The sequence below is a fragment of the Gossypium arboreum genome, chromosome 12, assembly GCF_025698485.1.
Source record: "Gossypium arboreum isolate Shixiya-1 chromosome 12, ASM2569848v2, whole genome shotgun sequence".
Taxonomy (NCBI): Eukaryota; Viridiplantae; Streptophyta; class Magnoliopsida; order Malvales; family Malvaceae; genus Gossypium; species Gossypium arboreum.
In genome coordinates, this window is record NC_069081.1 from 95,313,268 (window position 1) to 95,457,446 (window position 144,179).

The 144,179-nt window shown below is 35.1% G+C and overlaps 6 protein-coding genes and 1 pseudogene across 6 annotated transcripts; 4 read left to right on the forward strand and 3 right to left on the reverse strand.

Moving 5' to 3' along the window:
* Window positions 1-13,018: 13,018 nt before the first annotated feature.
* On the forward strand, window positions 13,019-51,095 carry LOC108477700 (glyoxysomal fatty acid beta-oxidation multifunctional protein MFP-a-like; annotated as a pseudogene).
* Window positions 51,096-51,607: 512 nt separating this feature from the next.
* LOC108479538 (exocyst complex component SEC15B) lies at window positions 51,608-54,578 on the reverse strand. Its single transcript, XM_017782208.2, has one exon. The coding sequence runs from the start codon at window positions 54,255-54,257 to the stop codon at window positions 51,846-51,848; it is 2,412 nt and encodes an 803-aa protein (XP_017637697.2). The 5' UTR covers window positions 54,258-54,578; the 3' UTR covers window positions 51,608-51,845.
* A 9,859-nt stretch (window positions 54,579-64,437) lies between these two features.
* LOC128285295 (exocyst complex component SEC15B-like) lies at window positions 64,438-67,326 on the reverse strand. Its single transcript, XM_053022699.1, is given in 4 exon segments — window positions 64,438-64,749; window positions 64,752-64,787; window positions 64,790-66,663; window positions 66,665-67,326. Coding segments are annotated over 4 exon segments (2,403 nt in total). The 5' UTR covers window positions 67,084-67,326; the 3' UTR covers window positions 64,438-64,675.
* A 16,492-nt stretch (window positions 67,327-83,818) lies between these two features.
* LOC108478359 (uncharacterized protein At5g01610-like) lies at window positions 83,819-84,514 on the forward strand. Its single transcript, XM_017780811.2, has one exon. The coding sequence runs from the start codon at window positions 83,869-83,871 to the stop codon at window positions 84,376-84,378; it is 510 nt and encodes a 169-aa protein (XP_017636300.1). The 5' UTR covers window positions 83,819-83,868; the 3' UTR covers window positions 84,379-84,514.
* Window positions 84,515-87,646: 3,132 nt separating this feature from the next.
* On the forward strand, window positions 87,647-88,449 carry LOC108477314 (uncharacterized). The gene has a single exon (XM_017779815.2). The coding sequence runs from the start codon at window positions 87,829-87,831 to the stop codon at window positions 88,333-88,335; it is 507 nt and encodes a 168-aa protein (XP_017635304.1). The 5' UTR covers window positions 87,647-87,828; the 3' UTR covers window positions 88,336-88,449.
* Window positions 88,450-118,510: 30,061 nt separating this feature from the next.
* Window positions 118,511-121,230, forward strand: LOC108477138 (U1 small nuclear ribonucleoprotein A). Its single transcript, XM_017779595.2, has 5 exons — window positions 118,511-118,810; window positions 118,909-119,081; window positions 119,432-119,525; window positions 120,100-120,191; window positions 120,681-121,230. The coding sequence occupies exons 1-5, from the start codon at window positions 118,726-118,728 to the stop codon at window positions 120,966-120,968; spliced, it is 732 nt and encodes a 243-aa protein (XP_017635084.1). The 5' UTR covers window positions 118,511-118,725; the 3' UTR covers window positions 120,969-121,230.
* A 333-nt stretch (window positions 121,231-121,563) lies between these two features.
* LOC108478250 (mediator of RNA polymerase II transcription subunit 28) lies at window positions 121,564-122,712 on the reverse strand. The gene is made up of 3 exons (XM_017780690.2): window positions 122,291-122,712; window positions 121,977-122,089; window positions 121,564-121,882 (listed from the first exon to the last, which is right to left on the reverse strand). Exons 1-3 carry the CDS (start codon window positions 122,457-122,459, stop codon window positions 121,748-121,750), a joined length of 417 nt encoding a protein of 138 aa, XP_017636179.1. The 5' UTR covers window positions 122,460-122,712; the 3' UTR covers window positions 121,564-121,747.
* Window positions 122,713-144,179: the final 21,467 nt, after the last annotated feature.

Consider the following 144,179-nt stretch of genomic DNA (forward strand, 5'->3'; position numbering starts at 1 on the left):
GTCTTGAAAGTGGCTTGTCCACGTCTTGGAGGCTTTGCCTCAATTCTTTGATAATCTGAGCAAAAAGGCGCAAATGTGGAGTGTTAAATTTGGGTGGGTTGAGCTATTCCCCACATGGAGTGTATGGCTGGTATGGGTGGAGTGTAGTGGTTGGTGGGTTGAGTAGTCTCCCCAAATGGGCTTGTATATGTTTACTAATGTTGCATGTATTTTGAAATGGGCCTATGGGCCATACTGTTATCTGAATAAGGGGCTAAGGCCCAATTTATTGTAATCTGAAAAGGGCTCTGGCCCAGTACCACTGTTACCCAAATGGGCTTGCATATGTTTACTTGATGTTGCATGTATTTTGAAATGGGCTTATGGGCCATCTTGTTATCTGAATAAGGGTCTAAGGCCCGGTTATTATAATCTGAAAAGGGCTCGGCCCGATATCACTTTATTACTGAATGGGCTTAGGCCCAATGGGCTTGAGTGACTTGGGCTTTGAATGGGTTTTCCTTACACATTGAGTTTCCCAAACTCACCCTTTTATTTTCATCCACGCAAGAAATCCCCAACCATAGTGGGCTTGGAGTCGTGAGGGAATTCGAGTGGCCACCGCTCGAAAGTTTGATTTTCTTCGGTGAACTGGACATCCTTTTATTTACGTTTTAAGTTTTGGGTTTTTAAATGTAATAAGGCCGCTTAATTATTTTTAATGGTTTTAATATGTATTACTAAGATAGGTATTACTTATTTTAACGGTTGAAATTGGATAGCTTTAGGCGCGTTTTCAAAAACAACAGTTGATTTCAAAATAACACGACAACAAGCAAAGCTTCCAAATGAAAGTATTTTCTAAAATTAATCACTTTTCCTAAAATGACTTAATCAAATCGGTTTCCTAGAAATATCCATGACGTTAAGATGTGGCAATGGCGGTATGCATGTCTAGGATTGGATCGGAAGGAGCTTGGTACTTAGCGATCAGATGGACTCACCACCTCTTTTAGGTTTCCTACCGGTGCACACTTCCATTCACTTTAACCTATAATGAAATTATCTTTTAAAACACTAAGTAGGTTTTTCTGGATCAACAATATAAAATATTTTTAACACTTCGATGTGGCATGTCAGATCCAGCCATAACGTCTGGGCCGGGTTTGGGGTACTACAACATAGTTCATATGCCAACTCAAATCACTAATTCACAATCAAAGCATTCATATGCTAATCATAGGCCACATATCATTACTCATATACTCATATCATTTCATTCATATGAATCATGCCACGATACAAAAGAAATTTCATTTTTCTTAAATGGCTCAAATATTCATAGTCACTTACTTATAAACTTATCACGTTTTCAAATAGCTTATATAACAATTAATCATATACATGCATACTTTTCATTGCCAAATTTCATATAATTTCATACTTCTATGATTCTCAACTCATAAACATTTGAGTACACATTCCATACTATCAGAATTTGCTCGGTTGGAAAACTTATCTGTCTCATCAAAACAATTTTCATCAGAGTCAGAAGATATCACACTATCGCAGGTTAAATGTGGCATGTATAACTAGAATCACATACGCTATGGTAGTCCTAGAACTAACTAAACCATAGCTTTGATACCAATAAAATGTAACACCCCTAACCTATATCCGTCGTCGTAATAGGTTAAGAGGTATTACCGGACTAAATCGTAACATTATCATTCATTCCATAAGTATTGAAGCACTAAAGATCAAATATCAATATAGAGTCCCTTATATAGGTCATCGAGACCTAAAACAGGCATTAGAAAGGATTCGGAACTAAACCAAACACAAATAAAATTTTTCCAAAACTTAAAGACTTTCAAAGAAGCACAGGTCACACGCCCGTGTGAATAGACGGTGTGCCTCACACGGCATTAGATATGCCCGTGTGTCTAGGCCATGTCAAAACAGAACATACATACTAACTTGCTCACACGGCCGCAAGACACACCCGTGTGCCTTGGCCGTGCTCGAGCCTAACTTACAATTGTAGGGTACCCTAGGGGACACACAATCATGCAACATAGTCGTGTGTCGCACACGGATGAGACACACGTGTGCGACACATGCCCATGTCTCTACCCGTGTGGACATAAATAGGTCATTAGAAAAGCCAACTTGCCACCCCAATTTGGTCAAACCTACAAGCACCAAACCAAGCATAATTATACTACATTTTCAGTCAAAATTCAACTCCAAATATGTATCAATCAATCCATAATATCATCAATCAATTTCATGTTTATTTACTATACCAAAACATATCAATATCACATGCCAAATTTATTTACTCATATATGATCAACATCTCAAATTATTATATCAATCTCATACCAAGATTATACCATACATATCAAGATTATATCAATCTCATACCAGGTTTTACATGAAGAAGGTTTGCCTCAGCATGTTCTATTCGATACGAGTAGGAGAATCAAACTATTAGCCCCACACGAAGTTTGTGAATAAGTGAATGAAACATTCTTCCCAAAATAAACTCATACCATGCCCGAATATACACAAACTTTAACATCTTTAACAAGCCATTTTTCGCATGGCTACATATAAATACACAAGTCAAAATGAACCATCTCAAAACTAGCCTATACACGGTACATTACCAAAACTTAAAGCTTTTATTTACCAAAGTGATAACCGGATAGTGTGATGACGTCTCCTCCAACTTCCAACCTGAGCAAGTCTCTGAAACTCTATAGACATAGGATAATACACGGAGTAAGCTCTGAAAGCTTAGTAAGTCATAACTAATTAAATCATTTCAATGATATTTATAGACCAATATCACTAAACCGAAATTAACAATCTCAATCACATATACATTCATTATACTCTAAATTCATGAAACCACATTAAATAATTCACTTAACCTATTTAATAATGAACATAAACCCCTACTTTCAAACTTGACTAACAACTGTTAGCTCATTCATATAAATCAAACTCACACGTATTCATTTCATTACCGACCAAACCATGGTCATTTATTACAAATCATACATAAAGTTATATCAACTTCTTTATAAACACTTTCAACTCGAAAATCCATAATTTCCTTATTCACATAAACCAAATTCACATACATGACTTATATAGTCAACTCAATCATTTTGACTTCATTATCTGTTCAAGTTTTCTAACCAAGCATTCATACATCAAAGCCACGTCTTACTTTTATTCCACATCTTTAATATTTTAAATAGCATTAATAATGCTATCAAATCCAACTCATTTTATCATTCATTTACATAATTTTTCAGCTACTTCATAATTAACATCATCAACCATATAGGTTTTGTACATACATGTACCATTATGTTCTTATCTATCACATTTATCACTCCAATGCTTGAAACACTAATTCATTCGATCGTCCTTGAACATTTAACGAACTCGCACACTTAGTGTCGATTAGTTAGCTTAAGCTATAATTGTATAGCACACTTAGTGCCAATTAATTAGCCGAGGCTATAATTGTATCACATACTTAGTGCCAATACATTAAACTGAAATTATATCGGTATCGTACACATAGTGCCCTTTTCTCAGCCAATGCTTGTAATGACTCGAATTTTACGGTTATCGAAAAAGTGTATTTTCGGGTATTCGTTGCTGAAAAATGGATCCGTAAAAATTTATCAAAAATATTTACGAAAGTTAATTGAGTGGTTAATTAGAGTTTAATTAAGTAAATTTAGCTTAATTAAGGATAATTGAATAAAAGTTTAATTATATATTAAAAGAAAATAAAAAGGACCAAAATGGCAATTATGCCATTTAGCATAAGTGAGTGACATATAAAGTAAAAATCTAAAATTTTTACTTAGATTTTAATTATAAAATATATATTAAAAATCTAAAATTTTTACTTAGATTTTAATTATAAAATATATATATTTATTAGTAATAAATGATATTAAATTAATTTATTATAGTTATATTATAAGATAATTATATGACAAATAAATTAAATTGTGACAAGTGTGTGATAAAAATAAAATACATGTCTAATAAATATTATACATACATTTGTAATATATGTATGTATTTACTTATTATTTAAGTAAATAATTAATGTTATTGTTATTATTAAATTGATATTATATTATGAAATAAATTAAATAAAGACAAATGTATGGTAAATAAAGTATACAAGTGTAATAAATATATTTGTACAATTGTAGTATATTTTATTTAATTGCTTTCTATTTAAATAGATTTTATATGAAATAAATAAAATAAATAAAAGAAAGGCAAGTGTATAAAAATGATTTGGTACAAGTGTAATAAATATTATACATATATTTGTAATACATGTATGTATTTGCTTATTATTTAAGTAAACATTAATGTATTTATTATTATTAAATTGATATTATATGATGAATAAATTAAATAAAGACAAATGTGTGGATATGATTTGATACAAGTGTATAAATAAAAATACATACATTTGTAGTATATGTATTTAATTATTAATAGATATTTATTAATTATAAAAGATATTTATGTAATAAATAAATTAAATCATGACAAATGTATGGTGATGATAAGTTACATGTGTAAATATAAGTAATATTACAACTATAATAAATATATTGATTATTAAATAGATATTTAATAAGTTATTATATTATATATATTTTAAAGGACATAAATAAAAAAGAATAGAAATGAAGAAACAAAGCAAACGAAACAGAGAGCAAGGGAAGGAAAGAAAGAAAAAGAGAAAAGAAAGAAGAAAAGGGAAAATTGAAGGTTTGAAGCTTGGAAGTTTAATAGCTAGCGTTGTTTCGGAAATCTCAGCTAAGCAAGGAAAAAGGAAAAGTCGACGGGAGCTAGCTCGGAAATTACGATTTGTATTTCTATAATCTGAACCTAGTTTTTAATTGTTGTATTTTAGTGTGTGTGTGTGTGTGTGTGTGTGGATCCGTGTATCCGTCTAAGTCTGAGTCATGTTAATAGGGGTTATTAAATATAACAGTGATCAGATTGATACTGAATGAAGAATTGAAATGTGGACTGAAACATGAATCGTATTATACGGTTAAAGCTATCTGGGATAGGAAGTTGATTTGATATGAATGGTAATGACTGTTATTGAAATGGATATGTATAGAACACTGATTGAAAAGTGGATAGTTGAATATAGTTTATTGATATTAAACAGTAAACTAAAGTATGATTGAGACAAATGAATTATGTAGCTCTGGATTGGATAAAAGTGAATATTATAATTGTTTAATGACTTCTGAATAAATTGTGGAAAGCTATATAGGTTAGTAAGTGAAAAGAATGAAATAAGTTACAATAGATTTATCTATGAATTAAATAATTGAATAGTTATGATTGTTATATGATTTTAAGTGTTTGTTATATTTTTATTTTATTAAATGTTCGGATTATAGAAATACCACTGAGTATACCCATACTCAGCGTACGGTTTATTTCCATACGCAGGTTAAGTTAAAGTGAGAATGTCGAATTAGCATCCCAGGCCGATCCCGAATTCAACGAGGTAAAGCGTGTTAATTGTTGATAATGGCATGTACCTAGGGTGTCTTATGTGTGTCATTTTAAATGGTGAATGTAAAAGTGAAATAAGTAGATTTAGATTTTGGTAATGGTATATAATAGGACTTGACCAATTTAGTATGAATATGATTTACTTGATAATATTTGATAAGTAATTAGAATTGAGTATTGGATAATATATAAAATGTATAAATTTAGCAAGTTTTGAGCATATTTAAATGTGTTTAGATTGGTTGAACATAGGTCTTTTATGTAAATTGTCCAATAGGTTTGGTAATGCTCCGTAACCTTGTTTCGGCTATGGTTTGGGGTTAGAGGGTATTACAATGCTGTTATAATCTCGCACACTCAGTGCCATTTTAATAGCCGTAGCTATTTCATTTATCACACACTTAGTGCCTCAAATCCAATTCACATTTTACATATTTCAACTTCACAATTTTATTTCTTTACAACTCCATTTAGCACATATAAAGTACATATATTTCAATTTAACAACATTTATTTACTTATGAACTTACCTCGTACTAACACGAATGAACTGAAACGACTATTCGATAATTTTTGACTTTTCCCGATCCAAATCTGATTTTTTCATTTCTTGATCTAATCCAATACAAATTTAACTTATTTAATAACATTTTCATTCAAACACATCAATGGGTAATTTGCACTTTAGCCCCTAACATTTTACATTTTCTCAATTTATTTCCTATTTCAAAATAACACAAATTACTCAAAATTTACACAAACTCATGTTTGGTCGAATATTACTTATGTTCCTAGCAACCCATTTATTTCATTCATTTTACATTTTAATCTCTCAATTTACAAATTCACAATTTAATCCCAAATAGACATTTTTACTAAAAATCACTTAATTAAACAAGATAATCTATCAACATATAATTATTTTTCATCATCAAACTACAAAAACAACAAGTTCTCATCAATGGCAAATCACAAAATACACAACCAATTCAAAAATTCAAGCATGGATCAGCTAGTATTCGAAACAACGATCTCAAAAACATTAAAATTATTAAAAACAGATAAAAAATCATACCTCGATTCTCCAATATTAGTGCCGAACCCTTAAGTATATTTTTCTTTCTTTTTCCTTTGTATTTTCGGCCAAATAGGATGAACATCCATAATTTTTATGCTTTGTTTTATTTAATATAACATTTATTAATCAATTTCCATTTTTAACCTTTAATTCCATTAAAAACTACTCCAAATGACATGCCACTAACCTCCACTATCTCATAAATGGACTATTTACCATTTAAGGTCATTATATTAAAAATCCAAGGCCAATAACACCCTTTAACTAATAGCATGCAACTTTTACGCTTTACGCGATTTAGTCTTTTTTACCGAATTAACCATTAAAACAGTAAAATTTCTTCACGAAATTTTCACAACAATTCTAATATCATGCTGTAAATATTAAAATAATAATAAAATAAATTTTTCAATTTCAGATCGTGGTCCCAAAACTACTATTCCGACTAGGGTCTAAATCAGGCTGTTACAGCTTCTATCAATATATTTTTCAAATGATCAAAACTTTATTGGCACTTGTCTGACTAAACAAACTCAGCATTTTTCTATAACAATTTGGTTACCGGTGAAGAAACTATAAAGAAATTATTAGCAAAACGACGATAGTAACCTGCTAATTGCACCTCTGAAACATTTTTCGGAGCTTTCCAATTAGCAATGTCAAAAACTTTACTCGGACCGATACGGATCCTATCTGCAGAAAGTATGTGACCATGAAATCCAACCTCGCGAACCCAAAATTCACATTTACTAAATTTTGCATACAATTGTTTCTCACACAAAATATGTAACACAGTTCTTAAATGCTGAGCATGCTCAAATTCTATTTTAGAATAGATCAATAAATACAACCACAAATCTATCCAAATGAGGCTAAAAAACCCAATTCATCAGATCCATAAAAGCAGCAGGGGTATTAGTTAATTCGAAAGGCATCACCAGAAACTCATAATGACCGTAACGAGTTCGAAAGACAGTTTTTGACACGTCACAGTCTTTTACACACAATTGATAATGAACAGATCTAAGATCTATTTTCAAAAACACTGTTGCACATGGAAAAAGATATTTATTCTTTATTGTAACTTTATTCAACTGCCTGTAATCAATATACAGTCTCAACGACCCGTCTTTCTTTTCACAAACAACACAAGTACACCCTAAGGAGATACACTCAGCCAAATAAAACCTCTGTCTAACAAATCTTGCAATTGTGCTTTAAGTTCTTCCAACTTGGCTAGTGCTATTCAGTACAGCAAGAATGATATTGGCGCAGTCCCAAACGTCAGATCAATTACAAATTCAACTTCCCGCTCTGGTGGCAATCCCGGTAACTCTTTAAGAAACACGTTTATGAACTCATTCACAATCGGTACCTATCAAGTTTCGACTCCGAATCTCGAGTGTTAAGATCGACTCCGAATCTCGAGTGTTAAGTATATAATATGAAAATTCCTCACAACCTTTACGAATCAATTTCTGTGCCAAAATAGTTGAAAGAATCTGGTAACACTATTTGATATATCTGACTCAACTGTAATAATTTCACCCGTCTGACATCTCAAGTCAATATGTTTCAGTTTACAATTTACCATAGCGTCATTTAACGTCAACCGGTCTATTCCCAGAATAATATCGAATTCACGAAAGGGTAACAACATCAAATCAGTAGAAAATTCACAGCCCTGAATTTTAAGTGGACACTTACGACATATTAAATTAACTAACACGCTCTGACCTAGTAAATTTGTAACTTGAACATCAAACTCAGTTGATTCAACAGGTAAATTCTTATCCATTACTAAAGCGGTGCAAATATATGAGTGAGTTGTCCCAAGGTCAATTAGTCCATATTCAGTAACATCAAATAGATAGAAAATACCAACAATAACACCATGTGCTGTAGCTTTCTCCCTGGCTTGATTAACTTCTGTTCGTGTAAGCGCTCTAACTTCAGATCGAGCAACTATATCTTTATTCTTAGTACGATTAACTCCAGTATTACTGCTTTGACTAGAACGTTTACCCTTTTAAGGTGTCGACATCTTTCTATCACTTCGTTTGTTATTATCTCCTGCCATTCTTGGGTAATTTCGTACAAAATGATCTGTCGAGACATATCTAAAACACACATCCATCTTAGTTCTACATTCCACTCTATTAAGTTTTTCGTAATGTTTACAAGCCAACTTTTGAGCATTCCGAACACTTCTCACACTATCGGTAGGCTTAACTTGATATTTTGAATCATTCTGAATCGATTTATTTTTTCCCGGAAACCCAGATGCTGAAGTGCTACGATGGAATTCTTCTTTGTTTTTCTTTAACGAGGGTGTTGAAAATGATTTAGGAAAGTTTTTATTACTAAAATATCAAGCTTTTCTATCTCTCAACTTCTTGTGTTTATAAACTTCTTCTATCTTTTGAGTACAATAAGATAAAACAACAAATTCTCGAATCTCGATTCCTCCAATCAACATTTTAATTTCATCATTTAGTCCATCTTAAAAACTTCTTCATTTGGCACAATATCACGGGCATACTTGCTGAGATACACAAACTCTCTCGTATTCAGCTACTGATTTATTTCTCTACTTCAATTCAAGAAATTCTTTCGTTTTCTGATCTAAATATCTTTTCCTGACATATTTCTTTTTAAACTCTGATTGGAAGAAATCCCAGGTAATTTTGTCTTTTGGCACTACTAATGTCAACGTGGCCCACCAACTGTATGTTTCATCTTTAAGCAACGACACTGTACACCTCAGATAATTATTAGAGGGACAAGCAAGTTCATCAAATACTCGTTGAATATTTTCGAGCCAATACTTAGCTTTAGTCGGATCATATTTGTTCTACCTCTAAATTCTTCAACCCTGCACTTTCAAATTTTATCAACAAGAATCTAATTACTTGTTTTAGTTGTTAAGAAGGTGGAGGTACCACAAGAGGTACAACAGGGTTTGGAGGTTATTAAGCCACAGGGTTGGTTCACATAAATTTCGTGAATCACTAACCCATTAAACCGAAGAACACATTTTTAGCTTTATTTTCTAACATATGTGGAATCAATACACTACGACTTGTTTCTTGTCCGTTAGTCGGAACATTACTATTAGCTTCATCAGTGTCAGCACAATCAGATTCTGCCGACATCTTTAAAATCGATACGAAAAACATGGGTTAGATCGGATAAAATAATATCACACTGTCATAGATTTATATGGCATGTAATTTCTAAACTTCAAATATGCTATGTTTAGTTCGAGAATCAACTAAACTGTAGTTTTGACACCACTAAATGTAACACCCATAACTCGTCTCCATCGACAGATTGGGGTTACAGAGTGTTACAGTACAAATCAAGACATTTATCATCAAACGAAAACAAAATTATAAAATATAAAATAAATGATAACATTCAATAGCTTATAAGAATCAGGATAAAAATACACTTACGAGCCTTAAACTAAGCTTACGGGGCCTTAAAAATAGTTTGGGAACAATTAGGGTGTAATTTGAATCAAAATAGAAAAACATAAAAATTTTTGAAAAATTAACCAAGAAACACTTACGTGCAAGCTTGAATACAAAGTAAAGCTTCCCTAATCTTCAAATGGAGGTTCGGCCAAGAAAAAGAAAGAATGAAGAAGACAATACCATTCTTTACATTTTCTTTTAATTGATTTTACAATAATTACAAATTTGCTATTGTTTCATATTTTTAATTCAATTTTCTGTATACGAACCGTCCACCAAAAATGAAAATGGCTTAATTCCCATATTAAATTACCCTAATATATTTAAATATCCAATTGGGACTAAAACACTAATAACATTTGACTTTTATATTTTTTATGATTTAGTCTTTTAAATTAATTAACTATCTTAATGTTAAAATTTTTAACCAAAATTTAATATGACACTAATTACTTTGTAAATATTAAATAATTAATATTTATGGGTTGATACATCAAAATTTGTGGTCCCAAACCACGTTCGACACTATTGGAAAATAAACTATTACACTTTTCTAAGAATACAATGATAATTTACAAATTTACCTTGAGCATTTAATAGTTTACAATAATTTTATTAGTAATAAATCTTTGAATTAAATATTTAAAAATAATATTTTAATTGATAATTTTAAAAATTTTATTTTAATTTATAATTTTAATTGAAAATAAAATTATTTCAAATTTATTTTGCATGTGTTTTTTAAATATAACAATGAATATATAAAATCATGTGTAAAATTTGTTTTGGAATTAATACTATAATGCAACTGATGAAAGAGACAGAGAGAAAACAATAGAAATAAATATAATATGCAAACAACATACTATGTAGATGATTACATATGTATATTAAAAATAAAATTATAAGAAAAATTTATTTTCAAAGAATCAATTGAAATAATAAGAGAGTTAATAGTGGAAAGGATGTAACAACTTTTTGTTTTATGGTTAATAGATTAATTCCTAAATCAAAATAAAATACGGTTAATTTTGTCTTATTTTAACTTATAGCTTTCTTACATTTTATTATGAAAATCACATTGTCATGTATGAGAGAAAGTAATTTTTTTAAAAATTAAATTCTAAAGAAAGTAAAGAAAAAATTAACATTTCAAACATTGGAATCAATTTTAACTAATTAAATTCGAGAAAAATTATCACTTTCTATTATACTAAACGTTACCATAGTTTTTATTGTTGATTATTTTACTTTGACAATGATTGATCCATGATGAAATAAATATATGTTTAATGTTAAATAAGAAATGACTCAAAAAATATGAAATACTGAAAATAATATTTGATTATATAATGGGTAAAATGAACCAATTGTTCTTAAATTTTGTTTAAAATTATATTTTGGTCATTCAACTTTTAAAAGTTGCATAATAGTCATTAAATTATTAAATTGTTACATTTTATCACTCGAAGTTAACTTTCGTTAAAAACATAATATTGCACTTTAATGCAAAGGGGTAATAGCTAATTTGGTCCATAAGATATAGTCAAAAATCATTTTGATATTTTAAAATTTTCTTAACAATTGTAAAAAATTTAAAAGTCTTAAAAATAAATAAAAACTTCATATAAAAATCAATTGTAGCAAGAAAAAATCAAGAATTTTGCAGCTAATTTTTCTACATCCACTCTCATAAAAAACCAACCTTTGAACTTTCACAAAAAAAAAAATTAAATAAAAAAATTAAATACCCATTCACTTAGATCCTAATTGTTTTTTCATTTGCTTTGTTGTTTTATGCTCTCTTCATCTTCATCTTCATTTTCATTTTCATCTTTCTTTGCCTCTTTTTTTTTTCTCTCTTTTCATGCATATTGGTGTCTCTTCCCAGAATATTAATTGAAAGTCAAATCTTAACTTGAAATTTAAGAGGAAAAAATGGCAGGTTTGAATATGATGAAGATCACATTGCATTGTAAATTTAAAAGAAAATCGAATTTCCAAAATTGAAAGTTACTCAAAACCTAATCAATCTAGTAACTGAAGTTATAAAAAGAAATGATATGTTTAGAAAAGAATTATGATATTTTGTAGTATAAATTAAAAGAAAAAAATCAAATTAAAAAAATTGAAACTTATTAAATAACCCAAACAATATAATAGAACATTTTACTCTTCTCTCTTGCTCTATTTTTTCCTTAATTTTTTCTCCATTCTTTTTTCTCATAATTATCAACAAAATCCTACAGACAAATCATTGATGGTAGAAATAATGATTGTCAAGAATGAGAACCGCGATGCAAGCCTATATTTATGAGATATTTATGGGTTAAAACAACTCGAAGTTATTGATGTGATTGAATGTGTACATAGCGAAAATCAAATGAAATTTAGTTTGAAAATTTTAAGATTTTATATAATAAAATTTGCAAGAAAAATTATAAAAATAATTTTGAAATTAAGAAAATTTAAATTTATACATATTTAAATAATTTTATATATTTTTAAAAATTATTTTTTTATTTTTTAGATTTTAATAATTTTTAGTTTAAGATTTTTTAATCTTTTTACAATTATTGTTAAATTCTTTTAAAAATATCAAAATGATTTTTAACTATAATTCAAGGATCAAATTAATTATTAACCTTTTGAATTAAGGTAAAATATTAATTCAAGGAGCAAAAATATAACAATTTAATGATGTTAGTGACTATTATATAATTTTAAAATTAAGTGATGAAAATGTAATTTTAAACTACAATTTACATTATCATTATTTACCATGTATGTACAAATATATGTAAAAATTATGGAGCATAATTATTTCTCTAATAATTAGATCACTTTTTGTGTTGTACTCTCCGCCAGTTGCCGTCCCAAGGGCTTTGACTGAAAACTTTAGCTGATGAAACTCAGTAAAGACCATGGAAGTAAATACATAAATATATATATATAGATAGATAGATAGACAGACTTTGTTGATTACCCCAAAAAATAGAACAGTAGGCAAGGAAAGCTGGAGTAGTGGGAAAATGAAAGGAAAAACCTATTTGGAAGTTGGAGCTGATGGCATGGCTATGATCACCATCAACAACCCACCACTTAATTTGCTCTCTGTTGATGGTTGGTTCTTTCCTTTTTTCTAACTTTGCCATTTCACTAATTCAAGAAAGTGAAGGGTGCCTTTGATTTATGTACATACCCCATTTGTAGATTTCAAAACTTTTAATTGTCTTCTTGATGGTGCCAGTGGCATTTTCTCTCTTAATTTTTCAGTGCTGCTTAGCCTCAAGGACAACACTGAGCAGGCTCTTCTGAGGGATGATGTGAACGCAGTAGTTATTACTGGTAAACTGAAAGTTACAATAGAGTTGTATATTATTTGCCATGGAGATGATATTTAATCATTTGTATGTAACATCTTGAATTATTAAACCAGGTTCAAAAGGGAAATTATATTTTTTTAGCTTTTTTTTATTAACTTTGTTTTTTTTAAACTGCTTTTCTAACAGATTTGATGAAAGTATCATTAAAAAATTAACGGGATGATGTAGAATATTTTTACTAAGATGTAATTTATTACTTAGATAACCCATTAAAATAATTACATGTGAAATTTAATAAAATAAATAAATCATACATGAAATTAAAAAATAACTCTTAATTTAAAGAAAATAAACATAATTATAAGAAAATAAACATAATTATTTAAAAAAGAGTTTCAAAATGAATTCAGTATTTTTATCAAATCTGTTAAAAAACAATTTGAAAAAAAAAAGTTGATAATCAAAAAAGGTTCAAAAATACAATTAGGGCCATTTTGACAAAACATATAAATTTTAGTGGCTAAATTTGTGATTAAATCTTTTTTAAGTCCTTTAAATCTGTTTGATGACGCAAGGACTACGCAACTTGAATTGATCATAGGAAAGCATGGAAAGCTTGGATTTTGGTCAATAGAGTTTGTTACTGACATTTTAGAAGGTACATTTGTACTATTTTGTTATATTGTGTTATCTTCTATAAGGTTTTTCTTCTGGTCTTTTATAAGATCTTTTTATGTTGGTTTCTTAGCTGCCAGAAAACCCTTTGTAGCTGCTATAGATGGCCCTACTTTAGGTGGGGGATTGGAGATTGCATTGGTATGTTTCGAATTCAATTGATACCTCAACCTTTATGTGCTTTATTCATCAATGTTTTGATGATTTACCCGATACCTTCTTAGGCTTGTCATGCCCGTATATCAACCTCATCGGCAGTACTCGGCCTGCCTGAGCTTAGTTATGGAATTCTTCCCGGATTAGGTGGTAAGGCTGTGCTTATGTGGATGTAGATGGTTATTGTTTCATTTTTCCTATGTCTTTACATTGATGCCTTATTTCAGGGACACAGCGTCTGCCACGCCTTGTCGGCCTTCGTAAGGCTCTTGAAATGATCTTGGTATGATCACTCGCTTTGTGTGATTTTATAGGAAGAAATGATCCCTTCTTTTGCTTTGTTTTCTGCTACAATACTTCATAGCCACCCTCTCCTTTTTCTCTTCCTCCAGATGTCAAAATTAGTAAACGGGGACAATGCTCGAGGCATAGGCCTCGTGGACGGTATTTCTTCAGATCTATTGACTACCACAGCTCGTCACTGGGCTAAAGACATTTTAGCGCATAGAAGTCCATGGACTGTTAGTCTTTACAGGACAGACTGGTTAGAGCCCCTACCAGAGGCTAAGATGATGCTTGAGCACGCCAGAGTTAAGTAAAAAAAAACAAGCTCCAAATCTCAAACATCCATTAGTTTGCATTGATGTCATTGAAGAAGGATTAGTGCATGGTCCACGTGCTGCACTCTGGAAGGTACTTCTTTATGATCAGTTTTTGGTTCATATTGCAAATAGTCTTACTGGTGTATAAGATGACATGCTGGCTTTTTCTGGGAATCAAAGGCATTACATGAACTTCGACAATCCGACACTTGTAGGAGTTTAGTCTACTTCTTCTTTGCCCGGCAGAGAACTTCCAAGGTATACAGTCATAGTAGCTGTAGTTCCTGATTATATCTGAAAAAGGTTGTTGCTTCTCGTAGTTTCTTGATATTTTGAGATTTTATCTCATGGAGTCATCCTTCTGGCTAGTCTAGTGCTTATGTTTAATCTAAGTAAACAGGTGCCTGGTATAACTGATATGGGGTTAATACCGAGGAAAGTGAATACGTTTGCTGTTGTTGGTGGAGGAATACTGGGTTCTTCAATAGCAACTGCACTCATTCTTAGTAACTACTCGGTGATATTGAAAGAACTGCATGAAAAGGCCCTGCTGGCCGGAATTGAAAGAGTGAAAGGTGACAAATAACCATTTCTTTAGGTGAATGATTTCCACCCCACCCCTTCCTTTCTGCTGTTATAACTTGCCTCTCTCATTTTTTCTCGTCCCTCCAGTAAATTTGCAAGATCATGTCAAGCAAGGGAAATTGGCCGAAGTAAAGCTTGACAAGATCCTCTCTCTTTGTAAAGGTGTTCTCCACTATGAAGGTTTTAGAGAAGTGGACATGGTCATCGAGGTTTGGTTTTTACAGCATCGGTTTTAAAGTGAAATGCTAAGCTTATGAATTGCAGGAATGAGATAGTGTCGGTTCAATTGAGAGATAAGCATAATACATGATCGATTATATTCTGTTGGTATTTTAGTAAAAAATATGAATCACGGAAAATATGAAACAAAAAAAAATATATTAGAAGCACACTATAATATGTTGTATTGTTCAAATTATATAGCTAAAAAAATAGAAAATATATCCTACTAATACCCGGCCACTTAATTTATCCCTAAAATCATGCCACAAAAATTCCTAAAAACTTAGTCTACAGACCTATACATTATTCAGCAAGTTCAATGCACATTCTCAACACTCCCTTTGTCTTGACTTTAAATCTAAGTTTTGGAAGTGCATTGGTTAACATATCTGCAATTTGATCTTCAATCTTGCAAAAAACCAACTTGATTTCATTAATCTTCTATTTTTCTTTCAAATGATATTCATCAATCCTGTTGTACTAGGCCCTAGGAGCCTATTTAAGACTATATAAGGCCTTGTTTAACATGTAGACTTTCTCCTACTGTCTCTTGACTTGGAATCCCTTGGACTGTTTTTTTTTTTTCTCATTGCTTGAATCCACTTGTCATCCTTCTGAGCTTCTTTAAACTCATCAGACTCAAATCCAACAACATTACACCTTTCATAAATTTCAAATAAAGATATTGTGTCACAAATTGGAACATCATCTATGTTGTCATCAAAGTACTGAGGAGTCTTTAGCAATTGCTTTGCTGTTGACTTATCCTCCATTAGATTTAAAGCAAAACTTTTTGCTTCCATTTTTACTTTGAATACATCTCTACCTTTTGAGTTTTTGATCAAGCACCATTTGTCTTCAAATATGACTTTGAAACCTTTTTCAATTAATTGCCAAACACTAAGAAGATTTTGGTCAATGTTAGGCATATATAGAACATCAGTTATGTGTTTCGAACTTGTTAAACTTTCAATAGTCATTATTCATTTTCCCCTAACTGGAATAAACTCATATTCTTGTTACTCAATAGGTGTTTTTGCCTCTTCATGTTGTTGAGACTTACAGACCCGCTCTATGTGCCCAATTCTGCCACATTTTTTGGATTTGATATCAGGCCTCCACCAACACTTCTTTAACAAGTGATTCGTCTTATTACAATATGAACATGGTGGATATGTCTTCTTGTTGTTATCATTGCTGATCTTATCTTCAATTTTCATGCTTTTGCCTCCTGAATTTTCAAACTTTGCTCGAAAAGCACCATTTACTAATGCTTCTTGTCCCATCTTTCTTTTTTGTTCTGAAGCCTACAATGCTTTCACTAATTCTACCAAGGATATACTTGACAAATCCTTAGATTCTTCTAATGAAGAAATTTTAGACTCATATTTTTCAGGTAAAGTGACAAGAATTATTGCACTATTCGATCATTAGAAAAATCCTTACCCAACAATCTTACCTTATTTACTATGCCCTCCAACTTGTCAAAAAAGTCTTTAATGGTTTCTGTCTCCTTTATTTTCAGCATTGTAAACTCTTTGATCAAATTGAGCACCTGTATATTGTTTGTTCTTTCATTGCCTTAGTATTCTTTCTTGAGGTAGTCCAAAATTTCTTTTACTGACCCTAAATTCATGATTCTTGTAAATATTTTGCTTGAAACAGTAGAGAAAAGACATGCTTTAGCTTTGGACTTCTTTGTCTTCTCTTTGTGAGTATTTATGTAACACCCTAACCCAAATCCATCGTCAAACAAGGTTACGGAGCATTACTAGAGATTTCAAATCAAATAGATAGAAAAAACGAACATTTCATATCATATATTATTCAAGTTAGAAACCAATCGAAATCAAATATATTGTCCCTTATACGAGCCCTCGAGGCCCAAAATACTCATTAGAAACAAGTCGGGACTAGATCGGGTATTCAAAGAATTTTTTAGAAAACATTGAAATTTTTCAAAACTGCAAGGGTCACATAGCCATATGGCCAGGCCGTGTGAATCACACGGCCAAGAGACATGCCTATATCTTAGGCCATGTGGACATTTGAAATAGGGACACACGGCTATGTCCCAGCCCAAGTCCGTGCCTGTGTAACTCTCTGACTTAGGTCATACGACCAAGCCATACGCTCGTGTGCTAGGCCGTGTGAGCATACAGACTTGCATTTTTAAGAAGATACAGGGGACACACGGCCGTATCATTTGGCCATGTTTCACACACGACTGAGACACACGCCCGTGTCTCTACAAGTGTGGACGAAAATAGGCCATTTTTTAAGCCACATCTCTCAACCAATTTGACACTAACCTGAACTCAACATATTGTACATCAACAAGCCATAACAAGGCATTCAAAACAAGCTAAAATCAAGTTTGAAACATGTATTATCACCACATACAACCAATATGCCCTTAGGCACATCAAATGAAAACTTAAAAACATGTCAACCAAGGATCCAAATTTACCTAAATAACCAAATACATATATGTATAATCCCAAATGGTACCAAATACACCACTCTAACAAACATCAATATGATAAGACCACATATATATATGTACATCAAAATATACCAAACACAAGCCATTTAAGTGGCTAATCTCAACAAAACACTTATATGCCAACATAGGCCAAAATAACCTATACATGTCATTATAACCAAATTTAATTATCTGAAAGTACCAAAAGAGCCGATGGATAGTGTGAAATAGCTCCAACAAGCTTCTAACCCGAACGAGCTTCTGAATTACTATAAAACACGAACAATAACACGAAGTAAGCATTTAAGCTTAGTAAATTCGTATAACAAAGAAATTAACTTACCATTTAATCACATTTAAGGTAAGTATACAAAACATATCTAAGCCAATTTGGCCAAAAGCCTAAACACATATCCTCAACATGTTAGCCATGTAAAACACATATAATAGCCAATAAATATGGATGAACATAACTACTAAGAAAGTTTCATATTATGATCCATTTCATGTTTCAATATATCATCTAATATCATTTCCATGTATTTCATGTATGTACCTTTACTAGTTCGTATCGAACTCATATTGTTTCATAACAAAACATTTCCCGTTGAACCATTTAAAATATTGTTGGATACACGGGTAGTACACACGAGGTGTACTGAATTGTAATCCGTCGATTCATGTACATATATGCTTAAACGAGGTATGCTCTCACGAGCTGTGAATCGGTAAGCTCATACGAGCTGAAAATTGGTAAGCTCTCATGAGCTGCAAATCAGGAAGCTCATACGAGCTGTGGTGTGTCCACAACACATATAGAACCCTAACCAAATCGGTAACCATAATGACATGTCATTTGTATCCTACGAATTGCTAAGGTTCAAATGGGACTCGTAATCGTCGGATATGAAATCGGTATTTACACATGGCAATTATATAAATTACATACCTATAATTCAATTTAAAACATATAAATATACAATTTAGTTACACGAACTTGCCTCGATATGTGTACGTAGATACGGAGGCAACTAATCTGATATTTTCTCTTTACCTCAATCTAACTCTGTACGAGGTCTGAAAGGATCTATATGAATGAATTAAACTCATTTTAATATAATTCTCATTCAATTTAATCTAACATGGAAATTTTGGCTAAATTACCATTTTTCCCTATACTTTTAATTCCTTTGTAATTGAGTCCCTAGGCTCAAAAAATGAATTTTATGCAATTTAATCCTTACTTAAGCCAAGCCAATTTTTATACATATTAATAGTAGCCCATGTAATTCATAATTTCACAAATTTTACCATAAATATATCACCTTTTTCAATTTAACCACTAATTGATTATTTCACCAAAAATTTATTTACAAAAGTTGTTTATCTATCAACAATCGTTCATTTTCTATCATCAAACTTCAAAAATCAAGTATGTTCATCAATAGAAAAACCCTAATGCTTGAATAGTTTTACAAATTAATCCTCAGGCTAGCTAGATTAAACTACAACAATCCCAGAAACATAGAAATTATAAAAAACGAAACAAAAATACATGCCTAATTGAGAAAAATAAGCTTGCCTAAATTTTAAGTTTCCATGGCTAGGTTTTCTTTTCTTTTTTTTTCTTTTTAATTTGGTGGAAGATGATGATAATAGTTTATTTTATTTATTATAACTTTAATCACTAATTTCTAAAATTAACCTTGATAATTCATCCAATTTCCAATAATGACTATTCATGCTTATCCATTAACAACTTTAATGGCTAATTACTATAAAAGGACTTCCAATTTAAAATTCTATAGCTATTTAGCTATTAGAAACAACTGTTACACTTTACACAATTTAGTCCCTTTTATCAAATTAAGTATGTAAACAGTAAAATTTCTTAATGAAATTTTTATAGGGTATTTCTATCATACAGTAGACCCTAAAATAATAATAAAATAAATTTTTCTGACTTTAGATTTGTGGTCCCAAAACCACTGTTCCGATTTCACTACAAACGGGCTGTTACAAGTCTCCCCCTTAAAGGAATTTTCGTCCCCGAAATTACCAGTAAAGAGATTCAGATATTGCTTTCTCATAGTTTCCTTAGGTTTACTCTATTCCATGTCACTACCAGAGAACTTTTATTGAAGCTACATTTTTATTTCTCAATTCTTTCACCTCTCATGCCAGAATTTTGATCGGTTCTTCACTGTATGTCATGTCAAGCTAAATCTTGACATCCGTTGGGGAGATAACATGTGAAGGGTCAGACTAGTATCTTGTAACATAGACATGTGAAAGACATTGTGAATCCTTTCTAATTCTGAAGATAAAGCTAATCGATACGCAACAGGTCTGATTTTTTCAGTAATTTCATATGGCCTAATAAATCGCAGACTTAGCTTTCCTTCACGACCGAGCTGAAGAACTTTCTTCCAGGGCAAAATTTTTAGAAATACCCTATCACCGACTTGAAACTCTATTTCTTTGCGTTTAAGATCTGTATAAGATTTCTAACGATCTGAAGCTGCTTTTAACCTATCTCAAATCACGTTCACTTTTTCCTCAGAATCACGAATCAAATCAACCCCGTGTATCTTTTTTCACTGAGCTTAGTCCAATATAATGGAGTTCGGCATTTGCGACCACACAGAGCCTCATACGTTGCCATCTTTATGTTCAACTGAAAACTATTATTATATGCGAATTCAACTAACGATAAGTACTTTTCCCAGTTACCTTCAACTCTAAAATACAACATCGAAGCATATCTTCAAGAATTTGAATCACACGCTTGGACTAACCATCAGTCTAAGGGTGAAATGCAGTGCTAAAATGTAGTCGCGTACCCAGAGCTTCTGGTAACTTTTTCCAGAATCAAGATGTGAACTGCGAATCTCTATCCGAAATAATAGAGACTGGTACTCCGTGTAGTCTGACAATATCTGAAACATATTACACTGCTAATTTGTCAAGTGAGAAATCTATACGTATTGGAATAAAATATGCAGACTTCGTCAAACGATCGACGATAACCCAAATGGCATCTTTCTTTTTCGAAGATAGGGGTAACCTCGATACAAAATCCATAGTAACTCTATCTCATTTCCACTCATGTATCATCACTAGCTATAACAATCCTCAACGTACCTGATGTTCAGCTTAACTTGCTGACATATCGAACATCTAGATGCAAAATCAGAAATATTACGTTTCATTCCCAACCACCAGTACATCTATATCAAATCATTGTACATTTTATTACTCCTCGGATGACAGACAAGCTACCACTATGAGCTTCGTGCAAAATTTTCTGTATAAGCTTTGGATTCTTTGGTACACAAACTCTACCTTTGAATAATAAACAATCATCAAGTCCTAACTGAAATTCTGAATCAGAAGTCGACTCACACTGTACCCGTTTAACTTATATCTCACTATCACATTTTTGAGCTTTGTAGATCTATTGTAAAAAATGTTAGTTCAGCTTTTAACTAAGCTAGCATCGAGCCATCATCAGATAGTGATAGTCGGGTATTCATCGTTCGCAGAACAAACAAGGATTTTCTACTCAAAGCATCAGCCACTACATTTGCTTTTTCCGGATGATAATCAATAATTAACTCATAATCTTTCAATAGCTTAAGTCATTTACGCTGTCTTAGATTCAAATCTTTCTGCGACACCAAATACTTTAAACTCTTGTGATCGGTAAATATATGACATATTTCACCGAACAAATGATGTCGCCAAATTTTCAACGCAAAAACAATAGCTACCAACTATAAGTCATGTGTCGAATAGTTCTTTTCATGTGGTTTTAACTGTCTGGAAGCATAAGCTATTACTTTACCTTTTTGCATCAAAACACAGCCTAATCTGTTCAATGACACATCACTGAAAATCACAAATTCCTTACCCGATTTAGGCTGAACCAGAACTGGTGCTTTGGTCTGTCGTAACCATTTTTTTGAAAAACGAAAATCGACTTGGATTTTGAAAATGAAAACAAAAAAACGAGAGTCGCCACCGATCCTTTTTGACGAGGTGTGATCAGGTCACCTCGTAAAAGTGGTTGTTTTTAATAGATAGTTTGATTTATTTAAACAACAATTTTGGTCTACGCAAATCAAGAAAACAGGTTCGGGAGTCGGTTACGCACGAGGAAGGATTAGCACCCTCGATACGCCCAAAAATTGGTAGCTAGTTGATTAATTAGTGTCTTAGTGTCGAAAATTTAGAAACTTAAAAGAATTTTGAAATACGATCCCTCTTTTATAAAAAGTTCAAGTGTTAAAGACCTTCTCGTCTCAAAATATGAAATGTCACATCCAGTGAGTTAGGACACGACATCTTGAATTTTTGAGAGCGAGCTTACCTTTTATATAAAACTTACGTATTTTAATTTGTTAGAACGGTATTCGATTATTTAGAGTAAGCGAGAAAAATCGAAACCCAGTAAGTTAGGGTACGTTTTCCTGAGTTCTCAAACACTGAATATTGCCTTTATTTCAAAACAAATTCTTATTTCAAGATGACAAAATGTCATACCCGGTAAGTTAGGGCACAACACTTCGCATCTTCGAGAATAAGCATTTTTCAAAACCCGTATAGCGATTTAAAAGGTATTCCGTTATTTAAGTTAAATGAGAAAAATCAAAACCCAGTAAGTTAGGGCACAATTATCTCGATTTACCAAATACGGAATATCACTTTTATGAAAGAATTAGTTTTAAGGCATTGAGTAAAAGCATAATGTAATTTATAGTAATACATAAAAGCAGATTATGATATTAATAATAATGTATAATAATGAGTGATAGTAACGAGTAATTATGAAAGGATGACATAGAATCAAGGTTAGTAATACGTAAATATAAACGAATGCATGAGAAAAATGAAATGATCAAATACATAAGTAATTTGACGAATGAATAAATATAAAGATGGCGAAATAAAATGACAATGATAGCGATAATAATGATACAAAAGTGCATACATATACGTATCAAGGTACCTATGTAACAATAAAAGCAATAAGAAATAAAAACATATATAAATAATAGTACAATATTAAAAGACACATATGCATGGTATATATAAAAATGTATACTGAAATAAAATTACATAGTATATATATGTTAGTAATGATAATTATGATGATACAAATAATGAATGATTTAAGGTTTGAAAGAATTTACAAAGGTATAAATAAATAGGTGACTTAAACGATAATAATAAGAATAATGATATATAAGTGACATAAGTACGCTAAAATACGTATATATATATTTTAAATTAGTTAGTATAAAAGCAATAGCATATAGGTAATTACATATAAAGAGGGTTATAGTAATAAAAGTAATAATGCAATAATGATAACGGTGAGAGGTATAATAGTAATTATAATAAAATGCAAAAATAATGATAATAATAATAAAACATTACATAAACATATGGAAAATAAATATATGATAAAATCAAATATATATACATAACATATAATGTAATACAAAACAAAATACACATAATATATTAAAACATATACATGACATACATAATATACATGGTAGATCATAATATGACATTTACAATGTATAAAAATTATAACAAAATGATATACATGATACGATATTAATTTACACAGCATAATATGAAGTATAATATATAAATATATATTAAAAGTATGTATATATGACACAAATGTATTAACAAAACAATAATATCAAAGCTAATAATAACAATAATATATAAATGTATAAGTATATATATTAAAGATATATAATAAAACATATATTAATATTAATAATAAATATAGAGGTAAGGATAGACATAACAAAATGTACATAATAGAGTATTTGAATATGTATAATACCTAAAAGATATATTAGGAACAATAATAATATATATAAAACAACTATAAAATATATATGTAATATTAATTTAAAAATGTCTAAATAATAATAAGATATGCTAAAAATAATAATACAAGAAAGGTAAAATAGAATAATGAATAATATTAAAATAACAAAGAGTAAAATAATATAGAAACAAGATTAAATATAAAGAAGGGACTAAATTCGGCACACATATTAAGTTTTGGGGCCGATTTTAAAATAAATATGAAAGAAGGGACCCCATTGAATGCGCGCGCGACTGCAGAGGATCAAAAGGGTAATTTGCCCGCACCCTTAAAACGACGTCGCAGGAGGGAGGATTAAATCACAAAACGTGATGAATTTTAAAGCCAATTTGAAAGAAATAAAAAGCTAATTGCAAAACGTGTGAAAAGCGGAAGGACCGCGCGCGTAATTAAACCATCATACGAAAACGCGCGGATCCTGAGGCGGGTCAGAGCCGGTTCTCGGGTCAGGGTAGCTAAACGGCGTCGTTTTGGGCTTATGGGTGCCGACCAAAACGGCGCCGTTTTGTATCATCTATATAAGTTAAAATTTTTTCTTTGAAATCATTTTTGTTGTTTGTTTCTAAAAAAAAACTAAGCCTTTTCTTCGTGTTCTCTGTAGGTTCGAGCTCGGTTAGCGCTCCGGCGGTCTTCCACCGTCCTCTGCCGCGTCTCCGGGGCCGACGACCACCGTACACGGCGGTCGAAGGTAAAAAATTTTCCTTTTCTTGTTTTTAAGTGTGTTTCCTTTGTTTATATTGTATATTTATACTTTTATAAGGGCATTTAATAGGTAGATTTGGCTATGAAATAACAATAAAAAAGGGAAAGTAAACGAATCACCTTGTGCCTATGGCTTCTGTTTCTGAGGGCTTTTAGTTTTTTTGATGCTGTTTCTCTTTTCTTTTGATGGATAATATTGTTGTTTTTCTTGCTAGAAAAATTGAATGCTTTATTTGTATCTAAAAAAAATTGCCGAGAGACCCAATGGTTTTCTGCTCGGTCTTTTATATCTATTACATTTTTCTATTTTTGCTTAATATCTGTCTATTCCTTCACTTAATGCTTGCAGGTGCAGAGGCGGTGGAGCAGAGGCCACTTGTTGTCGACGTGACTGGAGGCGGTGGGATAGGGTTTCTTAGTTTAGGTTTTTTTCTTTTTTTTTTATTTTGTGTTTGGGCTATGGGTATTTGGGCTGTAATGGACTTGGGTTAATGGGTTTAGTGTGGGTATTTAGGGCCCAAAATTGGGCTTGTACAACTGCCCCTCTTTGCTTGTTGTCGTGTAACGAGAACAGAGCAAAGACTTAAGAAAGACCAATTTTGCCCGGTCTCATTTGTGTCTGGACTTGTTTAGCGCTCCTTTTCTCCAGGTAGCTTCATCCTAATCCACTGCATCTTCAGGGAAATAAGACTTGTGACTTCAGTTAACTCTACTGAAACTTCAAGAGGATCTGCTGTGGCTTGGATCAACTCCACTGCTGTTTCAGGGAGAAGACATTTGATTTTCAGCCTATTACCCTACTGCTTAGGGGTTCAAGGTCTGTAAATTCGGCTTGCTACCCTACTTCTTAGGGTGATAAGATCTTATGAACGTCATCTTGTTACCCTACTGCTTAGAGAGTTAAAGCTCGTCGCCTTCGATCTGTTTCCCTACTGCTTAGGGCGATAATATCTATAAACTTCAGCTTGTTACCCTACTGCTTAGGGGGTTAAAGCTTGGTGGTTTGAATCTATTTCACTGCATTCGAGGAGGCAAGATTCGATGTATTTGATCTGCTCAACTGCAACCTCAGGGAGGCAAGATCTGTGATTTTCGGTCAATTCCACTGAAACTTCAAGGAGATCTTCTGTAGCTTTAATCAATTCCACTGAAACTTCAAGGAGATCTGCTGTGGCTTCAGCCGCTACAACGCCATTGAGAAGATATTTGATTTTCAGCCTGGTACCCTACTGCCTAGGGGTTTAAGGCTTGTCATCATTGATCTGTTTCCCTACTGCTTAGGGGTTTAGATCTGTAAATTCAACCTGTTACCCTACTGCTTAGGGGTTTAAAGTTTGAAAATTTGGCTTGTTACCCTATTGCTTAGGGGGTTGAAGCTCATCACTTTCGATCTGTTTCCCTACTGCTTAGGGGGTAAGATCTGTAAATCTTCAGTCTGCTCCACTGCGACTTCAGGGAGATGAGACTTGTTGGATTCGATCTGTTTCGCTCAGACTTCAGAAAAATAGGATTCACTGGATTTGATTTGTTCCACGTAACTTCAGGGAGACGAGATCTGTAATTTTCAGCCTATTACCCTACTGCTTAGGGGGTTAAGGTCTGTAAATTTAACCTGTTACCCTACTGCTTAGGGGTTTAAGGCTTGGTGAATTCACTGATTCTAGGGACATGACCTGTAGAATCAGTTCCATGTATTTATGCTTATGCCAAAGAATTAGAATGATATGATCAAAGTGAATCAAATGCTCCTAATTAGATGTATTATGAATGATCTATGAATGTATGGGTGCAACATGTGGCGAGCGTGATTCCCTTTTAATGTTTAGGTTGCTATTGCTCTTTGTTCATTAAGGTTCTTTCTCTGAAAAGGTACTCTGTCTTCTTGTTCAGCTCAAATTTTGAACAGAAAACCCGAAGAGGTGGTCTCAATTTATACTCTTTCTTCTTAGAAACTTCCAATCTTTGAGTTTGGTTAGTTCTAAATAATAGTCCTGTTTCAGGTTCCTGTACTATTTAGAAACTTTCAGAGTAATATGCAGAATTCTTTTTGCGAAAATAGCTTTAGTCCATTAATCATCATTTCAATGCAAAATGCTTGAAAAAAAATCATAACAATGACAAAACTGAAATTTATCAGAAACAACATTTGAAGGGAATAGATTAATCACAGTCAATAAACATTGCTGGAATACAAAATGAATAAAAGGGAATAGGTGCCCTAGATATCGCAGCGTGAGTTTCTCTGTACTGACTTCTTGAGGACTCTTTTTTTTGCCCAATATGTGTTTAGGGGATCTAGAGTACTCTTGCAGATGCCCCAAGATGTAACATCTCTCCTCCTTGTTAATTTAGGTACCATAAGACCATCGCATGCCCCACCTTTGATCAAAATTTGAATCGCCCTTTACGGGTTTTCAATTCAAAATCCCTTTGGTCTCAAGGTGCTCTTTGCGAGTTTTCACCCTGGCTTCTCCTCTTTTTTTTTTTTTTTTAGGCGAAGTATTTCTTAACTGAGTCCGAATTCATGGGATTGGATAAGGTCTTGCCATCCATTTCAGCCAATATCAATGCTCCGCCAGAAAAGGCTTTCTTCACCACATAAGGCCCTTCCCAATTCGGCATCCATTTTCCTCTAAAGTCTTTTGTATGGGCAGGATCTTTTTCAGTACTAGGTCTCTCTCGTGGAACTCTCTGGGACGAACCTTTTTGTTGTAAGCTCGCATCATTCGCTTTTGGTACATCTGACCATGGCGAATAGCCCGTAGCCTCTTTTCTTCAATCAAATTCAACTGATCATATCGGGACTGGATCCATTCTGCTTCATTCAACTTTACTTCTAACAAAACTCTAAGAGAAGGAATCTCGACCTCGATAGGTAAAACTGCCTCCATTCCATAGACTAATGAGAAAGGCGTTGCCCCAGTAGAAGTTATGATAGACGTTCAATAAGCATAGAGGGCGAATGGTAGCTTCTCATGCCAATCTTTATAAGTTTCTGTCATCTTTCCTACAATCTTCTTGATGTTCTTATTGGTCGCTTGATCGCACTGCTCATCTTCTAGCGTCTGATGACAAGTTGTGGTGTCTGATCTTGAACTGACTGCAGACATCCGTTATCGTGTTATTGTTCAAATTCAATGCATTGTCAGATATGATCCTTTCCGGCATTCCATATCGACAGATGATTTCCTTTTTCAGGAACTTGCTAACTGCTGATTTAGTGACATTGGCATATGAAGTGGCCTCCACCCATTTGGTGAAATAATCGATGACCACAAAGATAAAACGATGCCCATTTGAAGCTTTTGGAGAAATTGGCCCAATCACATCCATGCCCCACGTCGAGAAAGGCCATGGCGAAGTCATGACATGCAGAGGTGAGGGAGGTACATTAATCTTGTCTCCATTGATTTGGCACTTATGACATCTTTTGGCGTAGTTAATACAGTCTCCTTCCATGGTGGACCAATAATAACCGAACATCATAATTTGCCTGGCCATTGTAAAACCATTAGCATGTGTCCCGCAGACGCCCTCATGGACTTCCTCCAAGATTTTCTTGGCCTCAATAGCGTCTACACATCTTAACAGTACCTGATCCTTTCTTCTTTTGTATAGGATCTCCCCGTCTAAGACATAGTTACTGGCCAGTCTTCTCAACGTTCTTTTGTCGTTTTCAGTAGCTTGGTCGGGGTACTCACGATTCTTCACATATCGTAGGATATCGTGGTACCAGGGGTGATCATAATTTTCCTCTTCTTCTTCGAGGTTGTAACAATGAGCCGGGGCCTCGTAAATGCTCATTTGGATTGGTTTCACATCCTCTGGTTGGTTCACCTTAATCATAGAAGCTAAAGTTGCTAGGGCATCAGCCACCTGATTTTCTTCTCGTGAGAGGTAGTAGAAGAAAATATCATCCAACTCTTTAATTAACTCAAGGATTAACCTCCGGTAATTGATCAATTTGGGGTCTCTTGTCTCCCATTCACCTTTGAGTTGATAAATCACTAGGGCAGAATCTCCATATACCTCTAACACCTTGATTTTACATTCTATGGCCACACTTATTCCCATGATGCATGCTTCGTATTCTGCCATATTGTTCGTGCAGTCAAAATCCAATTTACTAGTGAATGGATAATGATCTCCGTTCGGGGACACCAAAATTGCCCCGATTTCGTTACTCACAGCATTTGATACTCCGTCAAAATTTAGCTTCCAAGGGTGACCTTCTTGAGGGTCTTCTTCAGTGGTTGCTACGCACATTAGATCTTCATTTGGGAAATCAAAGTTCAGAGGCTCGTAGTCCTCTAGGGCTCTGCTGGCTAGGAAATCTACTATCGCACTCCCTTTTACGGCCCTCTGGTTCACATAGACTATATCGAATTCAGAAAGTAGAATTTGCCATCGGGCCATTCTCCCGTTCAAGGCAGTCAACTCCATCAAGTATTTCAGAGGATCTATTGTAGAGATCAGCCAAGTTGTATAGTACAACATGTATTGTCTCAGTCTTCGGGTTGTCCAGATCAAGGCACAGCACAACTTTTCAATGAACGAGTATCTCGTCTCACACTCAGTAAACTTTTTACTGAGGTAATATATCGCTCTTTCTTTCCTTCCCGATTCATCGTGTTGGCCAAGCACGCATCCCATAGAATTTTCAAATACCGTCAAATACAGTATCAAAGGCTTATCTGGATTAGGTGGTGTCAACACTGGGGCATTAGACAAATATTGCTTAACTTTGTCAAAATTCTTCTGGCATTCCTCATTCCAACCACCAGGGTTATGTTTCTTAAGGAGACGGAATATGGGGTCACATTTCTCGGTTAGTTGTGAAATAAACCGAGCGATGTAATTTAGTCTTCCTAGGAATCCTCAAACTTCCTTCTGAGTACGTGGTAGAGGTAACTCTTGTATGGCTTTGACTTTGTCTGGGTCAATCTCAATCCCTTTTCCACTGACCACGAATCCTAGCAGTTTTCCTGACCTAGCTCCGAAGGTACATTTTGCGGGATTGAGTTTCAACTGGAATTTTTTCAACCTTAAAAATAATTTCCTCAAGACTTGCACATGCTCTTCTTCTGTCCAAGATTTGGCGATCATGTCGTCGACATAGACTTCAATTTCTTTATGCATCATATAGGGTTACCATGGCTCTCTGATATGTTGCTCCCGCATTTTTCAATCTGAACGCATTACTTTATAGCAAAAGGTTCCCCACATGGTCACAAATGTAGTTTTATTCACGTCTTCAGGATGCATCTTGATCTAATTGTACCCCGAGAAACCATCCATGAAGGAGAAGAGTGAGTAACCTGCCGTGTTGTCCATTAAGGTGTCGATATGAGGCAACGGGAAATTATCTTTCAGGCTGGCCTTGTTTAAGTCTCTGTAGTCTACACACATCCGTACGTTTCCATCTTTTTTAGGGACGGGGACGATGTTGGCTACCCATTCCGAGTACTTAACTACTTGTAAGAAACCAGCATCAAATTGCTTCTTGACCTCCTCTTTTATCTTCAACAGAACATCGGGCCACATCCTTCGAAGCTTTTGCCGAACTGGCTTGCATTCTACTTTGATGGGGAGCCTGTGTACCACAATGTCAGTACTTAGCCCAGGCATATCCTGATATGACTATGCGAAGACATCCTTGAACTCTTGGAGTAACTCAATAAGGTCCCGCTTTGTCTCTATGGTGATGCAAGCTCCGATCTTTACTTCTCTCCTTTCTAGTTCATCTCCCAAGTTCACGACTTCTACGGTCTCTTTATGGGGTAGACTCTGTTTCTCCTCGTGTTCTACCATCCTTAACAAATCAGGGGATAAGTTACAGTCTCTGTCATCCTCAAAGTCTTGGGATCCCTCTAGACACATATCTCGCTCAAAAGGAGATTCTGAATTAGTAGTAACGTCACTCGCATCATTGATATCTGAAGACCTGTTGTAGGTGTGAAGGAAGATGCAAAGAGCAAGATAATCTAAGAACAATGATATGTGTGGTATGATCATGAATGAAAGAATAAAAGAATATTTGCACGGAATAAGTCAAAAGGATGCATTTCATTGAAATAACGATTTCGAATATAAGCCTATTTCACAAAAGGACACTTGTTACTCCTAGGCCTAGAGCAATAAGTGTGTTTTAAACATTACTCTGAGTTAGTTCTAAAGATTACAGGAATCTCTTCCGCAGTCCAATTATTCAGAACACTTCCCGGCTCATAGGGGCGAATGCCTGACAAATTCTCTACCCCCGTCCCTTCTTCATATGTGGCGTGGATGTCCAAACTCTCCATCATTCCTTCCAAGATTTCCTTTCCCGACGTCCTCCGCTCAGAATGAATGACCCCTCCAGACACAAAAGTCTTCGATATATGGGGGAAGATCATTGGTTCCCATTCGATTTCTCCCCCGCTCAATCGCGCTCTCCTTCTTTCTTGCTTCTTCTCAAGTTCCTTCTTTCTTTGTTTCATGTTCGGCTTAAACCCTAACCCAAAATGGTCTTGTTTGTCCTTCATCATTGGTACATTAATCCTTCCCTGGAGGTATCTCCCGAGTCTTCTTTCGGGTAGAGCCCCTTTTCCAATAGTTAGCCTTAGTCCCATTCTTGTAGTCTCAGATAACCTGGGCATTGGGATCTTATTTCCTTCGATGATGAACGTCGCATTCACAAACTCTAAAGATCGAAAAGAGCACTCGATTGCTTCATCATTTGCTTCCAGATATGGGGCATCACTGGTTATTGCCGCGATGATGTCCTCTTCAGCATTGATTGTTACTAATCGACCTTCGGTCACTAATTTCAACTTTTAATGCAGCGATGAAGGGACTGCCCCCACCGAGTGTATCCACGGTCTCCCCAATAAGCAATTATACGAAGGCTTAATGTCCATGACCAAGAAATCTACCTCGTATGTGCTTGGCCCGATTAAGAGGGGTATTTTAATTCTCCCCATTACCTTCCTTTCCGTGCTATCAAATGATCTCACTACATTTTGGCATGTCTTCATATGGGAACTATCCACTGGCAACCTACTCAGCGTAGATAGGGGTAGGACATTCAGTGTAGACCCATTGTCAATCAATACCACCGGTAACGTGTACCCTTTACAGTGAGTCGTAATGTGCAAAGCTTTAGTTGATCCTCGGCCCCCTGGCGGTACCTCATCGTCATTGAAGAATATGAAGTTGTCGGCACTTATATTGTTGACTAAGCGGTCCAGTTTGTTTACAGAGATATCGTTAGCAACATAAGTTTCATTCAGCACCTTCATCAATGCGCTGCGATGGGTTTCGGAACTTAAAAGTAAGGCCAGTACCGATATATGCGTTGGCTGTTTGTGCAACTGTTCTACGACACTATATTTGCTGTGCTTTAGGAATTTTAAGAATTCCTTGGCTTCTTTTTCAGTCACTGATTCATTAACAGTTGGTTCAGGCCCCGCCGGCTTCTCTTTCTTTTTCTCAATTGCTAATGATTTTTCTTTAACCTGCTCTACTTTTGTATTTGGGGTATAACGCCTTCCGCTGCGTGTACAAAAACCTTCGTCTTGAACTTTCTCTGATGCATTAATCGGGGTCTGCTCTCCCGGGAATGTCACATTGCAGCTATAGTTCCACGGTACCCTTTTGCTATCTTTATAAGGAAAAGCAACGGGTTTTTGGATCACGACCTTTGGCGCAACTCGTGCCCCAGCTTCATTCATTCTCGGACGTGATATGGTAACCACTGGGTGGTTGACTTTGTAAACATCCTTCGTCGACCCCTCTTCGAAGGTACACACATCTGCTTCTTCTAGGCTCCCGACATATTCAAAGAATTCGAACTCCTTATTATCTATCAATCCTTGTACTAAAGCCCTGAATTGGCTGCATTTTTGAATCTCATGATCCTCTTGATCATGGAACTCACAATAATTCTTCGCTTCTCGAGGTCTGACCCTTGAATTCTGTGCTATCAACCCACTTTCCACCATTTTCTTCCAAACTTCCTCCAACGGGGTATTCACTTCTGCAGTACTCATCTTAATTTCTTTCCCCGAACTCTCGATTAATGCATTTATTCCCTTATCCCCATGGTTAGGTAATGGGTTCTCTGTATTGGATGCATCATCAATTTTCACAATCCCCATGTTGATGAGTCTTTCAACCAATTTCTTAAAAGTGGTGCAGTTTTCTATCGAGTGTCCTGTGGCTCCCGCATGGTATTCGTATTGGGCATTTGTGTCATACCATTTGGGGTATGGAGGTTGCATTGGCTTTAGATAGAAGGAAGACACGACATGTGCGTCAAATAAACTCTGGTATAACTCCTTGTACGTCATTGGAATGGGCGTAAATTGAAGTTTCTCCCTATTTTGTTTTGTGTTGGGCTCTTATTTGGGTGGGCCCTGCTGTCCAGTAGTTGTCGACCTTGGTTGGCTTACGGTGATCGATTTCGAATATAAACTCACATTATTCACCTCGTGCTCTTTCTTTCTCGGTGCTGACCTCTTAGCGTTTTCCCCAGCCTCTATTTTCCCATATCTTATGGCATTTTCTATCATTTCTCCAGACATTACTATGTCCGAAAAACTCTTGGTTGCGCTACCCAGCATGTGGTTAATAAAAGGTGCCTTCAGGGTATTGATGAAGAGCATAGTGGTTTCCTTTTCCCACAGAGGGGGTTCATCCTATGTGGCCACTTCTCTCCATCACTGGGCGTACTCCCTAAAGCTCTCATCATGCTTCTTCTCCATATTCTGTAAAGTGATTCTATCAGGGGCTATGTCTGCCACATGACCGTACTGCTTCATGAAGGCTTGTGCTAAATCTTTCCATGAGCTGATCTGGGCGCGACTCAGTTGGTTGTACCATCTAGAAGCGGCCCCAACCAGACTTTCTTGGAAGCAGTGAATTAATAACTGGTCATTGTTGACATGGCCTGCCATTCGTTTGCAGAACATAGTGATGTGAGCTTCGAGACAGCTAGTCCCGTTATATTTCTCAAATTTCAGAGTTTTGAACTTAAGAGGGAGTACCAGGTCTGGAACCAAACTTAATTCCTTAGCGTCGATTCCACCACGATAGTCGGTGTTTTCCATTTCTTTAAATTTTTCTTCCAACCATCTACACCTTTCTTCAAGCTCTCTCGGGAGTTCTACCCTTATCTTTTCTGCTTCTGTTACTTCATCAAGATTGAGGACCACAGGATTGGTCGGGTTATCCCCCGGATTAGAGCCCGAGCCGGCCTGATAATTTATCAGTGCCGAAACACCAGCCTGAAATGGTTGAGGCCTAATTGTGACCGATGGTCTTCTTGGGTACATATCAGGTTGTATCTGAACGTCCGCTGCGGTAAAACCCAGAGGGTAGGTAAGATCTTCATTATCTTCTCCCGCATTGATCAAAGGGCTTTTCCCTTTTTCTAATCCGCCAGCCAATAGACAAGTTAATTGGTCCATCATGCTTTTCTGGGACTCCAACATGTGGTCCCTCATATCTTGCTGGATTTTGGCAAGTTGTTCTTGCATACGTGCTTGTAATTGATCCTGCATCTCTTTTTGCATTTGTTCCAATCTCTCTAACCTTTGGTCCATTGCCCTTGTTTTTCCCCTTGTACCGTAACGATGTTCCAGGGTAACTGCCATGATTTTTAGGGTTTCTTGTGAGTTTTAGTGCATATGATGCAATGCTGATGCATGAATGCAATGAATGCGATGAATGCAAAAAAAACGTTGATTCCAATTCGATTTCATTAGAGTAACTTTTCTAGAAAACAAGTTTCTTTACATAAAATAGATTACATATAAGGCTTGGCCCTGATACTTAAGGCCTTGACCTGCCTAAGAAGCCAAGCTAGCTTTCGTCCTCGGTTCGATTCTGACTCGTATTTTAAACTCAGCACATCGGCTTGTACTGCTAATGTTTGCAAGTGATCAACCACTTCTCGCACTTGAGTCAAAGCTTCACCTATGACGTAGTCCCTGCTCCTGACTTGGTCTTGAGATTGATGAAGTTGCTCCTTCCATCGCTCGTTATTTACCTCGAGGAGTTCTATCTGAAGTTCACGATTTTGCAGTATTGTTTTGAGTTCTTCTATATTCTCTTTTAATTCTTGATTACATTACGACTAGCTTTCAACTCGATTACAGAGTTACACGAGCGATACTGATACAATGACCTCTCTAACTCTGATACTCAGATCTTTAACCCTTCTTTTTCATTCTGGCTTTCTACCAAACTTCTTTTCAGAGCACCTTCTCGAGCTTGAGCATCGCGAAATTTTTTCTCCCACTGGTTGGCTTTGCTTTGTTCTTCTTTAACTTCATGTCGCCATTGTTCAGATGTTTTTCCTAACCTAGCTGTTCTCATTGATCTGCGCAGCTTCTTATAGTCCATTTTCAAACTGTCTAAGTCCTCTTCAGCCTTGTTTTTCCTTTTTCTGAGTTTTTCAGCTTCTAGTTTCTGGACATCGACATCTAACCCTAACTGCATCTTTTCTTCTTCCAACTGCTCGATCCTTTTTTCTAGCTCCAGACTCTTTCTCTCAAAATCTTGCCTGATGATTTCTAGCTCAGATGGGATTACTTTCAAGTGCTCTTCTATTGACTGAGGATTCCCTTGATCTGATGCAGGGATGTTGTCGTTAATCCTCTGATTTCACCATCAGTCGTACTCAGGAGTAGTCATGGGATTGGCAGCAAACTTCTTCATTCTACGAGTCTGGTTCCAGGAATTTGATATCTCGTGAACTTTCTTTTTGTAATTATTCCCTGTGAACACGAACTCGCACTGGGCTAACCCGTATATTGGTGGTGTAAACTGTCTGGATCTGTATTGTCGCAATGTAAGCAGAGGAGCATACCCGACGGCCCTCCATACTCCTAACAAGGGAACCCAATCGAAGTCTCCGAATCGGTATAATATTTCATCATGAACCATCCACGGGGCTCTCCATTCAACATCTTCTTCTTGCAGATTTTGGAGAACCGTCATCCAATTTTCTTCTGTCAGATCATCTCGCTTCGGTGTAGCCACTAACTCTTTCAGCGGAGAGTAATTTTCAGAGAAGATACGATCGAGACCTTTTCCACTTTTCAAAATGGTCAGGGAACCGGGATAGCAAGAGTCATGCACATCCAATAAATCTCCTTCACCCGCTTCTTCTACAAGTATTTAATGATCTGAAAGTTTCAAATAAGATTACGAATGCAGGTGTGGTTCCTTTACCAAGCTCATCAAAAGGTCAAGAATGACCTCGTCTACATGCCCCAAAGCTTTGGGGAAATGACCAGTCCATAAATGCTCAAGGCGAAGACATCTACCCTTTTCTTCACGTCGGGGTGCGTTAAGACTAGATCCCTTAGGTTCCTCCAAGGAATGCATTTATAATCTCCTTTTTGTTTGATCCGGGTTGTCACCCACTGTTCGCTCATCCCTGTGATGTTCATTAGCTTTTTGAAAATGCTGGGACGTTAGCGTGTCCGCATAAATTCATCAACTCAATCTTTGGGCAATAGAGCAAGGTCGTGTATTCTTCTATAATAGGTACCAAATCTACTTTCCCGAAAGTGAAGCAATTGTAAGTGGAATTCCAATATTGGGCAAGGGCTCGAAACAGGTGTTCATCTACCTTGACATCGAGCAGATAAGGTAAATCACCGTAATGACAATAGAATAGCTGTTTGACCTCATCATCCCATCGACCCCAAATTTCTTTCATCTCTTGAGATTATTCGAGTTGTTGATCCGAGTAAAATTTCATAACTCAAACGCACCCTCGGTAAGATCAGATCCTTTCTCTTGTTGTGTTGTCTCATTTCATATCCGGACAGCGCGTTGTCTTCTACTTTATCAAAAACCCTTTTCCATGATAAGCTATCTATTTAGGAACCGAATGCAAATCAACACCTTTTACAATGAAAATGCCATGCAAATATAATCAAAGTAAAACAAACCAAGTCAGTAATTTATACGCAGTTCAAAGCAAACAAAGCATAATAAATATAGCACTTGCTCAAGTAACTACTAGGGTTTTGGAGTGGCTCTACCTAGGGTGGGTTCCTAAGGCTCGCTATATGGGGTTTGGTTCTAGAGTAAGGGTACCTGAACTAGCGGATTCCTCGATCTTCACCCATTATAGGCTCATACAGACCGAGTTCAGTTCAGGGGGATACATTTCCCTATGGCTGCATGGAGATGAAAATCTCACGAAGACATAGGTACGGATGTATCCCGAAAGCGATCCACTATCCTGAACGATGGTGAAAACCTCACGAAGGAGTAGTTTCTCACTCCCACTTAAAGGGGTGTGACCACAGCAGTCATGCAATGCAATATGCAAAACTATTTAAAGACTCGAACCAACGCAGCAGGTATTGTACCACAAAAATAGCTGATGAAATACAATGAAAGGATCGTATTTCAAAACCAAATTTTCAATTTTCGATAAAAAGACAAGAGTTAATCAACTTGTGGCTTGACTCTCTCAGTCGTGTCCCCAGCAGAGTCGCCAAGTTGTCGTAACCATTTTTTTGAAAAACGGGAATCGACTTGGATTTTGAAAATGAAAACCAAAAAACGGGAGTCGCCACCGATCCTTTTTGACGAGGTGTGATCAGGTCACCTCGTAAAAGTGGTTGTTTTTTAATAGATAGTTTGATTTATTTAAACAACAATTTTGGTCTACGCAAATCAAGAAAACAGGTTTGGGAGTCGGTTACGCACGAGGAAGGTTTAGCACCCTCGATACGCCCAAAAATTGGTACCTAGTTGATTAATTAGTGTCTTAGTGTCAAAAATTTAGAAACTTGAAAGAATTTTGAAATACGATCCCTCTTTTATAAAAAGTTCAAGTGTTAAAGACCTTCTCATCTCAAAATATGAAATGTCACATCCAGTGAGTTAGGACACGACATCTTGAACTTTTCAGAGCGAGCTTACCTTTTATATAAAACTTACGTATTTTAATTTGTTAGAAGGGTATTCGATTATTTAGAGTAAGCGAGAAAAATCGAAACCCAGTAAGTTAGGGTACGTTGTCCCGAGTTCTCAAACACCGAATATTGCCTTTATTTCAAAACAAATTCTTATTTCGAGATGACAAAATGTCATACCCAGTAAGTTAGGGCACAACACTTCGCATCTTCGAGAATAAGCATTTTTCAAAACCCGTATAGCGATTTAAAAGGGTATTCCGTTATTTAAGTTAAATGAGAAAAATCGAAACCCAGTAAGTTAGGGCACGATTATCTCGATTTACCAAATACGGAATATCACTTTTATGAAAGAATTAGTTTTAAGACATTGAGTAAAAGCATAATGTAATTTATAGTAATACATAAAAGCAAATTATGATATTAATAATAACGTATAATAATGAGTGATAGTAACGAGTAATTATGAAAGGATGACATAGAAGCAAGGTTAGTAATACGTAAATATAAACGAATGCATGAGAAAAATGAAATGATCAAATACATAAGTAATTTGACGAATGAATAAATATAAAGATGGCGAAATAAAATGACAATGATAGCGATAATAATGATACAAAAGTGCATACATATACGTATCAAGGTACCTATGTAACAATAAAAGCAATAAGAAATAAAAACATATATAAATAATAGTACGATATTAAAAGACACATATGCATGGTATATATAAAAATGTATACTGAAATAAAATTACATAGTATATATATGTTAGTAATGATAATTATGATGATACAAATAATGAATGATTTAAGGTTTGAAAGAATTTACAAAGGTATAAATAAATAGGTGACAAAACGATAATAATGAGAATAATGATATATAAGTGACATAAATACGCTAAAATACGTATATATATATATATATATATATTTTAAATTAGTTTGTATAAAAACAATAGCATATAGGTAATTACATACAAAGAAGGTTATAGTAATAAAAGTAATAATGCAATAATGATAACGATGAGAGGTATAATAGTAATTATAATAAAAATGCAAAATAATGATAATAATAATAAAACATTACATAAATATATGGAAAATAAATATATGATAAAATCAAATATATATACATAACATATAATGTAATACAAAACAAAATACACATAATATATTAAAACATATACATGACATACATAATATACATGGTAGATCATAATATGACATTTACAATGTATAAAAATTATAACAAAATGATATACATGATACGATATTAATTTACAGGCATAATATGAAGTATAATATATAAATATATATTAAAAGTATGTATATATGACACAAATGTATTAACAAAACAATAATATCAAAGCTAATAATAACAATAATATATAAATGTATACGTATATATATTAAATATATATAATAAAACATATATTAATATTAATAATAAATATAGAGGTAAGGATAGACATAACAAAATGTACATAATGGAGTATTTGAATATGTATACCTAAAAGATATATTAGGAACAATAATAATATATATAAAACAACTATAAAATATATATGTAATATTAATTTAAAAATGTCTAAATAATAATAAGATATGCTAAAAATAATAATACAAGAAAGGTAAAATAGAATAATGAATAATATTAAAATAACAAAGAGTAAAAATAATATAGAAACAGTATTAAATATGAAGAAGGTACTAAATTCGGCACACATATTAAGTTTTGGGGCCGATTTTAAAATAAATATGAAAGAAGGGACCCCAATGAATGCGCGCGCGACTGCAGAGGATCAAAAGGGTAATTTGCCCGCACCCTTAAAAAGACGTCGCAGGAGGGAGGATTAAATCACAAAACGTGATGAATTTTGAAGCCAATTTGAAAGAAATAAAAAGCTAATTGCAAAACGTGTGAAAAGCGGAAGGACCGTGCGCGTAATTAAACCATCATACAAAAACGCGCGGATCCTGAGGCGGTCGGAGCCGGTTCTCGAGTCAGGGTAGCTAAACGGCGTCGTTTTGGGCTTATGGGTGCCGACCAAAATGGCGCCGTTTTGTATCATCTATATAAGTCAAAATTTTGTCTTTGAAATCATTTTTGTTGTTTGTTTCTAAAAAAAAACTAAGCCTTTTCTTTGTGTTCTCTGCAGGTTCGAGCTTGGTCAACGCTCCGGCGGTCTTCCACAGTCCTCCGCCGCGTCTCCGGCGCCGGCGACCGAAGTGCACGGCGGTCGAAGGTAAAAAATTTTCCTTTTCTTGTTTTTAAGTGTGTTTCCTTTGTTTATGTTGTATATTTATACTTTTATAAGGGCATTTAATAGGTAGATTTGGCTATGAAATAACAATAAAAAAGGGAAAGTAAACGAATCACCTTGTGCCTATGGCTTCTGTTTCTGAGGCCTTTTAGTTTTTTTGATGCTGTTTCTCTTTTCTTTTGATGGATAATATTGTTGTTTTTCTTGCTAGAAAAATTGAATGCTTTATTTGTATCTAAAAAAATTGACGAGAGACCCAATGGTTTTCTGCTCGGTCTTTTATATCTATTACATTTTTCTATTTTTGCTTAATATCTGTCTATTCCTTCACTTAATGCTTGCAGGTGCAGAGGCGGTGGAGCAGAGGTCACTTGTTGTCGACGTGACCGGAGGCGGTGGGATAGGGTTTCTTAGTTTAGGTTTTTTTCTTTTCTTTTTTTTTTTTGTGTTTGGGCTATGGGTGTTTGGGCTGTAATGGACTTGGGTTAATGGGTTTAGTGTGGGTATTTAAGGCCCAAAATTGGGCTTGTACATGGTCAATAGGGCTTTCAATTGGTTAAAACTTTGCTGACATTTATCAGACCATTCAAACTTCACATATATCTGTAATAGTCGTGTCATCGGTGTAGCTATCATCGAAAACCCTTTTACAAATCTCTGGTAATAACCAGCTAATCCCAGAAATATTCTGACTTCAGATACATTTATCAGTGGTTTTAAGTTAACATTGCTGAAATTTTATTCGTATTAACTCTGATGTCTTCAGCCAATACTATGTGTCCCAGAAAACCAACTTCCCGAAGCCAAAACTCACATTTGCTAAATTTAGCAAACAGTTGTTTATCTCACAAAGTTTACAGAACAATTCTCAGATACTCAGCATGTTCAGTCTCATTTCAGGAATATATCAGAATATCATTAAAAAATACCACAACAAATCTATCTAAATACAGTCTATTTATCAAATCCATAAATATTATAGCTAGTTAAACCAAATAGCATCACAAGAAATTCATAATGTCCGTACCTGGTTCTGAACGTTGTTTTTGGCACATCCGAATCTTTCACTCGTAACTGATAATAGCCAGGACGAAAATCAATCTTCGAGAATATTGTGGCACCTTTCAACTAATCAAACAAATCATCAATGCGAGGCAATGGATATTTATTCTTGATTGTAACTTTGTTGAGCTGACGGTAGTTAATGTATAATCTCATTGATCCGTCCTTTTTCTTAACAAATAGAACTGGTGCACCCTAAGGTGAAAAACTAGGTCGAGCAAAGCCCCTATCAGTCAACTATTGTAAATGTACTTTCAACTCTTTTAACTCTGTAAGAGCCATTCTATATGGTGCTATCGATATCAGTGTTATTCTCGGTACAAGTTCTATAGCAAATTCGACTTCTCTGACCAGTGATAATCTAGGTAACTCCTGTGGAAACACATCAGGATACTTGCAAACCACTAACACTGATTCAAGCTTCGACTCTGACACTATAGTATCCAATACATAAGCAAGGTAAGCACTACAACCTTTTCTCACATTTTTCTGTGCTGGCATAGTCATATCACAATAGGTAACCCATTCGGTTTATTTGATTTAATATGAAGCATCTCACCATTCTGACATTTCAATATGATAAAATTTGGTTTACAATTTACCACAGCATCATGCAAAGTTAGTCAATTCATGCCTAAAATCATATCAAATTCATCAAACAGTAATAGCATCAAATCAGTTGGAAAACTTTAGCCTTGAGTCATTAACGGATAGTTCTTGCAAACCTTATTAACTAACACATACTGGCCTAGAGGATTTGATACTTTAACCACGAATTCAGTGAACTCAACGGGTAAATTTTTACTAGACACAAATTTGTGCAAACATATTAATGAGTCGATCCGCGATTAATTAAAGCAGTTACATAAGTATAAATAAGAGATAAAGTACCGGTAATAACATCTGGCGTAGAAGCATCTTCGCGCACACGAATAGCATAAGCTCTAGCTGGTGTTTGTGCCTCAGACCTTATAGTAGATTCTTTCGTCACACCACGGCTACCACTCACATTTCCAGGATTACGAGGTGGTATACCTTTCGCAATTGTGGTGCTCGGCCATAAAGTTTAAATATTATCTTTCTCAGATTTCTCTAGGTAATCTCTGAGATAGTGGTCAAATGAGCCACATCTAAAACACGCTCCGCTCTTCATTCGACACTCACCATAATGTGGCTTGTTATAGTGCTTACACTTAGGTCTGGTGTTTCTAGCATTACCGACACTCGCTACAGGTGTAGCCTGAGATTTAGGATTGGAACGTCGGGTACCTTTGTCTCTACTGGAGTATCCCACAGAAGTAGTTGAATGGTAGTGATTTTTTTTTTTATTTCTTCGATGTTGATTGGTATGACTTTCCTATTAATTTCTTATTTGAATGCCTGACTTCAGTCTCAGCGTGTCTTTTCTCTTTGCTCAGCTATTCAGCTTTATATGTGCGATCAACTAGTACAACAAATTCTTTCAACTTAAGTATCTCGACTAATAGTTTTATATCTTCGTTTAAGCCATCTTCAAACCACTTAAATATTGCAGTCTTAGTCAGAATACATTCTCGAGCATATTTGCTCAATTAAACAAATTTTTGTTCGTATTCGGACATTGTCATACAACCCTGTTTATGCTCTAAAAATTCTTTACATTTCTAGTCGAGAAACCTCTGACTGATGTATTTCTTGCGGAACTCAATTTGAAAGAATTCCCAAGTAATACTCTCTCTCATCACTACAGAAGTCAATGTATTCCACCATTAGTAAGCCAAATCTTTTAATAGAGATACCGCACGCTTAACACATTCATCCAATGAACAAGATAATTCATCAAGAACTCTGATGGTATTCTTTAACCAGAATTTAGCTCTCTCAGAATCATCATCGCTCAGAATTCTTTAGCACTGTACTTACAGATCTTATCAATAGAAGGCTTACCAACTCTGATAGGTTCTGTACTTTGAGGAATAACGAGAACCAATTGAGGAACATGAGGGGGTGAAAATTGTTAAGCAATCGGATTCGTTCGTACAAATTCGGTAAACCACTCATTCATTATCTGGAAGAAGGCTTATTTAGCCTCTCCTCTCCAACCTTCAAATACGGGCGTCGTACCATTCGAAACTACTCCTTGAACGGAGGCTTGAGCGTTACTCTCTACTTCATCGGAATCAGCTCGGTTGGATGTTATTGCTATGTAAAAACATGTTTTAAAACGGTCAAGAGATATCACATTATCACAGGTTATATAATGGCATGTATAGCTAGACTCGTATACACTACATTCAATTCAAGAATCAACTAAACTTTAGCTCTGATACCAATAAATGTAACATCCTTAACCCAAATCCGTCGTCGAAACAGGGTTACGGAGCATTACCAGATATTACAAATCAAACAGACAGAAAATATAAACATTTTATATCATATATTATTCATGTTAGAAACTAGTCGAAATCAAACATATTGTCCCTTATACAAGCCCTCAAGGCCCAAAATATGCGTTATAAATAAGTTAGGACTAGATCGAGTACTCAAAGAATTTTTCAAAAACATTGAAATTTTTCAAAGTTGTAGGGGTCACACGGCCAAGATACACACCCGTAACTTAGGCCGTGTGGACATTTGAAATAGGGACACATGGCTGCGTCTCACCCTGTGCCCGTGCCCGTGTAACTCTCTGACTTATGTCACACGGCCAAGCCATATGCCCGTGTGCTAGGCCGTATAAGCATATTGACTTGCATTTTAAAGAAGATATAAGGGACACACGGTCGTGTCATTTAGCCGTGTGTCATGCACGGCTGAGACACACGATCTTTGTTTCTACCCGTGTAGACAAAAATAGGCCATTAAAGCCACATTTCTCACCCAATTTGACACCAACCTAAACTCAACATATTGCACATCAACAAGCCATAACAATGTATTCAAAACAAGCCTTAAACATGTATTATCACCACATACAACCAATATGATCTTAGGCACCTCAAATGACAACTTAAAAACATGTCAACCAAACATCCAAATTTACCTAAATAACCAAATACATATATGTATAATCCCAAATGGTACCAAATATACTACTCTAACAAACATCAATATGATAAGACCACATATATATACATCAAAATATACCAAACACAAGCCATTTAAGTGGCTAATCTCAACAAAACACTTATATGCCAACATAGGCCAAAATAACCTATACATGCCATTATAACCAAATTTAATTATCTAAAAGTACCAAGAGAGCCAGTGGATAGTGTGAAATAGCTCCGACAAGCTTCAACCCGAAAAATCTTCTGAATTACTATAAAACACGAAAAATAACACGGAGTAAGCATTTAAACTTAGTAAGTTCGTATAACAAAGAAATTAACTTACCATTTAATCACATTTAAGGTAAGCATACAAAACATATCCAAGCCAATTTGGCCAAAAGCCTAAACACATTGTAACACCCCTTACCCGTATCTGTCGCCGGAACAGCGTACGAGGTATTACCGAATCATAGTACATACCATTAAATAAAACCAAGACAAAAATATGGCATACAATTAGATCATGAATCATTATAACATATGCCTTTAATAATTTTGGCCAATTTCAAAGGTTTCGTACAAAATAATCGGTCAAATACTATACTTAATATTTTAAAACCTAGACAATTATGACACGTAACAAAATAACTAAGTCTACTATACATGCCATAATTCAAAATGTTTAGTTCAAATACCCAAAAATATTGATAGTGTAGGCAGATCTTCAACGATCCTTGACTCCTGTGCAAGCTGGACGACACTATAAGACAAAAGAGAGAAAAGAAGGTAAGCTTATAGCTTAGTAAGCAAGTATGTAAATAATGAATAAAGAATCTAATATGTTTACACAATAACTCAAGTGTATCTACTTTTAATTTCACCATTTACTCCACTTTGGTCAAGCTGTCTCTACTGCGTCATACTCACTAAATAAATCATAACTCGAGTTACAAAACTCGAAATTCAAATCCGTAAAATTTTCCTGAAACTAGACTCATATTACTTCTCACTAATTTTTTTTATAGAATTTTTGGTCTAGCCAATTAGTACAGTTTATTAGTTAAAATTTCCCCTGTTATACAGATCGACTGATCTGACCTCTGTTCACTACGAATTGAATTTCTCCCAGTACACAATTCAAATAGCCATGAAATTTGTTTCATTTAAAACTAGACTCAATAAGGAATCTATACATATAAACTATATTTATTAATTAGTTTTTTAAAATTTTTAATGATTTTTCAAAGTTAGAACAGGGGATCACATAGTCATTCTGAGCAAGTCACACACAAATATAAATATCTCAAAATATAGAGCTCCTTTACTTGCTCTGTTTCTTTTACATGAAAATAAACTCATTAAGCTTTAAATTCATATCTCATTCAGCCTCTAATTAAATTCATACTATTTTTGGTGATTTTTCAAATTCATGTCACTGCAACTGTCCAAAACAGTATTAATGCTAATTCACTCTTTCACACTTTCTTTGTATTTACCTCATTTAGCCTACATATCACAATTCACTTTCACCACATTTCATACATCACAAGTGTAGGTTCATGATTACAATGTCACTATAAAATCATCCCGTTGAACAATTCGGATCAATCATCGATACTTGGTGGTTTCAGCACACAGCTCCACCATCATATTTCATATAATTCGGCTCCCTTGTACACATGATGAACACTTAGTACCATCCATGTGACCTAGCCAATTTATCTCGTAGCTCTCTTGTCTACATGGTGTCCTTCACTTGGAATCACACATGCGACCTAGCTACATTTATCCTCTCCCGTAGCTCTCTTGTCTACATGGGATACATCCCGTATTACACATGTGACCTAACTACTACATAGTATCTCGTAGCTCTCTTGTACACATGATGTGCACTCAGCACCATACATGTGACCTAGCTATATTTCATCTATATTATTCAATCTTTCCAAAAGTTCAACCGGGATTTCTCTCACTATTACTTATTTTCATTCTTCCAATAGTCGATTTATGATTCAAAATCAACTAAAATATATAAAATAGGCTGAAATACAAAAATGTAAATGAAGTTAATGTATTATTTACATACAAACTTACCTCGGTGCAAAATATGAAAATTTTGCAATTTAGTTCAAAACCTTTTCCTTCCCCCGTTCGAGGTCGATTCCACGCCTTTCTTGATCTATAACAACACATTTAGCTCATTTAACACTCATACTATTTATTTCAATCCAAAAATCACATTATGCAAAAATTACATTTTTGCTCTCTAACTTTTACAAAATTACGATTTTGCCCCTAGGCTCAAAAATTTAATTTCAGCCCTTATTCTTATGTTTTATGACATGCTGAACATTTTTCTCTTCTATAACAACATCAAAGTCTCACTCTAACATGTACTTATGAGCATTAGGTATTTTTACCAATTATACTGTTTTGCTAGTTTTCGCTAAAAATCGCTTAGAAAAGATCGTTCTCCTAACCTCAAACATTCATATTCTACCATCAAACATAAAAATACATGCATATAATTCATGGGTAAATTTTTAAACATAAACCCTAACTCGAAATAATGGTAGAAATAGGTAAACCGAGCTACGAGGATTTCAAAAATGTAAAGAACATTAAAAACGGGGCTTGAATGCACTTACTATTGAGCTTGAAAGCTTGGAAAAACCCTAGCTATGGTGTATATGAGAGTTTCAGCCAACTTGATGAAGATGATACCAAATTTTGGCTTTGTTTTCCCATTTTATTATTTTATTTACCAAATGACTAAATTACCCTTCATTAAAAACTACGATGTTTTATCTTCCTTTAGGTATTTTTGTCCAAACTAGTATAATGGTCTAATTACTATACAAGGAACTCCACTTTAAAAACCCATTACTCACAAGTACTTGTACCTTTGTGAACTAGAACACATATTTTACAACTTTTGCAATTTAGTCCTAAATATCAAATTGGACCCTCTATCGATAAAATTTCTAAACAAAATTTTCACACAGTCATGAAATCATGCCATAGACCTTAAAATGATAATAAAACTATTATTTCTATCTCATATTTGTGGTTTCGAAACCACTATTCTGTTTTGGCCCTAAATCGGGCTGTTACACACATATACTCGACATGTTAACCATGTAAAACACATATAATAGCCAATAAACATGGATGAATATGACCACTAAACAAGTTTCATGTACATGTATCATCCATTTCTGGTTTCAATATATCATGCAATATCATTTCCATGTATTTCATGTATGTACTTATACCAGTCCGTATCGAACTCATATTGTCTCATAACAGAACATTGTCCATTAAACCATTTAAAATATCGTTGGATACAAGGGTAGTACCCACAAGGTGTACTGAACTATAATCTGTCAATTCATGTACATATTTGCTCATACGAGCTATGAATCGATATACTCTCACGAGCTATGAATTGGTAAGCTCATACGAGCTGAGAATCGGTAAGCTCTCACGAGCTACAAAACTGGAAGTTTATACGAGTTGTGGTGTGTCCGCAACATATATAGGACCCCAACCAAATCGATAACCCTAATGATATGTCATTTGTATCCTATAAATTTTTAAGGTTCAAACGGGACTCGGTAATCGTATGAAATTGGTATTTATACATGGCAATTATATAAATCACATACCTATAATTCAATTTAAAACATATAAATATACAATTTAGTTACACAAATTTACCTCAATATGTGTACGTAGATACGGAGGCAACTAATTCGATATTTTTTCTTTGCCTCGATCTAACTCTGTACGAGGCCTGACAGCATCTATATGAATGAATTTAACTCATTTCAATATAATTCTCATTCAATTTAATCCAACATGGAAATTTTGGCAAAATTACCATTTTTCCCTATGCTTTTAATTCCTTTGTAATTGAGTCCCTAGGCTTGAAAAATGAATTTCATGCAATTTAATCCTTACTCAAGCCTAGCCAATTTCTATACATATTAATAGTAGCCCATGTAATTCACAATTTCACAAATTTTACTATAAATTTATCACCTTTTTCAATTTATCCACTAATTGATGATTTCACCAAAAATTTCTTTACAAAAGTTGTTTGTCTAACAACAACCATTCATTTTATATCATCAAACTTCAAAACTCAAGTATGTTTATCAATACCAAAACCTTAATACTTTAACAGTTTTGCAAATTAATCTCCAAGCTAGCTAGATTAAACTATAACGATCCTGAAAATATAGAAATTATAAAAAACGGAACAAAAATACATACCTAATTAAGCAAAATAAGCTTGCCTAAATTTCAAGCTTCCATGGCTAGGTTTTCTTTTCTTTTCTTTTCTTTTTTAATTTTGTGGAAGATGATGATAATAGTTTATTTTATTTTATTTATTATAACTTTAATCACTAATTTCCAAAATTAACCTTAATAATTCATTCAATTTCCAACAATGAGTATTCATGCTTATCCATTAACAACTTTAATGGCTTATTACTATATAAGGACCTCCTTAAAATTCTATAGCTATTTAATACTTTTAGTTATTAGAATACAACTTTTGCACTTACGTAATTTAGTCCCTTTTATCAAATTAAGTATGTAAACGGTAAAATTTCTTAACGAAATTTTTATACGTTATTTCTATCATACAGTAGAACCTAAAATAATAATAAAATAAATTCTTCTGACTTCAAATTTGTGATCCGGAAACCACTGTTCCAATTTCACTGAAAACGAGATGTCACACTTTAGTTGATTCATTGTTTGATTTGTTAGTAATGACAGAACATCGTAGTCTTCTTCTACTACTTCCTCAAGATTCATCATATCAAGATAGACTGTCTTTCTAACAACCCAAGCTTGATAGTTATCACCATAAAAAATTGGTGAAACAATATGAGAAAACGTTGTGTCAGCTTCTATGTTTAAAACTTATGTGTTTCTCTCAACTCACAGATCCCTTAAGATAAGAGATCTAATACCAATTGTTGGTTTTTAATAAAAAATATGAAACCCAAAAAAGGTTAAAGAAAAAAAATATATTAGAAGCATACTATAATCTGTTGTATTGTCCAATCACTTAATTTACCCTTAAAATCATGCCAAAAAATTAAAAATTCATAAAGTTTTGGTCTAGAGACCTATTATTCAGCAAGTCTAAGGCATGTCCTCAACATATTCACCTAGTACACTTACCTTCAACATCTATCTCCTTTCGGCCACTCCTACTACCCGTCCCTAGATCTATCACCAAAAAATACAGTGACAAGTTCTTGATATAGAAGAGATATATGTCTAAAATAAATGGAAAAGTGGAAAAACATAAATAGAACTTATTTATAGTAAGCTGAGAAGTTATGAATGAACAGAAAAAAGAAAGAAAAATGAAGAATAACAATAAATATATTTGTAGATTTAAGGTAGTCAATCAACCTGACCTTTTTAAATGCATATATTTTTTAATTCCTTGTGTTTTAAGCAGGCTGTTAGTGGAAATATTTCTTTAAAGCAGAGGATCTTTGCTGAGCTTGAAAGTTATTTCCCACCACACTGCATACTTGCTAGCAGTACTTCCATGATAAACTTGAATTTAATCAATGAAAGAAGAAATTTCCAAAATCGTATTGTCGGGACTCATTTTTTCGGGTAGGTTTGCTTTGTGCTTCTTTTTGTTTAGTTTCCAACCTATCATTGATGTGAACTTTTGATGCGGTCAAGCTCATCTCCTGCCGGTCATGGAGATAATTCGAACAGAAAAAACATCTCCTCAAGTCATTGTTGACTTGCTAGCTATCGGAAAGACGATGAGGAAAACCCCGGTGGTAGTCCACAATTCCAGTGGTTCTGCAATTAACCGAATGTTCATTCCTTATTCACAAGCAGCCATGATGCTTGTTGAGCACGGAGTTGACCTCTATCAGATTGACCAGGCAGTTGCAGCATTTGGAATGACTATGGGACCATTTAGGTACTTTCAACATATTTAAACTTTATGTATCCATCAGATTGGCTTTAAACTTTATGTTGTTGATGCAGAATGATGGATTTTGTTGGTTTTGAGGTTGCAACTGCAATGAAGATCCAACTCAGCAAGAACTTTGGAGAGAGATTCAATGTGTTGTCGAAGCTGATTTCTGTTATGCAAGAGAACATCCAAGCAGGTACATTGTCCGCTCTTTTCCTTATAGTAGCTGACAATCTTTTTGGCACGCTATTGGACCAGAAACTGAACCATTTAATCGACATCTGGAATCCTCCATCACTGTCTCCTGTTTCAGATGAAACTACTAGAAAAGGTTTCTACATCTATGACGGGGAGTCCAAGTTTACCCCTAATCCTGATATTAAGATGTATGTAAACGAGGCAAGGAGCATCTCCGGTCTCAGCATTGATTATGAGGTTCTTTAACTTCTTAAAGTTCAGTTATATTTCCCATCAGGTTGTGTGTTTGAGAAGATAACAAGCAGGCTTGCACGAAGTAGTTGTTACAAGTACTATACTGCTTTTCTCTGTATGAATTTATGAATTTTCTAACATGAAATTTTCTCCCTATCCTTTCCACTTCTCTATGTGTGCATCCACATTCGATGGCTTCGAATTTGTTAACAGTTGATGCAGTTATCCGATGAAGAGATAGTTGAAATGATTCTCTTCCCTCTTGTGAACGAGGCATGCTGCGTTCTTGAGGACAAAATTGTTGTCAAGGCATCAGATCTCGACGTTGCTTCTGTTACAGGCATGGGGTTCCCGGAATATAGGTTTGTGGTTTGTGCCGCTGTTGCTTTTTTAATTCTTTCCGATACTCAAATGTATAATTCCTAATTTCGATACGAATGATGAATCGACTTAGGGGAGGAATCATTTTCTGGGCTGATACTCTTGGACCAAAATATATATGTTCAAAATTGGAGAAATGGTCAAAGACTTATGGACCGTTCTTCAAGCCCTGCGCCTATTTAGCAGAAAGAGCTTCGAAGAGAGAGTCTCTGGTGAACTATTAACATTCGTGTCTGCATCTTATTCAAGTCCATACATGAAGTCTATATTAACATTTTGATGAATTCCCCCATTTCAAATCATTATTGAGACCCAGTTTCTCCCACTTGATCTTGTTATATTGCGATATCTGATTTAAATAGTTGTGTAAATGCATAATCCCTTATTTACACCACATTATATAACAAATGTACCACCTGCAGGGGGGAGAAGGGCAAGCAAAGTCTCAACTATAGCTGAAGAACAGCGCAGAGACTCGAGAAAGCAGTCTGTACAGAAATTATCAATCACAAGGAATCCACACACACACATATATGTATGTATAAATAAATGCCCATACTCATATATGTGTGTATACTATGTGCCCCATTTATACATGAGATACATGTAGGGCAACAACCACGCCCTTTATATGGTACAAATAAATCAAGCATTTCCATATCCTATAACTGGCGGCATACCAACTGACCAAAAATAAATAAAAGCAAGCAACTAACATAGCTTAGCACAAAGGGTCTTATTCTTAATGCAATTCTACGAACAAATTCACTCATTGCCGAAAAAGAATTTAATACAACAAAAATTTCAACTCACAACTGTTAATTTAAAACAACCAGGAAAGAAAATAAATAAATAAATAAATGCTGTGCCTTAATATCAAGTAAATATATTAGCAATGAACTACTAAGAAATAACCGCGATTGCAATTGAAAAAGGTAAAAGAACATAGACATACATACATCTCCTTGCCAAAATCAGCTCACATCCTTGAGTCTTTTTATCAATGCATCCAAAGATTTCTTCTTTGGATTCTGCTTGGCACCCCTGCTCCCAAAGGTTCCAAATAGCCGATCTGATGAATCCCTTAACTTCTCTGAAATTGTCACAACTTTCCTGTAGTCCAGGGCATTGTAACTCTTCTCTCTAATTACTGGGTTCAGAAAATTCTCTGGATGATTGCTCAAAAGCAAATTGACCAACTGCCTTGACTCTGCAAGTGCATTTTTCAATTGATTTGTATCCCCTTCAGAAAATACAGGTGATAGGTTATCCGCAAAAGATTCTAACAACCGAATATCCACATCAATCCCCATAATAGCATTTACATTAAACCTCTTCACTGAATCTCCAAATAAAGCCCCGACGATCTTCTCTGATATGTGAGAAAGTACATCTTGTAGAACTCTTTTAAGAACTTGAGGAGGCAATATCTGTTGTGCGGTAGAAACCAAAGTTTCCAAATATATTATGACCTCATTCACATATTCATTACCACCCTCTGAAGCTTCGTCAGTCATCCAGTTCACATTCTCGATCAAAGTCATGAAACCATCAACCTTTCTCTTGAGCATCCCAGACAGCATGTCTTCTGCAGCATCACGGGCTTTGCTAAGAGGAAACTGCTTCCTACCCCTTTCTACCATTCTCAAAGGAATGCCAGAAAGCTGTGCAGCATGACGAAAGAAGAAATCACAAGCCCGCTCCAAAACTGCCATATTTGCTGCAACCTGCATTGCCTGAGAAACCCCATGGACAGATGAACTAATCAGCTTCAAAAGAGCCCCATCCAAAACCTCACCCAAAAGCCGGTCCAAATACTTCTTTACAACATCAAAGAAATCCAACTGCCCACCAAAAGACATAAAACTAACAGAATCCTCAATAAAAGATCTCACAATCCGACAACAATCAGGCACGGTAGATGAAAATGGCGCAACATAAGGAAATGCTGGAACAATATCCGATGTTTGTAACTGGAAGGATAGCACATTCATCGAGTACTCATACTCCTTCTTCATCAACATCTGCTCAAATTTATCAGCAGCAAGAGCTTCCGCAATCTGCTTCCGACAATCAGATAATAACAACTCATGGTACTTATCCCTATGCTTACTTAATACATTAAGCAATGCATCAACAGGGTAGCCATACCTACGCAAAGTAACTCCTAACAGACTCACATAATCCTTAATCAGTAACAAGTGATTAGCAGTTTGCATTCTAGAAAACTGATCCTCTAAAACCGAGCACATTTTACTAACAGCAGTCTCCCATAAATTCTCAACTTCCATTTTGGAAACCAAACCCCCACCTGTCCTTAAAATGCGATCTTCTATGATAAAAAACCCCGCAATTTGGGCAAAAAATGTTTGATGAGATTCAAGAAATGGGGTCATAGAAGATACTTGAAAATCCGACGTTAATTGAAGCTTCCTATTCTCAAAATAATACTGCTTAAATCGATCTTCGAGTCCTAAAGTTTGATGAATATGATAAGCTCTATATAGAGGAGTCAAATCAAATCCAAACAATCCGTTATTACCGTTACTATAACCGTCGTTCTCGTCTCCTCCGAGTCCACCGTCGTCGTCATCTTCTTCTAAAGCGTATACGCAACCTCTCAAGCTGAGTCGACTCTGTTCTTCGGCTTGCCTTTGCTTGATTCTCAGATCTTCTTCGCGTTGCCTAGCAGCCGAGGCTTGTCCGATTGCTAATTGCCCTAAATTGCGGCTCACCACGCGAATATCAACTAGCCAATCGCCGAACTCTTTACTGATTTTTCTCTCTATGTGAGATCGAATCTCTGGAATCTTCCTCTCCAGCATCCTTTTTAAAGAGGACGAAGGCGTTTTATCTTGGAACTCGTTTTCGATCGAGTCTAAGCACTTCAACACCATGTAGAAACTGCCGTTTGAGAGATGAAGGTTTGCTCTTGAGCAAAGCTCCGTCAGCTTAATACACAAAATTACCGATTGCAAAGCGGAGTTTACGTTCTTGGAAACATTTTGAGCTTCGACAAAGGAATCAAGGGAAGAAAGGAGAGGACCGCCGACTGATTGGAGCCTTGAGTTGGAGTCGGAGAGAGAGGATTTGAGAGAATCGACATCGGAGAGAAGAGATCGAAGATCATCGACGGCGAGGATGAAATCTTGGTAGTGAGATTTGCAAACTTCTTCGATTTCCGATTCTTTTGAACGAGCAAAGTGACGAAGATGATGGAGGAGGGTTTCAGGCCTTCCAGAAGCGAACACTTTGCGGACAAAAGGACCGAGGTCCTCGCCGTTACAGATGGCGGAGGAAAGTAGGAGTTGTTCCAATTTGACGCCGGAGTCGCCGCCATCAGCAGCTGCTGGCGCTACTTTACGGCGCGACCTCGTTGACTGCATTTCTTTTAACGGTAATGGTGATGGCGCCGTGATTTAAGAATGAGAGGAGAGATGGGGAGCGGTGAATCGGAAGCTTTTGGACAGAGTGACGAGGGTAAGCTTTCTTTTTCTTTTCTTTTTTTCATTTGTTAATTTCGGTTTGACGAAAACGGCACTGAGACGATGGAAAATAATAAGGGCTTATTAGTAATTTTGAGACTGCAATTGCCAAATGGAGACTTCCTCGTTTTCTGAAAGTCGCAATTGGAGACGTGGTAAAGACTTCGTTTTTATGTAAGTAGAATTTACCCGACGAAGCTGTGCTTGGTTCGAGGAATATAATGTTTTTGGGGTAAATTCTTCGTATAATTACTCTAAATTTACTTTATTATTATTTTTATCACTTTAATTTTTTTATTATGAAATATAGCACATTTTTGTTTTGATCATTATGACGTTAAAACCTAAATAGAAAAATGATTAGGATGTAACATATTAAAAAGTCATTTACATATGTTTTACACCTAATTATTTCGAGTAACGCTTGCATCTTCTATATTACCGTGGCTGTTGGCACAAAGTTTGCTATTGTTTATTCCTCAGATACTATTGTTGCTTCTTTTCCGAGAAAAGAAGTTCACGACCTTTGAGCCTTCTACCTCCACACATTGCTCCGTCAAGTTTTTGCCCATTGCGAAAAATTCCCTACTACTGCCTCTCGTAAGAGTCTAGGTCGTGTCTCAGTCCCAGTGTGGCTAATCATCCTCTCGGACCAGCTACTGATATCGCCTTGGTAAGCTATTGCCTTACCAACTAGCTATCAAATGCGAGCCCTTCCTCAAACGGATCCCTCTTTTTGCTCCTCAGCTTACGGGGTATTACCAATCGTTTGCAACTATTGTTCCCCTCCCAAAGGCAAGTTCTTACACGTTACTCACCTGTCTGCCACTGGAAACACCATTTTCCGTCCAACTTGCATGTGTTAAGCATTTCACCAGCGTTTATCCTGAGCCAAGATCGAACTCGCTATGAGATTCATAGTTGCATTACTTATAGCTTCTTTGTTCGTAGACAAAGCCAATTCAAAATTGTCTTATATCCATGTGTTTTATATTCGCCTAGAGTTAGCTCCCAGAAATACAGCCATTCCTACCCCCTCACTCAATCCCACGAGCCTCTTATCAGTTCTTATTCGATCACGGTAGGGGACAAGGCAAAACAGAAAAACTCACATTAGGTTTAGGGATAATCAGGCTCGAACTGATTGCTTCCGCCACGTTAAGGTGACACTCTACCACTGAGTTATATCCCTTCCCTGCCCCTATCAAGAAATAGAACTGACTAATCCTAAGTCAAAGGATCAAGAAACTCAACAACACCTGTAACATCCCGAATCAGGGCCTAGCCAGAAAAATGGTTTTAAGACCACAAATCCAAAATAGAAATAATTATTTTATGATTCTCATGAGGTCTATGATATGATTGCATGCTTGTGTGAAGGTTTCATGAAGAAATTCTATTGATAAAGTGTCCAATTTGACATTTAGGACTAAATTGCAAAAGTTGCAAACTGTGAGTTCTAGAAGCCTTAGGCATGAAATTGCCATGGATTATTGATTAGAGATCCTTAAATAGTAATTTGTCCAATTTCTATAATTATGGACAAAATGGGCATGAATAGGAAAATTTGAAAGAAATGCCTTAAAGGCATTTTGTCATTTGGTTAATAAAAGAATAAAAGAGGAAAAATAAGTCAAAATTGTGTTCATCTTCTTCATGCCATAGCCGAAATTCTCAAACTCTCCATAGCTAGGGTTTTTCAACTTTTCAAGCTTGAAAATCAAGAAAAACGGGGTCCGGACCTAGACCGAGAAAAGAACAAGATTTTGGACTAAATCGAATTAATTGTCCATATTTTGTACCGAGTATTGCCAAGATAGCTCAGGGATCGAAGGACGTCGAAGGCTCGACCACACTATCAACGGGACATTTGGGAATAGTTAGTCTCAATATTTTGTGTATGGCACGTATAAGGGCTTGGTCTTTTATTATATGTCATATTGGTTTAGCCAAATGTATTGGTATATGGTAACATTTGATTCACTTTGCATATGGCCATGTGATATGATTCATATTGATCATTTGGGTTGTAACCCTAATCAATTATGTATGCATGCAATGTATTATGATTGATGTGATTGCTTGTGGATGAGATGTGTGATGAATGGCACATGTGTTAAGTGAATGAATCATTGCTAATAAGGATGACTAAAACTATAGTACAATTGAGTAAGTTAAAGTAGGTTTAGCATGATGAGTGAATATGAAATTGGTGTGGAATGTCATATGAAAATATGATGGTTTGGATATGTGATTGTTGACATTACAAAGGCATGGATTAATCATGTTTATGAGTTTGTGAGTGACTAAATATACTATGTTGCATGCCATCTAAGATAAATAAGTAAATGAGCATTTTAATGGTGACAAATGGCTTGGAAAATAGCCTCAAATTTGTCCACACGGGTAGACACACGGGCATGTGTCTAGGCCGTGTATGACACACGGCATGCCCCATGGGCGCGTGATCCGGCCGTGTGTCCCTGCACCATAATTAATGCAAAAGAATGCCCAGTAGTAAACACAAAGGTAGAGACACGACCAGTGTGTCTCGGTAGATGTGACAGCACGACCTTAGGATATGGGCGTGTGCCCAGGCCGTGTGAAGTTTGCACTTAATTTTTGGAATTTAATTCGCCACATGGTCTAAGCACACGGGCTTGTGACTTTGCTGTGTGACCTTATTTTGGTTAATGACGTCATAGTCAGAGAGTTACGCGGGCTGAGAACACGGGCGTGCCCCAAGCCACATGGGTGTGTGTGACCACATGGCCTACCCACACGAGCGTGTGACTCTCCAAAACAAGAAAATTTTCCAAGTGTCAAAAAGGTTCCGAAGGTTCTTGATTTAGTCCCAAATCGCTTCCGGTGTACATTTTAGCGCCAGAGGTCTTTAAAGGGCCAAATTGCATGTGGTTGAAAGGTTTCAAATTGGATGAAATTTTATGGCTCGATTTTGTGTGTTTGTTTACGTTTACGTCCGGTAATGACTTAAACCCTGTCCCAGCGTCGGATACGAGTAAAGGGTGTTACAACACCACTATTCTTAAACAACTTGGAGCCAAGCTTTCCTTTCTTACTATTATTCTACAAATTGTTATATATTATTACATGTTATTAAAGTTATTTAAAAAATAATAATATTACTAAAAAAATTTATTGTTTATAAAATGACCAATAGTGGTCTCAAAATCCAAAATCGTTGAACCTTAATAGTTTTAGGGTTTAGAGTTTGATTTTGGATTTAAGAATGGTAATAGAGTTTAAGGTTTAACGATTTTGGGTTTAAGGACTACTATTGGTCCTTTTATAAATAGTAAAAACTTTTAGTTAATGTTAAATATATTTTTTATAAACTACTTTAATGATCTGTAAAAAGATATACACAATTGACAGAACAATCAGCAATACATGACATCCTAGTCAGTTTTCTATTTAAGTTTTTATGGGACAATGATCAAAACAATAATACTTACTAACGGCACTGCTATATTTGACAAAAAAAAAATTAGAGTGACTAAAACATGAATGAAGTAATTTTAGAGCAACTATTTGAGTAGTGTACCCATATTTTTAAGGTGTAATATGAGATTTCCCTAATAAGTTTTTACCTTTACATTCCAAAAATTATCTTCAATAGGTGATCTCATATTTTCAATAAATATTAAGATTTCAGAATATATGATGTGAATATCATATTATTTTAGATAATTTTTTAGTTGTGGTTGATATCGGCATTGTTACAAGGCTCTTTCCAACCGTTATATTCAAGTTTTGATCTCATTTTAAAGGGTTAAACAATTTGATAATATGTTTAGATTAAAGAAGCAGGCAAGTCTCTTGGATTTTGTTTCTATTTTTTATTAGTGAATGTAGAGTATTTAAAGTAACATGAATTTGTTGAAACCTTTCTTTTCAATCTTATAATTTTATAAAACATCATCTTCCTAATTTTTATACCAAAATTTTCTATAGAATTAAAATATTAGGGTTTAATTTTGACTTAGGTTATTTTTCAAAAAAACTGAATCCACCAATGATGGGTGTTTGGGCCCCTAATTGATTACGACCATCTACTCATCATCTTCATAATTTTTTATCCCAAATTTTCCATTGAATTAAAATGTTAGGGTTTGGTTTTTACTCTTGCATTTTTTTTTCATAGAAATTGAATCCATGAACAATGGGTAGTCAAGCCCCTAATTGATGATGACGATGTATTCGAGTAGAGGGCTTTCGACCTCTTGGAAATTTCGAAATGTTTAGATTTTTTTAAAAAATTTTAATCATCTCTTTCAATTGATTTGTTTAAAATTATATAGCATAGTTTGGTTGCTAGAATTAATGAATAAAATAAAGTTTGGTTATGGTTTGCTATTGTTGGTTGATATATTTTCTTAATGCGCTAATTCCATATATATATATATATATATTCTGTAACGCCCCAATTTTCGGGAATTCTGTGAATGTTGGCATAGGTTTAATTATACTAGTGGGCCTCTAGAAGGCCCAAGCTTAAGATAGAACCTTGCAATTTTAGTTAATTTTTTTGTTCCATAAGAAAAAGGGGGTAAAATTATGAAATAGGACCTATGTGAAAATGTTTGAAAATGCTATAGGCTAAATTGAAGTGGCCAAATAAATAGGAGTGCAAAATAGGAGGATTTGCATGACAAACCTCCCATTTTACATGAAGTGGCCAGCCATCATGTTGTTGTAGACAAAATATGCACTTGATATCCATAATTTATGGTACAAATTGATACAAATTGATAATGGGTTAGGTAAATGTTCCATGATGGGAATTTCATGTCTTTTGTATTAAAGAATTAAATGGATGAAATATGAAATTTTATTAAAAAAAAGGGGTGAAAAGAACAAAGTTTTGTCCATCTTTGCTCATCATAGCCGAAAGTTAGAGAAGAGAAAGGAGAGGAGAAAGCTCTTGAATGTTCGGTCCCTTGGGGAAGAAAATTGAAGGTAAGTTCATGGTAGTTTGCTTCTATCTTGATGTTCATGAGTTCTTCTTGATTCTACCTTAACTCTTGAAGCATATTTTAGTTTTTAGTTGTGTTGTGAGTATTTAGTCATGAATTAAAATGAAGGAAATGGTTGTTGTTTCATGTTCTTTTGATGAAAAATGGAAGATAGGTGAAGTTGAGCCAAACAAATGAGCATGCATGTGCCTTAGATGCTAAGGGGAAAAATCGGCTAACATGTTGTGCTTTAAAATGATGAAATGGAGATTATACTTAAGTAAAATCATAGATATGTGATGATTGATTGGTGATATACATGTTTAAATAACATGCAAGCAAGTTATGTGTGAAAGAGTGATTTGGTAATAAATCTGCTTGGGACAGCAGCAGTAACGTGACTTTGGAAAATCACCATAAATTGTGAGAGATGAGTTAGAAGGTGAATAAATTATGTAATTAAAGATTAATGAGTCTAGTTTCAAATGAAATAAACGAGATCATATTTTGAATTCTGTACAATGAGAAATTTGATTCGTAATGAAGAGTGGTCAGATTAGTCAAACAGTGAAACATGGGAAACTTTAAGAAAAATCTGGTATTGATTGGCCAAACCAAAAATTCTTAAAATTTTATGGATAGAATATATATGAGTCTATTTTCAGGGAAAATTAACAACACTTGATTTGGAGTTTTGTAGCTCCAGTTATAAATGATTTAGTGACTGTTGCTCAGGAAGACAGCTTGCAGTGAAATTATGATTATGTGGTAAACATTGACAAAAATTTGTTAATGAGTTGCTTATTGATTTCTTATAAGCTTACTATGATCTGTAGGTGTGGTTGGCCGAATATAGTAAGGGGTTAATACGTAGTTCGTGTTTGAATAGTTAGATTAACGTGTTAGTAATCCAATTGTAGGCGTTCGTGTGTGGATCTCACAAGATATCGTCATATAAATGTAAGCAATGTAATCGACACCCTCTCATAGACTAGATTGGCAAAAGCCGAAAAGCCGAAATGCCGAAAAGTCGGTATTTTGAGATTTTGCGAGTGTGTGAATGCTCATGAGATTAATAGTTTGATGTATATGGTAAATTAAAGTGATAAGACTACAGAGTGTGCGATTCTGTGCATTTCGATATTTTTGAGCTTAATGGGCCAAAAACGGGATAATGGGCCAACGGGCCCAAATTGGTAAGAAAACGCCGTAAGTGTTTCTGATCGTACGTAAATGGCTATGTTATGTATGAAAACCTTAAGAATAGTTAAATTACTTGAATACCCCTATGTATGCAAAATTACCATTATACCCCTAGGGTTACTTTTGACTGAAATGCATGACGATCTGATTCTGTATGATGTATGCCATGATTATATATCTGTTGCATGGGGACTTGGGTTATACTATGTAGGAAGCGTCCTGGTGGCAATGCCACAATTATCTGATCTGGTGGCTCTGCCACAAATATCTGTCCTAGTGGCTATGCCACAATTATCTGATCTGGTGGCTCTGCCACATATATCTGTTCTAGTGGCTCTGTCACAATATCTGTATCTGGTGACTTCGTCACAATATCTGGCAGCCTCACTGCGATTTCTGTGGTGTGTAGCGGTTGGGTGGGTCGAGTAATCTCCCACATGGTGTAAAGTGATGCGGGGTGTTATGGATGAATCAGGGTTGGGTTTCGCATAAACATGTAATATCTGTTACGTTACATTATGGGCCTATGGGCTTTATTCTGAATTATGTTCTGGGCTAATGCCAACTTATTCTATTTCTGTGGTTTGAGCTGATATAGGCTATGGTTGGGTTAATTTACACACTGAGTTTCCCCAAACTCACCCCTTTTATTTCCATCCATCAGGTAATCCCCAACCATAGTGGGCTTGGAGCTGTGAGGGAATTCGGAGTGGCCACCCATTCTGAAAGTTTGATTTTCTTCTGGTGAACTAGATATCCTTTTATTTACGTTTGAGGTTTTAGGTTTTTTTTTTAAATGTAATAAGGCCGCTTAATTATTCTTGATGGTTTTAATATGTGTTACTAAGATAAGTATTACTTATTTTAACTGTTGAAGTTGGAAAGCTTTAGGGCGCGTTTTCAAAAACAACAATTGATTTCAAAATACCACGATAACAAGCAAAGCTTCCGCAATGAAAGTATTTTCCAAAATTAATCACTTTTCCTAAAAAGGACTTAATCAAATCGGTTTCCTAGAAATATACATGACGTTAAGGTGTGGCAATGGCGGTATGCATGTCTAGTATTGGATCCAAAGGGAGCTTGGTACTTAAGCAGTCCGATGGACTCACCTCCTCTTTTCCGATTTCCTACCTGGTGCACAGCTTCCATTCACTTTAACCTATAATGAAATTATCTTTTAAAACACTAAATAAGTTTTTCTGGATCAACAATATAAAATGTTTTGAACGCTTCGATGTGGCATGTCGGATCTGGTCATAACGTCTGGGCCGGGTTTGGGGTGCTACATATTCAATTCAACAAGAATGTCTCACTACGGAAAATTCAAGCGGGCTGTTACTTATAACATCATGATTTCTCCTCTTGATGGCTCTTGTTGTTGTTACTTATAAAGTACAGAAGAATTATGTTCCTAATAAAGATGAGTCATTGCCAATTTTTTGTGTTAAAGTTGCATTTTTTGATGAAATTTTAACCAAATCATTTCTTTCTTAACATATTTAGAAGGAAATTAAGGATATAAGATTGATTGTGTTGAATCTTGCCTCATCATCAAAAGAGTTTTTTGTCATTCCAATTGAGAGTAATTCTCTTCAAATGGTATTGATGTTAGGGAGAGATTGAAGAAGTCATTAGATGCTGTTACTGGTAAAGAAAATATTCTTATTCATTTTCAGATATTGTCATAGAAAAAAGATTACTTTTGAAAATGAGTACACTAGAGTTGTGTTAGGATCTTGCACCTCAAGGATCCTTGCCATGTCATTTCTGCCACAATAAAGGATTGGGGCTATTTTTATCAGCGAACATATAGTATGTTGATTCGAGATGGGAGATTCCTATTATGCTCCCATTTCATGTTTTAAGCAGGCTGTTAGTGGAAATATTTCTTTAAAGCAGAGGATCTTTGCTGAGCTTGAAAGTTATTTCCCACCACACTGCATACTTGCTAGCAGTACTTCCATGATAAACTTGAATTTAATCAATGAAAGAAGAAATTTCCAAAATCGTATTGTCGGGACTCATTTTTTCGGGTAGGTTTGCTTTGTGCTTCTTTTGTTTAGTTTCCAACCTATCATTGATGTGAACTTTTGATGCGGTCAAGCTCATCTCCTGCCGGTCATGGAGATAATTCGAACAGAAAAAACATCTCCTCAAGTCATTGTTGACTTGCTAGCTATCGGAAAGACGATGAGGAAAACCCCGGTGGTAGTCCACAATTCCAGTGGTTCTGCAATTAACCGAATGTTCATTCCTTATTCACAAGCAGCCATGATGCTTGTTGAGCACGGAGTTGACCTCTATCAGATTGACCAGGCAGTTGCAGCATTTGGAATGACTATGGGACCATTTAGGTACTTTCAACATATTTAAACTTTATGTATCCATCAGATTGGCTTTAAACTTTATGTTGTTGATGCAGAATGATGGATTTTGTTGGTTTTGAGGTTGCAACTGCAATGAAGATCCAACTCAGCAAGAACTTTGGAGAGAGATTCAATGTGTTGTCGAAGCTGATTTCTGTTATGCAAGAGAACATCCAAGCAGGTACATTGTCCGCTCTTTTCCTTATAGTAGCTGACAATCTTTTTGGCACGCTATTGGACCAGAAACTGAACCATTTAATCGACATCTGGAATCCTCCATCACTGTCTCCTGTTTCAGATGAAACTACTAGAAAAGGTTTCTACATCTATGACGGGGAGTCCAAGTTTACCCCTAATCCTGATATTAAGATGTATGTAAACGAGGCAAGGAGCATCTCCGGTCTCAGCATTGATTATGAGGTTCTTTAACTTCTTAAAGTTCAGTTATATTTCCCATCAGGTTGTGTGTTTGAGAAGATAACAAGCAGGCTTGCACGAAGTAGTTGTTACAAGTACTATACTGCTTTTCTCTGTATGAATTTATGAATTTTCTAACATGAAATTTTCTCCCTATCCTTTCCACTTCTCTATGTGTGCATCCACATTCGATGGCTTCGAATTTGTTAACAGTTGATGCAGTTATCCGATGAAGAGATAGTTGAAATGATTCTCTTCCCTCTTGTGAACGAGGCATGCTGCGTTCTTGAGGACAAAATTGTTGTCAAGGCATCAGATCTCGACGTTGCTTCTGTTACAGGCATGGGGTTCCCGGAATATAGGTTTGTGGTTTGTGCCGCTGTTGCTTTTTTAATTCTTTCCGATACTCAAATGTATAATTCCTAATTTCGATACGAATGATGAATCGACTTAGGGGAGGAATCATTTTCTGGGCTGATACTCTTGGACCAAAATATATATGTTCAAAATTGGAGAAATGGTCAAAGACTTATGGACCGTTCTTCAAGCCCTGCGCCTATTTAGCAGAAAGAGCTTCGAAGAGAGAGTCTCTGGTGAACTATTAACATTCGTGTCTGCATCTTATTCAAGTCCATACATGAAGTCTATATTAACATTTTGATGAATTCCCCCATTTCAAATCATTATTGAGACCCAGTTTCTCCCACTTGATCTTGTTATATTGCGATATCTGATTTAAATAGTTGTGTAAATGCATAATCCCTTATTTACACCACATTATATAAAAAATGTACCACCTGCAGGGGGGAGAAGGGCAAGCAAAGTCTCAACTATAGCTGAAGAACACCGCAGAGACTCGAGAAAGCAGTCTGTACAGAAATTATCAATCACAAGGAATCCACACACACACATATATGTATGTATAAATAAATGCCCATACTCATATATGTGTGTATACTATGTGCCCCATTTATACATGAGATACATGTAGGGCAACAACCACGCCCTTTATATGGTACAAATAAATCAAGCATTTCCATATCCTATAACTGGCGGCATACCAACTGACCAAAATAAATAAAAGCAAGCAACTAACATAGCTTAGCACAAAGGGTCTTATTCTTAATGCAATTCTACGAACAAATTCACTCATTGCCGAAAAAGAATTTAATACAACAAAAATTTCAACTCACAACTGTTAATTTAAAACAACCAGGAAAGAAAATAAATAAATAAATAAATGCTGTGCCTTAATATCAAGTAAATATATTAGCAATGAACTACTAAGAAATAACCGCGATTGCAATTGAAAAAGGTAAAAGAACATAGACATACATACATCTCCTTGCCAAAATCAGCTCACATCCTTGAGTCTTTTTATCAATGCATCCAAAGATTTCTTCTTTGGATTCTGCTTGGCACCCTGCTCCCAAAGGTTCCAAATAGCCGATCTGATGAATCCTTAACTTCTCTGAAATTGTCACAACTTTCCTGTAGTCCAGGGCATTGTAACTCTTCTCTCTAATTACTGGGTTCAGAAAATTCTCTGGATGATTGCTCAAAAGCAAATTGACCAACTGCCTTGACTCTGCAAGTGCATTTTTCAATTGATTTGTATCCCCTTCAGAAAATACAGGTGATAGGTTATCCGCAAAAGATTCTAACAACCGAATATCCACATCAATCCCCATAATAGCATTTACATTAAACCTCTTCACTGAATCTCCAAATAAAGCCCCGACGATCTTCTCTGATATGTGAGAAAGTACATCTTGTAGAACTCTTTTAAGAACTTGAGGAGGCAATATCTGTTGTGCGGTAGAAACCAAAGTTTCCAAATATATTATGACCTCATTCACATATTCATTACCACCCTGCGAAGCTTCGTCAGTCATCCAGTTCACATTCTCGATCAAAGTCATGAAACCATCAACCTTTCTCTTGAGCATCCCAGACAGCATGTCTTCTGCAGCATCACGGGCTTTGCTAAGAGGAAACTGCTTCCTACCCCTTTCTACCATTCTCAAAGGAATGCCAGAAAGCTGTGCAGCATGACGAAAGAAGAAATCACAAGCCCGCTCCAAAACTGCCATATTTGCTGCAACCTGCATTGCCTGAGAAACCCCATGGACAGATGAACTAATCAGCTTCAAAAGAGCCCCATCCAAAACCTCACCCAAAAGCCGGTCCAAATACTTCTTTACAACATCAAAGAAATCCAACTGCCCACCAAAAGACATAAAACTAACAGAATCCTCAATAAAAGATCTCACAATCCGACAACAATCAGGCACGGTAGATGAAAATGGCGCAACATAAGGAAATGCTGGAACAATATCCGATGTTTGTAACTGGAAGGATAGCACATTCATCGAGTACTCATACTCCTTCTTCATCAACATCTGCTCAAATTTATCAGCAGCAAGAGCTTCCGCAATCTGCTTCCGACAATCAGATAATAACAACTCATGGTACTTATCCCTATGCTTACTTAATACATTAAGCAATGCATCAACAGGGTAGCCATACCTACGCAAAGTAACTCCTAACAGACTCACATAATCCTTAATCAGTAACAAGTGATTAGCAGTTTGCATTCTAGAAAACTGATCCTCTAAAACCGAGCACATTTTACTAACAGCAGTCTCCCATAAATTCTCAACTTCCATTTTGGAAACCAAACCCCCACCTGTCCTTAAAATGCGATCTTCTATGATAAAAAACCCCGCAATTTGGGCAAAAAATGTTTGATGAGATTCAAGAAATGGGGTCATAGAAGATACTTGAAAATCCGACGTTAATTGAAGCTTCCTATTCTCAAAATAATACTGCTTAAATCGATCTTCGAGTCCTAAAGTTTGATGAATATGATAAGCTCTATATAGAGGAGTCAAATCAAATCCAAACAATCCGTTATTACCGTTACTATAACCGTCGTTCTCGTCTCCTCCGAGTCCACCGTCGTCGTCATCTTCTTCTAAAGCGTATACGCAACCTCTCAAGCTGAGTCGACTCTGTTCTTCGGCTTGCCTTTGCTTGATTCTCAGATCTTCTTCGCGTTGCCTAGCAGCCGAGGCTTGTCCGATTGCTAATTGCCCTAAATTGCGGCTCACCACGCGAATATCAACTAGCCAATCGCCGAACTCTTTACTGATTTTTCTCTCTATGTGAGATCGAATCTCTGGAATCTTCCTCTCCAGCATCCTTTTTAAAGAGGACGAAGGCGTTTTATCTTGGAACTCGTTTTCGATCGAGTCTAAGCACTTCAACACCATGTAGAAACTGCCGTTTGAGAGATGAAGGTTTGCTCTTGAGCAAAGCTCCGTCAGCAATACACAAAATTACCGATTGCAAAGCGGAGTTTACGTTCTTGGAAACATTTTGAGCTTCGACAAAGGAATCAAGGGAAGAAAGGAGAGGACCGCCGACTGATTGGAGCCTTGAGTTGGAGTCGGAGAGAGAGGATTTGAGAGAATCGACATCGGAGAGAAGAGATCGAAGATCATCGACGGCGAGGATGAAATCTTGGTAGTGAGATTTGCAAACTTCTTCGATTTCCGATTCTTTTGAACGAGCAAAGTGACGAAGATGATGGAGGAGGGTTTCAGGCCTTCCAGAAGCGAACACTTTGCGGACAAAAGGACCGAGGTCCTCGCCGTTACAGATGGCGGAGGAAAGTAGGAGTTGTTCCAATTTGACGCCGGAGTCGCCGCCATCAGCAGCTGCTGGCGCTACTTTACGGCGCGACCTCGTTGACTGCATTTCTTTTAACGGTAATGGTGATGGCGCCGTGATTTAAGAATGAGAGGGAGAGATGGGGAGCGGTGAATCGGAAGCTTTTGGACAGAGTGACGAGGGTAAGCTTTCTTTTTCTTTTCTTTTTTTCATTTGTTAATTTCGGTTTGACGAAAACGGCACTGAGACGATGGAAAATAATAAGGGCTTATTAGTAATTTTGAGACTGCAATTGCCAAATGGAGACTTCCTCGTTTTCTGAAAGTCGCAATTGGAGACGTGGTAAAGACTTCGTTTTATGTAAGTAGAATTTACCCGACGAAGCTGTGCTTGGTTCGAGGAATATAATGTTTTTGGGGTAAATTCTTCGTATAATTACTCTAAATTTACTTTATTATTATTTTTATCACTTTAATTTTTTTATTATGAAATATAGCACATTTTGTTTTGATCATTACGACGTTAAAACCTAAATAGAAAATGATTAGGATGTAACATATTAAAAGTCATTTACATATGTTTTACACCTAATTATTTCGAGTAACGCTTGCATCTTCTATATTACCGTATTGTTGGCACAAAGTTTGCTATTGTTTATTCCTCGATACTATTGTTGCTTCTTTTAGAAAAGAAGTTCACGACCTTTGAGCCTTCTACCTCCACACATTGCTCAACAAGTTTTTGCCCATTGCGAAAAATTCCCTACTCTCGCCTCGTAAGAGTCTAGGTCGTGTCTCGGTCCCAGTGTGGCTAATCATCCTCTCGGACCAGCTACTGATATCGCCTTGGTAAGCTATTGCCTTACCAACTAGCTATCAAATGCGAGCCCTTCCTCAAACGGATCCCTCCTTTTGCTCCTCAGTTTACGGGGTATTACCAATCGTTTGCAACTATTGTTCCCCTCCCAAAGGCAAGCTCTTACATGTTACTCACCTGTCTGCCACTGGAAACACCATTTTCCGTCCAACTTGCATGTGTTAAGCATTTCACCAGCGTTTATCCTGAGCCAAGATCGAACTCGCTATGAGATTCATAGTTGCATTACTTATAGCTTCTTTGTTCGTAGACAAAGCCAATTCAAAATTGTCTTATATCCATGTGTTTTATATTCGCCTAGAGTTAGCTCCCAGAAATACAGCCATTCCTACCCCCTCACTCAATCCCACGAGCCTCTTATCAGTTCTTATTCGATCACGGTAGGGGACAAGGCAAAACAGAAAAACTCACATTAGGTTTAGGGATAATCAGGCTCGAACTGATTGCTTCCGCCACGTTAAGGTGACACTCTACCACTGAGTTATATCCCTTCCCGCCTTATCAAGAAATAGAACTGACTAATCCTAAGTCAAAGGATCAAGAAACTCAACAACACCTGTAACATCCCGAATCAGGGCCTAGCCAGAAAAATGGTTTTAAGACCACAAATCCAAAATAGAAATAATTATTTTATGATTCTCATGAGGTCTATGATATGATTGCATGCTTGTGTGAAGGTTTCATGAAGAAATTCTATTGATAAAGTGTCCAATTTGACATTTAGGACTAAATTGCAAAAGTTGCAAACTGTGAGTTCTAGAAGCCTTAGGCATGAAATTGCCATGGATTATTGATTAGAGATCCTTAAATAGTAATTTGTCCAATTTCTATAATTATGGACAAAAATGGGCATGAATAGGAAAAATTTGAAAGAAATGCCTTAAAGGCATTTTGTCATTTGGTTAATAAAAGAATAAAAGAGGAAAAATAAGTCAAAATTGTGTTCATCTTCTTCATGCCATAGCCGAAATTCTCAAACTCTCCATAGCTAGGGTTTTTCAACTTTTCAAGCTTGAAAATCAAGAAAAACGGGGTCCGGACCTAGACCGAGAAAAGAACAAGATTTTGGACTAAATCGAATTAATTGTCCATATTTTGTACCGAGTATTGCCAAGATAGCTCAGGGATCGAAGGACGTCGAAGGCTCGACCACACTATCAACGGGACATTTGGGAATAGTTAGTCTCAATATTTTGTGTATGGCACGTATAAGGGCTTGGTCTTTTTATTATATGTCATATTGGTTTAGCCAAATGTATTGGTATATGGTAACATTTGATTCACTTTGCATATGGCCATGTGATATGATTCATATTGATCATTTGGGTTGTAACCCTAATCAATTATGTATGCATGCAATGTATTATGATTGATGTGATTGCTTGTGGATGAGATGTGTGATGAATGGCACATGTGTTAAGTGAATGAATCATTGCTAATAAGGATGACTAAAACTATAGTACAATTGAGTAAGTTAAAGTAGGTTTAGCATGATGAGTGAATATGAAATTGGTGTGGAATGTCATATGAAAATATGATGGTTTGGATATGTGATTGTTGACATTACAAAGGCATGGATTAATCATGTTTATGAGTTTGTGAGTGACTAAATATACTATGTTGCATGCCATCTAAGATAAATAAGTAAATGAGCATTTTAATGGTGACAAATGGCTTGGAAAATAGCCTCAAATTTGTCCACACGGGTAGACACACGGGCATGTGTCTAGGCCGTGTATGACACACGGCATGCCCCATGGGCGCGTGATCCGGCCGTGTGTCCCCTGCACCATAATTAATGCAAAACAGAATGCCCAGTAGTAAACACAAAGGTAGAGACACGACCGTGTGTCTCAGCCATGTGACAGGCACGACCTTAGGATATGGGCGTGTGCCCAGGCCGTGTGAAGTTTGCACTTAATTTTTGGAATTTAATTCGCCACATGGTCTAAGCACACGGGCTTGTGACTTTGCTGTGTGACCTTATTTTGGTTAATGACGTCATAGTCAGAGAGTTACGCGGGCTGAGAACACGGGCGTGCCCCAAGCCACATGGGTGTGTGTGACCACATGGCCTACCCACACGAGCGTGTGACTCTCCAAAACAAGAAAATTTTCCAAGTGTCAAAAAGGTTCCGAAGGTTCTTGATTTAGTCCCAAATCGCTTCCGGTGTACATTTTGGGCGCCGTAGGCCCTTTAAAGGGCCAAATTGCATGTGGTTGAAAGGTTTCAAATTGGATGAAATTTTATGGCTCGATTTTGTGTGTTTGTTTACGTTTACGTCCGGTAATGACTTAAACCCTGTCCCAGCGTCGGATACGAGTAAAGGGTGTTACAACACCACTATTCTTAAACAACTTGGAGCCAAGCTTTCCTTTCTTACTATTATTCTACAAATTGTTATATATTATTACATGTTATTAAAGTTATTTAAAAAATAATAATATTACTAAAAAAATTTATTGTTTATAAAATGACCAATAGTGGTCTCAAAATCCAAAATCATTGAACCTTAATAGTTTTAGGGTTTAGAGTTTGATTTTGGATTTAAGAATGGTAATAGAGTTTAAGGTTTAACGATTTTGGGTTTAAGGACTACTATTGGTCCTTTTATAAATAGTAAAAACTTTTAGTTAATGTTAAATATATTTTTTATAAACTACTTTAATGATCTGTGAAAAGATATACACAATTGACAGAACAATCAGCAATAGATGACATCCTAGTCAGTTTTCTATTTAGGTTTTTATGGGACAATGATCAAAACAATAATACTTACTAACGGCACTGCTATATTTGACAAAAAAAAAATTAGAGTGACTAAAACATGAATGAAGTAATTTTAGAGCAACTATTTGAGTAGTGTACCCATATTTTTAAGGTGTAATATGATATTTCCCTAATAAGTTTTTACCTTTACATTCCAAAAATTATCTTCAATAGGTGATCTCATATTTTCAATAAATATTAAGATTTCAGAATATATGATGTGAATATCATATTATTTTAGATAATTTTTTAGTTGTGGTTGATATCGGCATTGTTACAATGCTCTTTCCAACCGTTATATTCAAGTTTTGATCTCATTTTAAAGGGTTAAAGAATTTGATAATATGTTTAGATTAAAGAAGCAGGCAAGTCTCTTGGATTTTTTTTCTATTTTTTATTAGTGAATGTAGAGTATTTAAAGTAACATGAATAAAATAAAGTTTGGTTATGGTTTGCTATTGTTGGTTGATATATTTTCTTAATGCACTAATTCCATATATATATATATATATATATATATATATATATTCTATAACGCCCAATTTTCGAGAATTCTGTGAATGTTGGCATAGGTTTAATTATGCTAGTGGGCCTCTAGAAGGCCCAAGCTTAAGATAGAACCCTGCAATTTTAGTTAATTTTTTTGTTCCATAAGAAAAAGGGGGTGAAATTATGAAATAGGACCTATGTGAAAATGTTTGAAAAATGCTATAGGCTAAATTGAAGTGGCCAAATAAATAGTAGTGCAAAATAGGAGGATTTGCATGACAAACCTCCCATTTTACATGAAGTGGCCAGCCATCGTGTTGTTGTAGACAAAATGTGCACTTGATATCCATAATTTATGATACAAATTGATAATGGGTTAGGTAAATGTTTCATGATAATGGGTTAGGTAAATGTTCCATGATGGGAATTTCATGTCTTTTGTATTAAAGAATTAAATGGATGAAATATGAAATTTTATTAAAAAAAAGGGGTGAAAAGAACAAAGTTTTGTCCATCTTTGTTCATCATAGCCGAAAGTTAGAGAAGAGAAAAGAGAGGAGAAAGCTCTTGAATGTTCGGTCCCTTGGGGAAGAAAATTGAAGGTAAGTTCATGGTAGTTTGCTTCTATCTTGATGTTCATGAGTTCTTCTTGATTCTACCTTAACTCTTGAAGCATATTTTGGTTTTTAGTTGTGTTGTGAGTATTTAGTCATGAATTAAAATGAAGGAAATGGTTGTTGTTTCATGTTCTTTTGATGAAAAATGGAAGATAGGTGAAGTTGAGCCAAACAAATGAGCATGCATGTGCCTTAGATGCTAAGGGGAAAAATCGGCTAACATGTTGTGCTTTAAAATGATGAAATGGAGATTATACTTAAGTAAAATCATAGATATGTGATGATTGATTGGTGATATACATGTTTAAATAACATGCATGCAAGTTATGTGTGAAAGAGTGATTTGGTAATAAATCTGCTTGGGACAGCAGCAGTAACGTGAATTTGGAAAATCACCATAAATTGTGAGAGATGAGTTAGAAGGTGAATAAATTATGTAATTAAATCTTAATGAGTCTAGTTTCAAATGAAATAAACGAGAACATATTTTGAATTCTGTACAATGAGAAATTTGACTCGTAATGAAGAGTGGTCAGATTAGTCAAACAGTGAAACATGGGAAACTTTAAGAAAAATCTGGTATTGATTGGCCAAACCAAAAATTCTGAAAATTTTTTGGATAGAAGATATATGAGTCTATTTTCAGGGAAAATTAACGGCACTTGATTTGGAGTTTCGTAGCTCCAGTTATAAATGATTTAGTGACTGTTGCTCAGGAAGACAGCTTGCAGTGAAATTATGATTATGTGGTAAACATTGACAAAAATTTGTTAATGAGTTGCTTATTGATTTCTTATAAGCTTACTATGATCTGTAGGTGTGGTTGGCTGAATATTGTAAGGGGTTAATACGTAGTTCGTGTTTGAATAGTTAGATTAACGTGTTAGTAATCCAATTGTAGGCAGTTCGTGTGTGGATCTCAAATCGACATATCGTCGCATAAGCAATGTGTAATGTAACACCCTCTCATAGACTAGATTGGCAAAAGCCGAAAAGCCGAAAAGCCGAAAAGCCGGTATTTTGAGATCTTGCGAGTGTGTGAATGCTCATGAGATTAATAGTTTGATGTATATGGTAAATTAAAGTGATAAGACTGCAGAGTGCGCGATTACATGCATTTCGATATTTTTGGGCTTAATGGGCCAAAAGCGGGATAATGGGCCAACGGGCCCAAATTAGTAAGAAAACGCATAAGTGTTTCTGAACATACGTAAATGGCTATGTTATGTATGAAAACCTTAAGAATAGTTAAATTACTTGAATACCCTATGTATGCAAAATTACCATTATACCCCTAGGTTACTTTTGACCTGAAATGCATGACGATCGATTACGTATGATGTATGCCATGATTATATATCATTGCATGGGGACTTGGGTTATACTATGGAGGAAGCGTCCGGTGGTTATGCCACAATTATCGATCTGGTGGCTCGCCACATATATCTGATACGGTGGCTCTGTCACAATATCAGATCTGGTGACTTCGTCACAATATCCGGCGACCTCGCTTGCGATTTACGTGGTGTGTAGCGGTTAGGTGGGTCGAGTAGTCTCCCACATGGTGTAAGACTGATGCGGGGTGTTATGGATGAATCTGGGTTGGGTTTCTTCATAAACATGTAATATCTGCTACGCTACATTATGGGCCTATGGGCTTTATTCAATTGCTTGCGGCTAAGGCCAACTTATTCTATTTCTATGGTTTGAGCTGATATTGGCTATGGTTGGGTTAATTTACACACTGAGTTTCCCCAAACTCACCCCTTTTATTTCCATCCACGCAGGTAATCCCCAACCATAGTGGGCTTGGAGCTGTGAGGGAATTTGGAGTGGCCACCCATTCTGAAAGTTTGATTTTCTTCTGGTGAACTGGATATCCTTTTATTTATGTTTGAGGTTTTGGGTTTTTTTTAAATGTAATAAGGCCGCTTAATTATTCTTGATGGTTTTAATATGTGTTACTAAAATAAGTATTACTTATTTTAACTGTTGAAGTTGGAAAGCTTTAGGGCGCGTTTTCAAAAACAACAATTGATTTCAAAATACCACGATAACAAGCAAAGCTTTAGCAATGAAAGTATTTTCCAAAATTAATCACTTTTCCTAAAAAGGACTTAATCAAATCGGTTTCCTAGAAATATACATGACGTTAAGGTGTGGCAATGGCGGTATGCATGTCTAGGATTGGATCCGAAGGGAGCTTGGTACTTAAACAGTCCGATGGACTCACATCCTCTCTTCCGATTTCCTACCTGGTACACAGCTTCCATTCACTTTAACTTATAATGAAATGATCTTTTAAAACACTAAGTAAGTTTTTCTGGATCAACAATATAAAATGTTTTGAACGCTTCGATGTGGCATGTCGGATCTGGCCATAATGTCTGGGCTGGGTTTGGGGTGCTACATATTCAATTCAACAAGAATGTCTCACTACGGAAAATTCAAGCGGGCTGTTACTTATAACATCATGATTTCTCCTCCTTATGGCTCTTGTTGTTGTTACTTATAAAGTGCAGAAGAATTATGTCCCTAATAAAGATGAGTCATTGCTAATTTTTTGTGTTAAAGTTGCATTTTTTGATGAAGTTTTAACCAAATCATTTCTTTCTTAACATATTTAGAAGGAAATTAAGGATATAAGATTGATTGTGTTGAATCTTGCCTCATCATCAAAAGAGTTTTTTGTCATTCCAATTGAGAGTAATTCTCTTCAAATGGTATTGATGTTAGGGAGAGATTGAAGAAGTCATTAGATGTTGTTACTGGTAAAGAAAATATTCTTATTCATTTTCAGATATTGTCATAGAAAATAGATTACTTTTGAAAATGAGTATACTAGAGTTGTGTTAGGATCTTACACCTCAAGGATCCTTGCCATGTCATTTCTGCCACAATAAAAGATTAGGGCTATTTTTATCAGCTGACATATAGTATGTTGATTCGAGATGGGAGATTCCTATTATGCTCCCATTTCATGATTGCCCCACACATGAGCTCAACACTCTTTGTAGCCTTGATGGTCTGAAAATAGTAGAGTTGCTTAATGGTCTAGGCTCTGGTATTGGTCATGTTAGATTTGCTTATGGTTTATATTTGATACTAGGAAATGGTTACATAATGGTTAATTGAATAACATATGCATGATGGTAATCTTTTAAGTGATATGATAATGGTATATGATTAACAATTGTGGTGTCAATGGTGACACATTGGTTTGGCATAAAATTGTATGAATTTGATATGTTCTTGATATGTTAAATGTGATTTTGAATAGGTCATTTTGGTTAGAAATAAGATGGCTTGGTGTTCAAGTTAAAATGATTGTTTTGTCTTAATAATGAAGTAATTTAGCTGCACACGATCGTGTGCTACACACGATCACACCACACGGTTGTTTGTGTTAATTTGATTTTAAGAACATGTTGCACATGGTTTGGCACAAAGTCTGCAACACGGCCGTGTGGCCCTATTTCAACTACCCATATTGGCAGACACACGGGCTGGAACACAGTCATGTGTCATAATTTCGAATATTCACACATGGTCTGAGTTATGTCACATGGCCTGGCCACACGGTCGTGTGACCCCTATTTTCCAAAATTTTTAAGATTTTTCTAAAATTTTATGAATTGTTTCGTTTTATCCTAGATTGTTCTCAAACCATTTTTATGGACCCGTAGGCTCGATTAAAGGCCCATACGTGTATTTTGTCATGGTTAGATTTAATTGTTATGTATATTGGCATTTAATTGTATAATCGATTTTGTGGTGAAGTTAAATGTTCTATTTTGCTTGGTAATGCTCCGTAACCTTAATCCAATAATAGAGACGGGATAGGGGTGTTATAGTATATGACTCTTACTAAGCCGCAGGACGATGTGCAATACGAGTTTGTACTCCATGGTTATCTATGACGCTTATCGATAAATTTTTATGAGTTTTATCTGACAATTTTTAGAAACAAGTTTTATGTTATCACTTAGTGTTTTCAATCAGAGTTTCACTATCTATAAGTATATCATCTCATAGTCTAAGGTTTCATAATCTAAAGTTTCAAGTATAGAAAGTACTTCTCTTAGATCGGCTTCGAGAGTCTCGCATTTTTGAATTTTGAATTTTTAATTTTAATAGCAAAATACTTTTCTAAAATACTCTTGAAAATATGCATTCAAACCCGTTTAAAATTCATAGTTCGAGTTTGAACTTGACTCTGATACCATTAAATATCATAGCCAACACCTAGCCCAGTAAGATATTGTTCGCTTTGGGCACACATGGCCATCAAAACTTTGTTCTTGGGAGCGCTCATACACCCTAAAAGGCATATTACCACTTAAGTGGTCCTACCTCTTTATATAACCCAGGTCTCTACCATGTTTTCCCGATGTGGGATTTGCCTAGGATATTACAAATGTGCATGTTCATAGGTATTAAGTCAATTAATTAACCAAGTTAAGGTATAATACATTGAATGTTATGTTATTGAATGTCTTAGATATGTTTTAGACATATAAATTGATGTATTATGAATCGGTATTATGTTAGCCTAGGTAAGGCTTATAACGGAAATCATTTGAATGTGTTAAAATGTGTATAATAGGTGAAATTGTCATTTGGTTTCGAGACAATGAGGTTATTTTCTTGGAATGTCAAGAATAAAATATTTGTTTCTAACATTTTTGGGTAATTGTCTCGAGAATGGATAAGTCTCAAGACTTAGACCCCTATGTTTCGAGATAGGAAACATCGAATGTAAAGTCCAAAATAGGAGAGGTGAGTATCAAGGCCTGTCTTAAGACACAATGCACAAAGTCTCAAGACATGAACCCCCATGTCTCGAGACAGGAAAACATCGAAGCCAGGGGTCTAAAACAAGGTAAGCTTGTTTCGAGACATGACCCTCAATGCCTTGAGACATTTAGTTGAATTTTTATATTTAAGGTTGGATTTGAGTCCTCACTCGGTATTTTACCCCGTATAGACTCAAGACTTGTGGTTATTAAACATTGATAAAGCATGATCATAATTATAATTGAAAATGTTTTAAATTTTTCCATGTTTATATTATAACAGCCTATTTTCTAGTGGTGTCAGAAACAGTAGTTTAAAGGCCACAAATCTTATGAGAGAGCCCGTAAATACTATTATTTAATGTTTACAAGTCAAATATAGTATTATAGTCAATTTTGAATTTATAATTTTAGTTAATTGAATGATTAGTTAAGGTCAAGTGGGTTATCTCTAAAGTAAAGTTGTTTTAGAAAATGAGGTATCGAGACCTCGTTTCTATAAATTGAGCCCGTAAATATTTTTATTAAATATTTACGGAGTGATTATATAGGTGTATTAAAATTTGGTTAGGTAATTTTGATGTTTAATTAGTTAATTAAAGAAAAATTATTAAATTGTAAAAGGTGAAAAGTTACTTTTATTGATTTATTTTAACATAATAGTATAAATAATTAAAGTGGGGGATTAATGTGGAAATTAGAACCTAACATTTGAATATGGACCATTTTGGGTTTGCAAATGTTAATTTTATATGGTTTAGTTAAGGGCAAAGTGGTAAATATTTAATTAAATTATAATCAAATAAAATAAGCAAAGGCTATCCCTTTCCTTTGTTTTTGCCGAAAATGGGAAGAAAGAAACTGGGAGTAGCTTTAAATGCTTGGTCATTTGGTCTATTGCATGTAAGCTCGTTTCTTATCTAATTCTCATTAATTTTATATTTTTATGATCGTGTTATTGATATCCAACTAGTTTAGAGACTAATTTGTGAAATTGATAAACATTTAAAAATTTATCATTGATGATTTTGAGTACTTTTGATATTATGTGATTTTATTGAAAGCTTGATTATTAGATGACATTAAATTTGTAAAGTGATTTTTAGTAATTTTTGTGTTTAGTGATTAAATCGAAAATAAACTAAAATAGACATGGTTTTTCTAGATAAATTAAAAATTTTTGGGCTATTTTAGAATGGTTAAAATTTAGGTTCAATGGGTTTAAAGTTTAATTATGAGAAATAAGCTTGTTTTGGTCTTAAGGACCAAATTGATTAAAATGTAAAAGTTTGGGGCAAATGTGTAAAAATATAAATAGGAAGTTATATGTATTAAATTGAATGGTATATTAAATTGAGGTTAATAATTGAAATAAATTATATTATATATCAAGATCAAGTAGAAAATCAAGCAAAAGCGAAAGTTGTTGAATAGTCCCTAAACTATTGCAAACTCTACAGTTTAGCCCTGGTAAGTTCGTTCGGTTTAATTTACTATGTTTTAAATTTCATATTGAGTGAAAAAATTGATTTTCGAATGTTCAATTTACTATATATTAGATGCTATATTAATTAGAATTGAAGTAGTGAATCGTTTATAATACTGATTAGTGATGATAACTCTTGAGTCGAATGAATATAGGATAGAGTACGATTGGCATGCTAATAGGTTATAGTGTGCGCTGTACGGGAATTGATTTGAGATAAGACGATGATTCCTGTCTTGTGATTTTACACTTAATATATCGAAAACACTTGTTGTGGACTATCGCAATATATTACAGTGATTCTAGCGTGTTACCGAGGGTGAATGTAAAGCCTTTGGCATTGGCACTTAGTGCCCAGGCGTGTTTTCGGAGGGATGTTAGCCTACGGGTTAAGCATTTGATGTCAAGGCGTGTTATCGATTGGATTGGCTTGTTTGAGTGTTTGGAGTGTTTTGGATGGATAACTGTGTACTCATATCCATATATCGTTCATCGGACAATGTTTCTTATGTTAAATGTCTTACTATTGAATTGTTAAAAAATTATTCATGAATCTTCTAATAGCATTATGGCTTGATAATGAATGATCTCGTACTTCTTTATGTATAAACTCACCTGTTTTGAATTGTGGTTGACATGAAAATCTAACTTTTAATCTTGTTATTAAAATTGTTATGTTTAATTCAGTATGTTTTATTGTGTTAACCATTAAACTTAGTAAGCTCTAGTGAAGTTTACTCATGTTCTTTTCTGTTCCTTGTAGATAATGCTTTATGGAGTCGGACGATTGGATCAACTTATAGATCACACTATCCAGATTCATTTTGGTAGATTTTGATACGCTTATTTTGGGTTATATGACATGTAATAGGTGTTATTATATTTGTTTAGATACTTATTACAAATGTTATATTTTTAGCTTGGTATAAGCTTACTTGTGTATGTGCCTTTAATCTTGGTGTGAATACGTTCATATAAAGTTGTTTTGGTCATTTGATATAAACCTTATTTAAGTGTTTGAATCATGGTATGAATGAATATGAATAATTAAGAAGAAATGATAAGTTTGGTATGAGTTTTATATATTAACTTATGAATTTGAATGCAAATTAGTTGATGTGTAAAGTGAATTGAGGTTGCTAATTGAATTATGGTGTCAATAAGGACACATTGTAACACCCCTAACCCGTATTCGTCGTCGGAACAGGGTTTCGAAGCATTATCGAAACTTTCAGAACATTTTTAGATAATTCCCGTAAAATTTCTATTCATTAACCGAGATTATTCATATTGTCCTTTTAAATGGACCCTCGAGGCCCAAAATGAGTATTAGAATCGAGTCGGGACTTAATCGAGAACTCTAAGAATTTTTTGCGATATTTTAAAAATTTTTCAAGGTGCAGGGCTCACACGCCCGTGTGGTCCAAGGGACATGCCCGTGTTGTAGGCCATGTTCGACCTTGTGTAACTCTCTGACTTGTGCACACGGCCGTGCCACACGCCCATGTGCTAGGCCATGTGGTTAAATTATTTAATTCAAAATTAGGTGCAGGTTTCACATGGCTAAGACACACGCTCATGTTCTAGGCCGTGTAGTACACACGGCTGAGGCACATGCCCATGTCTCTGCCCGTGTGCTCAATTCTGAGCATTCTGTTTCTCAAAATTAAGGTGTAGGGGACACACGGTCTAACCACACACCCATGTACCTGGCTGTGTGGACAAAAATAAAGTCATTTCTAGCTTCATTTCTCACCCAAATTCACACTAATGACCTGCACTTAAACTCACATCCATAAACCAACCAATTCAAGCTTTCAAATTTAGCAAATTCCATCATGCATCATGGCATATCATTTCATGCATACATGTCTACAATCTTACCTTAGTTCAATCCATATATTAAACATGATTTGATCAACTACTTAACATTTAAGTAGCTACCATAGTTTGACATTACAAGTATATTTAAACAAATCATTACTAGCCATTCCAATGGCTAGCTTACAAGCATCATTTACAATTACATGCCAATATGACCAATATAACCTATACATGCCATTACAACCATAATTGATTTACCATACTGTACCGACATGGGCTGATGGATAGTGTGAGTGATATCCGCCGAGTTTTCAATCCAACGAGCTTCCGATTTACTCTAAAACAGAATAACATGGTACTTAACTTACCATTCATTCTATTATGAGGTAACTATGTAAGGCATATTCAATCAATTTGACCTCAAGCCCTACACACATTCTCATTGCCCATGTTAGTCATATAATCCATAATAACATCAAAACATATATGGGCTCAACAACAATCAAGATTCCAAGCACATATGCTTTCGACAACATGTATCCATTCAACATGCATTATTTATCTCATTATTACAAGTATAATTTCATACTAATTCATCTTGAGTTCAGATCATTTCATATCAGAACTTTACTTATATTAATCGAAATATCAAGGTCACGATTAGTACACTCAAGGTGTATAAGGCTATAATCAAGGATATACATACTCATCAAATAAATTCCATGTACAATATCGTCATTTCATATTTCCATAGACCAATTATCACGTATCGTCATTTTCATGTATTTCTGGCCGATATATGTAATAACTCATTTCTTATTCATATCTTCTCATGTCAAGAACTTTTACCCGTTGAATTTATCTGAAATATCAATGCATACACAGGTAGTACACTCGTGGTGTACAAATCAGGATTCATCAATTCATATTCAACGGTACCCATAAGGTACTATATCAGAGAGTACACTCTCGAGCCACACATGTATACAACAGGATTACCAGTCCAGGCTAAATCCTTTTTATGACCTATACTCTAAGGAGCTTGATCTGGATTACCCATACGGGCTAAATCCTTTTCTATGATAAGGTCAATAGGATTACTTGTCCGAGCTAAATCCCGTCAGTAACAAATGCAGGACCTCATTCATTTTGGAAAATCACATATCCATAAAATTTTAATTTTATTCAACCGGGATTCAAGCATTTTTCAAGCATTATCGGGCATGTGATTATTTCATACATCCACAACATTCATATAATTCAAATAAATACATTCCACATTCATTTCAAGCATATAAATGACATTCTCATCGTTTATCCTTTAACATCTATTGGGCATTATCATTTAATTCAAACATTTTCATTTATCGAGTTTGATCGGATATGCAATTATTTTCATATATTTATGAAATTTATACAATTTATATGAAGACAATCAATGCAAGCATGTAAATAAACACAATTTTAGTTACACGAACTTATCTCGATAACGTTCGTGCATGTAAAATCTACTAATCCGACATTTTCCTCTTTCCTCGTTCTAGCTCCAAATTTGGTCTATCTAGATCTATATGAGTAAATTTAACATAAATTTATCATATTTCACATTCTAGTGGACTTAATTTTCATCCTAGGTAAAATTACCATTTTGCCCCTAACTTTTTCATAAATTACAATTTCATCCCTAGGCCCGGAAAATGAAACATGTGCAAATTACTCCCTATTCCAATCCTAACCAAAGCCCCATTACAAATTTTACAGAACATGTATTTATAAAATTTTAGAATTTTTCATCAAATTTTACAACTTTTTTATTTTAGTCCCTAAATCACGTTTTCATCAAAGATCACTTTGTAAAAGTTGTGTATCTATTAATAATATTTCATTTTCTGTCATAAATTTCTAATTTCCAGCATATACATCCATTACACATTTTTCATACCTTGATAACTTTTCAAATTAATCCCTCAAATAGAGAGATTAAGCTATCCCAATTTCAAAGATATCAAAATTATTAAAAACGGGCTTGAATGCTTACCTAATTTGGCCATGAATGTTTCTTCTCTCTCTCCTAGGGTTTCCATGTATTATTTGGGGAAGAAGATGAGAAAAATAAGATGATAATTCTTTTATCATCTTTTTAATTAATTAATTTAATTAAATTCCAATTTAGTCCCTACACCTTTTTAAATTTTCCAAAGATGAGTCATACCAAAATATCTACATACTTTAACTAATGGTCTAATTACCATATAAATACCTTAATTTTTGAATTCCATAGCTATTTGATCTTTCTAGCTACTTAGAATCCAACTTTTGCATTTTATGAGATTTGGTCCTTCTCGTAATTAAGCACATAATCGGTAAAATTTCTTATCAAAATTTTCACATGACATTTCTATAATAATACGGACCATAAAATAAAATAAAATTTATTTTTAGGTTCGAATTTGTAGTCTTGAAACCATTGTTCCGATTTCACCGAGATTGGGCTGTTACACACTTGGCTAGGCACTTAAGTTGTTGTTTTGGCATGTTTTAGGCTTGTTTAAATGTATGTTTTGAAGTATGGAAATAGTTGATTTTGATTTGGCTTGGGACCTAAGTGTTAGATGAAAGTTTTGCCTTGTTTTGTAAGCTTTTTAAGGTGCACATGGCTTGGGCTATGACACACGTCCATGTGTCTTATTAATTTTTAAATACAGGATTTTTCACACAATCATAGTTAGTTACATAGTCTGGTCACACTGGCGTGTGGGAAGCCACACGGCTTGGCCTATTCCGCAGGGCCTGGCCATATAGTCGTGTGACCCTGTTTTTAAAATTTTTAAATTTTTTGCATATTTTTTTGTTTTGATTCAAATTAGTCCCGGATTATTCCCAAACTATTTTTAGGGCCCTGTAAGCTTAGTTTAAGGCCCGTAAGTTTATTTTACCCTGATTTTTATAAGCTATGGATTGTTATCATTTATTTTATATTTATATTTCTTTTTTATGATAAATGTCCTGATCTGTACTGTAGCGCTTCATAACCCTAATCTGGCGACGAAAACGGGTTAGGGGTGTTACATATATACTTGATTCTTTCATAATCAGATTGAGATGATCTAGTTGCTTTGGCAACATAATGTATCATTATGCATTTGGATCCATCAACCGAGCTAAGTGTAGAGTGTGACACCGTAAATGTTAACTTTGTTACAATTTGACCTTATTTAATTCTCTTTAACAATAAAATAATTAAATTAATATATTTAATAATGGAGTGATTAATTTGATTCAATCCTTATGATAAATAATATAATAAGCTTCAACATTTGTGGTGGAAACAATAATGATCAAATTTTATGATGATAATTTAATGAAATATGTTTTAAGTAATTATATAGCTAATAATGTGTTAATTGCTAAGTGATCTTAGCATTTTGGTAACCCTATTTACATAAGTAATTTTATATTTTATGAACCAAATGCCCTTAAATATTATGTATTTCATTTTAAAATATACTATTAATTGAAATTAATAATAAATATTAAATATAAGTGAGTAATCCACTTACACCAATGTAAAACTAACACTGTTTACACACTTCCGTAACTTTTTCTACGATTGATATTTTAATAGTTCAACCGTTATAATTCATGTTCTATTCATATAGATCATGTATGCCAATTTCGAGTAAAGAACAAAATTTTAAATAATTTATTTTATGTAAAAAGCTTTCAACTATCAAATATTTATTAATGCGACAATATTTTAAATTAATATGATTGGGATATCAAACTCATTCAAAATTTTATACGTATGTTAAATACAATTATATTGATAATTTTATTTATTAGATTATTAAAATATCAATCATAAAAAAAATTAAGAAAATATGTAAAAATCATATTAATTTTACACTAGAATAGTAACCAAATAGTAGGCATCTCATCACATACACGTGTGTGTATGTATATATAAATCCGTAGAACCTGAATTAGAGCTTAAACCAGACAGTCAAAAGGAAAATGTCTCTCCACCTAAAACCCATTCCATCAATTGCATTTCTCTCTTTGATTCTTCTCTTTCTGGTCTCATCCGCCACCGGCGAGGATTCACCTACCGCTTATGAAGTCCTTGAACAATATGACTTCCCCATAGGTCTCCTTCCCAAAGGTGTATCAAGCTACGAGCTAGACGATACCACTGGCAAGTTCTCCGTCTATTTGAACGGTAGTTGCAGCTATTCAATCGACAACTACGAGCTCAAATACAAGTCTACAATAACTGGGGTCATATCCAAGGACAAGCTAAGCAGCTTGAGCGGGATCAAGGTCAAGGTCCTCTTTTTATGGCTCAGCATCCAGTCGGTAACCCGTGATGACGATGAGCTTGAATTCTCAGTTGGGGTAGCATCCGCTGATTTCGCCGTTGATAATTTCAGTGAGTGCCCTACTTGTGGATGTGGCTTCGATTGTGATACTGTTAATGGCGGAAAGAATATTAAACCCAATCATCAGCTGATATCCTCTGCTTAGTTAAGTTGGTATGTTTTGATTAAGAGAGTTTTAAGGTTTATGTTACATTGTTTTAGGTTTAATCAAAGATTTCACTGTCATGTATGATTGAGATGCTTGGGATTAAGTTAAACTCACTGTTCAACTTAAGAGAAAAGGAGGTGTCATTTTTTTTTCATCATTATTATCTACTTTACGTTATACTTGGAACAAAATTAGCTCATCTACCCTATAGCAATTATTCAGTAGGATAATTCTTGTACATTAAATTTTAAAACAAGAGGTGAAATGTGCAGTGGCAACCGCCGAAAAATAAGAAAATTAAGAGGGTTTAATAAAAATACATATTCTGAAAATGAATTTGGATAAAATTTAAGATTTTATTTATATGAATTGAGTTTTGTACAAAAATTTTTGGTTTGAACTCATCTCGGCTTCATTCGAATATATTATATTATAAAAATATTATACTAATTATATATACTTATATTTATATTAAATCACTAATCTAATAACAATTAAATTCATTATCCAAAACTTAAAAAAAATTACCCAAATAAATAACTCAACCCAAAATATAAAATTTTAAAAATTATATTTGATACAATAAAATATTTATTATTTTTGTTTTTGTTTTTAATATGATAAAACATTTATTATATTTATTATAGTGCTTTTTTAATATAAATATTTTTAATGTATTTTAATATGTTAGAAAAATTTTATTTTTAGTATTTTTTAGTGCATTAAGTGTATTATATTTTTCTAAAATTTATTTTTAAATAAAATTAATCTAAAAATTAAATGAATTGATTGAGTCAAATTTAAGTTTACCTTTTTAAATTACATTAGATTTAAATAAAAAATTAAATCTAATTTTGAATGGAATCAAATCTAAACTTAAAATTAATCAAATACCTCTCACGTGGACACATGAAACTATTGATTTTATTATTCGACTTTGAAACATAATAAATTTCGTTCCTTTTTAATCAGTAAGATTCATTATCTCATGTAAGGAGGAATTGATACAAGATACGAGAAAACAAAAGACAAAGCACTGTAAATACCCCATTATGAATAGGGTAATCAGCTTTATTGCTGCACTGTTAGGCGAGTTTTGTTTTGCTTTTAAAAGTATTTTTGAGATAAAATTATTATTAAATAAAATGTTTTTAAGTTTTTAAAAATAATTTTAGGACAAAAAATGTTTTGCCAATTTATTTTTTTATTCAAAGGTAGAAGTAAAAATTTTAATTTTTGTTTGATAAGTACGATTAATTCAATTAATTTTGAAATTTTAATAAACTTAACCGCTAATTTTATATAATAGTTGAATAGACCGATTTTATATGGTATTAATTAACTTAATATTGTTTGATTAGATTAATGAACCGACTTAAAATAAGTATATTATAAAATATATTTAAAATAATGAGAATATAAATATATTTAACTCATTTATCTATATTATAAAATATAAGTATATTTAAAATAATTAAAATTTTAAATATTCAATTGGTTAAATCAATCGATTCAATTAAAAAATTCAATCATCAATAATTGACTGATATAATCAAATAAGTTAATCCTACAACAATTTAACCGTCTAAACTAAAATCAACTTAACCAGATTAATAATTAAATTGACTTTAACCAACTTATGCTCTCCCTACTTAACACTCATAGATAAAAGCCATCATAAATGATAATTATATTTTTTCCTCTCTTTTACAATTTTTTAATATTTTTGTGCAAATGTTAATTATTTTAAACTTAATTTTAATTCAAATATATATGAGGTAAACTATTAAAATAATCACTTTTGTTTCTCTCAGGTTACATTTTAGTCACTGAGAGTTAATTACTGTTAACGGTGTAACGGTAAGCTGACATGGCACGTTAAATCAGCATTTCAAATAAAATTCTTAGGTTAAAATATACAATTGGTCCTATATATATATATATATTTTGTTTTGAGCAATTTAATTTTTTTCTTCTACGTTAAAAAAGATGGAGAAGGAAGGAAAATAGAAGGAGAAGCAAAAGAGAATGAAAAAAAAAAAGGAACGTTAAAAGAACATAAAAGAAAAAAATAAATTTCTCAAAATGAAAAAATATGGGGACCAATTTATAATTTAACCTAATTTTTTTGTTTGAAATGATGATTTAACGTGTCACGTCAGCTTATCATTACACCGTTAACTAAAATGTGACAACATGTTAACATAAGTGATTAAAAGTAACATTTCAAACATAAATGATTAAAATGTAACCTGAGGAAAACAAAAGTAACTATTTTAGTAGTTTACTCATAATATAACTTTGAGACAACTTTTTCCATTTATTTTTATATTTTAATCAAATTTATTTTCATTAAAACTTTCTAAACGAGATAATTAATTAATTTTAAATAAAAATAATAATGAATATTAATATATAGTTTAATATAAGTTCGAATATTTAATTTGTCAAAATTTGTTTGGAGAGTGATTAAAGCTTTACTTTGATATTTAAATAATACTTAATTATTATTAATTGAATCTTAGTTTGATTGGTATTGATATTGTTGTTAGTGCGAGGATGACATAAGTTTAAGTGCATTGTGAAGCGCATTATCTTCATATGTATAATTATTTTTCATTTAAAATTTAAATATTTAAATATATCTCAATTGAATTTACCTGATATTTCAAAAATCTAAAAGGGTAGGTATTTTCTATAGAAAGTATATTTCACACCAAAGATGTCTCTTATCCTAAATTATTTTAGGCCTAATTATAAAATTCATCTCAAAATACAAAAATTCTTACTTAAATATTAAATTTAACCAAAATGATAAATCCTCTCATTTTATCAAAAAGAAAAATACAACATTCAACATGTGTTATATTTTTATTAATTGATATCATATTTTGAATAAATGAGACAAAATTAATAATTTAAATATAATTTTGATAATAAGAATTTAACTATTCAAAATAATAAAACAATATAGTTTGGGGCAAATTTAGATTTAAGCCTTTTACTTAATATCTATAAATGTGATGATTTAAAGTATTATTTTAAAATCGGATTGGTCGATCAAATTAATTAAATCATTAAGTTATTACTTTAAAATAAAATGTTGATATCCAATTGAATAAACCAACCAATGGATCAAATTGAAAATTAGTAATGTGACCATCAGAGGTGCGGTTCTAAATACCTTAATTTAGGGCCCAAGTCCCAACTAAATTCTCCGGTCACCCACCGCACCGTGGCGGTCACCAACCACTATTCCAAACTAGAAAACTGCGTCCCAGTTGTCTAATTTTTGAAGTTGACAAATTTGCCACTATGCTGTCTAGAGAGTCTATAGTCCCTCTACCAGTCAAGCACCCACCTGCCCTTTCCCCATTTCACCGCCCATCTTCTTCCTCATTAGTTTCCAGTCACGCGAATAAAAAAATATAACAAAAGAAACAAAAAATGGCTCTCAATCTCACCACCGCCATTCCTATATCTCTCCTCCTCCTCTTCCTCTTCGTTCAATCGCCTCTCGCTGTCACTGGCGACGCACCGTCAGCTTACGATGTCCTCCAAGGCTACAACTTCCCCGTCGGTCTTCTTCCCAAAGGAGTAATAAAGTACGATTTAGACGAATCCACGGGCCGATTCCATGCCTACTTAGATGATACGTGTAGTTTCTCGTTAGAAGGGTCTTATCAACTCAAATACAAATCCACGATCAGCGGAATTATATCCAATAACAGGCTCAAAGACCTTAGTGGAATAAGCGTTAAAGTCTTTTTTGTATGGCTCAACATTGTGGAGGTTATTAGAGATGATGACGAGCTGGAGTTTTCAGTAGGGATTGCCTCTGCAAGCTTTCCGATTGATAACTTTTATGAGTGTCCGCAGTGTGGTTGTGGGTTGGATTGCGGTAATGGGAGAGTAAGCAAGCTTAGAATTAAGTCTTCTTTTTCTTCATTTTAGAGAAAATTTCAGGGGACAAAATATATTGAAGTTATTCGAATGTTTAAGTTTTCATCTTGGCTTGAAAATTGAAGTGGGTTCTTGGTTATTTATTGAAATTCGCAGAGTTTTTAACTTTTTTTACCCGTTTTTTACTTTCAACTCATATGTATTTGTTTCTGTTTATGTGGTTGGTCTCTGTTTCATTGCCTAGGGAAGGATTGAATTGATCGACTAATCTTTTTTTTTTAATGCTATGAGTTAGACTGTTAGAATCCTAAGCCCAGGGTTGGGACTTGGGACATGTTTGTATCCTGTTATATCTTCACTTAGGACGATGAATGTTAGTCAGGGTGTTAATAGAAGGCTATGCTTTGCAAGATTATCTCCTGTATATGATTGTGAACTGCAAATTTATGTTGCTATTAAGCAACTATTGAGTGAATAGAAAGTGGTGGAGAGGCACAAGTGTTAGGTGGAATGGTAAGGCGCATTGCACTCTGGGGACTTAGTTCAAACTTTGGATACAGCATTGTTGAGAGGGCTGGTCACAAATCTTGAAAGGCTTAGTGTCTATGGACCGTAAAATGGACTTAGAGGATACTTTGGATCTACCAAGAAGAAAGTGGGTGGAAAGCGCAGAAAGGAAGACTAGAGCAGACTTGAGAACAGTAAGTTTTGTTGTTGAAGTAGGTATGGTATTAACTGGACATGAGAGCTGGAAGTAGAAAGATTCATAATGTTTCTAGTGAGAATTTCAACGTTTTGTTTGAATCTTAGTCAAGTCATTAGCCAAAACTCTTTACAATGTCTCAACACGAGTGCTAGTTGATATGTACGCGACTCCCACGGTCTAGTTCTAAGGCAGGCTCTTTGTTTCTTACTCTGCAAGTAGTACCCTTTAAGCTTAGTGTAGAACTTCAATAGTTTCAACTAGAGAAGTTTTCATTTGAACTTGCATGGTGTGGAGTTCTCAGTTACCTAAAATGCAGATACTGTGTAGTATTCTGCACTATTCTGGTCTGCATATATGATGAAAGCACTGATCACATTATTGTTTAAAGCATGCTAGGTTCAAAACATGGAATTGGATAATTCAAACTGCTATAGCTTTGTTGCTCAATGCATCTTCGATTGAAATTGCATAGCAAGGTGCCATTTATGGTCATTTTGAAGTGATTAAAAGTGATGGCTCTGCTAGTTTGACTCGGTTATTTTATATTAACTGATCATAGGCAAGTCTGCATCATGTTTAAAATGGCTTATAAGAACATTTAGACCTGGAAGGTAATTAGGCTTATGAGAACAACTTTATGCATTCGATATATTGGAGATGATGGTTAAAGTTCTTAAATCCAGTATTTGTAACAGGTTAACTTGAAGCTCTCACATTACTGTAACTTTCAACAATCTTGAGAATGTTTTTTTTGTTGAACCAAGATGCAAGAAAATTCTCTAAATGGATTAGTTGATAAGGACTTGGCCAAAGATGAATGTTAGATAGCTTTTAGACTAATTCACTGATAGATGTTGCAAATCCATGCCTAGACTCCATAACTGCTTTTTTGCTGTAGTTCAAGTGTGGATTCACATCATTGTAATTTGTATAAACCCTTCCTTGACAAATGTCTCTGCTCTTTATTAGGAAGATTGTCTTGGACGAAGCAACGTTAAAACAAGTAAAAGTATCATGGAGGTTCTTATACTAGGAGTCGGATTGCATTTTGTTTCTCAACTCAAAATTGGGTTAATTAGTCATTGTACATTAAATCCAAGAGCAAACTAGTTCTTTTGTTAAAAAATTTATTTATTTCTACAATTAAGAATTGGTCCCTATACATTAACATGAGGGACACGTTATACGTGACGGGTAACTGTCTGGTAATTTTGTCGTGGCACCAAATTTTGACTATAGAAATGGATGAAAATTTTAATAGAAATGATCAGTTTATTATTTGATCTAACGTATAGAATTAACTTGTTTATTTTTTTTAATAAAGGAGATAAAATGCAATTCAACCTTTAGGACAAGAGCTTACATTACTAAACAAGTAATGAATGATAAGTATCGAATATCAAAGAGAAGTTTAAACAAGTAATGAATGATAAGTATCGAATATCAAAGAGAAGTTTAAACAAGTAATGAATGTTAAGTAACGAATATCAAAGAGAAGTTTTACATTGAACTCATCTATTTTACAAAGTACCCTTGGTGATTTAGTCGTTGAGAGCACAAAAATATAAAAATAATAGTATAAGGGAAGTAGAGTTAAATCCTCAGGGACTGGATTTGTACAATTGCTTGATCATCAAAATCCTGGTCAGAATCGTGCCCAATAAAACCTATGGGAAAAAAATAAAAAAAATAGAATTAAAAGTTTTGATCTAGAAAAAAAATAAAATAAAAACAAAATTAAAAGTTTTAATTGAAATTCTAATTAAAATAATATAAATAAATACAGTTGAAAAAAGGTGTTCTTATGGAGAGATTCTAGCCTCCGGTTGTCTCGATCCGCCTTGGGTTCAATCCTCGGCTTTTAGGTGATCCTTCTCTACAGAATAAGTCAGTTATAGTGGAAGAAGACGCCTACGACCACCAGCTCTAAGAATTTAGATTTACAATTTAGCGGAACCTGACTCTAGCCAACAATTGCTTCTGTGGGATCATCTTATGCTAGATCATCACTTCTCAATGGCGAATCCCATGCCATTTTGTCTCTTGGGCTCGCCAACCTTTGACGCAGTAAGCTAACGAACTGACTATGCAACCTTCCCAAAACATACAAAGTGGTCGTTTTTGCATACATTGAAAAGATCACCTTTTAAGAGATATGGACGGAAGCGTCAGCCCTGTAATGTAGAGAAGCGATGAATATTCGCCGAGAAGGCTAAGTACGGATTCTAAGCCTCATGAACCCTTTTTGGGCAACTTTGACAACCTTAAGCTAGATGAATTTAGTGGCTTATGATTTTTAGGGAAAAAGAAATAAATATAATGAAAATGGAATTTTTATTGAAGAAAATATGGAAAGAACAAAAAGGCTAAACTTATGAGAGAGAGTGTGTTTACAGAAAAAAGGTCCCCCAATTTGTGTCACTCCATCCCCTATTTATAGTACTAAGAAACCTAGTCTATTCCTAATTAAATTCTAAAAGATAAATACAAATAAATAAAGATAATTAAAGATAATTAAAGATAATTAAAGATAAATGAAAATAAATCCTAAAATTAAATCTAAATAATAATTTTTAATAATTATCCTAATATAATTAAACATTAAATAGAGTCTTGTGCTATAAAATCTCTTGTTTTGCACTTTTGCTTTCAAAATCTTCCACACTTTACATTTTTGGCACCACTTCTCTCCTACTTCACATGTTGACCCAATTTAACTTCAAATTCATGCTTTTAGCCCTCAAATTCCCTTTTGCCTCCAATTTAGTCCCTAAAATATAAAAGACCATAAATAGCTCAAATTAGTAGGGTCATACTCAAAATAAACATGCAATTAGCATATAAAAATATGTTGTTCTAGAGTATTATCAAATTCCCCTTACTTAGCCTATGCTTGCCTTCTGATCGCGTGATTTCATGATAGGTTTTAAATATTTATAATTACTCGTTCTTGAAACTGACTATTATCGTGATGTTGGCAAGTGTACCTATTGAACAGTAGTATAGTTTTAGCAAGACCGGATTGTCAAACCCAAAGGAACTAAAAGTACTAGTAATGACTGTCTTTTTATTATTTAGCCTAAGAATAAAGAGGTTTTTGTTTTAACTAACTAATTATGTAAACTAAGAACTCACAGAGAATAGAATTGGGAAATTGCTTTTGGGAAAATCGATTGAATGAAGGCAATACCTAAGGAAAAATCCACCTAGACTGTACTTGTTATTCTGGTTTCGAATCGGACGATTTATTCATTTAACTTGTTCCGTAAAGATCCCTAAGTTATGTTATTATCCCTATTCAAGACTAATAACGTCTAATCCCTAGATTGAATAACTGATACTTTTCTCTAATTAACACTCTAGGGTTGCATTAACTCGATCTATGGATCCCTTTATTAGGTTTCACCCTAATCCGGCAAAATCTTGTCACCCTATGTCTAGGCGCGCAATCAACTCCGCTTAATTATGACAAATGTACTCTTAAACAAGTTCTATTCCTCCTCTGAATAAGAGCTTATCTTGAATCAGTATTCTGGGATATCAAAACAAGAATTAAGAACGCATAATTAAGAACAAGTTAAATATTTGTCATACGATTTAGAAAATAATAACAAGATTCGTCTTAGGTTTTATTCCCCTTAGGTATTTAGGGGTTTTAGCTCATAACTAAACAAGAAAACATCTCAGAATAATAAAGAATACAAAACATAAAGAAAACCTAAAACTCCTGAAAGGAAATTGAGGAGAGATCTTCAGTCTTGATGATGAATCCGGCTTCTGAGATGGATCAATCGGCTTTTTTGGGTTAATTTCTTGCCCCATATTCTGTGTGTCCCTTTGCTTCCTCCTCTAGGGTGTATTTATATGCTTTGGAATGCCTAAGAGTCCTTAAAATTAGCCTTTTCCGAATTGGACTCAACTTGGGCTCGGCAGGGACACGCCCATGTGCGACATTACTTGAGTAGTGCTCGAGCACCTTAAATTGACACTGTGTGTGGTCCGCCCGTGTGAGGAGGTCCAAGCCGTGTTGATTTTGTACTTTGGCCCATTTTCTCTGTTTTTGACCCGTTTCTCGTTCCTTTCGCTTTCCTATGCTCTCCTAGGTATAAACATGAAATTAAAGCATTAGGAGCATCGAATTCACCAATTCTAATGGGAAATCATCCATAAAATGCATTAAACATGGGGTAAAAATATGTATAAATTACGGTTTATCACCCTCAAATATGATTCTTATCCATTGTGAAATTTAGAAATTGCCATGAAAGAAGTACCACTCCAAAGTTTTATAAAAATTAGTCAAAATGCATATGAAAAATAAAGATAACCTTTAGCTTTTTTTAAGTAAAACTGAAAAACTATTCCAATTAATACACACAAAAATCAAAATCGACTTAGATTATTTCATGAAAATTAGGTAATTTACCAAACCTATCAAGACACCCTATTTGTTTCTACCTTTAGTCCTCAAATTTTATTAATACCTTTCATTTTTATTTATTTATTTATTTATTCTTGCTTAAGAATATATTGAACCTTTTGACGCGAAGAGCGATGACAGTCAAGCACCTCACCCCGGTTACTCAGCCCAACATACTCCTAATTTTTATTTTCCCTAAGAACATATCGAACCTTTTGACGCAAAAAGAGATGACAGCCAAGCACCTCACCTTGGTTACTCAGCCCAACACATTCTTAAAAATTAATTTCGGTTAGCAGAGTTTTACTTAACACGTCGCATAATCTTTTGATGAGAAATAGGATGACAACCCAAGCATCCTACCCCAGTTATTCAGCTAGTCACGTCTTAAGCTGCACTCATAACCACGTAAACATTATTATTAAACAAAATTTTAATTTTGGACGACTTAGGAGCAACAATCAAGTGTCAAAAATAAGTTTTAGCAACCACTTTAACAGTCATGGACATATTTTAAGCATGGAATTGTACTAAGTGTCCTTTTTTTATTTAGACTTAATCAAATTTATTATAAGCAAATTAGGGTTAACTCTATTAGATCATAATTATTTTAACATAATATAAATAAAAAATGGAGATTAAATCAATTATAGCAAAATCATAATTTTCTCAGAAGACAAAAATAATGTTTGTAGGTCAAATAGTGGGCAATTCTTGGTAAAAATCTTGAGCATGAAAAGAGGCAGAATATTCTAAAAAAAAATATGGGTAGAATTTAGCAGCAACAACATTATAACAGCATAAACAACAGATAAAATGACAGTAATAACAAGGAATACCTTCCCCTACTTAAAACACATTGTCCTCGATGTAGAAGAAAATAAACAAATAAGTGGAAAAAGTTTAGAAGAACTCCCCGTGTAATTACTGTCGTTCGAGCATAATGGTAATGGGATCGACTAGTTACCGAATAAAAGTGTCGAGTCGAGCCTCGATGCGCTCTAAGCGTTGCTCAACAGTTATCAACAGTTGGGCATGAGTGGGTATTTCGTTCTGATTTCGCTGTCGAAAGACTCGTTCAGTCGGTGCGGTACTCGTTCAGTCAGTACGGAGCTAACGCCTAGAGGGACAAAATGGAAGAAAGATAGAGTGCCATCGAGTCGAGGCATCGAGCATCCAAAGGACCGGCCTGACAAGCTACATGCAAATTTAAAATAGGAGCATTAGAACCATGCAGAGAAAATAACAGTTGTGTAATAAAGGAGCCTATAATTAAAGGACGCTTTGCATTTATAACATGTTCAAATTGAAGCTCATACCAATAGCCCAAATTTACCGGACGACCAGTATACATACACCATAATAAGAATAATTTTGTCTTCGAGACGGTAGCCAAAGCATCTCGACGGCCTGAAAAATTGTAAGTCAACTAACGGTGTATGTAACATAAGGCAGGGTTATGAAACCATAAATCCTTTGATGTTTTGGGCTATACATGGATTCGGCATTATCAGTTAAAAAAGCAAAGGCCTCGACAACCTTAAAATCTGCAGGAAAAGTACATAGACTACTTTTATAATTAGTGGACATAGTATAGTCCTCAGTCACAAAAGATAATGCAATATTAAAATCAGTAAGGGATAAACTATGCATGGTACCTAGTAACCGAAATTTGACAACACCGAGTGTATCCAATGAGATTTGACAATGTTGCTAAAAATGAAATGTGGATAAAATTCCAAAACCAGCTTATAATAAGCACAGTGAGTAATATCAAAATTTCCAACCTAACCAATATTGCGAAAATAATTAGTAACAACAGTTTCAAGACGTAAAGTATTCAAAACAGGTAATGATAAACATTTAAAAGGCACGAGTTATTTATGGCGTAAACGATCATAACTGTTTCGGCTGGTAGTAGTATCAAATGCTAAATTATCGTGTAAATGGCACTCGGGTGGTAAAACATTTGCTCAAGATCTGTAGGTTCGGCTGCGAGGGGGTAGCGGTCGCTGGTCGTCGTGACTCTCGGAGGTATTGGAGCGAGCGGGCTAGTCGGGGATGTTGGCGTCAGAGTCGTGTGAAGAACTTGTGAGTGCCCCAATTGGTTGGGCCGAAAGGTGTGGTAGACATCGTCGGCGTCAACATTGTGATGGTTCGGGAGCCACTTTCGGGGGTGGCGATAATGCGTGTGAAGCAAGGGGTGGGGGCGATAGTGGTGGAAGGCAAAGGAAAGGGGTTGAGGGTAATGGTGTGTGGTCGGAGCGCGGGGGAAAGGAAGTGGACACCAGTGTGGCGCGAAGTGAAGAGAAGGCAGTGGGTGCGTCTCGCGAGGAAGAGGAGGGGATGGGTTTGTTACATGCGGCCGAAAAGAAGAAGAATGATGGGGCCACGCATACAGTGGAAAGGAGGATAGGGAAGAAGTTGAATGTGCGTCGGTGATAGGGAGGAGACGCGCGAAGAAGAAGAAGACGAGGAAGACGCTTTGTCGGTCAAATCAACGGCTTAGAGAGCAGAGAAGCGGCGCCGACGTGAGTTGACAATGAAAGAAGGCTTGGCGGCGGCGCAGCTGCGGTTCTCACCATGGTATACGGCAATCGATGATAGGAGGCAAGGAGAAGGGTTTCGACAGCTGATAGAAGGGTGTTGTAATTTTTTGAAAAAAAAGTTGGTGTGAAATGTTTAGGGTTCGGTGTTTTGATTGGCTAATGGTAGGTGCTTGGCTGAAGGTTTGGGGGAGTTTAGGGCAGGAACACGCTATTCCTGGCTGGAATAAGGATGGAATAAAGGCTATTTGGCTGCAGGTTTTTGTTTTCTCTTTCTTTTTCTCCCTATTTTCGCTTCAGTTTACCTAGACAGAAGAAGAGAATTTTATCAACGTCAAAAAAATAAAATAATAAACAATAAAATAAAGTAAAATAAAAATAAAATAAAATTAAGTAAAAGAAATAAAAATAAAAATTGGGTTATCTCTCAATAAGCGCTTATTTAACGTCGTTAGCTCGACGCAGTGAATGGTTCTATGGTGGTTCCAAATGAATCTTTTCAACTGTGTGGGCTTGAAAATTCTCGTAAAATGGCTTCAACTATTGACCATTGACTATGAACCGCTTTTCTGATTCTTCACTTTCTATTTCAACTGCACCATGTGTAAATACTTCGGTCACAATAAAAGGTCCTTGCCATCGAGATCGAAGCTTACTTGGGAATAGCTTTAATGCGAAGTTATAAAGCAAAACTTTTTGTTCTACCAAAAAATGGTTCTGAGCTATTTTCTTATCATGAAACAAAATTGTCTTGTCTTTATAAATACGAGCATTCTCGTCAGCATCATTACGAATTTCCTCCAATTCTTGGATGTCTAATTTCCTTGCCTTCCCTGCGGGTTCTAACTCTATGTTACATTGTCGAACAACCAAATAAGCTTTATGTTCCAATTCTACCAGAAGATGGAAAGCTTTCGATATGGGGTCATGCCAATTGGTCCCTTATACGCCGTCCGATAAGCCCAAAGAGCGTCATTAAGTCGAAGACTCCAATCTTTTCGGTTGGGTCGAACTGTTTTCTCTAAAATAGTCTTGATTTCCCTTTTCGAGACTTCTATGTGACCATTCGTTTGGGGGTGGTAAGTTGTAGCTATACGGTGGTGAACTCCGTATTTTGACAATAGTGCCCCCATGACTTTGTTGCAAAAGTGGGTGCCACGATCAATGATCAGAGCTCGAGGTGTGCCAAACCTAAAAAAAATAGTTCGTTTTAAAAACTCCACAACAGTTTTAGCATTATCATTACAAGTAGGCTTTGCTTCTATCCACTTAGAAATATAGTCTACTGCAAAAATGTTATATACGTTTCTAAATGAGAAAATAAATGGGCCCATGAAATCGATGTCCCATACATCAATTATATGCGTTTATTGCAAGACTTACAGAAATTGGGGATAGGGGCATTTGATTTCGTTTAGTGATGTTACCTGTTTGTTGGCGTTTATTGCAAGACTTACAGAAATTATATGCGTCTTGAAAAATTGTGGGCCAATATAGCCCACACTCCAATACCTTATGAGCAGTCTGTTTAGGGCCAAAGTGACCTTCACAGGCTTCTGTATAACAAAGTAAGGATAGAGGTTACCTCAGTTTCTGGAACACATCATCGTATCATCTTATCTGAACAGTGTTCCCATAAGTATGGGTCATCCCAGACGTAATATCGAGCCTCTCGTCTAAGCTTGTCCTTCACGGAGCATGCTAACTCAGTAGGCAATAAACATGTGGTTAGGAGATTTACTATATCCGCATACTATGGATAATGAGCTTCGGTCGAAAATAAGCTCTCATCAGGGAACTCATCCTTTATAGGAGTGTCATCATCAGGTATTTTCAACCTACTCAAGTGGTCGGCTACCAAGTTTTCGCATCCCTTTTTGTAATGAATCTCTATGTCAAATTCTTGGAGCAGCAAAATCTATCTAATGAGCCTTGGCTTTGCATCATTCTTCACGATCAAGTACCTAAGAGCTGCATGATCAGAAAAAATAATCACTTTAGATCCTAATAAATATGACCGAAATTTATCCAAAGCAAATACAACAGCTAAGAGTTCTTTTTCTCTGGTGGTGTAGTTGTTTTGCGCAGCATCTAAGGTTTTTGAGGCATAGCAAATGAAATGAGGCTCTTTATCTATCTTTTGCCCTAACACAGCTCCCACACTGCATTTGCTTGCATCACACATAATTTCAAAGGGGTAATTATAATCTGTTGCTTGTATTATAGGAGCGAAAACCAACATTTGTTTGAGTGTATCAAAAGCCTCCATACTTTTGGGCCGAACTCGAATTTCTTGTCTTTCTACAATGGTTCAGCTACTTTTGAGAAGTTCTTTATAAAACACCTATAAAATCCTGCATGGCCAAGGAGAGAGCGTATCTCCCTTACAGTAGAGGGATATGGCAAAGAACTTAATGTCAGTTTTGGCCTTATAGACCTCAATTCCCTTAGCTGAAACTATATGACCTAGAATCAAACCTTTGTCTACCATAAAATGACACTTTTCATAATTCAAGACAAGATTAAATTCTATACACCTATTTAAAATTATTGTGAGATTTTTAAGGTATTCATCAAAACAATTCCCATACACAGTAAAATCATCCATAAAAACTTCGATAATTTTTTCTACATATTCAGAAAATATACTCATCTTACATCTCTAGAAGGAGGTCGATGCATTGCAAAGTTCAAATGGCATCCTTATGTATGCAAATGTACCAAATAGGCATGTAAAAGTGGTCTTTTCCTGGTTTTCTGGTGCAACTGGGATTTGGAAGAAACCTGAGTATCCATCAAGGCAACAAAAGTGAGTTTTACCAGCTAAATGCTCAAGCATTTGATCTATAAAAGGAAAAGGGAAATGATCTTTTCTAGTGTAAGAGTTCAACTTCCTATAATCAATGCAGACCCGCCATCCATTTTGCACTCGGGTTGGTACCAAGTCACCTTAGCATTTTTCTTTACTGTTACGCCCCTTTTCTTGGCCACGACCTGTACCGGACTTACCTATCTGCTATTAGAAATGGGGTAGAATATGTCAGTATCTAGCAGCTTGATTACCTCCTTTTTTTTACTACCTCCATCATATTCGAGTTTAACTGTCTTTGTGCCTCTCGTCTTGGTATTGTATTTTCCTCCAAATAGATTCTGTGTGTGCATGTTAAGGGGCTTATCCCTTTTAAATCAGCAATGGTCCAGCTAATCGCCTCCTTATGATTTTGTAGTACCTAGAACAAACTTTCTTCTTCGAGCTTAGAGAGTTTATTTGAAACTATAATCTGTAGGGTATTACATTTCCCCATAAACGCATACTTAAGATGTTCAGGAAGCGACTTTAATTCCAAATTTGGAGTCTGCACCACAGAAGGTAAAAGTTTAGTATTTGATGGAGACAATAATTCATTAACAGATTCATAATGATAAAAAAGAAATACAAATTTATCTTCATAAATGGACTCAAAAGTCTCCTCAACTAATGAGTCAATTATGTCGACACATTTTACGCTCAAGATTTCGCTTAGGTGACTAATAGCATCATAAACATTGAATTTCACGATCTCCCCACCAAATTCTATCGTAAGAGTTTCACTTTAAACGATGATTTTACTGCTAGCATTACTAAGGAAAGGTAGACCCAACAAGAGGTTTAAAAATCCAGTAGTGCTGTCCTCCTTCATTTTTATCACATACAAATCTGCAGGGAAAATAAGTTTGTTAACTTTTACCAATATGTTATCGATGACTCCTTCGGGATGCACAATAGACTTGTCTGCCAACTGAAAGATAACACCTGTTTTTGTCAAAAAACCTGCTTTAAGTGATTCATAAATAGAAAAATGCATTACATTTATTGAGGCCTCTAAATCACACATAGCCTTTTGAATTCCCAAATGGCCTATTATGCATGGTATTGCAAACATTCCCCTATCTTTGCATTTTGCTGGCATTTTTTGCTGTGACACTGCAGATACATTCTTATCAACGCTTACCTTTTTATTACCTGTTAATTTTCATTTGTTGGTGCAGAGTTCTTTAAGGAATTTGGCATACCGTAGAATTTGACCGATGGCATCCAACAGTGGTATATTGATTTTGACATTTCTAAACTTTTCGAGGATCTCCTTATTTTCTTTACCTTTTCGACATTGATTTAATCGTCTTGGAAATGGAGGTTGAATTTTCGGTAATGGGGGTTTTGCTCGGACCTGTTCATCATTTTCGGGCTTTTCCTGAGCAATTTCTTGGCCAAGATTTCTGCCAGGAATTGGTTCCAGTACTTTTCCACTTCACAGCGTTACTGCATTCACGTTTTGTCTTGGGTTCAGTTCTATTTGTAATGACAGCTTCTCTTGAGAACTCATTTTCTCAATTGATGTGGTCAATTGTCTTATAGATGACTCAGTATTCTGTTGAAAATCAAGCATCTTAGCTACTAATTTATTGATTAAAGTTTTTAGAGAATTACCTAAATCTCATGGCTGTTGTGGAACCCAATTTTGGTATGGTTGGTTATACCATGGATTGGTCTCATAACTCAAGTTGGGATGGTCCCTCCATCCTGGTTTGTAGGTGTTAGCGTAGGGGTCATATCGCCTCTGTGGTGGACCAGGGAAATTTCCCACAGCATCTAAATAAGCCATAGTATTATCATACAAACTGGGACATGCATCAGTTGTATGTTCAAGTATAGCACATATTCCGCATTCTCTGGCTGGTTTTGCCTTTTCTGCAACAAGAGAATTCACAATATTAGTAAGTCTATCAACTTTATCTTCTAAGGTTGAATTACTTAGCTAGTGAACCCTTCTAGGGGGTTCAGGATTGGCTTAGAATTGCTGAATATTTGCAGCCATCGTGGAGATGAAGTCTCTTGCTTGTTAAGGAGTTATGTTGACTAATGCTCATTTATTAGCGGTGTCTACCATATTCATCTCCATGGGTTTCAGGCCTTCATAAAAATATTAGAGAAGAGATTGTTCTGTTATACCGTGTTGTGGAAAGCTTGCACACTACTTCTTAAATCACTCTCAATAGTCGTAGAAAGACTGTTTCTTTCTACCTTATTCCAACGATTTCTCTTCTTAACTCAGCCGCACGTGATGCTGGAAAAAACCTGTTGAGAAACAATCGAGAAAGATCAACCCAAGTTGTAATAGATCCAAGAGGTGAATAAAATAGCAATTCTCTAGCTAAATCTTTTAGGGAAAAAGGGAAAGCATGCAATTTAATTTGATCCTCAGTTAACCCGTGAGGTTTCATACTAAGACAAACCATATGAAACTCTTTTAGATGTTTGTAGGGATTTTCGTTTTGCAACCCACAAAAAGTTGGTAGTAGCTAGATTAAACCTAACTATAGTTCAAAATTAGTATCCATAGTTGGATATGCGATGCACAATGATAGTTATTTTGTTGGAGCTTCGGCCAGTTGTCGAATCGTTTGAGCCATTGGTTTATGTGCTAGATTCAGGTTTTCGTTAACCTTAGTGTTAAGCACTTCTTTGGGGGAATCGACCTTTGACGTAGTAAGCTAACGAACCAACTGTGCAACCTTCCCAAAACATACAAAGCGACCGTTTTTGCATACATTGAAAAGATCACCTTTTAAGGGATAAGGACGGAAGCGTCAGCCCCGTAATGCGAAGAAATGATGAATATTTGTTGAGAAGGCTATGTACGGATTCCAAGCCTCATGAACCCTTTTCTGGGCAACTTTGACAACCTTCGGCTAGATAAATTTAGTAACTCATGATTTTTGGGGAAAAAGAAATAAATATAATGAAAATAGAATTTTTATTGAAGAAAATATGGAAAGAACAAAAAGGCTAAACTTATGAGGGAGAGAGTGTTTACAGAAAAAAGGTTCCCCCAATTTGTGTTACTCCATCCTCTATTTTAGTACTAAGAAACCTAGCCTATTCCTAATTAAATTCTAAAAGATAAATACAAATAAATAAATATAATTAAAAATAATTAAAGATAAATGAAAATAAATCCTAAAATTAAATCTAAATAATAATACTTAATAATTATCCTAATATAATTAAACAGTAAATAGAGTCTTGTGCTATAAAATATCTTGTTTTGCACTTTTGCTCTCAAAATCTTTCACACTTTGCATTTTTGGCACCACTTCTCTCCTACTTCGCATGTTGGCCCAATTTAACTTCAAATTCACGCTTTTAGCTCTCAAGTTCCCTTTTGCCTCCAATTTAGTCCCTGAAAGATAAAAGACGATAAATAGCTTAAATTAGTAGGGTCATACTCAAAATAAAAATGCAATTAGCACATAAAAATATGTCGTTCTAGAGTATTATCAAATTCCCCCTATTTAGCTGATGCTTCCCCTCAAGTATGGTTCCTATCCATTGTGAAATTTAGAAATTGCCATGAAAAAAGTACCACTCCAAAGTTTTATAAAAATTAGGCAAAATGCATATGAAAAATAAAGATAACCCTTAACTTGCTTTAAGTAAAACTGAAAAAGTTTTTCAATTAATACACACAAAAATCAAAATCGTAATGGATTATTTCATGAAAATTAGGTAATTTACCAAACCTATCAAGACACCCTATTTGTTTCTACCTTTAGTCCCCAAATTTTATTAATACATCTCCTTTTTATTTATTTATTTATTCTTGCTTAAGCATATATTGATCCTTTTGATGCGAAGAGAGGTGACAGTCAAGCACCTCAACCCGGTTACTCAGCCCAACATACTCCTAATTTTTATTTTGCTTAAGAACGTATCGAACCTTTTGACGCAAAGAGAGATGACAACCAAGCACCTCACCCCGGTTACTCAGCCCAACATACTCCTAATTTTTATTTTCCTTAAGAACGTATCAAACCTTTTGATGCAAAGAGAGATGACAGCCAAGCACCTCACCCCGGTTACTCAGCCAAACACATTCTTAAAAATTAATTCTGGTTAGTAGATTTTTACCTAACACGTCACACTACCTTTTGACACGAAAAGGATGACAACCCAAGCATCCTACCCCGGTTATTCAGCTAGTTACGTCTTATGCTGCACTCATATACACAGAAACATTATTATTATTAAACGAAATTTTAATTTTGGAGGACTTAAGAGCAACAATCAAGTGTCAAAAATAAATTTCAGCAACCACTTTAACAGACATGGACATATTTTAAGCATGCAATTGTATTAAGTGTCCTCTTTTTATTTAGACTTAATCAAATTTACTAAAAGTAAATTAGGGTTAACTTTATTAATCATAATTATTTTAACATAATATAAATAAAATAGTTGAGACGAAATCAATTATAGCGAAATCATAATTTTCTCAGAAGACAAAACTCATGCTTGTAGGTTAAACAGTGGGCAATTCTTGATAAAAATCTTGGGCATGAAAAAAGGCAGAATATTCTAAAAAAAAAATATGGGTAGGATTCAGAAGCAACAACATTATAACGGCATAAACAACAGATAAAATGACAATAATAACGAGGAATAGCTCCCCCTACTTAAAAAACATTACCTTCGATGTGGAAGAAAATAAACAAATAAGTGGAAAAAGTTTAGAACTCCCCGTGTAATTACTGTCGTTCGCGTATAATAGTAATGAGATTGGCTAGTTGCTGGCTAAAAGTGTCGAGTCGAGCTTCGATGCACTCTAAGCGTTGCTCAACAATCATCGAAGGTTGGGCTTGAGTGGGTACTTCATTCTAATTTCGCTGTCGAAAGACTCGTTCTACCGGTGCGGAGCGAACGCCTGGAGGGACAAAATGGAAGGAAGTTGGAGTGCCAAGAAGTAGTCCCATCGAGTCAAGGCATCGAGCATCCAAAGGATCAGCCTGACAAGCAAAATGCAAATTTGAAATAGGAGCATTAGAACAATGCAAAGAAAATAACAGTTGTGTAATAAAGGTGTCTAAAATTAGAGGACGCTTTGCATTTATAACATGTTCAAATTGAAACGCATACCAATAGCCCAAATTTACCGGACGACCGATATACATACACCATAATAAGAATAATTCCGTTTTCGAGACGGTAGCCAAAGCATCTCGATGGTCTGAAAAATTGTAAGCCAAATAACGGTGTATATACCATAAGGTGGGGTTACGAAACCATAAATCCTTTGATGATTTGGGCTATACATGAATTCGGTATTATCAATTAACAAAGCGAAGGCCTCGACAGCCTTAAAATCTACAAGAAAAGTACATAGGCTACTTTTGTAATTAGTGGACATAGTATAATCCTCAGTCACAAAAGATGATTCAATATTAAAATCAGCAAGGGATAAACTATGCATGGTACTCAGTAACCGAAATTTGACAACACCGGGTGTATCCAATGAGATTTGACCATATCGCTGAAAATGAAATGTGGAATAAAATTCCAAAACCAGCTCATAATAGGCACAGTGAGTAATATCAAAATTTCCAGCCCAACCAATATTGCGAAAATAATTAGTAACAGCAGTTTCAAGACGTAAAGCATCCAAAATAGGTAATGATAAACATTTGCAAGGCACGAGTTGTTTATGGCGTAAATGATCATACCTATTTCGGCTGGTAGTAGTATCAAATTCTAAGTTACCGTGTAAATGACACTCAGGTGGTAAAATATTTGCTCGAGATCAGTAGGTTCGACTGCGAGGGGGTAGCGTTTGCTGGTCTTCACGGCTCTCGGAAGTATTGGAGCGAGCCGGCTAGTCAGAGACACTGGCGTCAGAGTCGTGTGAAGAACTTGTGAGTGCTTCGGTTGGTTGGGTCGAACAGTGTGGTGGACATTGTCGATTTTGACGTCTCGACGGTTCAGGAGCCGTGTCTGGGGGTGGCAATGATGCGTTCGAAGTAAGGGGTGGGGGCGACGATGGTGGAAGGCATAGGAAAGGGGTTGAGGGTAATGGTGTGTGGTTGGCGCGCGGGGGAGAGGAAGTGGACACCAGTGTCGCGCGAAGCGGAGAGAAGGCGGGGATGCGTCTCGTGGAGAAGAGTAAGGGGATGGGTTTGTTGTGTACGGCGTAAAAGAGGAAGAAAGAGGGGGCGACACATGCGATGGAGAGGAGGACAGAGAGGAAGTTGAGTCGTGCGGGAGCGATAGAAAGGAGACTCGTGAAAGAGAAGAAGACGAGGAAGACGCCCCGTCGGTCAAATCAACGGCTTAAGGAGCGGATAAGCGGCACTGGCTTGAGTTGACGGTGAAAGAAGGCTCGATGACGGTACGGCTACAGGTTTACACCATGGTATGCGGTAATTGGCAATGGGAGGCAAGGAGAAGGGGTTTCGGTGGCTGATGGGAGGGTGTTGTAATTTTTTTGAAAAAAAAGTTGGTGTGAAATGTTTAGGGTTAGGTGTTTTGATTAGCTGTTGATGGGTGCTTGGCTGAAGGTTTTGGGGAGTCTAGGGTAGGAATGCACTATTCCTCACTGGAATAAGGATGGAATAAAAGCTATTTGGCCTCAGATTTTTGTTTTTCTCTTTCTTTTTGTCCCTATTTTCGCTTCGGTTTACCTAAATGTAAGAAGAAAATTTTATCAACATCTAAAAATAAAATAATAAATAATAAAACAAAGTAAAATAAAAATAAAATAAAATAAAATAAAGATAAATGAATAAAAATAAAAATTGGGTTGCCTCCCAACAAGCGCTTGTTTAACGTCATTAGCTCGACGCCGTGAATGGTTCTATAGTGGTTCCAAATGAATCTTTTCAACTGTGTGAGCTTGAAAATTCTAGTAAAATGGCTTTAACTGTTGGTTATTGACTATGAACCGCTTTCCTGATTCTTCACTTTCTATTTCAACCGCACAATGTGTAAATACTTCAGTTACAATAAAGGTCCTTGCCATTGAAATCGAAGCTTACTTGGGAATAGCTTTAATACGAAGTTATAAAGCAAAACATTTTGTCCTATCGAAAAATGCTTCTGAGCTATTTTCTTATCATGAAACAACTTTGTCTTATCTTTATAAATGCGAGCATTCTCGTAGGCATCATGACGAATTTCTTCCAATTCTTAGATGTTTAATTTCCTTGCCTTTCTTGTAGGTTCTAACTCCATGTTACATTGTTGAACATCCTAATAAGCTTTATGTTCCAACTCTACCGGAAGATGGCAAGCTTTTCCAAAAACAAGTCGATAGGGGGTCATGCCAATTAGTCCTTTATACGCCGTCTGATAGACCTAAAGAGCGTCATTAAGCCGAAAACTCGAATCCTTTCGGTTGGGTTGAACTGTTTTCTCCAAAATATTCTTGATTTCCCTGTTCGAGACTTTTGCTTAACCATTCGTTTGGGGGTGGTAAGCTATAACTATATGGTGGTGAACTCCGTATTCTGACAATAGTGCCCGCATGACTTTGTTGCAAAAGTGGGTGTTACGATCACTGATCAGAGCTCGAAGTGTGACAAACCTAGAAAAAATAATTTGTTTTAGAAACTCCACAACAGTTTTAGAATTATCATTACGAGTAGGCTTTGCTTCTATCCACTTAGAAACATAGTCTACTGCAGGAATTATATATACGTTTCAAAATGAAGAAATAAATGGGCCCATGAAATTGATGCTCTATATATCAAAAATCTCATATACATGAACCGGGGATAAGTTCATTTGATTTTGTTTAGTGATGTTACCTGTATATTGGCATTTATTGCAAGACTTATAGAAATTATATGCGTTCCAAAAAATAGTGGGCCAATATAGCCCACACTCTAATACCTTATAAGCAGTCCGTTTAGGGCTAAAGTGATCTCCACAAGCTTCTATATGACAAAAAGTATGGATATAGGTTACCTCGATTTCTGGAACACATCATCGTGTCATCTGATTTGAATAGTGTTTCCATAAGTATGGGTCATCCCAGATGTAATATCGAGCCTCTCGTCTAAGCTTATCCTTCACGGAGCGTGCTAACTCAGTAGGCAACAAACTTGCGGCTAAGAGATTGACTATATCCATATACCATGGATAATAAGCTTCGGTCGAAAATAAGCTCTCATCAGGGAACTCATCCTTTATAGGAGTATTATCATTAGGTATTTTTAACCTACTCAAGTGGTCGGCTACCAAGTTTTCGCATCCCTTTTTGTAATGAATCTCTATGTCAAATTCTTGGAGTAGCAAAATTTATCTAATGAGCCTTGGTTTTGCTTCATTCTTTGCGATCAAGTACCTAAGAGTTGCATGATCAGAGAAAATAATCACCTTAGATCCCAATAAATATGACCGAAATTTATCCAAAGCAAATACAACAGCTAAGAGTTCTTTTTCTTTGGTTGTGTAGTTGCTTTGGGCAGCATCTAAGGTTTTTAAGGCATAGCAAATGACATGAGGCTCTTTGTCTATCTTTTTCCCTAACACGGCTCCCACACTGCGTTCGCTTGCATCGCACGTAATTTCAATGTGGTAATTCCAATATGCTGCTTATACTATAGGAGCAGACACTAACTTCTGTTTTAGTGTATCAAAAGCCTCCTTGCATTTCGGGTCGAACTCGAATTTCTAGTATTTCTGTAATAACTCGCACAATGGTTCAACTACTTTTGAGAAGTTCTTTATAAAACACCTGTAAAATTTTGCATGGCTAAGGAAAGATCGTATCTCCCTTACAGTAGAGGGATATGGCAGAAAATTTATAATGTCAGTTTTGGCCTTATCGACCTCAATTCCCTTAGCTGAAACTATATGACCTAGAGTCAAACCTTTGTCTACCATAAAATGACACTTTTCATAATTCAAGACAAGATTAAATTCTATGCACCTATTCAAAATTATTGTGAGATTTTTAAGGAATTCATCAAAACAATTCCCATACACAGTAAACTCATCCATAAAAACTTCGATAATTTTTTCCACAATATACTCGTCTTGCATCTCTGGAAGGTGGCCGAGGCGTTGCAAAGTTCAAATGGCATCCTTCTATATGCAAATGTGCCGAATGGGCATGTAAAAGTGGTCTTTTCTTGATCTTTTGGTGCAACTGGGATTTGGAAGAAACCTGAGTATCCATCAAGGCAACAAAAGTGAGTTTTACCAGCTAAATGCTCAAGCATCTGATCTATAAAAGGAAGAGGGAAATGATCTTTTCTAGTGTAAGAGTTCAATTTCCTATAATTAATGCAGACCCACCATTCATTTTGCACTGGGCTGGTACCAATCACCTTCAGCATTTTTCTTTACTGTCACGCTCGTTTTCTTGGCCACAACCTATATTGGACTTACCCATTTACTGTCAGAAATGAGGTAGATTATGTCAGCATCCAGCAGCTTGATTTCTCTTTTTTTACCACCTCCATCATATTCGAGTTTAATCGTCTTTGTGCCTCTTACATTGGTATTGTATTTTCCTCCAAATAGATTCTGTGTGTGCATGTCAAAGGGCTTATCCCTTTTAAATCGACAGTGGTCCAGCTAATCGCCTCCTTATGAATTTGTAGTACCTAGATCAAACTTTCTTCTTCGAGCTTAGAGAGTGTATTTGAAACTATAATCAATAAAGTATTACCTTTCCCCAAAAATGCATACTTAAGATGTTTGAGAAGCGGCTTTAATTCCAAATTTAGAGTCTGCACCATAGAAGGTAAAAGTTTAGTGTTTGATAGAGACAATAATTCATTAACAGATTCGTAATCATCAAATATAAATTTAGATTTATCTTTATAAATAGACTCAAAAGTCTCTTCAACTAATGAGTCAATTATGTCGACACGGTTTACGCTCAAGATTTTGCTTAGGTGACTAATAGCATCATAAACATTGAACTTCATGATCTCCCCATAAAATTCCATCGTAAGAGTTTCACTTTGAACGTCAATTTTGGTACTAGCGGTACTAAGGAAAGGTCAGCCCAACAAGAGATCTGAAGATCCAAGAGTGTTGTCCTCTTCCATTTTTATCACATAAAAATCTGCTAGGAAAATAAGTTCGTATACGTCCTTGATGACTCCTTCGGGATGCACAATAGACCTATCTGCCAGCTGAATGATAACACCTATTTTTGTCAAAAAACCCGCATTAAGTAATTCATAAACAGAAAAAGACATTACATTTATTGAGGCCTCTAAATCACACATAGCCTTCTGAATTCCCAAATGGCCTATTTTGCATGGTATTGCAAACATGCCCCTATCTTTGCATTTTGTTGGCATTTTTTGCTGTAACACTACAGATACATTCTCACCAACACTTACCTTTTCATTACCTGTTAATTTTCATTTGTTGGTGCAGAGTTCTTTATGGAATTTGGCATACCGCAAAATTTGTCTTATCGCATCCAACAGTGGTATATTGTTTCAACATTTCTGAATGTTTTGAGGATCTTCTTGTCTTCTTTACCTTTTCAACATTGATTTAATTGTCCTGGAAATGGAGGTTAAATTTTTGACAATAGGGGTTTCACTCGGACCTGTTCGTCATTTTTGGGCATTTCCTTGGCAATTTCTTGGCCAAGATTTCTGCCAAGAATTGGTTCCAGTACCTTTCCACTTTGTAGCGTCATTTCATTCACGTTTTGTCTCGGGTTTAGTTCTATTTATGACGACAACTTCCCTTGAGAACTCATTTTCTCAATTGATGTGGTCAATTGTCTTATAAATGCCTTGGTTTTCTATTGAAAATCAAGTATCTTAGCTGCTAATTTATTGACCAAAGTTTGTAAAGAATTATCTGAATCTCATGGCTGTTGTGGAACTCGATTTTGGTATGGCTGGTTATACCATAGATTGGTCACATAACTCAAGTTGGGATGGTCCGTTCATCATCGGTTGTAAGTGTTAGCGTAGGGGTCATATCGCCTTTGTGGTAGACCTGTGAAATTTTCTACAGCATCTAAATGATCCATAGTATCATCATACAAACTGGGACATGCATCAGTTGTATGTTCAAGTGTAGCACATATTCCGCATTCTCTGGCTAGTTTTGCTTTTTCTACAACAAGAGAATTCACAATATTAGTAAGTCTATCAACTTTATCTTCTAAGGTTGAATTACTTAGCTGGTGAACCCTTCTAGAGGGTTCAGGATTAGCTCAAAATTGTTGAGTATTTGCAGCCATCGTGGAGATCAAGTCTCTTGCTTGTTGAGGAGTCATGTTGACCAATGCTCCTTTACTAGCGGCGTCTACCATATTCATCTCCATGGGTTTTAGGCCTTCATAAAAATATTGGAGAAGAGATTGTTCTGTTATACCATGTTGTGGGCAGCTTGCATGCAGCTTCTTAAATCGCTCCCAATAGTCGTAAAGAGGCTCTGCTTCTTTCTGCCTTATTCCAACGATCTCTTTTCTTAACTCAGCTGCACGTGATGCTGGAAAAAACCTGTTAAGAAACAATCGAGAAAGATCAGCCCAAGTTGTAATAGATCCAGAAGGTAAATAAAATAGTAATTCCCTAGCTAAATCTGCCAGGGAAAAAGGGAAAGCACGTAATTTAATTTGATCCTCAGTTACCCCCTGAGGTTTTATACTAAGACAAACCATATGAAACTCTTTTAGATGTTTGTGGAGATTTTTGTTTTGCAACCCACAAAAAGTTGGTAGTAGTTGGATTAAACCTGAATTTAGTCCAAAATTAGTATCCATAGTAGGATATGCGATACACAATGGCGGTTGTTCTGCCGAAGTTTTGGCTAGTTGCCAAATCGTTTGAGCCATTGGTTGATGTCCTAGATTTGGGTTTTCGTTAAGCCTAGTGTTAAGCAATTCTTTTGGGGAATCAACTTCTAATTTTTCACTTTCAAATATTTGAGTAGGGTTTTCGTTAACCCTAGACTCTACTTCGTCGTCGATTCTGATTTCTGGTGGTGGGTTGCTCTAAGTCCCAACCACTATTGACTACTTTTTCCATAACTTTGTCTCCTTGCGATTAGCTCTTGCAGTCTTCTCTATTTTTGAATCAAACGCAAGAGTACCTGGAGCATATCTGGTCATAAGAAACAAAAAACAAGATTAGTACGTTACCGATCCCCGGCAACAGAGCCAAAATTTGATGCGATCATTAAGAGCACCAAAAATATCATATCCCTATAAAATATTGAAAATAATAAAAATAATAGTATAAGGGAAATAGGGTCAAATCCTCAGGGACCGGATTTACACAATTGCTTGTTCCTCGAAATCCTGGTCAGAATTGTGCCGAAGAAAACCTGCGTACCTGGGAAAAAAATTAAAATAAAATAGAATTAAAAGTTTTGATCTGGAAAAAAATAAAATAGAAACAGAATTAAAAGTTTTGATTGAAATTCTGAAAATTAAAATTAAAATAATAGAAATAAATAGAGTTGAGGAAAAGGTGTTCTTATAGAGAGATTTTAGCCTCCAGTTGTCTCGATCCGCCTTGAGTTCAATCCTTGACTTTTAGGTGATCCTTCTCAGCAAAATAAGTCAGTTATAGTGGAAGAGGACGCCTACGACCACCAGCTCCAAGAATTTAGACTTACAATTTAGCGGAACTTGACTCTAGCCAACAATCGCGTCTATGGGATCATCTTATGCTAGATCATCACTTCTCAATGGCAAATCCCACGCCATTTTGTCTCTTGGGCTCGCCAACCTCTGACGCAGTAAGCTAACAAACTAACTATGCAACCTTCCCAAAACATACAAAGCGGCTGCCTTTGCATACATTGAAAAGATCACCTTTTATGGGGCATGGACGGAAGCGTCAGCCCCGTAATGCGGAGAAACGATGAATATTTGTTGAGAAGGCCAAGTACAGATTCTAAGCCTCATGAAAACTTTTTGAGAAACTTTGACAACCTTCGGCTAGATAAATTTAGTGGCTCATGATTTTTGGGAAAAAAATAAATATAATGAAAATGGAATTTTTTTTGAAGAAAATGAAATTTTTGTTGAAGAAAATATGGAAAGAACAAAAAGGCTAAACTTATGGGAGAGAGAGTGTTTACAGAAAAAAGGTTCCTCCAATTTGTGTTACTCCATCCCTATTTATAGTACTAAGAAACCTAGCCTATTCCTAATTAAATTCTAAAAGATAAATATAAATAAATAAATAAAGATAATTAAAGATAAATGAAAATAAATCCTAAAATTAAATCTAAATAATAATCCTTAATAATTATCCTAATATAATTAAATATTAAATAGAGTCTTGTGCTATAAAATCTCTTCTTTTGCACTTTTGCTCTCAAAATCTTTCACACTTTGTATTTTTGGCGCCACTTCTCTCCTACTTCGCATGTTGACCCAATTTAACTTTAAATTCACGCTTTTAGATCTCAAATTCTCTTTTGCCTCCAATTTAGTCCCTGAAAGATAAAAGACGATAAATAACTCAAATTAGTAGGGTCATACTCAAAATAAACATACAATTAGCACATAAAAATATGTTGTTCTAGAGTATTATCACTTGGGTTTGTATTTATGCAAGATACTAATGGCTGCTAAGCTAGTTGCTAACAAACTAACTTCTTTAACTGCTCTCTAACTAGGTAACTACTTCAACTAATTACTCAACTGCTACTATACTAACACCATGGTACTTTTACATACTAAAACAACAGCAAAAAGAAAAAACAAAATCATCAAATGTACCATTTTATTTTTGTAAATATTATTATTGAGGATGAATAATAACTCATAACTTCCAATGAAAAATAGCTTGAGCTGTTACTGTTTTTGGATGATATGGAATGGGAAACTAATTTTCTTGGTGTAGGTGAGCTGATATTAGCAATCAATCATGCATGCAAGTTTTAAGTTATTTTTACTCAGCCGGAAATAGTTTAGGTAGGAATTGGATTCAGTTACGTGATGTGTAGTACTCTCAAATTTGCTCTCCATTTGATACTAATTTCCATTTAAACATTAGGTGTATCTACAGCATGCGTTTTGTAAGCACAAGTTAACCTGCCATCTCTCCTTTTTAATAAATCATTTAATAAGTGTATAATTTTTTGTTCAATATAAAAATATATATTTAGGAAGATGAACCGAGTTGAGTACCATTTTTTCGGTTAAAAAGACGATATATATATATATATATATATATATAGTACTATTTGATCTCCTTTATTAGTACTAATATATTAGTGGGCAAATTTTGCCCACCTATAAATGTCTACATGACATCATTAGGTCATATCAAAATGTTTTTACGAAATTAACCTCAAAAAGATTGATATTTGTAGAGTGTGCCTCGTATTTACGAGTTGACGTTCCGACAAGAAAGAGTCGATGTCGTGACAAGATGACCACAACGTCCCAATGGAGTGAAGAACGACGTCTCAAAGAGGTGCATGTGACGTATTCTCCAACTCAATCGGATTTTCTTCTCTTAGTTAAACTCTGCTATTGTTTTCCAGTTAAACTTCGATTATTATAGATTATTTTAGTTACATTTAATCTATGAATTTAGCCTATAAAAGGGGTTGTTGTAACCTAGAATAATAATCATCATTCTTAAGATTGAGAGAGTTTTGTGAGTTTTGAAAAATTTCGAGTTTTAGCTAGAGTCTTTTGTTCTTTCAGGATTTAGGGGCTATTTGTTGAAATTATCTCCATTTTGTACTTTCTCGGATTTTACTCATTAAATGAAGTCTCTTTTGTATGTGGTTTTTTTTTTATCCTTTTTTGATTTTTTTACGTAAATATTTGTGTGTTGATATTATCTACTTTTACTTTTATTTTCTCGTTGCATATACGGATTAATCTTCAACAATCTCAATATGAAAATATATCTTCCCAAGAATCTAATGTATACTTTTTCAATTTTTTAGAAATAATTTAGATTCAGATAATTTTTATATTAAAAATAATGAAATTATAATAAACATTATAAACGCATAATATAAGATTGGGAATAAATTTTAAATCGATATTAACCGAAGACTTGACTGTAAATATTTTGTCACCATCCTTTTGGATGTAAAAATACGAGATGAAATATTGGCAAAATATCTTTTTTCATTGCACTACCTATATGTTTGGATAACTAATAATGAGATGTGGTCAAATATTCTCACTGCATTGCTAAGTAGGGGTGTGCAAATTTCAGGTAAAATTCAATTAATTCGATTAATCAGTCGGTTAACCGAATTAATTCGGTCGGGGATCGGTCGATTCTGTTAATCAAAAATATGTTTTATATTTATTTTAACTAAAAATAAAAAATATAAATATCAGCTAACCGACAGAATTAATCGAAAAAGTTCGGTTTGGTTAATTTTTTTTAAAAAAATTTCGGTGGATTCCCATTATAACCGTGTTTTTTTTTTTACTAAACTTTGGGAGCAAATTCAAGTCCAACAAAAGCACAAATTTCTCTTTAATGAGCAGAAGGTTTGTTGTATGAAAACGAATTCAATTTCTGTGTCAAACTTCGTGTCAAAAAATACAATAAGTTAATAAATATATAAATTTTATTATCATAAATATAACTTTATAAGTGGTTTAAATAATTTAATTTTTTTATACATATAGATCTAATCATGGTGACTCAACATGAAAAGTGGGAGAGTTTGAAAAAAAATATAAACTCGAAAAAATGAGTTTAGGTAAAAAATGAGACCTGTTTTCTAAACGGGTCGGGTCTAAGGTAAGTTTTTTTTGTCAAGGCCCGGGCCGAATTTGCAAAAAAAAAATGTTGTTGTGTTTTGCTATGTTTTCACTGTTTTGCTATTGTTTCTATTGTTTTGTTATTACTTTGCCGTCATTTCGCTATTATATTGATACTATTTTGTCGTTTGGATATGGTATAATTATTATTCTATTGTTAGTTTTGCTATTATTTTAAAGACATTTGTTTGCTAGTTACATCTATTTTAGTGTTATTTAAGTATAAATATTTTTAATTTGTTGAGAAATATTTATTTTAATGTTTTTAGTATAAATACTTTGTCGTATTTTTAGTTAGTTTTATGACCATCAAAGTTGGTTTCTGATGTTCCCATGCAAGCCAATTTAGGGAGTCAACAGAAAGGTGATGGTGGTGTTCAAAGCAAGCATCATTGAATGGCTATTCCAAGACTTACAGTTAGGATTTTAAAAAAAGCTCTAGAGGAAATAGAGGCTCCTATCATGGTAAGGAGCATAGAGGTTGATTCTCTCATTCTCGACCTCAACATCAGTTGTGTGGCAAGGTTGGCCATGTTATGCAAACATGCTACTATAGATTTGATGAAAATTTCTCTGAGGTGTCTAATGTTAACCAGGGGTTTTCAATGTTAGTCAACTATCATTATCTCGATATTCAAAACTGTTCTAGTCAAATGTCACATTGTTTCAATCTGTGACATTGTTGTGGTTCTATTGTACCAGTCACACATCAGCCTCATTCTCAAATCAATAATCTACGAGGTCACTCCAACGAAAGCAATGATCAAGGTTGGTATCCAGACTTAAGAGTAACAAATCATATAGCTGCGGACACGTCAACTCCCATAACTGCATCGCCATATACAGGTACAAGTAAAGTGTCTATGGGAAATGGTGATTCTGTTCCTATTGCTCATATAGGTTCTTTTGCTCTAATTGCTGGTTCTAAGGTCTTACAACTAAAAAATGTTCTTGATGTGCCAAATGTTTGTAAGAACTTAATGTCAGTTGGGAAATTTGCGAATGACAATAGGGTTTATTTTTAAGTTCTACCCTTTCCATTGTTTTGTAAAGGACATACAGAAAAGGGTCACTTTACTAGTGGGCCACATGCATAAAGGGCTGCACAGGTTTGACACTTCGTTTACAACACACACTTCTTTTGGAGGTTCATGTGTCTCTTGTGACTTTTTTGTTTCAAAGCATGTGTATAATGTTAAAGTAGACAATGTTGTTGAGTTGTGGCATAAAAGACTTAGCCATCCTTGTACTAGAGTACTCACTCAAGTGTTGCAAAACTGCAATGTTGTTTTCAATAAAACTAAGTTGTCACAAGTTTGTTCAGCATGTCAATTAGGCAAAGCTCATAAGGTAAATTTTTTCATTCTCGAACAGTTTATTTATTTCTTTTTGAATTAGTAGTCTTATATTTATGGGGGTCGGCCCAAACAAAATAAGATGAATTTCTGTATTACATTTCCTTTGTTGATATGTACAGTAGGTATACTTGGTTCTATTTTCTCAAGAATAAGTCAGAAGCCTTGAGGTTTTTCATCAGAAGCCTTGAGGTTTTTCATCCATTTTCAGAAATTTGTTGAAGTACAGTTTGGTTGTCACATAAGGATGTTTCAAAGTGACTAGGGAGGAGAATATCGCTCATTCACAAGAGTGTTGTCTACATTTCAAGTAGCTCATACTTAAAAGGGTCCAGTGAGGTTAGATATCTATATTTCAAACTTGAAATTCTTTCTCGGTTTGAACCTCCAACTTTCCTCCTAATTCTTGTTCGTAGCTCAAGCAAATAAATGCTACGATTGAAAGTTAAGTCTACGGCTGGGCTCCTACAAATACGACCATAACGTCCGTATTATAAATTTAGCCGTCATAATAAATTATGAATTTCATTCGTCAACTCATTTCAATTTAAAACAAATTAAATATTTAGAACAAAAAACTATTCAGATGATTATCTAAAGAAATGGAGATGACACTCGCAATGCAACTCTTAAAAAAAGAACGAATTTGCTTATGTCTCATTATTGAATACTTTGGTAGTTTAATAGCAAAAAGGAACGAGGAGGGAGGGAGGCGTACTTGAAAACGCATTTCAGAATACGCATTTTCATTAAATAATAATAATGAAAGCTTCAGATGTGCTTGAAAATACATTTTAGCAGACGCATTTTCATCGAATAATAATAATTAAAGGGTCTTCTATGCTTGAAAACTTACTAGGGACTCCTGATGTCAGGGCATCTTGTTAGGCTTTGGAAATGTGGTAGATAGAAAGTGCGTTCAACTAAGTGAGCTTTCCTACTGACATGTTGGAGAAAATGTACCTAGCTGGACACGCTTTATTTGTATTTATTGGAAAGCGCACCTAGTTTTCCCTAACATGTCAGTAGGAAAGCTTGCTCAACTGAATGTATTTTCTATCCACCACCTTTCTAAAGCCTGCCAAGATGCCTTGAGCCAGGGAATCCCAGGTAATATTTGAGGCACTTCTGTTTGATATTTGATGAAAACGCCTCTTCTAATACGAGTTTTTAAACACTGATTATTTTTTTTCTTTTCAATCTCAACCCTCCCCCACGTCTATAAAAGGGGGGCTCTCCCTCTATACTCCATCATCCTTAAACCCATTATCCCTTCACTTTACAATATTTCTCTCTCTCGATTTTGTCAAAAATTTTGTCCATGTTTGAGGTATTCTTTAGTTGTTAGCAACGCAATATCACTCCAAGACACACACATTTCATATGTCGTGTTGAGATAAGACTATTACCTTAGAAACCTATCCTATGGAAGTCGGGTTCTGAGGTGACAGTGCTTTATACGATCATGAGTCAAAGTCTATGTAGAGGTCCTGATCGGTGGTCGTTATGCAGTCATGAATTGAAGTATAACTGGGGAGCCAGTTAATGGACGTTATGCGAACACAAGTTCAAACTTTTTGGATACCCGGAGATGTTGCGTTATAAATACCATAAATAAGTTTGAGGGCATAATCATGGGAAAAACCTGAGGGGCTTCTCCCTATAATCTGCATAATTTTTTTCTCCATTTTCATGCAATCGGTATCTTTAACCTTCCTTTTATCCGTAGGCCAACACCGTCTTGTATGCAAGAGAACTCTTAGGAGGGCAACGACTGTGATGATAGAGTAAAGGTAATGCTCCTTTCGGAATGACAATTATTGTTGTTTTTAAACAACTTATTAATAACTACAGTCGTCGTCGCGTCGATCTGAGTTTGACCTCTATTACGCCGAAATATTCACTCTCCTCCTGAAGGTCCTCTAGCATCCACACTAGTGTCAACCATCGAATAAGAATAAAGGTTAAAGATACTGGCTGCCTGAATGTGGAAATTTTTTTTGTTAATTACATCGTTTTTCCCTATGATTATGGTCTCAATCTTACGTATAGTATATATAAGGCATCATCTTCAGGTATCTAAAAAGTTTGAACTCGTGACTGTATAACGACCGTCAACTAGCCTCCAGTTATACTCCAACCTGTGACCACATAACAATCGTCAAATGGGACCTCTACTTAGACTTCGACCCGTGACCGTATAAAGTACTGTCACCCCAGAACCCGACTTTTACAAGATGGGTTTCTAAGGTAATGATCTTATCCCGACACGACATATGAAATGTATGTGTTTTGAGACATGTTATCGCATCATTGGCCCATCAAATCTATCTATAAACTTTCACGATGTCACATTCAAAATCCTAAATAATAAAACCCTTAAATACTTAAACCCAAAAACACTAACCTTAAAAACAATCCCTAACAAAACTTTAAAAATATTCGGTGGTCAACGAGAGAGTGTCTGAAAAGGTGTCCAGCTATGTGTACTTTCACACTCTCTTTACAAAAGTAGTCTATTTCTCTAAATCTTAAAAAAGGTCCTATTTAGCCAATTAACATTTTTTTTATTTAATCAATATGATATCCAATTGTACCGGAAATTTAAAGATTCAGATTTGGATTTGACGGAAGGGGCCTGAAAAAGAACTCATGGACAACCTCGGCCCAAACGTGACCCATCCCGAATCAATATCTGCGCCGAAGTCTCGACCTTTTCGGCTTTCCCCATCGACTGATCTGCAAATCCAATTAGGGCATTTACCCATAAAACCTTGAATCCTAAACCCCATTTCACTCATCTCCATCACTGATTCACTTCCTTTTGCTTTAGCTTTAGAGCCAGAGCCAGGGGAAAACAATGGCTGAGATTAGTCAGGCAGACGAAATTCCTCCAAATATGACACTATACATCAACAATCTCAACGAGAAGATCAAAATCGACCGTACTTATTTCAACTCTCTATATTCCCCCCCCCCCCCAAGAAAAGGCTTGCATTGCTTATCTTTTTTCCCTAATTTTTTTCTCGAATGATTTTTCCAGAGTTGAAGAAGTCATTGCATGCTGTGTTTTCACAATTCGGGAAGATACTAGATGTGTTAGCATTCAAGACTTTGAAACACAAAGGTCAAGCTTGGGTTATTTTCGAGGATGTTAGCTCCGCTACCAATGCTCTTAGGCGAATGCAAGGCTTTCCCTTCTACGACAAGGAAATGGTATATGTATTTTTGCGTATTATTCAATAAATTTCTATAATTTCAGGACTTTTTTAAAACTGGGTTTATGTTTATATCTTTGTTTCTCTTGTTTTTCAACTGATATTAGTTTAGTAGCCTCTTATTTTTTACATGAATGGTTAGATTTTAATTTCATTGGGTACTGTCATTAATGGAGAATGCAACAATTGTCTGAAGTTAGCTTTTAATTTCTCAATTTGCATTTGAAGTGTATTATGAAGATATATTTGGATTATCTTTGATATTTTGATTATAAACCATGTTCTGTACTGCCATAAGGTGTTATATGCTACTAATAACTAATGAAAACAATGTTTAAATATTTGCAGAGAATACAATATGCAAAGACTAAATCAGATATAATAGCAAAAGCAGATGGCACTTTTGTACCCCGAGAGAAGCGGAAGAGGCATGAAGAAAAGGGTACATTCCTCTTTATCCCTTATCTTCTGTTGTAAAAGCTAACAGTTTAGCAAACATTATTGTTGTTGTATGTGGTTTGTTTATATTTGTACTTTCAATCAGTATTGCCACTGTTGTTGGTAATTGGTTATTTCATCTATTATTTTACTTGGATCTTGAAGTTTTGAGTCTTTTAGGATCCTGCTTGGAGCTTTGCACAACAGTCTATTGAGATATTCCTAGCAAATATGTTTACTGTTGAATCGTTTTAGATTGCACATTTAGACGCCTTAATGTCGAAGTAAACCTCACTGTCTACCGCTTCTCACTTTTCTTTTCTTTCACCCCACCACTAATGTAATTTGTTGGGTTCTCATTGTCTCCTATAAACTCATTTTCGAGGTAGTGTACATCAAGGTGTTGATGGAGAATAAAAGTTGGGATGCTTATGTTAGATGTTTTGTACTAAACATGAGTTATTTCTCTCTTAGTCACTGTCATGTTGCTTAGTTTGACATACGTAGCATACTGTCTTATCTGTTTTGCTCTTTCCTGTTCGTCCCTTGAGATTTGTATATGTTGTCTCTCAATGTAGGAGGGAAAAAACGGAAAGAGCAACTTGATCCTAATCAAGCGTCAGCAGGTTTGAATCCAGCTTATGCGGGTGCTTATGGTGCAACACCTCCTGTAAGTGATACAAAATATAGTATCTTATCATGGATTAACTCTCTTTTTCCTCTCTATGGACTCTGGTTGAAATGAACTTTGCTTAATCTTGCAATTATGATATTAATATGGATTATTTAGAAGGTTATATATTTCAGCCTGTGGCCACATTTTTAACTTTTGAGCTGCTTAAATCTAGTTGCTGCAAACCTTATGCTAGTCAAAAGAGTTGACGAGAGCATCTTTTGTTGATACAACATGGAATTTGTCTGTGCTTTGCTGTGTTGATGACTTATTGCATATTTATTTGCTCTCATGAAAGTCTGATGCTAATTGAACTTGACCATTCTTTAACATTAGACCCTACGAGATTCGTGGTGGTCCACAGCATGATGGTCAAAGCTTGGATACTTTTGAATTGTAATTGAATGAAACTGGTCCTTTTGCTTAAGGTTAGGCCTGCATATGTTTCTCATTATTTGCTCCTATCTTTTCTCTGAAATGCTACAGCTATCACAATTACCCTACCTGGGTGCTAGACCAATTGTTCCAGAAGCTCCTGCACCACCAAATAACATCCTGTTTGTTCAGAATCTTCCTCATGATGCAACCACAATGATGCTGCAAATGCTTTTCAATCAATACCCCGGTTTAAAGGATGTCAGAACAGTGGAAACAAAACCAGGTATAGCCTTTGTCGAGTATGAAAATGAGATGCAATCAACCGTCGCTATGCAGGCACTGCAAGGTTTCAAGATACAGCAAAACCAGATGTTGATTACTTACGCAAAGAAGTAGATAAAAAAAGACCCAAAGGGTCCTTTTATGTTGCTTCCAACTTGAGAAGGGCCGAGTGTATGGGTGGCCAATTAGATGCCAATTGCCATTCAAATCTAATAGCTGTTTTTGTGATATAGTATCTTTAACTAGAACTTGAGAATTGTAATTGTAGATTGTTGATCAGTTAATGTTCTGCAACAATTTCCCTTTTCTACTTGTCTTTTTTATGCTTACCTCGTTTTGAGTTCATATTTTAAGCTTTTGATTTGACTTTGGATTATTTATCTTTGTATACATACAGATTTGTGCTGTTTGGTGCTCCTTTTCCTGCCAAAGCAGATAAAATCAACTTCATTTCTTTAGTTGCAGCACTGAAACAAAGAGTTCCACGCTCTATCATATGCTTTTCAAATTGTATTTTGCCCTCTGTACTTAAAAAATAAAAAAATTAATTTTTATATATTAAATTAAAAAACAAATTGATCGTTACATTTAAAATTACTCAAATCTAACAAACAGGAATCAAACAGGAATCAAATTGCTTATTTTTGAGTAAGGCAAACTGCAATCCTATTCCTAGATCCAAATATGATTATATCAAGTATAACTCACATGGGCAAAATTAGTATATGGAAGGATTGTATTAATTGTGCTTTCTGCAGTTACACAAGCAGCAGATATAATGCTTCACTGCCAGTACAAAGCAACATGATGATTGGTGGTAAAGCTAGACACTAAGATCAATCTCAAACAAAATATAACCCCAGAGATTATTAGCACACAAGTATCGCCAATAACTATACTCTCTCCAGTTCAGTAGTGTGTTGGTCCAGTTGGTCACTCAAATCCTTCCTCCATCCCTGGATCAGTCTCTCCTGATTCTTCATCATCTCCGTCTTCGTTTTCAACTCTTCTTCCATTGTTGCAATCTCCTGTTACAACGTCAAATTAGGGTTCTTTGCGGAGGATTCATCAATAAATCACGTACATCAATCATCTATAGTAGTAGAAGTTTAATGGGTTTACTTTTCTGAGCATTTCAGCCTTGGTTGGCTGATCCTCGCGTTGCAAGCCAAGGAAATATAACTGAAGCTTCTTGGCAGCTTCCATGAAATCTCTAGCATGTCTCTCCACATCAACTACAGCAATTACAAATGTAAACACCCTTTAAAAGAAAAAAGAAAAAGGAGGAACCAAGCATCGGAAATGGGATACTCTATAACACTGAAAACTTCAATTTAGGGCATCTATTTATATATTTCATTAATTGATGCAGTATCTGTTTGACTAGGAACAAATATCGAAAGTAAATGGGGGAATGAAAAGAGAAGGCAACTGACTCTGATGAGAAGGGTGCGGAGAACGGTCGATTGCTTGAAGCTCTCTGGCTGGCAAGCAGGGGAGCAAAGCCGTCTCTAACGCCACCACCCAGGAAATCATGTCATCTCTTGATGAACCCTGGGGCGATTGAATCTGTGGATCGGGTTGAAGCTCTTGCCTTTCACTCATTATTCTTCACCCAAACAAACACACGTTTAATTTCACTCTTAACAATTTCTAGGGTTTAACGTTCCCCCTCCATCCCCCCCTTTCTTCTGTACGACCAAATAAAGGGTTACAAAACTTCAATTTCTTTCAGTTTTTCTCCCGACTGGAATCTGCATTTCTCAATGGGCTTTCTTTTTCGGCCCCGTTTCCGTAAAGGTTGATCCACATGATTTATGCTCAACCTTAAACGACCACGTACGACCAGCAGTTTTTTTCAAATATTTTTTAAGTGAAAATTGATTACAGAAGAAAAAGGGCTGCCCGCGCCATTATTAGCAGGAAAGCTGCAGAATGTAGTGAGTAGTTCTACTATGGGCTCCTAAATAAAAAAGTCTCTAGATATTTTGGTTGTGGGTTAAACAAAATGGTTAAGGGTTTAGTTTTAAGAATTTTGGTAAAATGTTAGATATTTTGATTAATTCATATAAATGTTGGTAAGTCCATAGAAATATTGATAAAATTTCTAGATATTTTGGTAATCCTAAGAAATATTGATAAATTCAAATAAATTTTGCTAAAATCATTAGAAATTTTGGTGAAGTTAAGAATTTTATTAATTGTTAAGAATTGGTATAGGGTTAGAAATTTTGGAAATATTGGTAATATCTTATAAATTTTGGAAAAGTCTCATAAATATTGATAAATCGATAGAAATTTTGATAAATCGTTAGATATTTTAGTAAATAATTAGATACATTGGTAAATCTTTGGAAATATTGGAAAATCGTTAGATATTTTGCTAAATTCTTAAAAATTTTGATAAACCGTTAGATACATTAATAAATCATTAAATATATTAATAAGTCCTTAGATATTTTGGTAAAGTCATAGAAATTTTAGTAGTTTTAAGACTTGGTATAAGGTTTAGAAAATTTGGAAATATTTGTAAAAACTTGGAAATTTTGGTAAAGTCTCATAAATAATGGTAAATTGATAGAAATTTTAGTAAAACATTAGAAATTTTGATAAATCATTTGATATTTCGTAAACATTAGAAATTTTGGTAAATTGTTAGATATCTTGATAAATCTTTAGAAATTTTGGTAAATTGTTAGATATTTTATAAATCCTTTAAAATATTGGTAAACCGTTAGATATATATTGTTAAATCATTAGATATTTTGGTAAACCGATAGATTTACTCGAAAATTGATAGATATTTTGATAAATCCTTAGAAATGTTAGCAAGTCATTAGATATATTGGTAAATCATTAGAAATTTTGGTAAATCATTGAATATTTTGGTAAAGTCATAGAAATTTTGGTAATTGTTAAGACTTGGCATAGGGTTTAGAAATTTTGAAAATATTGGTAAAATCTTATAAATATTAGTAAAATGATAGAAATTTTGGTAACTCATCAGACATTTTGGTAAATCTTTAAAATTTTTGGTAAATTGTTAGATATATTGGTAAGACAATAGAAATTTTGATAATTGTCAAGACTTGGTATGGGAAATGGGGTTTAGAAAATTTAAAACTATTGGTAATCATAGAAATTTTGGTAAAGTCTCATAAATATTAGTAAATGGTAACATGTTAAATTTGCATGATTTTTTGTGTTTAATTGGTTAATTCTTGAATTGATTCCTCTTGAATTAGTGATTTTATGTTTTAATCTTGTCAAAGATGCAATTGGGATGCTGTGAGTTAAAAATGAGCAGAAAAGGACCAATTCACAACACAATCAATAAAGTGGGGCTGAATAAAAAATGTGAAAATAGCCAAGGACTCATAAGATTTCTTTTGACTTTGTAAAAACTAAATTTAGAAAAAAATCTAATTTTATATTTTATTAAATTTTAATTATGTGTTAGGTGGTTATGCCAAATTTAGTAAGTGATATAGAGCTTTAAGGTAGCTTGGAAGATACACTTGACATTTGATTTCATTTTGGAATTAAAAAAGAATTATTCCTTTCTTTCCAATTTCATGTGTTTACAATTCCATTTCATTTTCCTTGTTTTTGCAAAAATCTGTTTAATTGTTTTCCAAGTCCTTTCCCTTCTAAATTTCTACCATTTTCATTCAAATCCACTCCATAACCAGCCAAGGCATGAATAATTTCATGCTTCACTAAATACCAACTTAGCTTTAGGCCGATATTCTTTCCGATCAAGAATCGTGAGATACATATCCGTACTAAAAATCCTCCCAATCGGTAATCACATTTTTCTTGAGTATCGGGATTTGACAACTCTTCCCTTAAAGTTAACTTGAGTTAAAGTTAACTTGACTTCAAGTCAAAAAGTGCATGTTGGGTTGGAGTCGTGTTTGTGGATAGTTGGCGAAACGAGTCTAGGGCTAAGATTTATAATCACTGTTTACAAAATCTGAATTTATTTCCCAATTTAATTGATCAAACAAATCGGTGATACGTGGAAAAGGGTATTTACTTTTTATCGTGACTCTTTTCAACTGTCTGTAGTCTATACACAATCTCAAAGAGTCATCTTTCTTTTTTACAAACAATACAGGGGCACCCTAGTGAGACATGCTTGGTCGAATAAACCCTCAATCTAATAACTCTTGCAACTATGCTTTCAATTCTTTTAGTTCAGCTGGTGCCATACGATACGGTGATATCGATATCGGTGCAATTCCAGGAATCAAATCAATCACAAACTCAACTTCACGATTAGGAGGTAAGCCCGACAACTCTTTAGGAAATACATCAACGAACTCACTAACAACTAGTAACTAATCTAGTTTTGATTCTAAATCTTGGGTATCAAGGATATATGCTAGAAATGCTTCGCTACCTTTTCGAATCAATCTCTAAGCAGTAAAAGCTGAAATAATTCTAACAACATCTTTCGGACTCTCAAACTCAATTGAAATCATCTTTCCTGTCTGACATTTCAAATCAATCTGTTTTTATCTACAGTTTACCACAACATCATACAAAGATAACCAATCCATACCCAAAATAACATCAAATTCCCAAAAAGTTAACAACATCAAATCAACAAGGAATTCACAGCCCCTAACTTTCAGTGGACAATTATGACAAACTAAGTTAACTATCACACTCTGGCCTAGTGGATTAGTAACTTGAATATCATAATTAGTAAATTCAACAGGTAACTTATTTTCCGTTACTAATGCAATGTAAAGATAAGATGAGTTGACCCAGGGTCAATCAATGCATACATAGTAACATTAAAGAGATAGAATATACCAACAATCACATCTGGAGCAGTAGCTTCCTCTTTGGCTTGAATGACATAGGTGCGACGAGCAGGTGCTCTAGCCTCTGACCGAACGACAGTGTCTTTTATTCCTGTACGAGTAGTCCCTGTAGCACTATTCTGGCTAAGACGTCTACTTTTCTGAAAGGTAGACATTTTCTTTTCTTTTTGATCTTCATCTTCTTTTGGCAATTTATGACAATTACGAATAAAACGATCAGTCAATCCACATCTAATAACAGGTGCCTAATTTACCTCTACACTTGCCAAGATGATATTTCCCGTAATATCTACAATTGGGCTTCGAAGCATTTCGTACACTACCCACATGAATCATCTTTTTTTTATTCAAATGCTCAAATATTGACGTAGTGTAATAGTTTGTTTTCAGTAAAATTAGAACAGTGGTTTCGGGACCACAAATCTGAGGTCGAAAGAAATTTTATTTTTAATATTATTTTATAGTCTATGGTACGATAGGAATTTCATATGAAAATTTCGTTAAAAAATTTTACCGATTACACGTCTAATTTGTTAAAAAGGACTAAATTGAAAAAGGTGTAAAACTTATTAATTAAAAGAATAGTGATTAAATAGCTTAATCAATAAAAAAGAGGGACTTAAGGCATAAATATGCCAAAAGCAAGTGGCTGGGGCGACATATGCCTTAAAAAGATGATATAATGAAGTGAATTAAAGGCAAAATTGGAAATTTTGCCAAATTTAATGAAATAAATGAGAAATTAAAGAATTCTTGAGAAATCATCATCATTTATCAGCTTTAAAAATCAACATTGAAAAGGGTTTAAGCTTTTTTTTCAATTCTTGCTTCATGTAAATCAAATCCTCTCCTGTTTCTTAAAAATTTTATGTTTTTATGATTGTTACAATTAGGCCCAAGTAACCTTTACCTTGGTTTTTGATTTTATTGAAAATTTTGGAAGTTACCATTGATGATTTTATATGATTTATTTATTAGATGATGAACTTGAAGTGTTAATGGTCATTTAAAAGTGTTTTATTAAAGAATTTTAAAGAAAACATGATTTAGGAATTAAATTGAAAAGATGTTAAATTCATGGAAAATTCTGAATCATGGGATTTATATTATTATGTATGAAATTTCTAGGCTTGGAATGAAGATTAAATTGCATAAATTTTGTTTTTCCGGGCCCAGAGACGAAATCGTCATTTATTGAAAGTATAGGGGCAAAATGATAATTTTGCCTAGGATGTGAATTGGATTAAATTGAGTATGAAATGGATTAAATTGATGTTAAATTCATTTATATAGATCCAGAAAGACCTAGTACTGAATTGGATCAAGGAAAACAAAAAGTGTTGGATTAGTAGATTCTCAAAACGAACAAGTATCAAGGTAAGTTCGTGTGACTAAATTATGTACATTTATATGTTTAAATTAAATGTTGTATATGTGAATTATATTATTACCATGTATATGAAATTGATTGAATATTTGATAATGCCCCACAAATGTTAAGTTCCGTTTGGACAAATGAAAATCGATGGATGCAAGTTTCCCGTATTGGTTGTAGTTTTGCATATGTTGCAGGCACACCACTGTTTAAAAGAGCGTCTTGTTATTAGCCCTCTCGAGCTTCCTATTATATGGTTCTTGCAAGCTTCCAATTATAGCTCTTTAGAGCATCCTGATAGGTTGTGATTCTACATTTTTTGTGGACACACCTTAGCTCTTATGAGCAACCCGATTATAGGCTCTTCGTAAGATTCCTCTTAAATTGGCTCTTTGTGAGCTTCCCAATCGTGCTCGCTTGAACTTCCCGATATATGGCTATCTAGAGCTTCCCGTTACATGGCTCTTTGTGAGCTTCCTAATAGGCTTTTTGTGAGCTTCCCTATATGGTTCTTTGTGAACTTCCCGATTATGGCTTTTATGAGCTTCCCGTTATATAGCCCGGATAAGCTTCCCGATAGGCTCTTTGTGGGCTTCCTGAAATGGCTCTATGTGAGCTTCCTATGATAAGGCTCGAGAGTGTGCTTTCCCATACATGAATTGATGGATCAATGATAAGTACATCTTGTGTGTACTACCTGAGTATCCATCGATATTTCAATGATTCAAAGGACAAAATTCCTGATATGAGAAAATATGAGAATTAAATGAATTATATCTTGAATATTCCTGAAATACCTGGAAATGGATGCATGATAAACTCATCTTTGTTTTCTTGATAATCATGTAAATTTCATGACTAACTTGTTTGATGAGAGCATGTGTCTAGGTAATTGGCCACAATGTTTTGGATGCATGTTTGTATGTTTACTTTAAATGAATATGATTAGTAAGTTAATTTCCTGTTATACGAACTTACTAAGCATTTGAAATGCTTACTCGACTCTATTTTCTCTATTTTATAGTGCTTGGAAGCTCGTAAAGGTTGGAACCGGTCGGAGCACCATCACACTATCCTTCAGCTCGTTTTGGTATAAATAGAAAATTTATTTTGGTATAATGGCATGTATAGGCTAACTTGGCCAATGTTGGCATATAAATGGTTGCTTGTAATCTAGCCATTGGAATGGCTAATGATGGTATGTTTAGGGAATATATATATTTGAGGTTATAATATGGTTAGTATATGTGTGCTTGGTATGATTAGATTGAATTATGGAAAGCATATATGTCTTACAAAAGGTAAGTTTGAATACATATGGTCATATATCTTATATAATGTTAATATTGGCTTGGATTTAATATCTTGAATTGGTTGGTATATGTATGTAAGTATTGATGTAGGTTGAAGACAATTTGGGTTAGAAAAGTGGCCATGAAAATGGCATATTTTCGTCCACACGAGTAGACATACGGGCGTATGTCTCTGCCCGTGTGTAACACACGGCCATGTGCATGAGCGTGTGGTTTGGCTGTGTGTCCTCTGCATCCTTAAATTTGAGAAACAAAATGCCCAGGTATTTTCACACGGGAAGAGACACGGGCGTGTATCTCTGCCGTGTGTCACACACAGCCTAGCAGACGGGAATGTGTCTTGGCCGTGTAACTCCTACACCTAATTAATGTAAAAATTATTTTTCACACGGCCTACCACATGGGTGTGTGGCTTGGCTGTGTGACCAAAGTTAGTAGCTACCCTAATTTGAACACGAGCTAAGACACGGCCATGTGCCCAACATTGAATGGCCATACAGCCTAAGACATGGGCGTGTCACCTCTGACCACACGGGTATGTGTACCCTACACCTAAGAAAGTTTTTTTTTCAAATTTCACGAAAAATTTGCTGAGTTTCCAGTTTAGTCTTGATTTGATTCTAACATGTATTTTGGGTCTCGAAGACCCATTTGAGGTACGATATGATTGATTTCAGATATGAATAGTAAATGATATGAAATTTTCTGTAATTAATCTGTAAACTCTGGTAATGCTCCGTGACCTTGTTTCGGTGACGGATAGGGGTTAGGGGTGTTACATTTAGCTCGGGTAAAATCATCTTTAGTCTTCTTCATCGGTGATGCAGAAAATGACTTGGAGGAACCTCTCTTATGAAATTCTTGAATCTGTCTGTCCTGTTGTATCTTGCAGTTGTACACTTTTTCCATTTTCTATACACGATTAGACAAGACAACAAATTCTCATATTTCATTACCTCCGATCATCATTCAGATTTCATCATTCAGGCCATCGTCAAACAGGATACACATTTCTTCTTTAGTAGGCACAATTTCTCGGGCATATTTACTGAGATTTATAAATTCTCTCTCGTATTCAGCTATCGATCTATTTCCTTGATGTCACTCAAGAAATTCTCTCCTTTTCTTGTCCAAATACCTTTTCCTGACATATTTCTTTTTAAACTCGGTCTGAAAGAATTCTCAGAAAATTTTCTTCCTCAGTACCACTGCTACTATCGTCGACCACCAACTATACGCTTCCTCTTTTAATAATGAAACAGAACATCTAAGAAAGTCATTAAGAGAGCAGACCGTTTCTTTGAAAAACGGTAATATATTTTGAAGACAGTACTCAGCTTTAACCGGATCATCCTCTGATTTGCCTCGAAATTCTTCAGCACCACACTTTCTAAATTTCTCAATTGGAATACTCTATTAGGTTCAATCACTGGAGGAAGTGGAGGTGCAACCGGAGGTATAACAGGTGGTACAATAGGTGGTGGAGGCAACTGAGCTAAATTTTTCACATGCATAAACTCGTTGAACCACTGGTTCATATATTCAAAAAACATATTTTTAAGCTCATGTTCCTGAGCCAGAGGAATCGGGACATTACTACTCATCCCATGATCAGAAGTCGATACTTTTTTGTTAACCTCATCATTGTCAGCACGATCAGATCCTTCTGACATCTTTACAATCTATAAGAAAACGAAGGTTAGATCAGATCAAACACATCACACTATCACAGATTTATATGGCATGTAATTCGAGACCTTTTACACGCTACGTTTAGTCTGAGAATCGACTAAACCGTATCTCTGATACAACTAAATGTAACACCTCTAACTTGTATCGTCCCCAAAATAGCGTTGCGGAGTATTACGAGACAAACAAAATATTAAACCATTCAAATTATACATTAATACAAACATAATTAAAGTTCCAAATACATGATATTCATCAAAAACATCTAATATTCAACAATGTCAACTTCCAAAATTTTTAACAAAATTAGAAACGAAGGTACGGGCTAGCTAGACCTAGTTGCAATGATCTCAAAAACGTAAAAATTACAAGAAATGAGTAAAAAATTCACTCACATGCATAACAATTTGCTTGGCCTATTCTCCTAGCTTGAAAAACCTTGAATTTCAGCTATGACAATGTAAAATAAAGAACAAACCTATTTTTTTTACTTAATTTTGTTTTAATTTCAACTAAATTACAAGTTTGCCATTATAATTTCATTATTTTGTCATTTTTCATCAATTTGTTGTCCCACTATCTTATTTAGGGCTTAATTATCACTTAAGTCCTTCCTCAATTAAGAATTACACCATTTCATCACCTAATTGGTATAAGTAGCAAGTTTTGCAGCTTTTTCAATTTACTCTTTTTTTTCTTTAATTAACTAACTAAACATTAATATTTCTAAACTAAATTTTAGTACGAATTTAGTAACTCTTTAAATATTCTAAAAATAGTAATTAAGAGTCGGCACGATAGAAATTTATGGTCCTGAAACCACTATTCCGTCACCACTGAAAATCGTGTTGTTATAACTCTCACCTCTTAGAAAATTTCATCCTCGAAATTGTTACCTGAAAATAGATTCGGATATTGTAATCTTATTGATTCTTTGATTTCCAAGGTAGCTTCTTCTAAACCATGGTGATGCCATAATACTTTTGATAAACCGTAATTTATACATATTTTTACCCCATGCTTAACACATTTTATGGATAATTTTTCCTTAGAATTGGTGAATTCAATGCTCCTAATGCCTTAATTTCATGTTTTATACTTAGGTGAGAATAGGAGAGCAAAATGAATGAGAAACGGGCCAAAAACGGAGAAAATGGGCCAACGTACGAGATTAACACGGCCTGGACTTCCTCACATGGGCAGACCACACGGCCGTGTCAATTTGGCAGAATCGAAGCACGACTCACAAGGGTAGAACACACGCCCGTGTCATTCTAACAGGCTCGAGCATGGCCTGAAGTAATCACACACGGGCGTGTCACACGGGGGTGTCCCTGCCGAGCCCAAGTTTAGTCCAATTCAAAAAAGGCCAATTTTGAGGGTTCTTAAGCATTCCAAAGCCTATAAATACACCCTAGAGGAGGAGGAAATGGAGGAGGCACAGGGAGGAAGGAAGGAATTACTCGAAGAAAGCCAATTGATCCATCTCAGAAGTCAGATTCATCATCAAGACTGAAGATCTCCCCTCAATTTCCCTTCAGGAGTTTTGGGTTTTCTTTATGTTTTGTATTCATTATTCTTCTGAGATTTTTTCCTTTTTAGTTATGAACTAAATCCCCTAAATACCTAAGGGGAATAAAACCTAAAACGAATCTTGTTATTATTTTCTGAATTGTATGATAAATATTTGGCTTGTTCTTAATTATGTGTTCTTAATTCTTGTCTTGATATTCCAGGATATTGATTCAAGTTAAGCTCTTATTCAGAGGAGGAATAGACCCTATCTAAGAGTACATTTTTCATAATTAAGCGGAGTTGGTTGCGCGCCTAGAGATAGGGTGACAAGATTTGCCGGATTAGGGTGAAACCTAATAAGGGGATCCATAGATCGAGTTAATGCAACCCTAGGGAGTTAATTAGAAAGAGATTTCAATTATTCAACCTAGGGTTAGACGTTGTTAGTCTCGAGAGGGATAATAATATAACTTAGGAATTTCTACGGATCAAGTCAAATGAATAAATCGTCCGATTCAGAGTCAAATAACAAGTGAAGTCTAGGTGGATTTTTCCTTAGGTATTGTCTTAATTCAATCGTTTTCCAAAAGTAATCCCCCAATTCTATTTTCTGTGAATTCTTAGTTTAGTTAATTAGTTAATTAAAACAAACCCCCTTATTCTTAGGCTAGATAATAAAAAGGCAGTTATTACTAGTACTTTTAGTTCCTTTAGGTTCGACAATCCGGTCTTGCTAAAACTATACTACTGTTCGATAGGTACACTTGCCTACATCGTGATAATAGTTAGTTTTAAGAACGATTAATTATAAATTTATAAAACTTATCACACAAAATTACGTATCAACTTTTACCAACAGAACTCGTTTATTCCACAATTTTTTGACTTCCTGAGCTAAAATTCTCACTGGTTCCTCCGAATACGTCAAATCTGACTGTAGCTCAATCTAAATGTAACACCCCTAACCAATATCCGTTGCCGAAATAGGGTTACAGAGTATTACCAAAAAATAGAATATTAAACCATTCAACTCATACGTTAATACAAACATAATCAAATTTCATTCAAAAACACCCATAATCTCCCTTAATCGAGCCCCCGAGGCCTTAAAAATACTATAGAAACAATCCAGGACTAAATCGGAAACATTTGAAAATTTTAGGAAAAAATTTGAAAATTTTGGACTACAGGGGTCACACGGCTGAGACACACGCCTGTGTCTCAGGCCATATGGACATTCGAAATAGGGACATATGGTCGTGTCCAAGCCCGTATCCGTACCCGTGAATCTCACTGACTTGGGTCACACGGCCAAACCATACATTCGTGTGCGAAGCCATGTACGCTTTGAAATGATCTCACATGCCCGTGTGTCAGGCCGTGTGTTAGGCTGTGTAACAGCCTGACTTGTATGCATTGAACCTACAAGGGACACAATTGAGACACACGCCTGTGTCTCAGGCCGTATAACCCCAAAATGAACCTTAAAACATAAGTTTACCATTTCAAATTGCTAGGACCTTAATAAAATTAAATACTAACCAAAATACCAAATCAAAATAACATTAATCAGGTCAAAAACACATTCAAACCATCCTAATATGTGCCTAACCAATGTACCCTCATTGGTACCACAATACCTTAAAATACACATTAATTCAAATCATCAACTGATTCAAGTAGTACCAAATCAATATACCTAACAAAGCTACCACAATCACTACAATTTAGATATATGTAAGCCACACATACTAGCATAACAACTATACCTTATTCTCAAACCATTAGCAAATTGGTTATTTGTATAAAATATCATTCATAAAATTTACATAAGCCAAACAATAACCAAAATAGCACAAGAGCCTATACATGCCATATAATCCGAATTAAAGGTTTCAAAAACTACCAAGATAAACTGGATAATGTGACTTGAGTGTCGGTCCGATCGTCCAACCTTTCGGAAATCTACAATGACATTAAACAACACAAGTAAGCTTAATAAATCATAGTAAGTTCGAAGAATTAAACAATAAATCTTACCGAACCAACTATAATAATTCAAACAATAAAAATCATCAAAGAGAACTCCTTATCATTCATAACTTCAATCGATAAATACATCTGTATTCAAATCAATAAAAAAATAACTATCATGTCTTTCAAATTCATTAAACAAGTTACCTTACCAAGATTTTTCATTCGAAGAACGATTTACGGATAAGAGTACATAGTCAACAGAAGCTCTCAAGAGCTGAACAAAAGCTCGTGAGACTTGATCCACCCAATCACGCCAAACAAAAAGTAAAACACGAGAGTTCACAATAAATGCTGAACCCCGGTTTACTTGGGTAAAATGATGATATCTCCTTCTAGTACCATCTCCACCCCAAACCCCCGTCATACACAAAATCACGAATGTACTCAAATATAGCGTTCAATTCAAACTGAGTATTAAATTCAATAATATATTTCCAACAACAATTCAATTTCAAAAATAAAACATATATATAAGACCAATCATCAATTTATACAAATGTTAACCTTTAGCCGTACGAACTTACCTGGACTGAATTGTAGTAATTGTAGAAGTTTAGAGACTATTCTGCTATTTTTCCTTTTCCACGAGTATTTACAGGATCCTGATCTAAAGTATGAAATTACTAATTTATTAGTATATATTTCATTTCCAATCCATTTTACAATTAATACCCTTTTATTTTTCAAATTTGCACAATTACCCCAAACTTTTATAATTTTTGCAATTTAATCCCCTAATTAGTTAATTCATCAAATTAACTAATTTGCTCAAATCAATAATCTATGCATGTAACACCCAAAACCTGGTCTAGACGTTATGGTCGAATCTGGCGATGTCACATGATAAGAAGACGGTGTTGTCTCAATGAAACCATTTTTGCTTAATTACTTTCTCTTTATCTCACATTTGTTTCAAAAACTTTTTACTTATTTAATTGATTGTTTCAAACGGTTACTCATTGCGGAAGCTCTATAAAGCAGTTTAGGTAATCGTGGTTTAAGAGAAATCATTTGTTCATTTTGAAAACCGAATTTTTCCTATTGCTAACAGTTATAATTCATGAAAATAAATAAAACCAAATTTAAGCAAACAGTCCAAGAAGTCCAACTTACCTAAAAAATAACCCATAAAATAATTAAGAAATAGATACCAAATCTAAAATTAAAAATAGTTTAATATACGTGTGGCCACCGTCGAGTCCTCTGCTGCACCGATCCGTCAAGTTTGGGGATTACCTGTGCACATTAAACAAAAGGGTGAGTTTACGTAAACTCAGTGTGTAATCCCACAGAAAATAAGCAATCAGTATTTGATCATACTCAGTCTCGGCCCTAGCCCTTTTCGGTATCAGTGGCAGATGAGCCTTAGCCTATTACAGTATCAGTACAGATATGCACAAAATCCTACCCAACCAGCCTCTACACACCATCTCCGTTTAACCATACACTCATTGTGGGGATTAAATCAACCCACCCATCCCTACACTCCAAATAGTAACGAATGCGGCACAAATAGTAACTTGCAGTTGAGCTGCCAGTATATTAGGCTTATGAGCCTTTCAGTACACTTCCTCTAAATATCATCATCCTAACCCGATACAATGCAATCATACATTATGCCATGCTTTTATGCAACCATCAGTCAAACGTATACATAAATAAACCAGTAATCATGCATTATTATTCATGCATCACATTCATTCAGATCATACATTTAGGGGTCTAAATAATGCTTACCAACCCTACTGTGGGTTCATAGTCAACTTGGGCGACTAGTGCAACCTTAGAAGTCATTTCGGTAAAATGGCCTCACACGCCCATGTGGCCTACCTGTGTAAGCCCACACGGTCCAATTTAGCCTTGGCCATGTGGATCACACGCTTGTGTAGACTATCCGTGTGGACCCACACGCCTGTGTGGCCCAGTTCAGTCTAGCTGTGTGTTATACATGCCCTATCCGGCCATCACACGGCCGTGTCATGAGCACACAACCTGACTCGTCGATCACACGGCTGTGTCCCCTCACACGGCCTACCACACGGGCCACCACAGGCTTTCGTTGCCGAGTACACACTTGGTATCGAAACGATGCTAAAGTAACCTTGAGCACTCTAGAACCCAAAAATTGATATTCCAACGCCCAATTTCAGTGTTAAAACGAAACTTAAACGAAACCCAATAGAGAAATTAGACCAAAAACTCTCGAAAACTTTACTTTCGACTGAGCAACTACGTTACTACGCAACTAAGTCTCCAACCAGCGACCACGAGTCCTCGATTAATCCCCTAATCAACATTAACAACATCATAAATAAGAAGTTAATACACGAGAACCAAATCCACCTTATTCCATTTACAAACAAACGGAAACGAAAGTTGCACAATAGAGGAAAGATTATAGCAGGGAAAACAAAAAAGAAACAACAAGGGTAGGGGAGGAAGAAGCAGAATTCGGCAGCAAAAAAGGAGAAAAAGATGAAGAAACGAAAGAGAATTTTTGAAAGAGGGAAAAAACTTTTGAAACAACCTTTAAATCCCTTAATTTACTTATCCACTAACCCACTTCTCAAAGTTTTAACCCCACCAAAACTCTTCTTAAAAATCGAGCAAAAATAAACTCTGTTGCTCGTGTAAGGATTTGAACTCAAGACCTTCAACATACTAACTGTAACACCCCTAACCCGTGTCCGTCGCCGAACGGGTTACAAGGCATTATCAAACAAAATTCATCATTTAATAATTATCATCATTTTAATATCACAGTTAAACATAAAGTTTATAACATTTCTATAATATACAATTTATAGACAATATTAAATCTTATCAAATACAAAGCATTCATTAAAGTCAAGGATTTCTTACATACATATATAAAACAAATAACGTATGTATATATATATAAATCACCTGATCATTATCTAATTTCATTTGGCATCTAATCATTCCAAATTTCAAACATCTAATATACACATGATTTAATAATCAAAGTACCATAAACAAAGTCAATTTTTTTTATCTTGTATATTAAAGTCAAGGATTTCTTACATACATATATAAAATAAATAACGTATATATATATATATATATATATATATATATATATATATATATATAAATCACCTGATCATTATCTAATTTCATTTGGCATCTAATCATTATCAATTATACTTTTCATAAGCTCATTTGTAAAATTCATAAAGATGCCAAATTTCAAACATCTAATATACACATGATTTAATAATCAAAGTACCATAAACAAAGTCAATTTTTTTTATCTTGTATGAACTCATCTAATTTAATCAAACATAAATCAATGTCCATTTATTCATTTAATTATACTTATTTAAGATTCATTAGTAACTTTCTCATTCATAAAACGTGCATAAAATCTCACATATAACTAAATCCATAAGCCAACCAAAATTCATATCTCATATAAAAAAAACTTCCAAGTACACAAATAAATCATTTCTTCTAGAACCGATTATCAACTAATCAATATCAAATGCCCAATTTATACTATAGTTAATGGCATACATCTTTAATAATTTCATATCAACAATCCATTCTTATGCATGATATATCCATAATCTAACCATACCAACAGATCATGAATTCATACGCATATACCAAGAATACTAAATTAATTCCATCACATATATATTTATATATTATAGCATTACTTAATTATGAAATCAACCATAATTTACTTACTTAAATTTAAACATCATATTTAGCCATTTTCGTATGGCTTCCAAAAGTACAACTCAAATCCAACCAACAAAAATACTAGACTATACATGCCATAAATTCAAAATTAAACATTCATCAATATCGAAATAGACGATAGTGTGGTGAACTTCAAGGACGATCCCCGAGCACGTACCGATATCTAAAATCTATAAATTAAAAACAAGTAAACACAAACACAAAGTAAGCTATCTTAGCTTAGTAAGTTGTAAGCAATTCAAACAATTTAAGAGACATTGATAGTCCAATTAAATAACCGAGTCATAATTCCATAATCACATATTCATCCAATCTTATCAGTCCATATATCTATCAATCATTCACATATAATTTCCAACATTTTCGAATATACATATACTCTTTCACATAACTACTCATCAATTCCAATCTCACATTTTCATAATTAGTCGAATGTTCATTTGCAGTTAAAATAAATAATCAAACATTATAACATGCATATAATTTATCAATTCATTCCTTTTTAACTCCTTCCTCTTTCATTTAACTATTCTTTCATACATTTCACATTTGCTACAACCAAGCCCGTAATTCCATATTCAATAATATCAACCACATAGGTTCGATACATACCTGTATATTACGAATTTAAATATTCCACTTACTACTTTTGCATTTGATAAATAACTCATTTGTCCACTTTCGATCACTTGTTGTATTAACACACTTAGTGTTATTATTTAACTCGCAATGCAATGAAATCACACACTTAGTGCTCGATAGTTTTACTTCGCACACTTAGTGCTCGATAATTTTACTTCGCACACTTAGTGCTCGATAATTCATATATATATATCCATTCATGCCAATTCAAAACATTCACTTTCAGCATAATTAACATTTTGCACTTTCCAAATCAGCATGTATACATGTATATATATAAATTGCATTTATATAAATTCAACAACAATTATTTGCTTAGTAACTTACCTCGAATATCGACGGACTATATTTTTCGACTATTAGACTATTTTCGCCTTTCCTCGATCCAAACCCGATCCTCTTTGCTCTTGATCTATTAAAAATTCAAATTGAACTCATTTAAAGAAATTTTTATTCAATTAACTCCCAAACTCATAATCAAGCAAATTACCAATTTGCCCTTCACATTGTACATTTTTACATTTTAATCCAATATAACAAAAACATGAAACATCAAAAATTCCAACCCAACTTACTTAGGTAGAATATTCCTTAAGTTTAAATAAATCCTTCCTTTTAATCTATTTCGAAATTTAGCTCCTCAATTTATCAACTAAGCAAATAAGCCCTATTTAGTTAATTTCATGCAAACTTCTAGTATAAAACTCAATAATATAACACATCTCTTCTATTATGCAACTTCAAACTAATTTTTTTCTCAAACCTTTATCCATGGCCGAATACCATTTCCTTACCAATTCCAAAAATTAAACTATGGGTTAACTAAGCAACTTAACAATCATCTGAAATGTGCAAAAATTTCTAAAAATTAAACTCAAACATACCTTTAAATTGGACTAGACAAGGGCCGAATGCAAGGAATCCATTTCTTTCTTTTGCTAGGCCATCTACGGTTTTTCTAAAGATGAAAGCTCCACCACTTCCTATTTTACTAAGTTAATGTGATAATATAATTTATTAAGTTACCAAAATAGCCATTATAAAATTATACTATTTCCACTATCTAATGACCGATTGTGTCCATGCATGATTCTTGGTTTAATAGCATTTTAACTCCTCCAAAATAAAAGACCATTAACAATTCGGCATTCACACATAATTCATCAAATTTTACCTATTATGCATTTACAACCTTTCTTTATAATTCACATCTAAACAGAAAAATTAAGATACGAAACTTTCATGGATATCAATTCACACATAACAAATACCGAAATTTAATTTAAAATATTTTTCTGATTCGGATTCATGGTCCGAAAACCACCGTTCTGATTAGGGTCAAAATCGAGCTGTTACATTAACACTCCACAAAAGCCTACTGAGCAAGGTTAAGGCTTTATTTAGAAAAATCTCAAAATTTGCCAAAGGCATGACTTGAACTTAAGACCTCTTAAACACACTCAGAACACTTAACCACAGAAGTAGATACACACTGTGTGTCCCACATTAGCAAAAACAAAAACTTAAATTTTGGGGGGTTACAACTCTACCCCTTAAAAGAAAATTTCGTCCTTGAAATTTACCTGATCAGAACATATGAGGATATTACTGACACATCGAATCCTCAGGCTCCCACGTGGCCTCTTCAGTTCTATGATTGTGCCGCAGCACCTTCACTAAGAGGATAGATTTCTTTTGCAGGATCTTAACGTCGTAATTCAAAATCTGAACCGGCTCTTCCTCGAAGGTCAAATCTGGCCTCACCTCAATCTCCTCAACCTGATCAATATGCGTGGAATCAGAGCGGTAGCGTCTCAACATCGAAATGTGAAATTCATCATGAATGCGATCCAACTCTAGAGGTAGCTTCAACTGATAAACGACAGGTCCCACACGCATCAGAATTCGGTAAGGCCCAATAAACCTAGGGCTTAACTTGCCTTTACGGCCAAACCTCAAAACCGTCTTCCATGGCAAGACTTTGAGAAATGCAAAATCACCCACATAAAACTCTATATCTTTCCTCTTTAGATCCACATAGGACTTCTGCCTATCAGAAACCACTTTCATAAGATCTCGAATCACTCTAACTTTATCATCTGTCTTGGAAACCAATTCAAGACCCAGAATACGTCGTTCACCCAACTCAGTCCAACATAAAAGTGTGCGACACTTAAGACCATACAGAGCCTCGTAAGGTGCCATCTAGATTCTAGACTGGTAACTATTATAGGCGAACTCTGCCAATGGCAAGTACTCCTCCCAACTACCTCGAAAATCAATCACACAGCTCCTCAATGTATCTTTTAGTATCTGAATCACCATATCAGATTGGCCATTTGTCTGAGGATAGAAAGCAGTACTGAAATCCAACCTTGAACCTAGAGCCTCATGCAGCTTTCTCCAGAACTGAGACGTGAGCCGAGGATCTCTATCGGAGATAATCGAAATCGATACCTCATGCAGTCTCATTATCTCAACAATGTAGAGCTTCGCCAACTTCTGAAGAGAATAATCAGTACGAACCGGTATGAAGCGCACTGACTTGGCCAATCTATCACGATAACCCAAACAGAATCCTTCTTAGTGGGTGTCAAGGGTAACCCACTAGTGAAGTCCATCATCACACGCTTCCATTTCCATAGCGGTATCTTAACTGACTGCAGTAAACCGGAAGGTAACTGATGCTCAGCCTTAACTTTCTGACAAGTCAAACAGCAAGCAACGAAGTCGATAACCTTACACTTCAATCCTGGCCACCAGTATAACTCTCGAAGATCTCGGTACATCTTATTTCCATCGAGATGCACAGCGTACGGGCTACTATGTGCCTCTCTCAGAATCGACTGTCTTAAATCCTCATCATTCGGTACACAAATCCGATTGTGGAAATAAAGTACCCCATCACTGTTTACCTAAAAATTAGCAGTGTCACGATTCTCAACCTGAAGAAAATGTGACTCAAGAGACTTATCCCCTAACTATTTACCTCGAATCTGTTCAATCCACGTCGGTTTAACCTGGAGTTCTACCAATAGACTTCCATCGTCGAATAGGCTAAGTTGAGCGAACATCACTCTCAGATCAGTCATGGCTCTACGGTTCAACATATTATCTAGCACATTGGCCCTGCCGGGATGGTATTTATTGGTACAATCATAATCTTTAAGTAGCTCACCCATCTACACTACTTAAGATTCAACTTTTTCTAAGTGAAGAGATACTTGAGGCTTTTTTGATCTGTGTAGATAATACACTTCTCACCGTACAGATAGTGCCTCCCTAATTTCAGAAAGAATACTACGGTAGCCAATTCCAAATCATGCGTCAGATAGTTCGCATCATAAGTTTTGAGCTGACGAGATGCATATGCCACTACCTTACCATCCTGCATCAATACACAACCCAAACTGACATGTGATGCATCGCTGTACACCATGAAGTCTTTACCAGGCTGAGGGTGTATCAGAACAGGAGCCTGAGTCAAAACAGTCTTGATCTTCTTGAAGCTCTCTTGCTGTGCATCCATCCATACAAAAGGAACTGCCTTACACAAAAGCTTAGTCAACGGAGCTGCGATCAAGGAGAACCCTCCTTCAAAGTGTCGATAGTAACCCGTCAACCCTAGAAAACTGCGAATCTCAGACACATTCTTTGGCCGTTTCCAATCCAACACCGCCTCAATCTTATGAGAATCGACTTGAATCCCCTCAGTAGAAACTACATGTCCCAAAAAGGTCACTTCTCGGAGCAGAACTTACACTTATTGAACTTCATATACAGTTGTTTCTCACGAAGAATCTGTAGCACCACCCTAAGATGCTCACCGTGCTCGTCTTCAGTCTTAGAATACACTAAGAAATCATCAGTGAACACTACCATAAACTGATCCAGATAGGGCTGGAACACTCGATTCATTAAGTCCATCAATGCCGATGGTGCATTAGTCAAACCAAAGGGCATAACTAGGAACTCGTAATGTCCATATCGAGTCCTAAATGTTGTCTTATGCACATCATCCTCCTTAACCCTCAATTGATGATAATCTAAATGTAGATCAATCTTGGAAAACACCCAAGCCCCTCTGACCTAGTCGAATGAATCATCAATCCTCAGAAGTGGGTACTTATTCTTAATCGTTAGCTTGTTCAACTGTTAGTAGTCGATACATATTCTTATTGTCCCATCTTTCTTTTTCACAAACAATACAGGTGCTCCCCACGGAGACACACTGGGATGAACGAACCCACGATCCAACAACTCATGAATCTGAGCCTTAAGCTCTGTAAGCTCCTTCGGTGCCATCCGGTAGGGGGCGATAGACACCGGAGCTGTACCCGAAATAAGTTTAATTCCACACTCCACTTCACGATTCAGAGGTAACCCCGGTAGCTCTTCAGGAAAGACATCCAGAAAATCTTTTACCGTTCTAATGTCCTTAATAGTAGAGTTCTCAGAATAAAAAACACTTATATAGGCAAAAAATGCTTCACATCCCTTATGAACTAACTTTTCCGCCACCAATGTAGAAATCAGATTAGACAAATAATTCTGGCGTTCTCCAATCGAAACTACCACATTATCCTCTTCAGTCCTCAATACGACCCTCTTAGTCGCACAGTCTAAACTGACGCTGTGCTTGACCAACCAGTCCATCCTCAGTATCAAATCAAACCCCCTAAACGAAAGTTCCATCATATAAGCCAGAAATACCGTCCCTTAAACCTCCAGCGGAACATCTTTAAATAGTTTGTTAACCCAAACTGATTGCCCTAACAGACTCAGTGTAGTGACCTCATTCAAGGTGCTCTCAACCGATAACCCTAGATTTTTAGAAACAGAACATGCTATGTAGGAATGAGTAGATCCTATATCTATCAATGTAGTGTAAGGCATATAATAAATAAGAAATGTACCCATGATGATGTTTGGAGCATCTCTATCCTCTTGGCGACGTGCAACATATACTAGAGCAGGCTGCCTCACCTCAATCTGTCCAGCACCTCTGCCCGGTGCTATCTGCCCACGACCTATACCATTACCACCCTTGGCCTGACCACGGCATCTTAGTGGCTGTTGTACTACCCTCTATGGTTTCAAAGTACCAGTACTCTTAGCTTGCATCTAATCAGCCCTCAATGGACACTCTCTAATATGGTGATCCAATGACCCACATCTCAAGCAAGCCCCAGTCCTCCTCCAACACTCGCCCTGATAGAGTCTACCACAGTCGACACACGGCTACAGTCTAGTAGCAATAACAGGGGGCCCCAGCTCAAACTGGCCTACCGGGTCTTGACTTTTTCTTAGGCCTTAGTACAAAACTCGAGGGCTCTGAATCCCTCTTATTCTTACCTCTCTCGCTATGACGGTTTTGGCGCTCAGCGCGCTTAACCTCCTCGATGATCTTCGCCTTTTCCACCAGTGCAGAGAAATCACTCTCCCTCTGCGAAGCTATTAGGACTCTCAGGTTATCTCTGAGGCCATCCTCAAAGCGAACACATCGCTCATACTCAGTCCCCACCATACCTCGTGCATAGCGACTCAGTCGCAGAAATTTGGCCTCGTACTCAGCCACTGATCGATCTCCCTGTGTCAGATTTAGAAACTCCCTCCTACAAGCGTCCACATAACTGGCTCCAATATATTTCCCCTAGAAGGCGGTCTTAAAGAAATCTCAGGTCAGACGTAAGCCTCGTCTCACAACAGAGAGACTGCACTCTTTAATTTCTACTTAGGGGTGCAATCTAAGTCATCCATAATCCACTCCGTAGCCTTTATCCAGTACTCGGCCACATTAGGAGCAACTCTAGTGACACCCCTAAAAAGCTAGCTCCATTGGACCCAAATGGTTCCGTAATCGACCCTCGGCCCCCAGATCTAGTATTGGGCCTAGCGACCCTCTCTAAAATCCTGAGTATAGCCTGGGACAATGCGTCGTCCCCAGCCATGCGATCATGATACCCAATCTCAATAGCAAGCGACACCGACGTCTCACTCGTGTCCAAATTCGATATATTACCCATAAAAGATGACTCAACTCGAGCCCCTCTACAACCTCTACCTCGGCCTCTGGTACCCCATCCGCAGATACCTTATGCACTCATTGTCTAATCAGATTTATCTGTTTTAAGAGTTTTATGAATTAGTTACAATTTAATAATTATTAGCAGATGTTTAATGTAAACGT

Bases quoted from the DNA above. Each gene is read 5' to 3' on its own strand.
- LOC108477314 (XM_017779815.2), top strand. From the start codon at position 87,829: ATGGCTCTCAATCTCACCACCGCCATTCCTATATCTCTCCTCCTCCTC.
- LOC108478359 (XM_017780811.2), top strand. From the start codon at position 83,869: ATGTCTCTCCACCTAAAACCCATTCCATCAATTGCATTTCTCTCTTTG.
- LOC108479538 (XM_017782208.2), bottom strand. From the start codon at position 54,257: ATGCAGTCAACGAGGTCGCGCCGTAAAGTAGCGCCAGCAGCTGCTGAT.
- LOC108477138 (XM_017779595.2), top strand. From the start codon at position 118,726: ATGGCTGAGATTAGTCAGGCAGACGAAATTCCTCCAAATATGACACTA. The intron at 118,811-118,908 runs GTACTTATTTCA...TGATTTTTCCAG, and splicing joins CGAGAAGATCAAAATCGACC to AGTTGAAGAAGTCATTGCAT. The intron at 119,082-119,431 runs GTATATGTATTT...AAATATTTGCAG, and splicing joins CCTTCTACGACAAGGAAATG to AGAATACAATATGCAAAGAC.
- LOC108478250 (XM_017780690.2), bottom strand. From the start codon at position 122,459: ATGAGTGAAAGGCAAGAGCTTCAACCCGATCCACAGATTCAATCGCCC. The intron at 122,090-122,290 runs GTCAGTTGCCTT...TAATTGCTGTAG, and splicing joins TCCGCACCCTTCTCATCAGA to TTGATGTGGAGAGACATGCT. The intron at 121,883-121,976 runs GTAAACCCATTA...ACGTTGTAACAG, and splicing joins AGGCTGAAATGCTCAGAAAA to GAGATTGCAACAATGGAAGA.